General features: G+C 44.4%; 1 protein-coding gene across 5 annotated transcripts; it reads right to left on the reverse strand.

Annotated features, from left to right (window-relative positions):
* Window positions 1-21777: 21777 nt before the first annotated feature.
* LOC120764834 (mothers against decapentaplegic homolog 2-like) lies at window positions 21778-114284 on the reverse strand. 5 transcript variants are annotated; one of them, XM_040088908.1, is made up of 12 exons: window positions 114196-114250; window positions 111043-111093; window positions 99667-99959; window positions 52936-53025; window positions 51607-51800; window positions 50963-51097; window positions 47104-47178; window positions 45378-45431; window positions 44101-44313; window positions 42184-42321; window positions 41879-42023; window positions 21778-23669 (listed from the first exon to the last, which is right to left on the reverse strand). In XM_040088908.1, exons 3-12 carry the CDS (start codon window positions 99900-99902, stop codon window positions 23546-23548), a joined length of 1404 nt encoding a protein of 467 aa, XP_039944842.1. In that variant the 5' UTR covers window positions 99903-99959; window positions 111043-111093; window positions 114196-114250; the 3' UTR covers window positions 21778-23545. The 5 variants fall into 5 exon arrangements, with proteins under 5 accessions (XP_039944842.1, XP_039944841.1, XP_039944845.1 ...); XM_040088907.1 differs by lacking the exon at window positions 111043-111093 and having other exon boundaries at window positions 114196-114284; XM_040088911.2 differs by lacking the exons at window positions 52936-53025; window positions 111043-111093 and having other exon boundaries at window positions 114196-114284.
* Between the last annotated feature and the right edge of the window lie 29895 nt (window positions 114285-144179).

Below are 144179 nucleotides of genomic sequence, written 5' to 3' on the forward strand. Positions count from 1 at the left end.
TTTTTGAACCGGGAAAAGTGGGGATGGGGAAGGCTCTCAAGTCGCCTGGCCGGGGCTGCCTGAGAGATCCCGTGCAGTCCGGCGCGAGCTGCGCGGGCTGGGAGATCGGAGGATTCCGAGGAAGCCTGAGCCAGCAGGCTGAGTTCCTGCTGCACCCTTCAGAATGCTCTTCTGGGGACGAGGGGATTGGGGTGGAGGGGCAGGGGAACCGGGGGGCAGCCGTTCTCAACCCGGCCGTTTCTGCATTCCCTTCAGAGACCTGATCGCCGAACACAGCTGCGCGGCTAAATTAAAATATTTCAGAGTGTGTCTGTCTCCCGATCCAGCCAATTGAGTCATTTTCTTTCTTACAGCGCCCCAAAATTCGGGGCTGCCAATCTGGTCAGGGGACACTTGCGGGAAATACAAATAAAGCCAGTGGACGAACCATTTTAATTCACCCTTTGAAATTTTCAATCGGGCATTCTGTGAAACTGAAACACAACTATAATACATACTCTTTTGAACGACTGAGAGTTTCACACCCATCTCTCCCGATACAAGTGTCGCTCCCAACTAACACCCAGGCAAACTGAAAACAAAAGTAAAACCCAACCGCGGTTTTATCTCCTTAAAACCGAGCCACGGTCTCCTCCCTGCCCGCTCGGGGAACTGCAAAAGCAAACCGGTGGCTGCAAAAACCCGGAAAAATGCCACCGCGGGAACCCGATTCGTGCCAAACTGAAAGATTAAGCAACAAAAGTAATAAAAGATGGTCCTCAGGAGGGTTTAGAACAGGGGGCTGGGGCTAACCTCCACACCCCCCAGGCTGCGCAGCCTAAATCCTTTATCAGGATCCCTGAGGAATATTCCTCCAAATTTGGTCTCCCTCCGGGGGAACCCCACCAAAAGCAAGTACCGCTTGCGGGCGTTACTCACCCCCTCCGGGGACCTAGAAAGCCTGGACTTGCTGGTCCGTCACCTGAAGAAGACTCTGGGGGTGCTCCGGAGCTGCCTTCTTCTCCCCTGGGAGCGAGTTTCAGTAGAAACTGCTTCCACCAGAGGTAGCACGATGCCAAAGGACTGCTTCAGGCTCTTCGAGGCCCCAGTCTGTGCCGCAGGGTCCACCTCGTCCGGGGAGCCACACAGTGGGCACCAACAAGCTGTCGCAGTGCCCCTCACACCTGGCAGGCATTGACCACAGGCTAGCTCAGTTTTTGCACCGCGGCAAACTCGGATCGGTAGGGGTTACAGGCAAAGCGAGTAACCTCCTCCCGGTGGGTTTTTGGTTCCCCACACTGGCGGATGGACCTGATGGCGTCATGACTACGGCAGCGGAAAAAGGGTCGACTCTCTTTGAGCAGGGTTAAAGGCGGTTTATTAAAGGGGAGTCCGGCAAGGAGCTCTGCCTCAGATCCTTTCTGCCCAGAGAGAGCCCAGATCAAAGCCCTGCATCGACTTATATAAACGGGGGAGGATCCAGGGGTGGCGACAACGGGTAAGCCAATAAGGGAACACGGGGGTGTAACAGGGGGTGTCAACTTCTAAACAACGAACGAATCACAAGAAGGGAGAAGGGGATTCCCCGGGCACCAGCCTATCACTCGACGCCCCTCCTGGATCTTTCCAGAAGCCAGGGAAGGGTCCTGAAGTGACAGACAGGGCGACCAAGAGGAGAGAGAGAGAGGGGGACTGACAGGGACAGGTGAAGGAGAGGAATGATTGACATAAAACGACTGGTTATATAACCAACTCATAGGGGGGAAACCATTACAGAAAATGGGGGGGCTCAGTGGAATGAACCATTACAAAAAACTTCTTATAAAACTTACAAAAATAACTTAATAAAACAACTCTTGCACCACCACAGCTGGGCGTGCTTCAACACAGAGATTTTGAGGGCACAGGAACAGACTGTCCCTGTGTGCCGAAAGATGAGTCGACGAGGTAAACATCCAGCCTGGATGGGCAAGGTAGTTTTGGAGGAACTTAGGAATAAAATGAGGATGTATCATCTTTGGAAGGAGGGTCAGGTCTCTTAGGAAAGTATTTAAGGGGGCTGCTAGAGAATGTAGGAAAAAAATTAGGGAGGCCAAAGCTCAGTTCAAACTTAAAAGGGCGACTTCTGTAAAGGATAATAAAAAAAAAATGTTTCTACAAATATATTAATGGTAAAAGGAATGGTAAGGCTAACCTTTGTTCTCTATTGGATGAAGGAGGCAACTTAGTAACTGCAGATGAGGAGAAGGCAGAAGTGCTTAATGCCTTCTTTGCCTCAGTTTTCAGTGGGAAGACAACTTTCCTTCAAGAAAACTGTTCTCTTGGGTTGGTTGATGGTGTCAGGGAACAGAATGGTCCCCCCACTATCCAAGAGGAGGCAGTCAGAGAACTGCTGAGATGCTTGGATACCCATTAATCTATGGGCCCAGATGGGATCCATCACAGGGTGATGAGGGAGCTGGCAGATGAGCTTGCTAAGCCACTCTCCATCATTTACCATCAGTCTTGGCTCACTGGTGAGGTTCCGGATGACTGGAAGCTGGCCAATGTGACACCCATTGACAAAAAGGGTGGGAGGGAGGATCCTAGAAATTATAGAGCAGTCAGCCTGACCTCAGTACCTGGCAAAATAATGGAACAGTTTATACTGAGTGTCATCACACAGAATTTACAGGATGGCCAGGGTCACAGGCCCAGCCAGCAGGGGTTTAGGAGGGGTAGGTCATGTTTGAACAACCTGATCTCTTTTTATAACCAGGTAACCTGCCTGGTGTTCGAGTCCAGGGCATTCCTTTGGTTGTCCTGGAAGGTCAGAGACCTGGACGGGGGGGTCTGGGACCCTGGAACAGAGCCCAGGGAGACACTGGCTTTGATCCCCGTCCATGGGAAAGGCTTCCTACACTGAAAGATGAATTACAGGCCCCAAGAGTGTGAAAGATAGTATAGCTTTTAACAGGGTAAAAATCAGTGGGTTTGGGTTTTTAGTGTGGAAGTAGATGGGAGCAATATGGAAGATTTTGGGCGTTGTCTCTTGCTTCTTCTTTCTTCTTCCTTCACTCCATTTTCTGTAGTGACAATGGCACAAAGTAGTTTAAGGAGATTGGGTCAAAGTAGAGATGACCTGTTTAGTAAAAGTGATAGGTATTGGCAAATAATGATAAATAAAGAGTACATAACAATTAATATAAGAGGCAGCGACAGCCCAGTGCGGGGGGAGTCATCAGATGCCCGAGCAGCTGCACAGATCTTAGCTGGGCACTGAGAGAATGGTAAGATAAGAAACAATAAACAAAGTGTGCAACCTTGAAAATCAGAGCCTGAAGACTCCGTCTCTTTCTTGCTTCCAGCTCAGGACTTTTCAGAAGGCAAAAGGACTCTAAAACCACCTGAATCTTGGGAAGCCAAACCCGAGAGCCTGGTGGATGCAGGAAGGCCTGTGGATGCTGATTATTTGGCCTTCAGCAAGGCTTTTGACACTGTCTCCCACAGCATACTCCTGGATAAGCAGGCAGCCTGTGGCTTGGACAGGAGCACTCTTTGCTGGGTTAGGAATTGGCTGGATGGCCAGGCCCAGAGAGTGGTGGTGAACGCTGCTGTATCCAGCTGGTGGCCAGTCACCGGTGGTGTCCCTCAGGGGTCTGTGCTGGGGCCAGTTCTGTTCAATATTTTTATTGATGACATGGATGAGGGTATTGAATCTTTGATTAGTAAATTTGCAGATGACACTAAGCTGGGAGCATGTGTCGATCTGTTGGAAGGTAGGATGGCTCTGCAGAGAGATCTGGAATGGTTGGATGGATGGGCAGAGTCTAACAAGATGAGGTTTAATAAGTCCAAGTGCTGAGTCCTGCACTTTGGCCACAATAACCCCCTGCAGCGCTCTAGGATGGGGATGGTGTGGCTGGACAGTGCCCAGGAGGAAAGGGACCTGGGAGTGCTGGTTGACAGCCGGCTGAAAGTGAGCCAGCAGTGTGCCCAGGTGGCCAAGACGGCCAATGGCATCCTGGCCTGTTGTAATGCATTGATTTGGTTTATATTGTGTTTTATGGGATTTGTGATCTGTATCATGTGGTTTGTCCTTACTCAGCTGTAACCTAACTCTCTTCCACTGCCACTTCTCCTTGATTGGGTGGTGTCTTGTCCCTGCCTCTGGGCCCTGCCCCTGGGGAAAAAGCCCCGACAGGGGAGGGGCGAGCTCTCTGGCACCGGTGAGCTATTGGGAAGATCTCCAGCCAAGCAGGGCAGGACTGGAAAATAAAGCAATATTTTCCCCCCGGACAAAGACCAGGCTCTTTCTTTTTGCCATCGGTGGTCATCTAGTCTCCTGGAGAAATAGCACAACTGGCACCTTACGTGTGGCTCAAAGCCACAAAAGGTTCTCAAAAAGCTGGAAGAACCACTCGGGGAGCACATGGCCGAGGAATCCCATGCAGAGACAGACCCGTCAGGTTTGGCGTTCGCTGTGGAGTCTCCGAAACACAGGATTCCACGGGCAGGGCTGTAGTTTTCTCCTTTGGACTCAAAAAAACCTATCGGAGTACTGCAAAGAAGCCCCCCGAACGGCAGGCTGCTCCCAGAGAAAGTGACCACATGTTCATGGAAAGCTGACCCTGGGAACCGAGACTGGAAGCGCTTTTTGCACCAAAAAGGGTCAGTCTCAGGCAAAAGGAGTGATTGGGAAAGAAGGGAAAAGAATGCTGGATTTTTGGTGAGTACCACTTTCGGTTTTCTAAGGGAAAATCTTTTTAAGGGGCATTAAACCTCACAGAAAAGAGTTTCTCCTTTCGCGGAAGGTTTTTGCTTTCAGAGTAAAAAACCTTCAAAGTGCTTTCTTTTGGCACCCTGGGGGAGGGTGGAAAAGGAAGCTGTTTCCCCTTTTTGGCTTTTTTTTTCTCTCCAGTGAGTTTTTTCCTTTCGGTTTCTCAGTCACAGTTAAAAGGGGACATAGAAACTTAAAATCTGAGCCAAAAGTGAGTGCTAGGCTATCTGTCTCAAAAAATAGCCTATTATCAGATTTTAAGTGTCTCAGATGATGGGAAAACCAAGAAGCAATTAAAAAATTTCCTTCGGTGGTTATTTGCTCAATTTCCAGATGTGTCATCTGAGCAAATAAGCTCCCCAGAATTTTGGGAAATTGTTGTAAAAAAGTTGTCTCAATCAAGCTCCTCTAATGATAAAGAAAAAGCAAATTTTGCTCTTTGGAGCTTGAAGATTTTATTTGCAATGCAAAAACAAAATGAAAAGAAAAAAAAGCTGGTTCCTTGTGGACTTTCCCCAGTCTCCTCAGCTTCTCCCTATCCTGGCCCCAAAGTCCCTTCCCCAAAATTGTATATTCCTCGAGAAACCCCTAAACTTTCCCCAAAACTCCCTTCTTCCCCAGTTTGTAAACCATGGGTTTGGTTTACTTTAGCAGGCAGTTCGAGTACACAAAACCCCCATCTTAGTGAATCCCAAACTGGTCTTAATTCGGAAGGGGAGTCACAAGATGGAGGGGACTCCTTTGTTCCCCAAAATGGCCGAAGCCATGTGCTCTCAAGTCACGAGGAGCCTCTCTCTTTGTTTGTCCCTCCTTCCCGCAATCCCTTCCTCTCCCCAGACCCCCCCCCCTTCCCTTCGGTGCCGCCCCCGGCACTGCCCTCTCCTCTGACTCCACCCCCAACCCTCAAACCTTGGCCAGCCAACTCCACCCCGTGTGACTCAAGCCTCCAGCCCCTCCCTGCCCCTGGTTCCCACGGTTTCCCCGCCCACAATCCCAAATCCCACGCCCCCGAGCAGGGGGTGGGGGAGCCAGGAACCCGGAAGCAGGAAGTGATCCCGGCTTTTCTGCCACCCCTGTCACATACCGACAGTCAAAAAGAGGGGGTGCTGTCCACAGTAATTGGGACCCCTTCCCCCAACAAGCGATTCAGGGTTTATGCAAAGCTCAGGCCAAATTTGGACGTGAAAGTGAATACTGTTGCAGCCTTTTAAAAGCAAATTTAGCAGGGAATCCTATTGTTCCCTTTGACCTCCGGCAGCTTTTTTCTGCCCTCCTTTCATCCACACAGTTTAGGCTTTGGGACTCCACATGGAAAAAAAGATTCAGAGATTTACTCCCAGAGCTTTGGCAAAATCCTGAAACGGCTGTTGATAATAATAATAATTTGCCAATTAGATTAGAACATCTATGTGGTGATGGTGAATGGGTCGCAGCACTCAAGCAAGCTCAGGAAATTCCTTTAGCTGTTTTGGAGCGCATTAAAGATGCTGCTTCCAAAGCATTCTTTTCAATCCAGCCCGATGGGTCCTTACAACCTTACAGTAAAATAAAGCAGCTTCCAGCAGAACCTTTTGTAGCATTTGTGGAGCGATTAACCCGAGCTATTGAGTTACAGGTTAAGAATGAAAGAGCCCAAGAACAGGCCCTGGAGGAGATGGCACTGATCAATGCAAATGAACAGTGCAAGGCAGCCATCCTCAGCCTGCCCATGGAACCGGCTCCAACCTTAGATGATATGCTGCACGTATGCACCCAGAAGGTCCCTTTCATGACAGCACACCTTAATCACAGTTCCAGAGATGCATTCAGACCACCGCAAAGAGCTGCCGCAGCAGACGCCATGCCCCCTGTGCCTGTGCCACAGCCACCACCCAAGAGAAGAACAACGTGTCTCCTGTGTGATCAGGCTGGACATTGGGCATCTCAATGCCCTTTAAAGAAGCAATTTCTGGACTTTCAGGACAATGAGGGTGGGAGGTCTCAAGAGTTCAAAGGGAATTTTTCAAAGAACTAAAATGTCAGTGCTTACTTGCCCAGCATGCCGACATAAATAGGGCAAATCTGAGGAGGGGGGAGAAAAAACTAGACAATGCAAGTGTTAAATTAAATAATCCTGCTATAACCAGTTCTACCTTTCAGCAGAAATCACCAGATATGACCCTTTCAAATCATGACGTAAGCAGACCCTGTCTAACCACAGAATGTCTCCAAAAGCCTTTTAGGTTGCAACTGACAGAATCCTTGCACCTAAGTGACACAGACTGGCATTTAGGTTCATTGGATCTACAGGTGCTAGGCTCCTGGCAACATGTTGGCAGTAAGTATGTCATCCTTTGGGACACCGAGTACACACCGAGAGAGATCGAGATCCTTCCGGGTCTCGTCTCATCAAACCCTAAACAACTAGTTCTCTGGCTGTGCTGTGTCCACCCACCTTTGTTTCTGCCTAAGGGGCAGATAATAGCTCAGGCAATTCCAGCACCTGACCCATTCCCTGGAAAAAACAGCACAAGGAACAAACACCTTGATGTTTGCCCCACACGAGTTATTGGGAGGGACAAACTCATAATAGGGTGTGAGGTCCGTCACGGTGGGGAAGTAATAAACCTCAAGGGGGTTTTGGACACAGGGGCAAATGTTACGATCATGCCAGAAAGGATGTGGCCATCACATTGGGAACTGCAAAATGTGGCTGGGCACGTAGAAGGTGTAGGGGGAATGAAATGGGCAAAACAATCAAAAAGTGCTGTGCAAATTAAGGAGCCAAATGGACAATTAGCTACACTGCATCCATTTGTTTTAGATTATTCAGAGCCCTTGTGGGGGAGAGACCTGATGGCCCAGTGGGAGGTCACGATTGGCATTCCAGACGCCCCTCCGGTTTTTCAAGCTGCGGCCACTGAAGAGCTTCCTACCCAGAAACTCAATTGGAAAACTGATTCACCAGTCTGGGTAGAGCAGTGGCCGCTCAGTAAAGAAAAATTGAAGGCGCTTCAGGAGCTAGTGGATGAACAGCTAGCTAAAGGCCACATTGTGGAAACCACGTCTCCGTGGAATTCCCCAGTGTTTGTTATAAAAAAGGCAAACAAAGGCAAGTGGCAGCTCCTCCACGATCTCTGTCAAATTAATGTTATTGAGGACATGGGTTCTCTCCAACCAGGGATGCTATCCCCAGCAATGCTCCCCCAAAATTGGAATTTGGCAATTATTGATATCAAAGATTGTTTCTTCCAGATCCCTCTGCACCCTGACGATGCCTCACGTTTCGCCTTCTCGGTCCCTACCCTCAACCGAGAAGCCCCAAGGAAAAGATACCACTGGAAATTTCTTCCCCAAGGGATGAAAAACTCGCCATCTGTTTGTCAGTGGTACCTCTCTTCCCTGCTGTCCCCAGTGCGTGCATGTCCTGTTTTGGGACAAATTTGGGAGAAAACCAAACTCGGCTGGAAAATGCTGAGGTCCAGGCCCCGGTGGGCCACAGGTGCAGCCCCCAGTGCTCCCCTGGGTTTTTTCAGTCCAAAGCAGGTTTAAACAGTTCCAAGAAAAAGGAAAAAAAAAACAGTCCAGGGAATTTCTCTGCCCTAGCTAGCTGAAACTAACTAAAAGCAAAAAAAATCTCTGTCCTGCAGTCTCTCCAAGCCTCCGCCGAACACCCCATCCGCAGAAGAATGTGGAGGAGTCGGGCAGTTTTCTCAAAACAAGCTCTGCGCTTCTCCTTGCTCTTAGAACCAGTCTTAAAGGCACAGGACTCAATATACAGCACAAACAGAACAGACGATTGGGGATACAGGCATCATAAAGTTACCCTAGGACAGTGCAGCTGCAGGAGAAGCCATCGTCCTGCACTACATGGATGATGTGCTCATGTGTGCCCCCAATGATGACTTACTGTCCCACGCGCTTGACCTGACAATCGATTCTTTGGTTGCTGCAGGGTTTGAGCTACAGGAGGAAAAGATTCAGAGGATGCCGCCTTGGAAGTACCTGGGTCTGGAGACTGGTAAGCGGACCATTGTGCCACAAAAATTGGTTGTCAAAAATAACATCAGGACCTTAGCAGATGTCCAGCAGTTGTGTGGGTCCTTAAATTGGGTAAGACCTAGGCTAGGTCTGACCACTGAAGACCTAGACCCCCTCTTTAATCTTTTAAAAGGGGGAGAGGAGCTAAGTTCTCCTAGGACCCTCACCCAAGAGGCAAGAGCAGCCCTAGAAAAGGTACAGGACTGTATGGCCACCAGACAGGCCAACAGGTGCAAATCAGACTTGCCATTCAAATTCATCATTTCAGGCAACTTGCCACACTTACACGGGATGATTTTTCAGTGGGAAAGAGTGGAAAAATCAAAAAAGGACAAAGACTGTAGGGAGCCCCTCTTAATCATAGAGTGGGTTTTCCTCAGTCACCACCAGTCCAAAAGAATGACCAGGCCACAGGAACTGGTAGCAGAATTGATCCGGAAAGCCAGGACCTGGATCAGGGAGTTGGCAGGGTGTGATTTTGAGTGTATTCACATCCCAATTGAGATAAACTCGGGCCAAATCACAAAAGCAATGTTGGAGCACCTGCTTCATGAAAATGAAGCTCTGCAGTTTGCTCTGGATAGCTACACAGGTCAAATTTCAATTCATCAGCCTGCTCACAAATTATTTAGAGAACAAATTCAGTTCAAATTGTCATTAAAAAGTGTTCAGAGCAGGAGGCCTTTAAAGGCTTTAACCGTTTTTACAGATGCATCTGGAACATCTCATAAATCAATAATAACATGGAAAGATCCTCAAACTCAGCAGTGGGAGAACGATATTGTCGAGGTGGAAGGATCACCTCAGGTAGCTGAGTTGGCTGCAGTTGTTAGAGCTTTTGAAAAGTTTCCTGAACCATTCAATTTGATCACAGATTCGGCCTATGTAGCAGGTGTAGTATCCAGAGCTGAACAAGCTGTGCTGAGTGAGGTCTCCAATGCTGCACTTTTCAACTTGCTCTCAAAACTAGTAAATCTGATCTCCCACCGAGAGCAACAATTTTATGTGATGCTCATCAGATCACACACCGATTTTCCAGGATTCATAGCCGAGGGCAACAGAAGGGCTGATGCTCTTGCTGCGCCTGTGGAGATGGCCCCACTCCCAAACATTTTTGGACAAGCCAAAATCAGCCATCAGCTTTTTCACCAGAATGAACTAGGCCTAGTCCTCCAGTTCCACCTAACTCGGGAACAGGCTCGGGCAATTGTGTCAATGTGTCCCTCGTGCCAACACGCTCTCCCAGCCCTAAGTGCAGGAGCAAACCCCAGGGGATTGAACAGCTGTGAGGTATGGAAGACAGATGTGACCCACATCATGTCCTTTGGTAGGCAAAGGTATGTCCCTGTATCTGTGGACACCTTTTCTGGAGCTGTCTATGCCTCTGCCCACACAGGGGAGAAGTCTAGTGATGCCATGAAACACCTAATACAGGCTTTCTCCTTCCTGGGCATCCCCAAATCAATAAAAACTAATAATGGACCCACGTACACATCCAAGGAGTTCAGAAGCATCCTGCAGCAATGGGGAGTAGAGCACAAAACCGGCATCCCCTACTCCCTGACAGGTCAGGCCATCGTGGAAAGGACCCACCAAAATCTCAAAAGGGTCCTCAACCAACATCAGTCTCTAAAATTAGAAGCACCCCAAGTCCAGTTGTCTAAAGCCTTCTTCACTCTGAATTTTTTAAATTGCACATTTGAAAATCTTAATCCACCAATTGTGCACCATTTCAGAGAGAACTGCCAACTGCAGCTGAAAGCAAAGCCACCAGTAGTGGTAAAGGATCCAGCAACCAGGGAAACAGAGGGTCCTCATGATCTGATCACCTGGGGTCGTGGGTATGCCTATGTGTCCACTCCCCCAGGTCTCAAGTGGGTGCCAGCTGAGTGGGTGAAACCTTTCATCCCTAAAACTGCAAAACCACCTGCAGAGGCCCCACAAGTGGCCAGTGCTGCCTGGAGGAGGAGAAAGCATAGAACCATCTCCTTATAATTATCATTATTCCTTAACAGTGCTTTTCTAAACAGTTTGTTTGCACTAAAGGTCATTTTTCTTCTGCAACTTTAAAGGTACTCAAGGTCTGAACTTTGAGCATCTCCCACGAACCGAGCCTTCCTTCTTCTTAATTTAATAAGAAAAGGGGAAAAGTTGTAATGCATTGATTGGGTTTATATTGTGTTTTATCGGATTTGTGATCTGTATCGTGGTTTGTCCTTACTTAGCTGTAACCCAACTCTCTTCCACTGCCACTTCTCCCTGATTGGGTAGTGTCTTGTCCCTGCCTCTGGGCCCTGCCCCCTGGGGAAAAAGCCCCGACAGGGGAGGGGCGAGCTCTCTGGCACCGGTGAGCTATTGGGAAGATCTCCAGCCAAGCAGGGCAGGACTGGAAAATAAAGCAATATTTTCCCCCCGGACAAAGAGCAGGCTCTTTCTTTTTGCCATCGGTGGTCATCTAGTCTCCTGGAGAAATACCACACTGGCCTGTATCAGGAATAGTGTAGCCAGCAGGAGCAGGGAGGTCATTCTTCCCCTGTACTCTGCACTGGTGAGGCCACACCTTGAGTATTGTCTCCAGGTCTGGGCCCCTCAGTTTAGGAAGGATGTTGAGATGCTTGAGCATGTCCAGAGGAGGGCAACAAGGCTGGTGAAGGACTTGGAAAACAAGCCGTATGAAGAACGACTGAGGGAGCTGGGGTTGTTTAGCCTGGAGAAAAGGAGACTCAGAGGTGACCTTATCACTCTCTACAACTTCCTGAAGGGTGGTTGCAGACAGCTGGGGGTTGGTCTCTTTCATCAGGCAGCAAATGACAGAACGAGAGGACACAGTCTCAGGCTGCATCAAGGGAAATAAAGGTTGGACATTAGGAAAAAGCTTTTCACGGAAAGAGTGATAAGGTACTGGAATAGTTTTCCTGGGGAGGTGGTGGAGTCACCATCCCTGGATGTGTTTAAAAAAGACTGGATGTGGCACTCGATGCCATGATCTAGTTGAGGTGTTAGGGCATGAGTTGGACTCGATGATCTTGAAGGTCTCTTCCAACCTAGACATTCTGTGATTCTGTGATTCTGTAATCCACACCCAAAGTTCTCCATCTTGGCTCCCATATATCATTATACACTAAAATCCCAAATCTAAGTTTTCACTCTGTGAGATCACACAACACCACTCACACTGCACACCCGCAACCCCCGTACTATCACACAATCTCAGAAGGCTGTTCCAAAGCCTCAAGTCCAATGCAGTGCTTATCTTAGGGTCAGCACCCCCCAGCTCAGAAAGCCTAAATTTTTCAGTCTCCAAAATTCCAACAGACTGGGAGAGATCACTCATCAAATACCATAATGAGCAAAACAGACTCAAATTAGAGCTATGAAATGAATTTATTACTAACAAAATCAGAGCAGGATAAGGAGAAGTAAAATAAGCCCTTAAAAACACCTTCCCCCCACCCCTCCACCCTTCCCAGCTCTACCTACTCCCTCAGTGGAGCAAGAAGACAGGGAATGAGAGTTATGGCCAGTTCATCACCTGTGGTTTCTCCCACTGCTCAGGGAGAGAAGTTATTTCCCCTGCTGCACTGTGGGGTCCCTCTCATGGAAGATAGCTCTCTATGAATTTCTCCAACATGAGTCCATCTCATGAGCAACAGCTCTCTGCACACTGTTGCAGCATGAGTCCATCCCACAGGCAACAGTACCCATCAAACTGATGCAGCATAGGTCACTCTTCCAAAGGATAGTCTTTCAAGGACAGGCTGATTGTCTTGGTTTAGAGACAAGTTTAGAAAACACTCTGGAATAAGTGTTTCCTCTAAAAAAAAAAAGGCTTCCAACAATCCCTTTACGTCAATAAGAAGTGAATACCAGTGGATGAAAGTGAAAAAAAACCCTATCAATTTATTGACCAACAGAGTGCCCACACAGCACAGTAAAACATAAATAAATGCTTGATATTGAGCTGTCAGACCTTTCAGACCTTCCCCCCCCCCCCCCCCGTCACATTGGAACAAAACCCCAAAATGCCAGGGAAAGAAAAAAAAAAAAACAACAAACCCCCCTTGCCACGTGGCGGGGTGGGGGGGGGAGGTGCGAGGGAAGAAAGATGGCACTGGCTCATCTCAGGGGAAAAAACCTGAAAGGTTCACGCAGCAGCTCTGGCAAACAGATGGGGAACCTGGTGAATCTCTGGTGTTGGTCCCCTCTTCACAGCACATGAAGCAGGTGGGTTTGGTGTCCTTTGTCTTGCTGGCTCAGCTTTTTTGGAGACATGGGTCCGAAACAGAGTGGCCCCTTGCCTGTCCTGCCGGTTGTTCTCTCTGATCTGGGACCAAAACCAAATTCTCCAAGTCACTTTAAAAAGCCAATGAAGGATTGATGCTGCAGCCTCTCCAAGGCCAGGGAAAGAAAAAAACTGGCTGGGCTAACATAAAAACCCAAGTTAGCCAAGCAAAAACCCCAGACTGCACAACATGCCAGATGCCTGGGAAGTGAGGCTTTGAAAAAGATCCCTGAAGAGCCCCAAGGCTCCCCCCTTCCCCCAGACTTACCTTAAAGTTACAGCAACCATTTTTGGGCATAAAACAGATGATCAGGGAATAGACTAACCATCATAAAATCACCCCAAGACACTGCTTCAGCATGGGAGCAGGCCCACTCTCTCCATAGGTCTCCCCCTGGCTCACATCCTACTCTAGGCATCCACCTGCTCTAGCGTGGGGCTCCTCCACAGGCTGCAGGTGGATCTTTGTACCCCCCATGGACCTCCATGGGCTGCAGAGGGACAGTCTGCTTCACCATGGGCTGCAGAGGAATCTTGGTTCTTGTGCTTGGAGCACCTCCTCCCCCTCCTTCTTCACTGACCTTGGTGCCTGCATGTTGTTTTTTTCACATGTTTTCACTCCGCTCTTCTCTGCTTGGAATTAAAACTGCGCCACCACTTTTTGTTTATCTTTCTTCTCAAATATGTTATCACAGAGGCATTACCACTATTTATATTTGGTTCAGCCTTGACCAGTGGCATGTCCATCTTAGGAGCCACCAGGGATTTGCTCTGCTGGACATGGAAGAAGCTTCTAGCACCTTGTCACAGAAGCCACCCCTGTAGCCCCTCTGCTACCAAAAACCAGGCCATGAAAAAACAATACATCTTGGCAGCCTGATCCACCTGTCCATTGCTGTGATATTCTTCAGTAGCCTGACCCTTGGGTACATGTGCATCTACATGACATACTTTTACAACCAGCTTCTCTAACTGGGCAGCAATGTCTTGCCACAATTCAGCAACCCAGATGGGTTTCCCTCTGCACTGCCAATTGGTCTTTTTCCATCAGTCTGGCCACTCCCATAGAGCATTTTCTACCATCCATGAGTCAGTGTAGAGGCAGAGCACTGGCCATTTTTTAAATTCAGAGATATCTAAAGCCAGCTGGACAACTTTCAGTCTGAAACCTGACTCAATCCTCCTCGTTCCTCAATCGCTTCTGTGACTTGTCATGTACCACTCCATATGGCAGCTTTCCATTTTCTATGCATCCCTACAATATGGCAGGAGCAGTCAATAAAGAGAGTGTATCACTTTTCATTTTCTGGTAGCTGATTATATAGTGGGGCCTCCTCAGCATGAGTCAGCTTTTCCTTCTCCTCCAATAGTGTGAAATTTTCTCCTTCAGACCAGTTCATGATGACTTCCAAGATCCCTGGGTAATTGGGGTTACCTATTCAAATTCGCTGTGTGATCAGAGCAATCCACTTACTCCATGTAGCACCAATGGCATAGTGTCTAAAAGGGATTTTCCCTTTGAACATTCATCCCAGCACTTGAAGTCAGGGTGCCAGGAGGAGCTGTGCTTCAATGCCAATCACTTGTGAAGCACCTCAAACCCCTTCATAAACTGCTGGGAACTCCTTTGCAGTTGGGGTGTAACAGGCCTCAGATCCTTTGTATCCCCAACTCCATAACCCCAGGGGTTGTCCTCGAGTCTCTCCAGGTACCTTCTGCTAGAGGCTCCAGGAAGGACTATTCTCCCTAGCTGTGGTATAGAGCATATTGTTCTCATCTTGTCCTGTTCTGAATGGCCCAAGGGCTACTGTGTGAACAGTTGTGGAGTCCTGTTTTAAAGACTGAAATCAGATCTTACTCTCCTTGTGTTATCTCTTCCCTTGGCCCAAACCCTAAGACTCCTCCCCTGTAAATACCCTATAAAACCCACAAGCCTGCCCCTTCTCACTCTCTTCGTCTTCACCCCCTCCTCAGCCCAGGGTAGGGGGGAATAAATGGATTCTCGAGCTTATCAACAAAGACTTGTCTCGTCTGTTTCCCTGCCAGTGGTTGTAACCTCCCTGGACACGATGGTCATTGTTGCTGCACGATGCAACAAACAATCTCCTGTTTAATCTGTTCAAAGGGTTGTTGTTCAGGACCCCACTTAAAATTGTTTTTCTTCTGGGTCAGGTGAAAGAGAGGTTTTACAATCTGACTGTAATCTGGAATATGCATTCTCTGAAAACCCACAGTGCCTAGGAAAGCCAGTGTTTCTTTCTTGCTGGTCAGTGGGTACATAGATGCTATTTTGTTGACCACATTTATTGGAATCTGAAGATCTCCATCTTGCCATTTTACTTCTAAAACTTTAATTTCCTGGTCAGGTTCCTAGACCATACTTTGCTTTACAGAAAAAAATGGCCTACAGGACAACTAGATTATCTTCTCCCCTTTCTCGAAGACTTCCTCTGCTGTGTTGCACCATATGATGATGTCATCAATGTATTGCAAGTGTTCTGGAGCTTCACCCTTCTACAGTACAGTCTGGATCAGTCCATGGCAAATCATGGGGCTGTGTTTCCACCCATGGGGAAGGCGGTTCCAGGTGTACTGGATGCCCCCCCCAGATAAAAGCAAACTGTGGCCTGTACTCTGCTGCTAAAGGAATGGAGAAAAATGCATTAGCAATGTCAGAGGTGGCACCACTTTGCTGCCTTTGATTCCAGTTCATACTGAATTTCCAACATGTCTGGCACAGCAGCACTCAGTGGTGGTGTGACTTTGTTCAGTCCACGATAGTCCACTGTCAGTCTCCACTCTCCACTGGACTTACGCACTGGCCCTATAGGGCTATTGTAGGGTGAGTGAGTCTTGCTAACCACTCCCTGGCTCTCCAGTTCATGAATCATCTCATGGATGTGGGTCACATAGTCCTTGGTGTGACATTGTTGACAGTGCACTGTTGTGATAGCAATCAGTACCTGTTGTTCTTTGACCCTCAGCAGTCCCACAGAAGGGTCCTCTGAGGGACCAGGAAAGGTATTCAGCTGTCTAATTTCCTCTGTCTCCAAAGCAGCTATCCCAAACCACCAATTATGTCTTTTCGGGCCCTTGAAATACCCTCTCCTGAGGTAATCTACACCAAGGATGCACAGGGCCTCTGGGCAAGTCACAATGGGGTGTTTTTGCCATTCGTTCCCAGTCAGGCTCACTTCAGCTTCCAGTACAGTCAGCTGTTGGGATCCCCCTGTCACCCCAGAAATAGAGATGGATTCTGTCCCTACATATCTTGATGGCATCAGGGTACATTCTGCACTGGTGTCAATTAAAGCCTTATACTCTTGTGGGTCTGATGATGTGCCAGGCCATTGGATCCACAACAGTCCAATAGATCTGATTTTCTGTTTCCTCCACCTGGCCAGAGGCCTTTAGTTCTGGTCATAGTACTCGTTGCTCACTTCTTGTAAATATGAACTGGAGGTCCTTTCAAGAGGATCACAAATGACATTAGCCCTCAGTACTGGGTCTGAGATAGAGTTCATTTTTCCTTAGCACCCCTCAGTTCTGTGCTTTGCATTGGTAGTGTTTTGGCTACTGCTGAGCAGCACTGTCCCTCTAACATTCCTTCCCCCTCCCCCCCCCATCAAGGGGCTGGGAGTGAGCAAGATTCTGGGAGGGGACACAAACAGGCCAGCTGACCCAAATTAACCAAAGGGATATTCTATACTATATGATGTCAGCTCAGATATAAAAGCTAAGGGAGGGAGGAGGAATTGGGAGCATTTGTTATTCTACAATGCTTGCCTTCCAGAGCAACTGCTGCATGTGTTGAAGCCCTGCTTCCTGGGAAGTGGCTGAACATTGCTCACTGATGGGAAGTAGAAATTAACGTTTCCCTTTGCTGATGCATGTGCAAGCTTTCGGTTGTTTATTTCTTTGCTTTCGTAAACTGCCTTATCTAAACCTCCTAGCTGTTTTCCATCTTATTCTCCCTCTCCTGTCCCACTGGGAAAGGGAGTGATAGAGTGGCTTAGTGGGCACTTGGCCAACGTCAAACCACTACATCCTCCTCTTCTGTCTGAGGACATGCCCACTGGAAAATGGAGCAGCATTTATCCTTGAAGGATTGCTTGCAGTGCTTGTTCTTCCTCCCAATTCACAGCCTCATACTGTTAGGGCAGAGGTGGGTTTTCCATTCCACTTCCTCATGTCCACTCCGTGGCCATGTAGGTAAGACCACTAGTGACCTTGTGGTGTGTACCCTTTCTCTTGAGCAGGGGGGCACTTTCTCCCAATAGCAGACTCTTGTTTGTATTAGCAGGGCATGGGACACTCCTTTAAATTGTTGGTAGTCCTCTTTAAATTGATGGAGGTCCTTGGACAGTCTTTACACAGACGAAACACAGGCCCATACAGGGTAAGAGATACTTTCTTCATATTGCTGGAGTTTGGTAACCAAATTATCCACTCTTTGTTCTCTTTCTTTCATTGACATCAATGCCAATGAGTTGATGCATGACAATGGCATTCTATAGGAACTTCCACTGCACAGTTTGTGTACACTTGACCATATCTGAATTTATAGGGGATTGTTCATTATTTGAATCTTTAAAGAGTACCCCCAGCACAGCTAATTCTCTCAGGTGCTGGATACCTTGCTGCATGGTGTTCCACCTCTCTTGGTGTACTACTAGATCATCCTTGAAAAGATATCTTTCCCTCAAGCCAGACAGGAGTTGCCTCCAGAGGCTGAGTTTCTATTCTTTTCACAATCTCCTGGTCAATGCCCACATCCTGGGACAGGAATCCCAGTTGCTTGGCTTCACTACCACCTAGTTTCATATTGTGGGCCATGACATCCCAGCATCAGAGCAACTGGGTCACCAGGGGCTCACCCAACTGGCAGTTGAAATCTTTTTGCACACCTCGCAGCTTACCCAGGAATAGGGATTGGATGATTATCTCTGGCCCTGCCTCTTCCTCCTGCTGTGAGGGCTCTACTTCTTCATCCCTAAAAGAACTGATTTTGTCTTGGCTTTTTTCTCCTGTACAGGGGCAACTGCTACCAGCACAGGTTGTTCCTCTGGTTCAGCTGCAGTTTGAGTGGCCATAGTGCCTGTTGGTTTGCTTTCCTCCTCCCCCTGAGGGTGCTGTCTAGTAATGGGCAGTGTCCGATAAATAGTAGCCAGGGCCTAGCACCTTGCATAACTTTGCATCTCTCTAGAATTGCCGCAGCATTTTTCTTTCAAATATACTGCCACTTTATCAGGGTCCTGTAGTTGTTCAGGGGTGAACTTCCAAACCATTGGAGCAGAATAGTCCTTCAAAAGCTGGCTGATTTTCTCCCACCTTCCATGCCACTCATCATAGAATCACACAGAATCACTAGGTTGGAAGAGACCTTCAAGATAAAGTCCAACCCAGCCCTAACACCTCAACTAAACCATGGCACTGACAGCCACATCCAGTCTTTTTTTAAACACATCCAGGGATGGTGACTCCACCACCTCCCTGGGCAGACCATTCCAGTACTTTATCACCCTTTCTCTAAAAAACTTTTTCCTAATATCCAACCTATATTTCCCTTGGCACTGACTGTGTCCTCTCGTTCTATCAGTGACTCATGATTATCCACTCTCAGGGCAGATTTCTGGAAGACCCTCCTAAAAATCTCTTGTAACTCTAAACATGGTGTGGACTGCACTGAGGAGACCTGGCAGACATAGCAACAAGAACATGCTTTCCTTAACACCCAAAGGGAATTCAAAATTCTCAAAACCTGTTGTAACAGGCCTGAAGGAGGAAAAGGGGATGAAAAACTGGGGAAATTCATCCTCCCTTGTTCCCCCCCACAGGCTGGGTACAATTATTAAAGGACTCCTAGAAGTAGCATGCAAGGTAAGGGCAGAAGGGAAGCACTGAAGACACATCCCAAATGACCCTCATTGCCCTTGATGTTGTGTCATAAACTGATATCACACAGTACATCAACAAAACACTCCTGATCCCTCTCCCTGTTCTGAAAATCATTACAAGGAGGACATGTTGCATATATAGAAATATATACAGGGTTAGGTGCCACAACCATGTGAACAGACCAAGCAACATTGTGACCAGTGGCTCTGAACCTAATACAACAAATGCTTAGATCAAATTTGGTTCCAACCTACTCTGGTAAGATCTGTTGTTATCTCAACCCTTTGAGCCTAAAATTCGGCACCAAATAAGGCTGTCATGGTTTAGGAATGATATTCCTCAATTTAGTGTTCCCACTGAAACACTCCAAACCATGCACTGCTTGCTCACTCCTCCCTTTCCCCTGTGGCAGGCTGGAGAGGAGAATTGGAAGCACAAAAGGTAAAGATTGTGGGTTGAGATAAGAACAATTTACTGGAAACGGCAATGAAATAAGGAAACAAACAATAATAGCAACAATATTTGTCACCAAGACACACAAAGCAGCCACACGCAGACAGGAGGTTTTGCAGAGCAGAGGTTTCTCCGTCCAGCTCAAAAGCTGAAATCCCAGCGGAGAGAAGAGACTCCTTTGTTTATTTCTTACTTTTTATACATTTGTGGGTCTAGCAGAAGATTGGTTTTTTGGGGTTTCTACCCCTCAGCCTCAGTGGCCAGACCAATTGTCAGTTACAATTGTTTTCAGGTTAGAAATATGCAAACAAAGGACAGAGAATGAAAAACAAAGGATTTGTTTATGTTACATCTGTGGGAAAAAGTAGAAAACTGCTCTTAATATTGTACAATAACTAAAAAGATCTCACTCCATTTAAGAAAATCAAAAGGCTCAGAAAAACCAGGGTAACAAATATTAATAACAAAAGTGTATGAGGGAGGTGAACGATTCACACAGGATTCGTTCACCACACAGAGCCTAGCAATACGTGCCTATCCACCACACTACATGATCCCAAAGGGACCCCTTCCCCTGTTCCCAGAAAATGACATGAGGTTGTAAAGAATAACCTCTGTGTGTTAGGTCCCCTCCTGACTACTGCAAAAATTAACCCTGCCCTGGCCAGAACCAGGACAGGCAGATATTCCTACTTACCTTATGCATTTAAATCAGGCACCTCAGCCAACAGCCTAGGTTCTCTACCAGAGAGCAATTCAGAGCCCCAAATTCAGACTTTACCTCTCTGTTCTGATTATACAGGTAGTCTGAAAATAAACTATTTATGCTGCTTGCCTGCAATCAGTCTCAAGGAGGTTAAGTTCTGATTAAGCACAATATCCTGAATAAGAGCAGGAAAATACCACAGCTCTTACTACTTTAGATTTATATAACAGCACCTAAAAGCCAAAGTACTCTGCAAAACGCTAAAGTAACAGCAGAGAATTACTGTTGCAGAGAGCTTACCACCTAGATAAGAAACATGCACTAAAGTAAGGGGGAAATACACAGAGAAAATTCTCTACTGTTAGTTATTACAATTTAAAGCCACAAGAGTCCAGGCATTTGACATTGTTCTCAAAGCCTCAGCCCTGAAACAACATGAAAATGAAATCAGGTTTTTCTTTGGAGGGAAAAGGGTTCTTAAATGTTAGCTCAGCATACCCAAGTTGCCAAAAGGCAACTCAAAAATAGTTTTTAGGACTGGGTTTTTACATCAACTATCTGATTTTTGTTTACTTGGCTTTGGCAATACTATGAAATTCAAGCTCAGACAGGGCTAGTGACAAGAGATCAGAACCCAGGGTTACAGAATCACAGTCCAAACTTAAGGCACCAATTACATGCAGAGTTTTTCCAGCTTGACAATACAGATAAGCAGCTGACTACCCATACTTTAGGCATCTCCATTTGAGCACTCCCTGCTTGGCTACTATTTTATTTTACAAAACAGCCTCACTGAAAAAATATCACTTTTCATATGTACTTTGGACATCAGTACTTTGGCAGAAGAGGGATGAAGTCGCATTCTTTATGTACCACAGGCATTCCGCATTAAGATGCTTGAGCAGAACAGCAGTGGGATAAGTCAGAAAGTCACTGGATTAAGAAACAGGAGTAGGTAAAGTTACTCAAGAACTGACAAAAGAATTTAAATGAACTATAGGTAATCAAATGTTTCAAATGTAGATAAATTCCCTTATGCCACTAAGCTGTGGCTGAAACAGCAATCGCAGGAGACAATATCTTAGTGGTACTAACAGCAGTTAAAAGAAACGATCTACATAGACTGAGATGGCCTTGCATGCAGGCAGCACCACAGGTCCACAGATAATGTCTGTGGTGTCGTTGTCTACTTGGAAGTGCCCACCAATAAAAGGGTACGGTCAAGGTTATTAATTACAATATTCAAGGGAAAGCAAGTAATATTGCCATAACTGAAAGAACACATACAGAAATCCACAGTAAGGAGACTACAGAATTAGGTCATCCAACTGATTCAAGTTGCAAACTGCCCATAAATGCAATGGGAGTCTTTCACCCAGACAAGTCGCTCTTATCTGTTTCACAGGTGAAAGTAATTATCTGAGCTAGTAGGATGCAATTTGATTATGGGAGGAAAAAGCAACTGCTTTAATAAACTTGACTGAGAGTAGAAATCTGTATTACTAAACACACGTAGATCCAGAACCTGCACAACAGCTGTATGAGAAGTGATTTTAACATCTACACTATACATTTCCAGCCACAACATGCAGGACAGTTGTGCCATTTATTTGGGTGGGTTAGAATGACTCCTAACCATCAACAGATAATATAGACAGCAATTAATAAAAAACCCAACTCTCATGAAAATTAAAAGTTTTATTAGTGTATTCACATATTAGGCAAATAAAACACACATGAAGCTTATTTCTTAGGTTCACAAGTTTTACCAATACATTAGTCTAGTGGTAAAACTAGCATAAATTGTTAACTTCATTGCCAATTTTTGAAAGGTGTCTGTCCCACTTTTCAAGGTTTGATTTTTGGTATTGCTTCTATGCCCTAGTCATTATGGCATAAAAATATCCATCACTATTGACAATTCAGTTAACAGATTAAAAGCTGTAACACTGGCCCCATTTTTGTTCTAAAAGCTATCACTAGCTGTACTTACAAAGTACAGTACTAGTGTAATGGATGAAACTGGGAAAAACAAAGACAATCCCACTACTGCCACAATAACAAAAGAATGACAGACAGCTAGATCACAAGCTTGTTAGTAAGATATATATTTTAAGTCAGAATAACCCTTCAATATAGTTTCTCAACCCATCCCCAAGCCAGACCTATTTGTAGGATATATTTCTGAATAGTTTTATTATGGTGCAGCTGTAGTGTCCAAGGGTTCATAATGACATGCACGGTCACAAAGAACCTAGAAGTCCTTCTTTGCTGGTCATACCTCAGCAACCACTATCCTAGAGGTTTTGCAAAAGCAACTACTTTTAATAACAAGACCCATTATGACATAATGAATGTGTATGATCTGGTATGCAAGTAAGCTATACAAAGCCATACAGGTCAGAAATTTAAAATCTGTTACTGAAATATATTAAGAAGATGCATCTATTTAAAACCTATATGAAAGAGTAGTTTACCTTGGGAAAGAGTTTTTCAAGGTATTTAGCTCCAAAAACTAAAACCCATGATTTTTAGTGACATCTGTTCAATGAAAAAATACAGATGTAAGGGGTAAGCCAATAACCTTGTGTACTTAATCCAGTATCCAATGCTATGATAAATTCTCATTCCATAAGGAAAAACCACTGACTTCAATTATTCAAGGTAAACAAAAAAGTCCCAAATTACACCATTGCCAACAATAATGCTGGCACCAGATTCATCAACTCAGATGGGTAGGGAAAAGTAGATCCTTAGTGTGATGGATACTTGGAATTTATAATATGAATTGATTTAGGCCCCATTAAGTATATATTGCCTTAAAGTTTCACAGATGAATCTCAAGACATTTCTTTCCCTTCCAATTGAGGGATTTTCTTTTTCTTTAAGAAGGCAGCAAAAGGTTGAGTATTTTATGTTTAGGACAACTCAAAAATCTGCTTATATTAAAAAATATAAAAGAATAAGGGAGTAGAGTCTTGGAATTTTATAGGAGATTTACCCAAATCAAAAAAACCGAAGCAACTATCTATGGGAACTTAAATGTAAAACAGCACAATACTGTGATATTTGAGATCATGATGCATTACCTGTACATATACTTAGTTATTCATGTTATTGATAAACCATTAGGACACTCAATTATATACCCAATAAAAACACCATTAAGAGTCTTGAGAACAGTCCCATCTTCTTTCTGAAGAAGGCATTTCTATACACTAAATTTTCACCTAGTGGCAGAGTATAGGAAACAGAATCCACAAGGTGCTTTAATTGATGAGACTTCAAGTGCTGTTTTTCTTTTTTTTTTTTTTTTCTTTTTTAAAAACCTTTTTAGACAGTAAACAGTTCATGAGGACTACACACAAATACTATGACAGATGAGGTGTTATATTAAGTCTGTTGATTAGACTTGATATTTAGCCCACTGGTAACAGAGGAAGGAGTTTTATGACATGCTGGAGCAGCGTACTGAAGGGGAGCCCATCTGAGTCAATACTTTGTCCAACCATTGTAGAGGTCCATTCAGATGAAGTTCAATCCAGCAAGGAGTGCTTGTTACTGTTTGCCGCCTAGAAAATAAAGAATAGGGAAGTCAGAAAGCAGCTTTAGCTACCATAAAGTTCTCCATCATATGATCAAATCTGTTTCCATCTATATCTCATACACAGAAAGATAAAAATCCACAACCATTACCATAATTGTTACTAATTTTTTTTCAGACAACCTTTGAAGGAAAAAACCCCAACAAAAACTCCCAAACACTCTACATCTGTAAGACATATCAATAATTACATGCTTGTCCATAATACATTGAGAATATTCCACTCTGGAGAATAAGAGCTTCAGCATTCAAGTATGCTTCAAGTACCACACAAAGAGTTTTACATCTAAAAAGAAATTCAAAACTGAAGATTGTCCAACCAATGTGGTGTTCACGTCACAGATAGCTGTGTGCAGCCGCATCACAACCTTAAAAGAGTCTGCATGCATAACTGGGTTTGAATTTTGTAGACAGTTATTGAGAAATACAAACTAGAAACCCTTGACTCTGCACTATTAGCATGGTTAAACAGCACAATGTTATGATGATCATAAGGTCTGGCTTTTTTGGAGCAAATGACAAGATAAATGTATAGGTGTCATGGGTTAGTACAGTTTGGTTTTTTAGTTATAAAAGAATGTAAAATAATTCTCCAGGTCAGGACCTGGGAATTGCTTTGGAAGAGACAGAGACCTATCAGAGAGTTAGTTAGAATATTGACATCTACTCTGACCACTGAAATTGTTGGCTGCGACTTTGGGAAGTACTATATAAAACCCCTTGATTTCCTGTAGGTGGGTCTTTTTCTTTCTTCCTTTGGCCAGAGAGAGACAGGTAACACTGAGCTGGGCCTGCTGCTCCCCCCCTTTTTGGGGGGGGGAAGCTGGCCTGAGGCCTGGCCGGATTCCATCGGCTCCCGGGTGAAGCGGGGGAGAAGGAGAAGTTGCTGTTTTGTAACAGCTACTTTCTTCAAACTTCCCTGGAGCAGAGAAAAATCTCTGCTGGGCCCCTGATGGGAGCTATGGGCACCATTTGGGCCGAGGCCACCCCAATTTACACCAAGGGTGTCCTAGGTTACAATGTAAAATGTGCCCAAAGTATGTATTCTATCACCATCTACATGAAATGTTGAAACTAAGTTGTGCACCACTGTTTCCCGTGCCCCCTCCCTCCAGACTATCTTCTGTTAATGGCCCATCAATGCCGTCCTGCATGACTCATAGATAACTCCCTCTAGGAGCTATCTCTGTTTAATAGGCAATCAAGGACCCATTGCAAGACTGATAAAATGATATCAGCCCATTGTGAGATGCTCCGCCCAGGGGGAGGAGCCAAGCATTCCCACCTGGATATAATCTGGCATCTGGGACAGCACAGGCAGTTTTACCCACTGGATTCCCAGAGGACAAGAGCTACCAGACCTTTCTGCGGGAACACTGCTTCAACAAGACCACTTCATCTGGACTGCTACCATCACGGTTTCAGGTTGTATTCTGACTCTGTCAGTGATCCTTTGTACCATTGCATGTGTTTTATTTTATTTTACTTTTTTTTTTCTCTCCTATTAAATTGTTTTTTCTGACTTAGAGTCTCTCGCTGGTTTAGCCTTCAAGCCAGCACAGAGGGGTGGGCTGAGAAGGCATTTATGATCTTGCCTGTTTTTTTTGTAAATCTGGACTGCCTGAGTGCTCCAATCTCTAATGTTTCTGCGTGAGTTTTTCCTCCCTCATCAACTCGGCCTTGAACATCTAACACCATGAGCTACAGAGAGAGAGAGACAAAGACTCTGAGAAGATTTAACTCTTTCCTAGCAACATGAAGCTTCCAGAGCTTGGCCCTTCTCTGAGAGAGTAAGAAAGGACAGAGTGAACATAAAGAACAACAGCATGAAGACAGTAGAGCAAGAGTGAAAAAACTATTAGGACAGAGGGTTGAAGAGTTGGTTGTTCTATTCTTACTTGAGCCATGGAAATGAACTCTATATTTAGGTCATTCCTTTAAATCATGGGAAAGATATGCATTTGGGGAGATGATTGTTTTAATTTGTGTGTGGATTTGAGCAAAGGTGTTTGTGATGAACTAAGTAATATCCTATAAGATGCTTGAACAGAGATAAAGATGAGAAGCCCCCTGTGCCAGTGAAGAAGTGAGAAGATATCTCTGTACCTTGAGGTGAAGAATCCTTTGCCTTTGGAGTTATTCATCTTTAAAAGGTGACACCCCAGTATGCAAAAGTCTAAGACCCATGACCCATAAGCAGCTTGGGAAACTGCTCCTGGGAGGGTCACAAAAGCAGGTTTTCTCCGGGCAGTTGTTTTTGTGACAGTTTAAAACCCACAAGAGAACTGTTCTAAGTTGTCAGTGAGATCCATGACTCTAAAAGATACTCTTCCCCTAATAAATTGATGAAAGACTATTATCAGATAATGAAACTGACTGAAAATTACAAGTTTTGTCTCTTTATGTTGTTTTGTAAGAAAGTGAACAGTTTGTAAGGGGAGGGAAAAGTGTTTTTTAAAGTTTCATTCCATTTTAGGTTTTTTTCCAACTTTCTGTTTTTCTATTCTTTTAGTGTATGTTAATAAACTATTTGTTAATTTTAAGGTTGAGCCTGCTTTGGTTTTCTCCTAGTCTCTCTCTCACAAAAAGAGTAAATACCAAGACCAAAATTTAGTGAATGTGAAACCACTACAATAGGAAACTGCTAGATGTTGTCAGAAACGCTATATAAAAACACAGTGTATGGTTATACTGTGCTAACTGATGCTGTCTCAAAGGAACACTAAACTTTTATCTCAAATTTTCTGTAATCTTACACTTCTACATGTGTTTTGTACTGCAACATCCTCACAAAAACAATTTTGTTAGAAAATTGTGTTTCCATTGTCTTATATATAAACTTGCCTATGTTTTTTCACAATAGAAGCCCTTAATTAAACACCATATCGCAAGACTCAGAAAAGCTGAAGGGCTGACAACCAAAAAAGCTTCATTCACTCTCCCATATATCCTTGTTTCAGAGACCTGTTGTTCAAAAATTTTCCTTCTCATCTCCAAAGCAAAAAAAAAAATCAGTATCAGACATACTCTGCCTGAAAAATCCTGGTTTTTTTCACTATACCTGCTCAAGGCATAGGATTTTTTCCCAAACTAGATTGCCAAGACTACTGTTGCTAAGCCAGTTTTTCCTAGTAATTCTAGCTATCCCAAAGTCAAAGCAAGAAGACATTAAGATTCAAAGGCAGCAGATTAGTCAGACACAAACCCAGCCCCTTGATTTTTACTGTTGGCACTGCAACCCTTTGCTTTAAGGAAATCTGTTTATATAAACAGAGGAACTGAAAAGGCAGAAAAATTAGCCAGAAGATGAATTTCCAAAGTTGTCAGTGATTTCACATTTTCTAGGAAAAGAAAGCAGCTGGGGTCTGTGCACTCTCAGCACTCTAAAAAACATTGTTTATCTTAGCCCCAAATGCGTATGTCAAAATAAAGTGATCCAACAAAACAACATAAATTACAGGAAATAAAATTCCATCTAGTCTTGAATCCTTTCCCAAAGAAGGAAGTTCATTATTCCAATGCTGTTAACTCCCTTACAATGTGTTCCACAACACGCTTCCTCAGAATTTTATAACTGGTTCTGTTCAACAACCCTAGCTTTGCACTACACTGGCAGAAGTTGATAAAATAGCAACAGTTACTTAGTAGCTTTCTCAAAGCTAAAAGTCAGCTCCTTCTACCCACAGATTTCCAGCTCACATATCACTAAGTCTGCTGTAATTACGTCTCTACTGAACTCTCTTCAGAAGATGATCCTAGACCTGGATAGTTCTTGTGATAACGTGAACACTTGACTGCTGATCTGAACTTCTTCCACCATCCTCAATTCTAGCCAACATGTGTTGAGCAAAAAGTTTGTGCTGGTTTGGCACAGAAGTGATTTTTTCTAAGGAAGTTGTGGCAAAATGCTGACAGCTTGATTGACCAATTAGAGAGTTAGATACACCTCTGGGCTACACAGATTAAAAATCAGAGGGATTCCGGGAATGTCTTACTTCTGGCTTGCCAGCAGGTAACACCATCCGTGCAGCAGCTGGGCGGGCTGGGCCAGGCCCCACCACTCCACTTCACTGGGCTGGTGGGGCCAGGCCTGGCCAGGCCCCAGCAGGGGGAAGGGGAGGCCACAGCTGCTAACATCCGGCTGACTCTAAGGCCTGCTCTCACCGCTGGCTGGGCCGAGAGAGATATCCCTCCGGGCCCCAGGGAGCAGCTCCAAGTCCAGGTTGGGCCGGGCCCACCCTGGATGAGACCAAGGGGTGGGGGGAGGCATCCATCGGCCTACCTAACTACTGAGATCCTGGCTGCTGAGAGTCCTGACCACCCTCGAACTGATCTCTCCCCCCCAATCAGCAAGGCTTTGAAATCCAACACTGTAGGCCACCCAGCAGAGAGCACATGACCATCTACAGGCCTGGGTGAGATGTTAACTCTTTCCTTGACATATGGGACTTACAAAGGACTAATCCTCTCTCTGAGTGAGGACAGAGTGATTGAGATGTAAGGAGACACAGCATGAAACTGAAGACAGTGAAAAGAGAGTAAAAGCCCTGAGTTGGAGGAAGGATTGAGGAGTTGCCTAGTTTGGGCTGGACTTCTCTTGTGAGGCCATGGAAAATGGACTAAAATATCTGTTGGAGTCCAGGGCATTCCTTTGGTTGCCCTGGAGGATCAGAGACCTGGGCAGGGGGGTCTGGGACCCCAGCCCAGAGCCCAGAGCTCAGAGAGACACTGGATTTGATTTCAGTCCATGGGAGAGGCTTCTTGCACTGCAGGAAGCATTGCAGGCCACAAGAGTGTGAAAGATTGTAGTTTAGTATATCACAGGGTGAAAAAACAGTGGGTTTGGGATTTTTGGCATTGAAGTGAATGGGGCAAGATGGAGAATTTAGGGCATTGTCTCTTTCTTCTTCCTTCTTGTTCCCTCACTCCATTTCTGCAGTGACGTTGGCACAAAGTAGTTAGTGAGGATTGGGTCAGAGTAAAGATGACCTTTTTAGTAATAGTGATAGACATTGGTAATAAATAGTAAATAAAGAATACGTAGCAATTAGTATAAAAGATAAGGACAGCCCAGAGGCAGGAGGAGTCACCAGATGTCCGAGCCGCAGCAAACATCTTTTGGACACAGAAAATTGTAAGATAAGAACTAATAAACAAAGCATGTAACCTTGAAGACTCCGTATTTTCCTGCATTTGGCACAGAGCTTTGCAGAGGGCCAGGACTCTAAAACCACCTGAATGCCGGGGAATTTAAACTCCTGAAAAGGAGCCCCCGACAAATATCCCTGTAACTTATAGAATGCTTTTTAGGGGGATGCAAAGTTCTAGTTATAACCATGGACTGATATAGTTGTGATCCAATGGAGAATTTTGAACAGAGCAAGATAGAGATAAAGTGACGCCCTCTGCCCCCAGGGAATAAAAGAAGATCTCTGTTTCTTGAGATTAAGATAATTTTGGAGATAGATGAAGAGAACCTTTGTTTTATATTAGAATAGTCATCCTTAAACTGTACCCTAAAAAAGCTGATATGGCCCATATGCAGTTGTGGGAAAAGTTGCTAAATCTGAGAGACTTCATGGTTTCCAGGACTCCCCGGACAGCTGCAGATTCGTGACATGGGAGCCACCAGAGAACTGTTTTCTTGTAGCAATATCTCCATGGGAGTTCTAAGAGAGGCTCCTCTCCCTAAGAACTGATGAAAGACTATTTTAGAGTGGTGAAACTGACTGAAAATCCCAAGTCTTGTCTCTTAATGTTGTTAGTGAGAAAGTGAACAGTTGTGGGGGGGAAGAAGTGTTCTGAAGGTTTCATTTTTGATTCTCATTCTTTTCTTTTAGTTTTGTTAATTGTGATATATGACCTAAAGTTAATTCATGTTAGGTAATGTGATATGTAATTAATTCACGTTGAAATGTAGTGATATGCAATATAAAAATGATCTGCGTTCAGTCTGATTTAAGATCTGTAAACCTAAAGTGTGTTTAGGGTTAACTAAGACTAAAACTACAAGAAGGGGACATGGGGGTTGGGGAAGGAAATAATTTCTGCCAGGAACAGCCTCAGGACAACCAACAAAACTAAAAGAATGGAAAAATGGGGAGAGTAGCCGTGCCTTTCCCGGAGATGGGCGTGCTAACGATCGGACAATTTGGAGGAGATTGGTATCTTATCTGTTCTGGCCCGATTTAACATTTCCAAACCTTCTCCAGACCCGGCAATCATGGCATTGTTCCACTCTGAGAATCTATTCAACTGACCCAGGACCTGAACATGAATACCTAATGAAGCTACCACGAAGCAAGAGTTCTACGGTCGCTGTCCACTCTCAGCGAAAGACTGTATAAAAACCGGCAGTGCTGGGCACAGTTTGTGAACAGAGGGGGTGGCGGAGAGACAGAGTCCGTTACCATGTTCACCCAGTGCCGAAACCCCCGGGGTTCAACGCTGTTCCTTTTAATTGTGGCTGTTGGAGACTGAATTTAAGTCTCGAAATAAAATTCTAAATTTTGATTTACTGAATTTGGCTTGTCAATTTATTACAATCTGGTGACCCCAACGTGATGGTCTGATTTCAGGACCCTCGGAACCCTGTCTCTGGCCAGGAGGCGCCCCACTGATTTCAGCGGCCTGGCAGAGCTGGGAGACCCTGTGGAACCGATCAAACCACACAACGAACTTAAGCAAAAAAGCCACGATTAAAAGGAGGATAGGTGAGATCAGAGCTTTCGGGGAACTCGGGGAAGTCCAAGATACAGGGCTTCCACAGCCACAGCGAAGATACAACTCGTAAAACTGTACGTGCACGAAGAATCCACGCAAGAAAAGGATGGTAAGTATCGCGTGGTTGAGTGGGTATGACCGAGCGTGTGAGTGAGACGTGATTTTATCACAAAGCGAGTGGGACCCCAAGATCGCAGTTCCACTTCCCCGCGAGGGGTGTGGTCGGTCACGGGGGAAGCGAAAGTTATGTGGGTAAAAGACGCACCTCACATGTAAAACCCGAAACTCGGGGAGTTCGGGGGTCGGTCACAGGAAGGCTGAAAGGGAAGGGACGTCCTCAGGAGTTCCGGGACTGGTGAACCTTTCAGCCTAGGACCAGGAGAGGGTCCGGGAGAAAAACAGGAAAAGGAGAGCTCATCATCATCATCAGGGGAAAACCTGAGAGGGACCGATCACCCTTAGGGTTAGTAGCTGGTGACACCATAGAATGGGACAAAAGAAGAGTAAAACCCAGGAGAAATCCGCGGAGAAATCGGCAAAGGGAATAGCGAAGGACATTCCAGAAATTCCATTTGAGAGTCCTTTGGGATGGATATTAGAACATTGGGCGGAATGCCCTACACGGAGAAAGAGATCTAAAGAAAAAATTATACATTATTGCGTAGTGATTTGGGGGGGGTTGAAGTACGGGATCATGTAATATGGCCTGTCTTCGGAACATTTGAGAAGTAGATTTGTAATGCTTTAGTCAGCTACGTAAAAATGAAAAAGAATAAGGAAGAATACGAATATGCTAGAATGTGGGAAAGAACAGATACTAAACTTTTTCCAGTGAGACTTAATAATCCCACTGGAACCTCGAGTGATAAATGGGAACCTTTAGATAATCTTCCCCTGCCATACCTCATGCCACCCCCACAACCTGCACAGAACTCGGGTGCCCCTCCAGAAGCCCCAGGGTCCGGGCATCCACCTCTGCAGGGGGTCCCCACACCACCACTGATGGCTTCAGCGCCTCCTCTGGGACTGCAGCTCCCGCAAACAGGGGTTCAGCCCCTGCCCTCTGGGCTCCCTCCCCCGCTGGAACCTACGCCGGTTCCCCAGCCCTTCTGGCGGGGCGCCCAGCCTCCCATGCCCCAAGCCCCACTTCTCGATTCCTCATCGCCTGAATTAGAATTAGCCTCTTTCCTCAGCCCCGTTGCACAGGCTCCTCAGAATCCACAAGAGGCCAGGCATACCCCACCCGTCAGGAGAACCAGGAGGCAATTAAAAAGGTTAAATGAAGTGGAAAGTGAGAATGAGGGCGAAAGAAATAACCTTTTCCCTTTACGGGAAGTGCCCACTGCTCCAGGAATCATCGAATACGTAAACGTACCGATTAACACAAGTGATGTTAGAGCTTTCAAAAAGGAAATGGGTAAACTTATGGATGATCCTTTAGGGGTATCAGAAAGATTGGACAAGTTTTTAGGAACTAGCATATACTCATATGAAGACCTTACAGCAATATTAAGGTCACTGTTTAACACCGAGGAAAGGGAAATGATAAGGCAAGCAGGAATAAGGGAGTGGGAACGCCGAAACCCCCAAAGCACCCCGGGGGACCAAAAATGGCCAAGCCAGGAACCCCAGTGGAAACCTCAGACAGAAGAAGACAGGAGAAGTATGATTGATATGGGGAACATAATAATCCAAGGTATCAGGGAAGCGGTGCCCAGGGGACAAAACCTGAGTAAAGTATTTGGGGAATGTCAAGGGAAGGAAGAAACCCCCACTGAATGGTTAGAAAGACTGAGAAAAAGCCTTCAGGTATACTCTGGGATGGACCCTGATTCCCCTGTGGGGGAAGTTTTATTAAAAACACAATTTGTGGCAAAATCATGGGACGATATACGGAGGAAACTAGAAAAAATCGAGGGTTGGCAGGAAAAGGGTTTGCAGGAATTGTTGAGGGAAGCTCAGAAAGTATATATGAGGAGAGATGAGGAGAGACAGAAAATACAGGCAAAGGTATTGGTAGCAGCAGTAAGGGAAACTCAAAAACAGGAGCGTCCTCAAGACCTAGTGAAAACATTAAAAAGAGCCCCACAGAAAATGTCAGCACCCCCTCAGAGGAGGACCCCTAATAATCAAGAGGAAGGACCCGAGTGCTTCTATTGTAAAAAGAAGGGTCATCTGAAAAGGGACTGCAGAAAGAGAATGAGGGATGAAAAAATGTTCCAAGAAGATTAGGGATGTCGAGGGCTTTTTATTTTGGGGTCCATAACATCTAAAGAGCATGTGGTAAAACTTAAAATAGGACCCGAAAGGAAGGAGATGGACTTCCTGGTGGACTCTGGGGCCGAAAAAAGTACATTTAAACAATTGCCCCCAGGGTGTAAAATAAGTAAGGATTCTATGATGGTTATAGGGGCAAAAGGGAACTTTAAAGTTCCCGTAGTCAAAAATGTAGAAATTGAATCTGAAAATAAGATTTGCTTAGGAGATATGCTATTAGTTGAAGAGGCCAATTATAACCTATTGGGCCGAGATCTGATGGTTGCATTAGGTATTAGTTTAATAGTGAAAGATTCCAAATTGATAGTAAGTTTATATAAATTGACCCTTGAGGATGAGAAGGAAATTAACCAAAAGGTGTGGCATACTGGAAGGGAAGCAGGGAAACTGGACATGAAACCTATTTCGATTGAAATTGAAAGAGCAGAGGACCCCATAAGGGTGAAACAATACCCTATCTCCCTAGAAGGGAGACGAGGATTAAAGCCTATAATAGAGGATTTAGTAGCAAAAGGGATCCTAGAACCCTGTATGTCCTGGCATAACACCCCTATCCTAGCAATAAGGAAAACAGATGGGAGCTATCGATTAGTTCAGGACTTAGAAGCGGTTAATGAGAGAACAAAAACACAGTTCCCCGTAGTAGCAAACCCATACACTCTTTTGAACCGGGTCTCCCCAGAGGATATATGGTACAGCGTAATAGACCTAAAGGATGCTTTTTGGACGTGCCCATTAGCAGAAGGGAGTCGAGACTATTTTGCTTTTCAGTGGGAAGACCCAGACACAAATAGAAAACAGCAGCTAAGATGGGCATCTCTTCCCCAGGGGTTTGTCGACTCACTTAATTTGTTTGGACAAGCCCTAGAACAGCTATTGAGCCAATTTTCCCCAGGGGAGGGGACCAAGGTCCTGTAATATGTAGATGACCTGCTAATTGCGGGACAAGAGGAGGGGAAAGTAAAAGCTTGCACCATATCATTACTAAATTTTTTAGGAGAAAAGGGACTGAAAGTCTCAAAGTCTAAACTTCAGTTTGCAGAGCCTGAGGTAAAGTATTTAGGACATTGGATTACAAAAGGGAAAAAAAGATTAGACCCAGAGAGGGTGGCCAGCATAATATAGTTACCTCCCCCGAGAAACAAGAGACAAGTGAGACAGCTGCCGGGGCTCCTCGGATACTGACGACAGTGGATAGAGGGCTATAGTGAGAAGGTGAAGTTCTTGTATGAGAAACTAACCACAGATAAGCTAAAATGGACTGAGCAAGATGATAGAGAGTTAAGGCATGTAAAGGAAGCTTTAATTGCAGCCCCTGTCCTAAGCCTCCCAGATGTGAAAAAGAAGTTCCAGTTGTTCATAGATGTGAGCAACCACACAGCCCATGGAGTCTTAACACAAAATTGGGCAGGGGACAAAAAACCTGTAGGTTATATCTCTAAATTACTAGATCCAGTAAGCAGGGGATGGCCCACATGACTACAGGCAATTGTGGCAGTAGCCCTGCTAGTGGAAGAAGTTAAGAAGATTACCTTTGGGGCCCTGTTAGTAGTATATACTCCCCATAATGTAAGAACTATCCTGCAGCAAAAGGCAGATAAGTGGCTTACAGATGCTAGACTTTTAAAATACGAGGCCATACTCATCCACACACCTGAATTGGAACTAAGAACAACCACAGCCAAAAACCCAGCCGAGTTCCTCTTTGGAGAAGCATCAGAAGGGCCCACCCACAACTGCTCTGAAATGATAGAACTCCAAACAAAGGTTAGGGCAGATTTAGAGGATGAGGAACTGGAGGAAGGGGAAAAATGGTTTGTGGATGGATCAGCCTGAGTTTTGGAAGGGAAAAGAAAGTCAGGTTATGCCATCATAGATGGAAAAACAGGAAAAGTAGTAGAATCTGGCCCTTTAAGTGCATCCTGGTCAGCACAAGCATGTGAACTATATGCAGTCCTGAGAGCTCTAAAAGGATTAAAAGGAAAAGCAGGGACCATTTACACAGATTCAAAATATGCTTTTGGAGTGGTACACACATTTGGAAAAATTTGGGAAGAAAGAGGACTAATAAATACCCGAGGGAAAAGTCTAATACATGAATATTTAACAAAACAAATTTTAGAGGCTATAAGAGAGCCGAAAGCCATCGCAGTAGTATATGTAAAAGGGCATCAGGTGGGGATGCAGTTCAGAACAAGAGGAAACAATCTAGTAGATCAGGAGGCAAAAAGGGCAGCGCTCCCTACCCTAAATGCTCCAGAAACCCTAGAGGGGGAACCTCAGGAATTTCCTCCCTGTCCTTCTGAAAAAGAGATAGAGGAATTCAAAAAGATAGGAGGAATACTAGAAGATGGGAAGTGGAAACTACCAGATGGTAGAGAATTAATACCAAAGGCCTGTCCACCACATGGCCTATGCCAGAAAACTCTTAAAAAGGCTACATTTGCAGACCCACTAGGGAACCCAGGCCCTGGCTGAGCAATTCTTAAAGTTCTTTGGGTGTAAAGGAATCTATGAACTAGCGAAACAGGAGGTCCAGGGATGTATGACGTCAAAGGATAAATAGATCTAGGACCAGGCAGGTATCCCCAGGGGGACGTCCTTTGGCCTATCGCCCATTCAGGAGGATCCAGGTGGATTTTACTGAGTTACCAAAAATTGGGAGGCATAGATACCTATTAGTGATAGTAGATCAATTAACCCACTGGGTAGAAGCATTCCCTAGTCCTCGGGCCACCGCCCAAGTGGTAGCTAAGAAACTACTGGAGGAAATAATACCAAGATATGGAATCCCAGACTCCATAGATTCAGATCAGGGGACACACTTCACCTCCAAAATCATAAAACATTTGGCAAATGCCTTAGGAATCCGGTGGGAATACCATATGCCCTGGCACCCCCTGAGTTCGGGACAGGTAGAAAGGATGAATCAAACATTGAAAGCTCAATCATCAAAACTTATGCTTGAGACCAAGATGTCATGGGTAAAGTGCCTCCCCCTTGCACTTTTAAACATCAGGACTCAACCCCACTCAGGATCAGGGTTGTCCCCTTTTGAGATGCTTTACGGAATGCCATACGAACATGGAATGCCAGTGGGACACCCTCGAGTTGAGGATTGTCAAATACAATCTTATCTTGTATCAATTAATAAAAATTTACAGGAACTTCGAAAACGTGGACTAACATTACAGAGTACACCCTTAGGATTTGCCATCCATAAGATCCAACCGGGAGACAAGGTGTTAATCAAGACGTGGAAAGAAGCACCGCTGACTCCTCACTGGGAAGGACCTTTCCTCATCCTCTTGACCACGGACGCTGCAGTCAGAACCGCGGAAAAGGGCTGGACACACTCTTCCTGAGTAAAAAAGGTCGAGCCACGAGACAACATTCCGGAGTGGAGAATAACCTCTTCACCGGTAGACCTGAAGCTGAAAATTCACCGACAGACTCAATGACCAGCTGGTATTTGATAAGTTGTATCCAAGTGGGGTGTACTTGTTATCCTTTTGTTCATTTTAAGTGTGCTCATTGTAAAGAGATTTGGGTAGCCCATTGTTACCGAGGGATCAGACCTTGGGGCCTGTGTGAAAATTGTTTAGAGGAGGAAAGGCAGCTCACAGACCTTTTTCTATTTGTTGCCACTGAAGCAGGTATATTGGAATTAGATTCCCCAGGGTGGTTCCATTTATTCACAAACGGGTTGAGGGGGAAGCTAAATACAAAAGCTGAACCTTTGGCAATTGAGTGTAGGAGGGCAGTAAAAGTACCCTGTAGAGCAGACCAAATAAAATTGGCCAGGTGGGGCACTTATAAAAGACGGTATGCTAATAGGACAGACTATGGAGGCCCGGAAGAATACCCTTGCTGCCGAGAAGATGGATTACCTCGCCGCTGGTGGCAACCCGGTGGGCGGAGGCAAAGGCAGAGGGGTACACCTATGGGTATTCCTAGTGATCCTGAGCCTAGTCGTGTACCTCACGAATGGCCTCCCCAACCCTAAGGGACAAATGGGGCAGGAAAGGAAGTGCCTGAAAGAGACTCAGCAAGAGCCTACCTGGGGCCAGAATGTAGCTTTCCGGGTACATTTTAATTGCCCAGAAATCCAACAAAGGGGGCTTTGCACCCACAATGAAAGTTGGTTCAGAGTATGTAAATTAAAAGAAAAAACCATATACCATGACCCAGTGGCAATGTCTAGAAAAAGGCGGGATATAAGTAGCATGCCCATAATCCTCATATGTGAAAGGTGTAATAAAACTGTGTGGGTTGGGGGTAAGAAAGAATCCACCTTTGTAGCATACTTTCAGGTAAACAAACTGTGCTATGACCAGAATAAATTGGGGATGTGTACGCTGAATGGAAAAACCTATTGGGTAGGGCAGAATGAAAAACTTAAGACAGCTTCCCTAAGCAGCGGGCCCATCATCCTAGATCTGTTAAGTGAGAACGATGAAAGAGTTTGCTTAAAGTTAGAAAGGACCTTCTGCTTCTCTAGAAATGAGGAAGGGATGGACCCAGAAAGCAAAATACAAAAAGTGGCCCAGGAATTAAAGAGACAGGAGCTGGAAGCAAAAAGAAAAAGGATGGAGCAAGAAAGGATGAGGTCACTCAGTGAACAATACGAGCAATTAGAAAGGCAATCTAGTGATTGGGGTTTGCCAGCCTCTAGTAAAAATCTTTTTATAGAATTAATGCAGGAAATTGCCACTGAATTGGGACTGTCAAATTGCTGGATTTGTGGGGGACTGAAATCAGCTGAAAAATGGCCCTGGAAAGGTGAGAGTTTAGCTCCAGAACAATTTCTAAAATGGGACAATCAAATAATAAAAACCATGTCACGACCTGAGGGGTGGACCTTAGACAAAAGGATAATAGGGACCATATGCATTAGTAGAGAAGGGAATAAGTACACCGAGATAGTGGGATATACTCCTTGTATATCCACTCTAGCTGTCAATTCTAATAATAAGACTAAGGTCTGGCAGCCTGAGCCACCTGCAGGATACTGGAGCAGAAAGAAAGAAAAAGGGTGTGACTGGATTAGTGAAACTGAGCTATGTTGGAATGAACTAGCTGGAGCCAACCCTTACCAATCGTTAGGGAACCTAAAAGAGTTTTGGGAATTACCAGAAAGCACAGAAATTAAATGGAAAGCCCCGAGTGGAATATATTGGATATGCGGGAAAAAGGCCTATAGTGAGCTACCCCGCAAGTGGAAAGGATCCTGCACTCTGGGGATGATCAGACCCTCCTTTTTCACACTACCCCGATCCGAAAACAATCTACTAGGTGCTCCGTTATATGAGACACTAAACAGGAAAAAAAGGGAAATAAAAAGAGAACTTCCAAATGCAGGGGGTAACCAGAAATGGGGAAGCGAGGAATGGCCAGCTGAAAGAATAATAGAATACTACGGTCCTGCAATGGGCCCAGGATGGAAGTTGGGGCTGCAGAACTCCAGTCTACTTACTAAACAGGTTAATCAGATTGCAGGCCATAGCAGAAATAGTCTCAAACCACACCTCAGATGCCTTAGAGCTATTAGCCTAGCAGCACTCACAGATAAGGGCTTTTGTGTATCAAAATAGAATTGCTTTAGACTACCTGTTAGCTGAAGAAGGAGGAGTATGTGGAAAATGCAACGAATCAGAATGTTGCATAGAGATAAATGACTACAGAGAAACTATCAGAGGCCTAGCAGCTGAAATAAAGTGGCACATGTACCCGTTCAAAAATGGAATTCAATCCTCCAAGCCTCCTGGTGGGATCAATTGTTTGGGACAGGGGCTTGGTGGAAGAAAGTGGTGTTCTTCATTCTATGTTCAGTAGCAGGAGTTATCTTCCTACCATGCCTGATACCATGTTTCATTTGACTCATACACACGGTAGTACAAGGGATGCAAATCGCAGCGTTACCCACAGATCCCGAGTTAGCCTCAGGGGGCTTTAGCAAGAACAGCAAAGTATCAAAAATCATGAAGTTAAATGAGGAAAGAAGCAGGGCAGCAGAAGTTCTGGCAAGGTTTGAGGCCTGAGTACAGGAAGGAGATGAGTGTAAATCATATTGGAGTGAACCCGAAGAAGAGTGGGAGGACTATAAAGATGATATTTAGAGTATAATAAGTCTTTTTGTGTTTGATAACATTCTTGTTAAGAGGCTTTTTTGTCAAAAGAAAAAAAAGGCAATAACAGGAACACGAATTAAATGTGTTTATATAGAAAGGGAGGGATTGTGATATATGACCTAAAGTTAATTCGTGTTAGGTAATGTGATATGTAATTAATTCACGTTGAAATGTAGTGATATGCAATATAAAAATGATCTGCGTTCGGTCTGATTTAAGATCTGTAAACCTAAAGTGTGTTTAGGGTTAGCTAAGACTAAAACTACAAGAAGGGGACACGGGGGTTGGGGAAGGAAATAATTTCTGCCAGGAACAGCCTCAGGACAACCAACAAAACCATAAAAGAATGGAAAATGGGGAGAGTAGCCGTGCCTTCCCCGGAGATGGGCGTGCTAACGATCGAACGATTTGGAGGAGATTGGTATCTTATCTGTTCCGGCCCAATTTAACATTTCCAAACCTTCTCCGGACCCGGCAATCATGGCATTGTTCCACTCTGAGAATCTATTCAACTGACCCAGGACCTGAACATGAATACCTAATGAAGCTACCACGAAGCAAGAGTTCTACGGTCGCTGTCCACTCTCAGCAAAAGACTGTATAAAAACCAGCAGTGCTGGGCACAGTTTGTGAACAGAGGGGGTGGTGGGCTGACAGAGTCCATTACCACGTTCTCCCAGTGCCGAAACCCCGGGGTTCGACACTGTTCCTTTTAATTGTGGCTATTGGAGACTGAATTTAAGTCTCAAAATAAAACTCTAAATTTTGATTTACTGAATTTGGCTTGTCAATTTATTACATTAATAAATCTATCTTTGTACCTTTTAAAATTTGTGCCTGCTTTGCTTTTCTCCTAATCTTATCTCACAGCAGGAAAAGGAGTAGATGATTCTGGGAGACACTCAAACTGCTACACTAATTTTGAGAAACAGAAATTGGCGAACATGAAACCACTACATGAATTTGGTGTTTCCGCCTGGTTCAAACTAAAACCATCACAAAGTTGTAAACTATTTTGTCTACCAAGCTTATAAGCTTGGTAAATAATCAAAATGTACCCCTTTGCCATACCTGTGCATTTACCCACATAGCATAAAATGTAAGTAATGCTCTGTCTTTGCCCAAGCCCCTTCTATAAGAAACCTTTTTGACATAATGATGAAGCACAGAAGTTTTAATAAGAATGATGGATTTTACAGTGCCTCCTAGTCTATTTTGACAATTCAGACTACATTCGTTCAAATTCAAGGTTGTGTTTGCAGGAGCAACCTCATCTTGCTTTAATCACAACTGCAGCATAACTTACAAGTTTTGTGCATCAGTACTTTATTAGCATAATCTTAAATAGAGATGCAAAGAAACTAGTTCAGCATTATGCCAGTAATCAGTTTCTGTGGTGTTCTGGTAGTGTTTGCACTGCAGCTTTTTTAATACTATGATCTCTCAACAATTTGTAGACTACTAACAACCAACATTCTCCCTCCTTAGAAACAAATTTACCAAAAGGTTCCTCACTGTTTTAATTCAGCACTTACACTCTGTCACCCTGGTTTTTCTGAGTTTTTTAAAGCCTTTTGATTGTTCATAAAATGGAGTCAGACTTTTTAGCTACTGTACAATATTAGGAGCAGTTTTTGCCTTTTCTCACACCTGTAACATAAACAAATCCTTTGTTTTTCATTCTCTGTCCTTTGTTTGCATATTTCTAACCTGAAAACAATTGTAACTGACAGTTGGTCTGGCCATTCGGCTAGGAGGTGATAACTCCAGAAGCCAATCCACAGCCAGACCCACAAATGTATAAAAAGTAAGAAATAAACAGGCAGAGGGGCTCTCGGCCTTGGCTCAGCCTTGGGCTCTCTCGGAGGAAGAACTCTGCCTTGCGAAATCTCTCATCTCCGTGTGATTGCTTTGCGTATCCCGATCACAACACTCCATTCACTTCAAGTTGTCTCCATATAATCTGACTGATTAAGCCTCTTCTGTTCTGATTTCAATGTTGTATTTAATTGTGTAAGTGTATACATACTTCTGAGACAAATCCAATACTTCTTTAAACTTGAGCCACATTCGTTTTTGTGTCTCTTACTAACAAAGAGGTACTAGTTTATTCTATTACTCAAATTTCTCATTTCATCTAATTAGACTAATACAATATTAGCTTCATTTATCTGAGAAGCCTCCCCCACATACTGATGCTGCTATTTACATGTGTATATTTCAAGAGCAGATAAAAGAAACAAATCCCCAAGATTCACAGTGGAACCTACACACCATTATTCAACTTCAGAAATTATATGGATTTTTAAAAAGTCATTGTGTATTACAATAGGGTATTGGTATGTCAGACTTCATTCTTTCAGGGGACAATTTCTAGAGAGGTTTAAGGAATTTGTTTAAATAAAGAATACAATTGAAATCTATTCAAAAAGCAGATAAAAGGCTATTTTTTCCACTCAAAAATGTTTTTAACAGTTTTACTACATAAACACAGTCATCTTACTCCCACAAAGTTTTTTCCATTGCAAGTTCCGAAATATTTGTCATCCTTTAAATGCATATTCTCCAGCTGTTTCATTCTGCAGAATGCATTCCAAATGATTTCAATTCTTTCTGTCAGATACTATCAACTGCAACCCTCACCAGAACCTAATGAACTCATTATACTCCACACAGAACAGGACAGAGACCAAAATGACTGTGCATCTAACAAACAGCAAATAATCTCACAGCACAAACTGTGAAGCTTCTAGATATTGTCAGTGATTTTGCCATAATATGCAAGCAAGCAGAACCAAGCGAGGAAACAACTTTGACAATATTCCTTGCTCAACAGCTGTAATACTAAAATCAATTTCTGGTCTTTATAACTTAAAAACTCAATAGCTGAGGAGGGAGAAATAGGAAAATATGGGGTTCAACTTGCAGACAGCATGTCAACAGTAGCAGTAAGAAGCCTGTAGGTACAGCTTTCAAACCAGACAGAAATAGTACATTAGTGAAAGAAGAAAAATTAACTCTAAAATTAAAACCAAAAGTTTTTTACCTGTATTCAGCTCCCCATCCTTTAACAAAACTCATTCTTATGGTACACATTCTAGTAAGCTGATAAACTGCTTCAAAACCCTGATTCACAGATTGAGCCAGAAGAGCAGCAAATTCTTGGTTATTAAAGATTTTTAGGTTGCATCCTATAAAGAAAAAAAGTCCAAAGAGTACAATCAATCAATGAATACTTGTGTTTGCTACACAGAAACCCAAAACTATGAAGAAACTATGAAAGGGAAAGCAAATGTCCAGTGAATACATTCACTGAATATTTTTACACAAGACCTTTGGTAAGATACTAACCTGGTGGAATTTTGCACACAGTTGCAGGATGCCAGCCATATCTTTGATTACAGTTGGGGCTCTGAACAAAAATCGCGCTATCGCTTAAGCACTCAGCAAAAACTTCTCCACCAATGTAATAGAGACGTACTCCCCTTCCTGTACCAAAATTTAAAAAAAACCCTCTAGTTATGATATGACCCAAGAAGATTAACAAACAAGAGAGTATTTTGTTTCAGAGAAGGCCATGGGTTTTCTTTATAACAGAAACAGAAATCAATTATCTACAGGACAATACTGCTGGGCTGACAGCTGGAGCAGGAGCAGGAGCAGAACACAATTAACTTGCATTTTTCCTCCCACGAACTCAAAATATTTGAAGGAGAAGTAGAATAATTTTTGGTCAAGAATGAGATAGAATTTTCTAGCCATGTAATGGCTTGTAACCAAATCAAAATTAGAAAGCAGTGTTAATTACCAAATAACTTTTTACTTTAAGAAATACCAGAATCAAAATTAAAATATTAGGTTCAGCAGAGTTAAAACTTGTGCTAGTATTAAAGTGTTGTATATGAAGCAGCACAGGCCACTATGGCAAAAAAGGAAAACACAGCATACCACTTCAACACTCTCTGCTTACATGCACCCATACTATTTCACAACTCACTGCATACTCCTTTTTCTGTACTACTTGAACAAAACCAACAGGACTTAATTTAGCTCTATTACAAAAAAAAAACCCCATAAGAAATATTATTGTTCACTTCTAAATTGTGGTTTTGTTCTCTCTCTCTGAGTGGAAAAAAAACTTGTATGGATTATTTCTAGCAGAAGATAAGTAATGTACAATTCAGTTTTCAAAGAAAGCTATTTATAATTAACAGGTTCTTTAAAGGCCATAGTTTCTATTCCCTCTTTTCTTTAAAACAATTTTTCAAACAAAATATGAATTGCTCTATTTAAAAAAGTGAGAGTTCCTTACATTTTTGCTTTTCCTCATCACTGATCATTTTGATTAGTTGGCACAGGTGTAGCCTGGGCTTCTGCACATCTAAATTTTTATTAGACAAGCATTTGGATTTGGCATAGAGGCAATCAGAAGGTTCTATTAAAGAGGTTGATTTTTTTACTAAAAAACAAACCAAAAAACCTTCTAAATGTTGCTAAATAAAAGAATCCAGAAAAAAAGGACAGTTTATTGAAGAACCTAAAGCCAAGGCACTGCATTGTAGAAAACAATATTCTTTACTAACCATTACAAAGAAAATCTTAATCATGTCAAAACAGCATGTTTCTCAACTGCAGCTTTTCCCATTTCAGAAAATCATTCAAGTACTACCAATGTTCATTCTGAATTTTATAAATTAGAATAAACTAAGCAACATGCTAATATTTTGCAATTAAAGCTTAAATTTCAATTATAAGCAACTCTGAATATAAATGCTACCTAGGGCAGAGCAGTCCATTGAAGAGCCTGAAAGCCAAAAACCTGCCCCTTGAGATACTTTGGTGCATCACCTTTTTCCAGAAGGCAGAGGACAGCAACATGAGCAAAAGAAATCCCCTACAGCTGAGTGGCTTCCTCCTTTGCTGCTTGTATCCTGACAGTTGTGTGACTGCTACTGCCATCAGCTTAGTGACTACTGATCAAGGAAAGGGAGCTCCTTTCAGCACTAGCCATCACTACATCTCAATTGCAACAGGCTGTGGTAACAGAAGCAGCTATATTTCTCCTCAATTTCAGAAGCAGCAACCTCTCTATCTTTCCACTTCCATCCTTAGCAAGAGAGAGCAAGCTCTTCTTGGCAAACCCCAAGAGAGTTCTATGGCTGGCTGCACAAGGGTGAAAGGAACCCAAAACATAGATCTGCCCATCCTACCTGGATCATGCCGGATAATTTAATGTCTAAAATGAAATGAAAGATCAGAGATCTTTACCTATGTGTCGCCTTGTCATTTCCACTGTAGCATTTCTGTTTACATTGGAAAGCAAACCTAGACAAAATCGTTCTGAATTTGATGGATCTGTAAAGCCATCTACAGTCAGGGAAGGCTGTGATGCATGGAAAGTTTCTCCCACTCTCTGATTCAGTTCATAATATGCTATTGAACACCAAAACGCAGGCTCCGAGTATGTAACTGGTTGCAAGTCTATAAAAAAAATTTAAAAACAAGCTTAATACAGAATTCGAGGCTGAAAAGAAATCTATCTGCCCTGCTATTTGTCTCTTCCAGAAACAACAGCCATAGTCTCCTCAAATTATATTTTACTTGGTGTCATTTTTACCTACTCCAGTAAACAGAATGGAATTTAGACTTTCACACAAAGGAAGAAGGAGGGGAAGAGGAGGTGATCTAATCTGACCACAGCTCATTTAGTTCAGTACTTGCATTTTACTTGGCAAAAGGATTAAGCTAATGCTGCTGTGAGTGCCAGATATTGAGACATTTCTGTTGCTTTTCTATAACTTGCAAACATGTTGGCAATGTTAAAGAAAAGATTAAACTATCAAACACTGAACCACACAAAGGAAAAAATATTAATATGAAAATGATGTTTCCTTATATTACACTAGATCTTATACCATCTGTTTATCTAAAAGCAGTTCTAAGCTCCTTTTACTCTCCCCTATGAGATCTCATTATCTTCCCTGGGCATCTTCAGCTTTTCCTGAGCTGCTTCCCCTTTTTATCTACTGTCATTACTTAGCGTTCTGAACAGCATTTTTCTGTCATCATTCCTTGAACAAACCCAGGGGAATCTGATCTTCCTGAGGCATTTATACAAATACACAGCAATGGCACCTGATCAAAGCAGGTGGCCAACTAATGTAGAAGCAATGATTGTGCTGTGGTTACAGGTGAAACAGTACACTAGAAGAGTAGCAGAAAATATATACAAGGGAGTCAGCAAGTCTGGGCAGCACTATGGACTGGCTAACGTCCTTTAAACTATTTATTTTATAAATGCTAGTCCTGCACACACAACCATATTATTCTTTCTCTTTTCTAGGAACTCAACAGTTACAGAAATAGAGTAGTAGTTAAGAAGTTATTTACCCAGCCCTATTATGTTTATCCTCAGGAAGCCAATCCAATAGTCTCTTCCTAATACAGTTCTTAATTTTTTTTAAGTACGTTTTCAGTTTCAATGTAATATATACATAAGGAAGAGTAATCACACAGAGAAACAATTACAAGTATTTCCAGCTTACCCAGGCTATGACTAACTGGAGAAAGACTACTAGGAGACAGCTCTGCTGGAGATCCTGTTGAAGCAATATAGATTGTTTCAGAGCAAATGACTCCTTATTTCAGATAAATAAGAATAACCATTATCTAGATATAGTTTTACATTGAAATTCTTCGGAATAAGAAACCTCAGAAATACTAACACCATTTTTCCAGCACATCACACACTTATTGTGAATTAAGACTGCATTTAATTTTCTAGACTCATGGGACCCTACCCCTCCTCATAAACTTAATTAACATCTTAGTGTTGTATTTGGCAGAGCTTTCACTTCATGCACGCTCTGTGAACATAACTTTATTTATGTGTTTGTCACAGAATCATAGAATGGTTTGGATTGGAAGGGACCTTCAAGATCACCTAGTTCTAACACCCCTGCCATGAGCAGGGACACCTTCCACTAGACCAGGTTACTTAAAGCTCCATCCAACCTGGCCTTGAACCCTTCCAGGGATGGGGCAGACACAGCTTCTCTGGACAACCTGTGCCAGTGCCTCACCACCTTCACAGGAAAGAATTTCTTCCCAATATTTAATTTAACCCTGTCAGTCTGAAGCCATTCCCCCTTGTCTTATCACTCCATGCCCCTGTCCAAAGTCCCTCTCCAGCTCCTTTGTAGCCCCTTTAGGTACTGGAAGGTGCTCTAAGGTCTCCCTGGATCCTTCTCTTCTCCAGGCTGGACAACCCCAACTCTCTCAGCCTGTCTTCATAAGAGAGGTGCTTCAGCCCAGTGAGAAGGTAGTGGCTTCTTCCCAAATTCAGAGGGAAAACAGCTAAGAAAAAGTGGACGAGACAAGCAAGATATTTCCTCTATTCTCAAAGGAGAGGGTTTATCTCTAGAAGAATAAGATGGATTTCCTCATTTGAGATTATTCTTTCCTGGAAGGAGGAAGGAAAAATTTAGAAAAACATGAACTCTCCACACAATTTGTGCACTTGTAGACAAAATACAAAGAGGTTTTGCGCAGAATCATTCCTACAATGATAGCTGATATCAGGCTTTTTAAATTAAGGTAGCCATTATCACATAGTGGGAAAATATTGCAGTTCTTTCAGAAACTGGTGCAGTTGATTCCAAATAACTGAAAAAGATTGCTAACATTAGCTAATCAAATACACTCAAGTCTGCCAGCAGATAGCAGGATGTTCTTATCCAACACATTAACTGTTCTTTGACCAAGTCTAAAGCCAACCACATTATCTAGAAACTCGTTCATACAAAGGCACGGATGCTTAATATTTCTACTACTCTTTCCATAGAGCCTTCCATACAAGAATTGATTTGAAACATGGCAGAAGTGATAAGGTACCAGAGGTAAGAGACAGAGTCTCAAAATTCAGAGTCTGTAACTTGTTTAGGCCAACAGACACATTGCTTCAATGAACCTGTTTCCAGAAGGTAAAGTTGGGGATGGTTAAAAAAATTCAGCTATTAAAATCTGATGAAGACTTAATTAGACCTGTATGCTTTTGTTACAAAACAAATATAATGTACTTAATATGGCACAGAATGTTTTAAAAGCATTCCCCTAACAAAATATTAATTTGTTCACTAAAGACTGAAAGTGATATTTTAAACAGAAAACACCAGGTTGTACAGAGGAAAACTGCCATAATCTTTTAGGCTGAATTCATTCTGCTATGCAGAGGGATTACAGCTAGTGATCCCAAGTTTTGAAAGTAGTTACCTGTATCCATGCTTTGATTCAGCTGCTGGTCACTTGTTTCTCCATCTTCACTGATATATCCTGGAGGTGGTGTTTCTGTCAAAAAAAAACCCAACAAAACACCTAATGGTTCAATGACTAGGGAAATTTGTAAGATTTAGCATTTGGGGTTTTTGTTCTCAAGTCTTCATGAGCTCCATTCAATACTGAAATACTTTATTAGAATGTCATTTTGCCATCCCTTTCTCCTTCCAGTAGGTCATCAAACACATTACCTGCCTTAATTGTCTATGCAAAATGTATCATCTCTTGTATGCCAGTCAGCTGTTCAAATATGTTATATAATTAACAGATAATCCTTGTCTTTTCCATTTAAGACAAGATACTTTCACTAGAATAAATAACAGTTTTGCAATTGTGATCAAAAGCTTTCATATTTAGTAAAATTACAAATGAAAAAAACCCCACATCTGCTGACTTGCACAAAAAAACCCAAACATATGAGCTGTCTTAATGTACTATAACCATCAGATCAAATACCCTCCCATACCTTATAGATTTGAAGGTTACTTTTCAGTTCAATTCCCAAATCCATTTTTCTTCATTACCTAAAAGTTGATTTCACTCAATAATAACTATATTATTTAACTAGTTACACTGCACAAGCTCTATTATCATTATTACTTCCAAGCTATATTAAAACAATCATCTATTCTTTTAACTAGTTTTATTTAAAGATGGAGTTTCACTAACCAAAGCAAACTCAGTAACAAGTTTGAAGTATTCTGATACTAGAAACTTTGCCTAATTCAACAGAAATATCTTCAAAACCCAGAAGAGTATGCACGTTCCTTTTCTCTATTTAAAAGGTACTTTGTAATCCAGATAAGTTAACCAACTGCCTTTCAAGAAATAATTTTCTTTGAACTGGGAAAATGTCTTTCCCTATATGGAGTTGGACTTTGATGATCCTTGTGGGTCCCTTTCAACTCAGGATATTCTATGATTCTATATATTAAAGGCAAAACCTGGATTGCTTTAGTGGAAGTGTTTGAAGCTAACTATGTCTACAATTGCCTCAGAATTGTCTCTGAGACATCTGAGGGATTTAATACATTTAATTACATCATTATCAAACAGCAGAAATTTAAATCTTTTTGCCTAAGAATTAAAATCAAATTATATCAAATATCATGTCTGAAATTTACAGCAATATAGTAAGGTCAGAAGGAAGTCAGCGAGAGGAAACTAGATTAAGTCAGTTAATTAAAAAATTAATGAAAAGAATTATATCTTTGGTTCACTCTGTAAAACTAGTGAGCTAAATATAGATGTGACAAAATTCAAATGAGAATTTAAAAGGATGATTAAGGGAAATCGTCACTATCAAGAATTATGATAACAAAAATCATACTAATTTTGAACATTTTTATTGAATTCATTGTGATAAAGTGGACTCCACCCTTCTCCAAATCATTTATTATAGTTAAGCCCACAGCCATGGTTAAAGGTCAATAACCATTTCCAATCCAACCCATGCCTACTGTTTCCAGTTGCTAATCTAGTCTTTGGCACAGATTATTTTCCATAACTAATCTCTGTCTGAATAGAGATTTCCTCCACGTAGTAGTATTAATGGAACATACAGCCCCAACAGCCATCCTGCACCTTCCCGACTGCCATTTTCCCAGCTGTAAGTGAAACCAACCTCTCTGTAGACCATATACTGAGACAGTATTGTGGTGCAAAGCTACCACAGTCTTAGTCTGGTCTACTGCTAAAGAAAATAGTTCTCTGAAGCAGGCTGTCAAGACACACAAGACTTATCAGAACCTAGCCAAGTGTTCAAGATTAAGTCAGCAAGGTCAAATAAAGTAAGATGACATGAATACAACAGGTGGGTGTCAGTGACAAAGATAGGGAGGCAAGGTGTGGTTAGCTGCATAAAAATTTGAAAACCATGTAAATACCCACAATCACCTTGAACATACTTCCTGCAAATAACTACCTAGCTGTTTTAGCTCATTTGCATAGCACTGAATTTGCAAATGGTAGCTTTCCAGTAAGTTGTTAGCAAATGGTATCAAAAGCCCTCAGACTGAGTCAAAAAAGGCATACATCAGTTAGGAAAGCAGCACCAATTTCTATCCCCTTAAATTGCTCTTTAAAGATCTGCTGTCCCTAGGCGGAAACAAACGTGCCCCAGATTAAACAGACGAGAACAAATTTATTGCATTTTTAATGTCATTTCAATTCTTAGATACATTTAAAGAAAACACAAGCAACAACCTGTTTAAGACACATAGATACAATTTCTACATTGCACATATTTGAGTTTCAAGTAATTTTATTCTTCAAGAGAGTCCAGATCTGAATTTTCAACTTGTTCATAACATAGCTGCATTACATATTTATGAGAAAACTTCATCTTTACTTGGTTTTACACTCCAGGCAACTTCCTGAAGGGATAGGAAACAGAAAGTTGGGGCAGGAAACAAAGTTCACTGATTTTATGTTTCAGTAATAATACCAGCTTTCGGGTGCACTGTAGCAGGTTAGTCTTGGGGTGGGGTGTCTAGGTTGCAATATGTAACCAAAAATGTGTATTTTATTTTCCATCTGTTGAAACCGGTTGGGGAGGTGTTTTTCTTTATCTCTTGTATAACCCATCCCTCATAACTCTGAGGGGGAGGGGGCAGGTGTCTTCTGTTAATGGGCCAGCTGTTAAAACCAGGTGGGGCAGTGTTCCTTATCTCTTCCATGGCCCATCCTCCCTCGGGGGATATCTTCTGTTAATGGGCCATTAAGGCTCAACGCATGACTGATAAAATTACATCATCCCATTGTGAGATGCTGCATCCAGTGGGAGGAGCTAACTGTTCCTACCCAGATAAAAACTGAGAGTCAGAAACACCAAGGCAGCCTGTTTTTCCACTGGATTTCCCAGAGGAAGACTAGTCCCTTCTTGCCACCACTGGACCCTTCTACAGGATCATCTCTACTCCAACAGAACCACATCTGTTACTCCAGGAGGACTTATTTGGACTGTGCCAAACACCCTGACCAACAGGATGTCAGGTCGTATTCTGACTCTGTCAGTGTTTCTAGGATATTTTTCTTGTTTGCTTGTTTTGTTTTATTTTCTGTACTACTACATTTGTATTTTTAATATTCCTAGTAAAAAACTGTTATTCCTATTCCCATATCTTTGCCTGAAAGCCTCTTAATTTCAAAATTATAGTGATTCAGAGGGAGGGGGTTTACATTCTCCATTCCAAGGGAAGCTTCCAGCTTTCCCTGGTAGACACCTGTTTTTCCAAACTAAGACATGGGGAAGGGGCAAAGAAGGGGAAGAAGGAATTCTTTGATTTCAATATTGTTAGGTTGTTCTTTCATACTAAAAAGAGAAAACTGTGCACACAATAGTAACAAATACACAAAGTGGACCTTGATCAATTGTGGATTACAGATCAAAACACTAAGTCACTGATTTGCAACTTAAAGTTTTCTCCACAAACTACATGTGGTGAGACTGAGTAGTAGACTGCTGCTCAATCTCCAACACACAGCATTTGGCAACCCTTATATGCTTGTAAAACAGATTGAAAGCATAAGATAAAGGTCTATTTTTCACTCATTAGCATTCTGAATCTTAAATAAGCTACTGAAAACAAGTAAGCAATATAGTTTCACACAGGATCATGTTCTGCAAACAGCAATATTCAAGTATTTCCATTGGAACTAATACACAAAATCAACTCGATCTAACTTATTGGCACATCTTGCAATTAATTTGATCACTTAGGAGCATAAAATTACCATCTTTCTTTCAGCGGCACAATGTTAAATGTACTGTTTACAGTGAAAGTTAAGAAAATACCTGGTATGTAATTGCTCTGTGGTTCAATTCCAGCTGGAAAGTTAGTGTTTTCAGGAATGGAATGGGTATAGTCATCGAGAGGTGGCAGTTCTGTTAGAATCTCAGTGTGCCGTGGCACTAGTACAGGAGGCAAGACTGGAAAAGCAAAATTCAAAGCATTAGTAAGACCCTCAAAATGCACGCTTCTGTGAGCTAAAAGGAAAAAAAAATATATCTAAACCATCTAACAATTTTTTCAGATGTTTTGAAATTTTCTGAATCTCAGTACTGCTAGTATTATGATTGTACTGCTAGTGGTAGAAACAGATCCCTGAAGTGCCTCTTGAGTAAGGCTATTCCACATTAGCAAAGGTGAATCATCTCTGTTCTCCTTTTAAGTCTGGGTTGTATTTAGCCATCTGGAAACTACTAGCGGTCCTGGAAATGTTTATCAGGGGTAAAGGTATCTCCCCATTCATAAAGATTTTTCAGTAACTTTACTATTAAAAACTATCAGGGGTGGTTTTCTCAAAAGCTGTATCTCTAAGAATTTTGAACTTTTGGCAAGAGAAAGCATTAAGCATTATCTTTCTCTTTTTTGCTTATAACATTATACTGATCAAGTATGTACAGATACTATACAAAGTCAGAAGTAGTCTTCCTACCTGGTGTCTCCACCCTCTGGTAGTGGTAAGGGTTTACACATACTTCATCCTTTTTAAGATTAAAAGCATATTCACAGTTTTCAATTGCTTTAAGTTCATGGTGACTGTGAAGATCTGGCCAGCGCCACAAACGACAGTAAATAACATGCGGCAATCCTTTACGATGAGATACCTGTAGACGGCCATCGAGAGATCTGGAGGGGAAAGATGTTAAAAAGTTTTTACAGATTGCATGCTCTTAGTCACTTAAGCAAGAGTGTACACACATGGGATGGGTAGTTTATTCATTCTCAGAATTCAGTGGATTGATACTGCTAGTGACATTTATACTCTTGTTGAAAGGCTTCAAATGTGATAAAAATTATCATATCAGTAGTCTCTTAACTTATATTTGAGTTGCTCAAATCATTGCCAGTAAATTTAGAATTCATTAAAAGCCACTTTACCTCCAACCAAGTATTTAGGATGATTGCTTCATATATTTTTTTTAAATGCAGAAGAGAGTTGTTAAAAAAAATAAAATCACACACTTAATGGTCCCTTCCATTACTAAGCCTCAAAGCTTTGCTATGGCATAGATGCTTTATGGCTTTAAGTTTAAGAATTCCCACAGGACTGCAAATAAGCCTATAAGCAGTCAGCCGCCCAAGTGATCCACATGGCAGTTTAACTGTAATACAAAAAGTATGAATGCACATCTTTTAAGGATTGTACAATTTATCTTCTTGACTTCGTCTGCCTTACTACGAGCTGAAATCATTTTGCTAGTTTTAAGACAGACTGCATATGCTTAGACAATGCAGATGTTTATGATTGTTATGGGATGGGAGACAAACCTCAATACACAAATCAAGTAATGTGACATGAAAAAATAAAAACCCTGTTTAGAATTTGCCTGCCATTAACTACTGAAGAATTTACAAACAATTTTTTAGTAGCTCATATCTGAACCAATTAGCAAGATTTAACTGAAAGCTTGTGACAAAGTAGTTTAAATACTTTGTAAGATTAGGCGTAAAGAATCAAGCTTCCCAACTTTGTTAATATAAATACCAAATCATATTAGAGCTTGCATTTAACAAGTCTTCCTATTCTTTCAATAGCACTGTCATGAAAAATCAATATTGCAGTATTAGAGTTTCATTGGTCAAAACATCAGCTGATAACACTTGGATTTCTACACTGGCAAGCAAATATCTTAAAATGCTGTATCATGAGAGGCCTAGGCAGCATTTTAGTCTATTTTACAGCTAAAGTATCCCGTTACAGACCCTCCAAAGCCAATCCCTCCCACAAGATTTCTATGATGCAAGAGGGCAGAATATTCACCTGGTTTGTTCAGAGAAGCTGTAAAGGCCTGTTGTATCCCACTGATCTATCGTGTTTGGTGTACTCAGTCCCCAAATTTCAGAACAAGTGCTGTGCATAATAAATTGAAAACAAAAACAAAAAATTGATATGAATATGGAATATGGTTATTCAAAACACTATGGTGTCAAACATGGAAAAACATACAGAATACTTCCTTTCACATAGAAGATAGAGCATTGTTAGACTTGCATTTAGACTGACATCGCATGCTATATTTTCTATATGAAGGAGGCTATCAAAATGGAACAAGTGATTCAAAGTAAATGACAAATGTTTTTAAAAGTTGAACAAGTTCTCTGCTTTTAAGTAGTCAGTACAGTTGTAACATTACTCAAAACAGGAAAAACTTCTTCAGCCTAGCTCTTAAAAAAATCAGTTTTAAAGGGTAGTTTTGGGTTTGTTTCTTGAGGGTTTTTTGTTTGTTTTTAAACATAAGCTTCCCTAAGACTTCAAACAAATGCCATGTATATCTGAAACCGAACATCACAATCTAACTTTCAGGTACCACCACTTAAGCATTAGTCTCATTCTCCATGCGCATATTAATTTGCTGCTTTCCCCAGAAGAGGAAAATTCAGACTTTAAAGAAAAGCACATTGTAGCTAATACTTCTCACTATTTTCAGTACTCTTCTTGATTAAAGAACTAAATATTCTTTTCCACAGTATACAAAACACAGAATGTTTAACATGGCTTTACAGTATAGCATTTTAGGATTCAACTACAGGAAAAGAAACTTTTAATTGCTAAATCAAGGAGGAGGAAAAGAGACAACTAATTTTTTACCAAACGGGTTTAAGGACAAGACCACAACAGTAAAGAAAAAGGAGCCTTCAGTCATAGGCACAAACTAAAAGTAGCATCAGATTTAAACAAAGCAAGAAAACAGCATGGCTTTGTAAACAGAAAGCAGACTCAGAAGCATAAATCCAGCTCAGCTCTATCACAGACTTGCTCTGTGACCACTAAAAATGGACAGGTTTTTATGTAACATACAACTAGACTTCGCACCTCAGAAATTATGAGAATTTGGTTCACAAGCAACTTACACCTCTACTTCCTAATTACAGAGCCTGAAGTTTGACTGTGTGCTACAATCCCTTTAAAATTAATAGCCTCTGAAAAGTTGCAACACAAAGAAAAGAATCTAAGTTCACCAAACTCCTGGTGTTAAATATAGGTGATGCAATTTAAACTACTAAACTTAGCTGATACAGTCATAAGTTTGGATTGAGTGCTTAATGGAAGAGAAGTGAAGTAGGTATTTTTATTTCTCCTCCCTACACAGGGAAAATTCATTAGTGTTATAAAACAAGAAGACATAAATATAAGTGTAGGCTACTGATGAAGGGGATGAATGGTTTTTGTCCCCTTCTTGCCTGTCCCAAATACCTCATTTTTAGTGCCATTCCAAGGAGGCTGAAATGTTCATGCAATTGAGCAGCAACCCAAATCTTATACACTGGCTATCTGACCACAGAACATACATGGCAGAAAATTTAACTTTTGAGAGTTACTTTTCATCTAGATCACTTCTATTCACTGTAGAGCTAGCTACATGAGCACTACAAATGAAGAATAAGACTATAATTGTGGACAGCAGCCTGCATTTATCACAGATAAAATTGTTACATAAAATATGGCCTTTGACATTTTACTGAATACAGACACAAGTAAAATCTTGTAGTAGAGAACATTTGTCTAGTAGAGAGCAGCACTGTCAGACAAGAAGGTCCATTCTCTGATTTAGATCCAGCTCTTCAAAAGAGCCAACACTCCTGAACAAGTTACATCTATCTCAGAGATAGCAGCATCACTGATCTTTAGAAAGTGGGCAGAGAGGGATTCTGAGCATCACTATATCAGCAGAGCATACAGACTCTCTTTTTCACGTTCCTAAGTTGTCTCTAGGATGGTAGACTGCCAGAAGCTGTGTAATGATTGAAATAGTTGCCCGGAAGACACACATAGGGAGTCGGTGGGATGACAGGTGTTGTGACAGAATTATAAAAGAAAGGCCTCATAAAATCAGGCCTGCTCTATTAAATTAATAGCTAGACTATAATTGTGGAGTCCTTAAAGCTGATTGAAATGACCCCCAGGTTTTGGCCATGGAAGAACACGCTGTAATTCTACCCCTGCCTCTTCTCCCTAATACCCAAATTCTCCTGGTTTCTTCTTTCCTTGTTAATCCATTGACTGTGGGACCCCGGTGACCAGACCTGTCTTCCCTATAGGACACTGACCTTACCTGCCCTCAGTTCCGCCCCTGTGCCACAAGGTCATTGGATGCTGTAAATCATATTTAAGCCTGAGCAAGGCACATGATCCCCCTCTTTTGCACTGGATTCCCTTCAGCACCTGGAATAAACCTTGCTGGAACTTGATCTTATGCAAAGGGCCTTCTTGCCTCTCTTTTGCTGAGCTAGCCTTGTGGCATGTGTGGATGTGAGAGCTCGATTGCTTGCCTAAGTTGCTCCAAACAGCCTTTCCACTAGAGAGGTTGATTGGGGCCAAGGCAGAGGCTTCACTCCTAAAAGACACACTGCTACAAATGGCACTCCAAGTGGTTGCTTGAACCTGAGGGCTCCTTGTCAGCTCTTTCAGAAGTGTCTCCAGAAACCTCCAGACTGGATTTTCAAGTCACATTCAAGTTCCACTTCCCTGAGAGAAAAACTCCGATTTTTTGGAGAGCTCCTCTGGGGTTTGACCAACAACCCTCCGGTTTTATGAGGATTGGTGAATTCGGCAAAAACTCCCAGAGATTTTTTTCTTTTGTCCCACTCCAGGGGGTAAGTATTCTAGTGGTGGTCACCTTTTATATATATTTTTTTCCTTTCTTGTTTTAAATCTCTTGGAGGGAGAGGGCTCAATGGGGGGCAAATTTTCCATCGAGCAGAAGTCTATTCCCATGTATATAATGCCCTTGTTAGTAATAATGTTAGTTTCTCTAAGGGGGATTTAAAGGTTCTTTTTTCGCTGGATTTTCAAATCTTTTCCAGATGTTACATCTCATTCTGTCCTGTTGTCATGGGTTAGTACAGTTTGGTTTTTTAGTTATAGAGGAATGTAGAATAATTCTCCAGGTCAGGACCTGGGAATTGCTTTAGAAGAGACAGGGACTTATCAGAGAGTTAGTTGGAATATTGGTATCTGTTCTAACCACTGAAATTGTTAACTGCAACTTTGGAAAGTACCATATAAAACCCCGTGAATTTCCTGAGGGTGGTCCTTTTTCTTCTTTCCTTTGGCCAGAGAGAGACAGGTAACATCGAGCTGGGCCTGCTGCTCCTCCCTTTTGGGGGGGAGCTGGCCTGAGGCCTGGCCAGATTCCATCGGCTCCCGGGTGAAGGGGGGGAAGGAGAAGTTGCTGTTTTGTAACAGCTACTTTCTTCAGACTTCCCTGGAGCAGGGAGAGATCTCTGCTGGGCCCTTGATAAGAGCTATGGGCACCATTTAGGCTGAAGCCACCCCAATTTACACCAAGGGGTGGGCTGAGAAGGCATTTATGATCCTGCCTGGTTTTTTGTGATTCCGGACTGCCCAGGTGCTCTGATCCCTGATGTTTCTGTGAGTTCTTCTCTCACCAGCGCGACCTTGAACATCTAACACCACAAGCTACAGAGAGAGAGAGACAAAGACTCTGAGAAGATTTAACTCTTTCTTAGCAACATGAAGCTTCCAGAGCTCAGCCCTTCTCTGAGAGAGTAAGAAAGGACAGAGTGAACATAAAGAACAACAGCATGAAGACAGTAGAGCAAGAGTGAAAAAACTATTAGGACAGAGAGTTGAAGAGTTGGTTGTTCTATTCTTACTTGAGCCATGGAAATGAACTCTATATTTAGATCATTCTTTTAAATCATAGAAAAGATATGCATTTGGGGAGATGATTGTTTTAATTTGTGTGTGGATTTGAGCAAAGGTGTTTGTGATGAACTAAGTAATATCCTATAAGATGCTTGAACAGAGATAAAGATGAGAAGCCCCCTGTGCCAGTGAAGAAGTGAGAAGATATCTCTGTACCTTGAGGTGAAGAATCCTTTGCTTTGGAGTTATTCATCTTTAAAAGGTGACACCCCAGTATGCAAAAGTCTAAGACCCATGACCCATAAGCAGCTTGGGAAACTGCTCCTGGGAGGGTCACAAAAGCAGGTTTTCTCCGGGCAGTTGTTTTTGTGACAGTTTAAAACCCACAAGAGAACTGTTCTAAGTTGTCAGTGGGATCCATGACTCTAAGAGAGACTCTTCCCCTAAAGAATTGATGAAAGACTATTGTCAGATAGTGAAACTGACTGAAAATTACAAGTTTTGTCTCTTTATGTTGTTTTGTAAGAAAGTGAACAGTTTGTAAGGGGAGGGAAGAGTGTTTTTAAAGTTTCATTCTGTTTTAGGGGGTTTTTTTTTCCAACTTTCTTTTTTTCTATTCTTTTAGAGTATGCTAATAAAACTATTTGTTAATTTTAAAGTTGAGCCTGCTTTGTTTTTCTCCTAGTCTCTCTCCCACAGAAAGAGTAAGTACTAAGACCAAAATTTAGTAAACGTGAAACTACTACATTAATTAGTGTTTCTGCCCGGTTTAAAATTAAAACTATGACACCTGTCTATAGATTTTTAGGAAAAACTTGGGAAGACTTAATATCATCTACAAAATCAGGGAGATTTTCAGGTTGCTAAACTCTATCCTCTTTTTCACTCTAACTATGTGGTGATTGTGACTTTGGGAGAAGGTTCTAAAGAACTTATAAGCTCCGTACCCCAGTCTTCGTTCCCCCACCCCCCTGCTCCCACCTCTCTGCCCCCTTGAGACAGATCTGGAGATGGAAACCACCAAACTAAGGTGCAGATATGCTACCCGCCTTCTGCCATCTCCAGTCCTCTCTCGTCCCCTTTCCAGCCTGATAGTGGCCATATCAGCCTGGATTCTTACCAGACCCTCTTTCCGAAACCCATCTACCCTACTATCTCACTAACTTCTATGGACCAAAATGGCCGCGAGCACACGGCCCAGTCCACCAGTTTGGCATGGAAATTCTTTACCTCGAACACTCACAACAATGTCTGGGATGCTCCTCCTCCCTTCCCCTCCTCCTCCCCACCTCGGCACCCCTCCCCCGTAGCGACTCCTGCTTCTTTGTTGGGCGTTCCCCCGAAGACAGGTTCCACCCCCGTCACCGCCTCCGCGCCGAGTCTCCCCGCCCCTGCTGTCGCCTCTATCCCTGCTCTGACCCCTTCTCCCTGTCCCGCCCCCGTCTCAGGTTCCCATGTACCCAAGGTAGCCCCTCCCCCTGCGTCCACCCCCCCTCCTAGCCCTGCCCCCGTTTCGGGTTTCCCCACTCCCTCGGCTGCCCCTCCCCCTGCGTCCACTCACCCTAGCCCTGCCCCACCCTTGCCCGGGGCTCATCCCCCTACCCCTACAGCCCCCCCCCCCCCCTTCGCCTGCACCCGATGCGAGTCCCATGCCAGGTCCCCCAACCCTCCCAGCCCCAGCCACCACCTTCTCCAGTGCCTCCCCGCCTGTGCCTTGCTTCTCTCCCGTGCCGGGCTTTTTTACTTTACATGCTGTTGCATCTGCACCGACTCTCGTTACCGCTGCACCCCTTCCCTACACTTATACCATTTCGGTGCCCTTCCCCCCCCCCGCCCCTCCCTTCCCCCGCCAGCCGCTTTCCCCCTGCCCACCCCGGCTCCGACATCTGCCTTCACCCCGCCTCACTCCCTCCCTGTCGGGCCGGCCCCGAACGCCGTGGCCACTCCACTCCTCTTTCCCTCAGCCCCAGGGGCGCCGAGCCCCCCGCTCCGGCGCCGGCTCCCACCGCAGAGGCTGCAAACTCCCCTGCGACCCCGGCACCCCCTGATCCCTCCGCAGCTGTGGTAGTCCTTCCCACCGCTACAGCGACGGAATTTCCCGTATCATCTCTGTATCTCCCTACAACAGCACCGAGCGTCTTTACAGCTACAGCAACTCCTGTGCTCAGCTTCAACCCCCCACAGGCTACCCCTGCCGGGGTAACCTGCTTCCCAGAGGTTTCCTCCCCACTCCCCCCCGCGGTCCCCCCACAGCCGGGTCCCCCTCCCCTCCGTCGAATGCCACCATTCCCTCCGCGTCCCTCAGTCCTGCTATTGCTCCCCCCTGCCCTACCCCTAACCCGACACCTGTCCCCCTCACCATGAATTCCTACCCTTATGGGACCCCCACCTTCCCTTCTCCAGTCACACACATTTCCCACACCCCCAGCATGGAAGCTGGGATTCAACCTATGCACACATGATATAGTTCAAACACCGAAAGCTCCAAGCACCGGAGCAAGCATTCAAAATCTTGTGCTTCCATTAGCACATTATCTTCCTCTTTGGAAGATGACAGTGATGCTTCATTCTCAGACACTGAGTCTCAGGATCACTGGGCAAAAGTTAAAAGAGAAGCAGTTCTGGATAGTAATTGGGATTTTGCTGACAAACTACAAATTCTTGCAGCTCCAGTTATATATAAAAGAGGCAGAAACCCAAAATGGAAATCCATTCCTTATGGAGAACTCAAAGAATTATGTAAAACCTCAAAAGACTATGGTAGAAAGTCACCATATTTTAAAAATCTATTACAAGTAACCTTCTCAGCTCATGTGCTTATTCTTCATGATATTAAACATGTTATGTTATGTCACTCCTTCTTTCACCTACAGAGTTCCTTCTGTGGGAATCTATTTGGAAAAAACAACTAAAAACACTATTAAATAATTACAAAAGTGAAGCTAGCAGAGCTCATTTTACAATAGAGCACCTGAGCGGAGAAGGACAATTTCTAAAACCTCAGGAGCAGGCCCAGATTCTACCCAGGGGTGTGATAGAAGACGCTAAAAATGCTGCTCAAAACGCTCTTTTCCAAACACCTGATGGTACTACCCCACAACAAAATTTTTCTGACATTCGGCAAGGGTCAGATGTAACATTTATCAGATTCATAGACAGATTAAAAGATGCTATCGACAAACAAGTTGATAGCCCACAGGCAAGAGAGGAACTGCTCAAAAGGCTTGCAGTTTCTAATGCAAATACTGAGTGAAAGAAAATCATCAGAGGTCTACCTCCAGAACCTGAACCTACCATACAGCAAATGGTAGAAGCCTGTACCCATCTTACAACCACAGAACATATGGTAGCCATGGCAGTCAGCAAAGGGGTTGCTGAAACCTTCATAGCACAAAATAAACAAAATATGAGATGCTTCAGGTGCGGTGAGATGGGCCACCTCAAAATGGAGTGCAATAAAGACTTTTTGCATAAAACCCCTTCCACTGGCTGTCACTGTCCTGCATGCTTAGACTGTAAAGAATTTCTTAAACACTGTCCCCAGTTGCAGTATCACCAGCAGGTACAACATCAAGTGCCTCAGCAGCAGCAGCAAAACTTCCACTAGAGCGCAGGATGGCATGGCGTAATGACACTAAATGCCAGGCCGTTTCGTCCCTCTTTTCCCACAATCTCAGAGCACCAAGGCACCGAGAAATCATCTACGACAACACCTACATTATGGAACAGCGCAGGCTCTCCGAGGCCTACCAACAGGTTTAGGCAGGGACAAGGAGAACACTGGCAAGCACCCTTTCAATTGACTTCGTTGATGAAGTAGAATACCAAATTCCAACTGGTAAATATGGACTTCCTGATGGCCCAAGAGACATTTTAATTATAGGAGATGCTATTAATGGACCAGACAGGTTACAAATAATCCCTGAAGTTCAGACTGTGAGACCATGGGAAGAGATCATTGTGAATGTATCGTGCATAGACCCACCCTGGAGTTTGACTGCAGGTACACCTATTGCCCAAGCCTTCCTCGTACCCAGCTGGACTGATGTCTTGCCAGAAAACCCCACAGTTTTTTGGGTAGAGATGTTAGGCGAGGACAGACCTATTATAGAGTGTGGCTTGTCTAACAAAGGTATTAAAGTTTCTCTTCCAGGGTAGCTGACACTGGCTCCAACGTTACCATTGTGGCTCACTCCAAGTGGCCACAAGGCTGGGAACTAGTGCCAGTCAATGGAGTCATCTCTGGAATTGGAGGAGCTACCACTTCCATGTGGAACAAAAGAGCAATCCTTACTGAAGGTCCTGATGGTCAAATTGCCATTGTAAGACCTTTTGTGGTAAAAGCACCTGTCATCTTATGGGGCAGAGATCTATGGTCACAATGGGGGGCCAGACTAGAAATTCCTTCATCACCACAGGATTTTTAGCTGAGGCTACTGTTGAGCACCTGACACCACCACTTATATGGAAATCTGATGATCCCATATATATAGAACAGTGGCCCTTAACAGAAGTTAAATTAAAGGCGCTTGAATCCCTAGTGGAGGAGCAATTAGCCAAAGGTCACATAGTCCCATCCACTAGCCCCTGGAACACCCCTGTCTTTGTCATTCGTAAACCAGGCAAAGACAAGTGGAGGCTTCTACAAGACCTCAGAAAGGTCAATGAGTTCCTGGAGGACATGGGATCTCTCCAACCTGTCCTGCCTTCACCTTCAGTGCTCCCAAAAGATTGGAAATTGGCAGTTATTGCTATTAAAGATTGTTTTTTTAATATTCCCCTCCATCCTAGAGATGCTCCAAGACTCACATTTTCAGTGCCATCAATTAACAGACAAGCCCCTCTAAAAAGGTACCAATGGCGAGTACTCCCCCAGGGGTTAAAATGCTCGCCTGCTATTTGCCAAATGTATGTTGGCCGTGTTCTCTCACCCATTTGAGAAAAATTCCCCCATTCCATAATCTTCCACTATATGGATGTGTCCTAGGGTGACTTCATGATGCCTGTATCCCCAATCGTCTGTTCTGTTTGTGCTGTATATTGAGTTCTGTGCCTTTAAGACTGGTTCTAGGAACAAAGGGGGAGCAAGAAGAAGCGTGAGAGTTTGTTTTGAGAGAACAGCCTGACTCCTCCACATTCTTCTCTGGGCTGGGTGTTTGGCTGAGGCTTGGAGAGACTGTAGGACAGAGATCTTTTTGCTTTTAGTTAGTTTCAGCTAGCTAGGGCAGAGAAGTTCCCTGGACTGTTTTTTTCCTTTTTTCTTGGGACTGTTTAAACCTGCTCTGGACTGAAAAAACCCAGGGGAACACAGGGGGGCCTGCAGCACCAGCGGGACTGGGACTGATAAAAGACTGAGAGAGAGATTGAGTTACAGCTACTGCAAGAACTTTCTCAATTTGCCATCTCACTCCAGAACGAGAGGTTTTATTGTTTCATATTATTCATTCTTTGTACTTGTGGGCACTTTGTTTGTTAAGTAAAATAGTTTTTTCCACTTTTCTCTGAGGAAGTTCTTTCCTGGTCCGGTTGAGGGGAGGTGCCATTTGGGTTTGCTCCCCAGAGGGACCCCATTCAGGGGTTTTCTCCCAAATTTGCCCTAAACCAGGACAGGATGATATCCTAATTTGTACTGAGACGGACTATTATCTAGAGACTGTTCTTGAAAAGACTATCCAAGCCATTGAAGGAGCAGGATTTGAAATTGCTACGGAGAAGATTCAGCGCACCTGCCTGTGGACTTTCCTTGCTTTCCGGATCGGCGAATGAACCATCACACCCCAGCAGCTCACCATTAAGGACAATCCAAGGACCCTAAGAGACCTTCAACAGCTCTGTGGCAATATAAACTGGGTGCGTAACCTGATAGGGATCACGACAGAGGACCTCGTCCCCCTCTTCAACCTCCTGAGAGGCTCTGATGACCTCGACTCCCCACAAACCATCACACCAGATGTCCAGGAAGTGATCCAGAAGGTATCAGAGGCGCTGTCCACAAAACAAGCCCACCACGTTGATCCTGCCCTGCCTTTCCAATTCATTGTTTTGGGTAAGGCACCCATGTTTCATGGACTCATTTTCCAGTGGGACTCCTCTCTGAAAGATCAGCTCTTAATCATAGAGTGGGTGTTCATATCACACAAACCAAACAAGACCATCACAACACCTCAAGAGCTTATGGCCAGAGCTCGCCTCAAGACCTTAGCAGGGTGTGAATTCACATGCACATATCTTCCAGTAACATTAAACAGTCTAGAACCTGTGCTTGAAACCAATGAACGCCTTCAGTTCGCCCTTGACAGCTACCCAGGCCAAATCTCCGTCCACCCACCAAAACACAAACTATTTAATACTTGTTTTAATTTAGTCCCAAAATCACTGAAAAGCAGGACTCCTCTAAAGGCACTAACTGTGTTTACTGATGGGTCAGGGAGATCCCACAAGTCAGTTATAACTTGGAAAAATCCTGACACTCAAGAGTGGGAATCTGATGTCCAAATTGTTCAGGGATCTCCGCAAATTGCAGAATTAGCATCTATTGTCAGAGCCTTTGAGAAGTTCAAACAACCCCTAAATTTAGTAACCGATTCAGACTACGTTGTCAGGATTGTTGAGAGGGCAGAACACTCTTTACTAAAAGAAGTGTAGAATCCAAATTTATACAGTTTGCTCTCAAAGTTAGTATACCTCCTCTCCCACCGAGAGCAACCATATCATATTATGCACGTGAGATCACACACTGACCTCCCCAGACCCATTCCAGAAGGCAACCGGAGAGCTGATATCTTAGCCATGGCAGTTCAAGCTACCCTACCAGACATCTTTAATCAAGCCAAATTAAGCCATCAGTTTTTCCATCAAAATGTACCAGCCCTTGTCTGTATATTTAAAATCACAAGAGAACAGGCAAGAGCGATCGTAGGCTCCTGCCCCAATTGCCAGGATTTTGCTTTACCCTCCATGAGGGCTGGGGTTAACCCCCGAGGTCTCGAGAGTTTACAATTATGGCAAACAGATGTCACACACTATGCACCCTTTGGAAGACAAAAATACATTCATGTATCCATAGACATATTTTCTGGGGCTATATTTGCATCAGCCCACTCAGGAGAAAAGGGAAAGGATGCCATCAGACACCTCCTCCTAGCCTTCTCCACCCTGGACATTCCACAAGCCATCAGAACAGATAATGGTCCTGCTTATAGCTCCAAAACTCTCAAGTAGTTTTTAAACCAGTGGGGAGTACAACACAACAGAGGTATACCCCACTCCCCAACAAGACAAGCAATTGTAGAGAGAGCTCACCACACTCTCAAGAGAGTCCTTGATCAGCAGCGTGGTGGTGTTGAAATGCTATCAAATGTAGAAAGATTATGCAATGTTATCAATTTTCTTAATAATTCATTTGAGGAGCCAAACACCCCCCCCCCCCCCCCCGCATTGTCAGACACTTCTCCAACTCAAGCAGAACTCAGCTCTCAGAGAAACCCCCTGTGCTGATCAAGGACCCTGAATCTAAACAAATAATTGGTCCTTTTCAATTAATAACCTGGGGCAGAGGCTATGCTTGCATATCCACAGATTCTGGCCCAAAGTGGGTCCCAGGCAGAAGTGTCAAGCCATAGACACTTCTCCTGAACCCCAGAGACAGCAAAGAGGTCAAGCTCGAGTTGCGTGGAACAGAAAAAGGAAAAGGAGTATAAGCACAGGTATTCATTGCAGAAAAAGACAGCCTTCCAGGACTTTAGGAAGTTTCAAGACTCTCTGATGAATTTCATTCACCATTTGCTTTGCACTGCTACCCCTTTTTGTTGTTAATCCTATTACTACCTCTCTTTTAGTTGTTGCACTGTCATCCCCTACAGTTTTCCATACCCTTTCTACTCTGTATAAACTGAGGGGTTAGGGTGGGAAGATATGAGAGACCGTTTAACTATAAAACTCTAAAAATTCATTTTCAGACTCACAGACCAATTCATCATCCCGAAGTGTCCTGCCATGTCTCCAACGACAGGGAATTCTCAGCTACTCCAAATAGGACTTTGGATGATCCTCACCTTTCCATCAGCTAATGCATGGATTATCCCTCAGCCCAACCAGAACATCTGGGTCATACTAGCCAAGGCGTTACAACAAGATAATCTATGCCTGTCCATGGGCAGCGTAGACAACCTGCTGTCTATGTGCCTGGTAGGAGTTCCCTTAGCAGCAAATGAATACCCATACACAGATAATAAACCCAACCCAGTAGACACTTGGGATGAGTGGACCAGGCCCCTACCGCAAGCACCGGAGGAACCCCAAGAATTGGAGCTGTTAGGGTCCTCTAAGGCCTATTACTGCATTCAATTTCAATATCAACCTCCCAATGAACTCTTGACCCACTTTGAACTTATCAGGTCTGCCCATAGGAAAGATGGAACTTCATTCAACAAAAATTATACCCCCTTAAATTGGTGCAATTACACCAGCCCTAAACTTTCCTTGTCATCACTCCATCCCAAAGTGCTGCCTCGGGGAGTGTTTCTTATCTGTGGAGACTGAGTATGGGCCGGGATCCCCTCACGCCTTCAAGGGGGCCCCTGTAGCCTTGGCCATCTTACTACCCTTACCCCAAACATAACTTTACTTCAAAATTGGAAACAAAAAGGGAAATTGGCATGCCAAAAGAGATCATATACTGAATTTGATTAAAATTGTGATAGCCAAGTTTATAATTGGAATAAAGGAAAGAGAGTCATGGTCTCACTCTTTTTACCTTTGGTGGCCACAGCTAAGGGTCTCGGTGAGCTTTCTCACCTGCAGTGTTGGCTTAGTAAGCAGGCAAACGCTACCTCCTTTACACTCAATGACCTCCTTAGTGACACTGAGATTACCAGGCACGCAACGCTGCAAAATTGGGCAGCAATTGACTATTTGATGCTTGCCCATGGACATGGCCGCCAAGACTCTGAAGGAATGTGCTGCTTCAACCTCTCCTCTCCTCAGAATCCATCCACGCTAACATCCAGAAGCTGAGAGAGCAAGTGAAGGAATTAAAGGTTGAGAACTCAGACTGGTTCAGTGAACTTTTCAGACAATGGGGATTGACAGGATGGGTTTCATCCTTTGTTAAAGGAATTTTTTGGGTTGTAATCATGGTTTTTGTCATTTTGCTCATGGCTCCCTGTTTAGTTAAGTGCCTGCAAAAATCTATTCGGAAGTCTTCTTAGTAAAAAAAAAAACACGGGAGCTGTGGAGTCCATAAGGCCGACTGAAATAACCCCCAGGTTTTGGCCTTGGAAGGACACACTGTAATTCTACCCCTGCCTCTTCTCCCTAATACCCAAATTCTCCTGGTTTCTTCTTTCCTTGTTAATCCATTGACTGTGGGACCCCGGTGACCAGACCTGTCTTCCCTATAGGACACTGACCTTACCTGCCCTCAGTTCCGCCCCTGTGCCACAAGGTCATTGGATGCTGTAAATCATATTTAAGCCTGAGCAAGGCACATGATCCCCCTCTTTTGCACTGGATTCCCTTCAGCACCTGGAATAAACCTTGCTGGAACTGGATCTTATGCAAAGGGCCTTCTTGCCTCTCTTTTGCTGAGCTAGCCTTGTGGCATGTGTGGATGTGAGAGCTCGATTGCTTGCCTAAGTTGCTCCAAGCATCTTTTCCACTGGAGAGGTTGATTGGGGCCTAGGCAAAGGCTTCACTCCTAAAGGACACACTGTTACATATCATCTCATCTAAGTGTAGTTAAGCAACTTGCAAGTTCCCATGCAAAAGCAACCCTGGTATGAAAACTCACTAGCACGACAACCTATTCCTGGGTTGAAAGACAAATGCACCTACAATAACAAGGAATTGGTCCCATGAGAATCAGTAAAGAAAATATGTAAACAATACAAGAATAGAGAGATTTGATAGACAAGTTGTCTTGGTTTTGAAAGACAGTTGTCTGCCAGGGAAAACTAGAGTCTCCCTTGGACTGGAGAATGTAAACCCCCTTCCCTCCAAATTATTATAATTTTGCAATTAGGGGCTCTCAGGCAAAGATATGGGAATAGGAGTAACAGTTCCTTACTAGGAATATGAAAAATGAAAAGGAAAATATAAATATAATAGTACAAAAAAACCCCAAACCAATCAAGGAACCAAAGATCCTTGAAAACACCCTGACAGGGTCAGGGATACAACCTGGCACCTTGTTGGTCAGGGTGCTGGAAGCAGTCCAAATAAGTCCTCCTGGAGTAACAGATGTGGTTCTGTGGAGTAGAGATGGTCCTGTAGAAAGTCCAGTGGTGGCAAGATGGGTCCAGCTTTCCTCCGGGAATCCAGTGGAAAAACAGGATACCTTGTGTCCTTCAGTCCCAGTTTTTATCTAGCTGGGAACAGCTGGCTCCCCCCCCACTGGGTGCAGCATCTCACAATGGGATGATGGAATGTGTCATGTCATTGGTGGGCCCTAATGGCCCATTATCAGAAGATGTCCCCCTGGAGGATGGAGGGGTGGTGAAAGAGATAAGAAACACTGCCCCACCTGGATTTAATGGCTGGGCCATTATCATGAGACATCCGCCCCACTCCCCCCTGGAGTTACGAGAGAAGGACAAAACATCTCCCAAAAATCAGCTTTCAACAGATAAAATAGAATACACATTTTTAGGTTATATAATCCAAGACAACCATCCTCCCACTACATCACCCAGACAGTAAACCAGGCCCCTTAATATTCACACATATACAGACTAATTTGAAATGAAATTCCTCACAACCCTAAAAAGCATACTTCATGCACAGCACTTCCATGAAAGACCGCAATATGTTCATTCATATTCAAGCAATAGCCTGACAGAGGGCAGACACATCTATTCATCCCAGAAAGGTAGAGCTGGAAAGGTGACCACATTCTGAAAGATGTTTAAACAACCACTATAAACAACCACTAAAACCCTCTGAAAGGGAAACAGGAGTACAGAATTACTGTCCCAAAATAAATAGGATGCATTCTCTCCTAAACCTACCATTCTGAAGCATCCAAAACCCCTTGTGAAGAGTCCTTTCTGTGCCTTATTCCATAAAGAATTTAGGAGAATCAAGGATTAACATCTGTACTCATAAGTTAAATCTTGTCTGGAAACATTCCCACGCCCTGGGAGCATGATCATTTATGCTAGAAAGCAGCTAGGACATTCCCCAGCACTGGGCCATGTCAATTACTGCTCACTCTATACAGAAGTTGCTAAATATCATTTTCTTCTTCTTCAGTCTCAGAAAACAGAACTGTAAAGGAGCTTAAAAGGCACCAAGTTCAGTTGACAGTCTCCTCTTTACCTGAAGCAGTAGCACTAGAAAAATGGCAAATATAACCTGAAATGCAAATAGCATCACACTAGTCAAAGCCCACATTATACAGAAATCATTACAGAATGGTCTTGGACATTTAACTTGCTTATTTGTGAAATATCACACTGAGCTGTTGCCATATTATGTGAGCTTTTGTGAGATGTTTATAGCTCTGACTGAACTTTCCCACAGCCTTCTGATGTGAACATCTTGTTTTCCACATTCCTTTCTGATGATAGTCAACTGATGGACTTCTAGCCTGGCCAGCGGGATGGAGAGGTGGTAACCTTATTCTCCAATCCCTGGTCATTCTTCAAAACCTATAAAAGCGAGGTCTTTGTAAACAATAAAGTTCTTTCTTCTTCAGCCTTCATCTTGTGGAGTCAAATCTGTGAGTATTTACTCGTGTCCACTAGCGACATCTGGTGACACCGTGTGTGGAACCGCAGTCTGTGTTTCGTGCAGGGACGGTAAGTTCCCCCCCGTGAGGGTAACCCCCCCTGTAAGATTGCAAAAATGCTAGCTTCTGCGTCTTCTGCAGCAGATACGGTGGGTTTTGAATTTTGGCTAAACTTGATTGAAAAAAAGCAAGTTTTCGTTTCAGAGACTGAATTTCAGAGATTGTATTTTTATGGAAAGTATCCCGGGTTTTTCGGTAGCCCTGAGAAAGCATTCTCTACAGAGATTTGGGGCGAGTTGGCTGAATATGTGATCTTGACTCTGTCTGCAGGATTCAATGCAGACGTGGCCGAACTGATGCTCTTTTGGAGACGTTGCTATTCTCTAATAGCACGTTGTGGATCCTCTTCTAGCTCAGCAGGAAATCTGTCTGGTTTGGACAGTGAGGCTGAGGGGGAGGAGCTGCCTCTCTCGGAAGCCGAGACAGAGCTCTCCCTTCCCCCGAGGCCGCTGAGAGGGGGAATGTTCCCGTCCCTGATCAAGGGATCGGTTCCCCAGGGGTGGATGTGGCCTCCGGCAAGCTGGTTTTGACCGACCAGCAGATGGGCAGGGACCTGAGGGTCTCTGACGGTCCCGTGGAGACGGCTGTGCCGACTCTGCCCCTCCCCGAACCCGGGAGGGAGGAGAACGGGGGGCAGCCTCTCTCTCCCTGCACCTTCCCGGCGTTGGGGGGAGGCGGGGGATCGCGGACGCTGCCCGCGGCTCTGCTGGACACGGATTCGGTGACAGTGCAATGTCCGAGCTGTGGCACTCCCACGAAATATTGCCTTGCAGCTCCGGAGGAGAAAAACGGCGTTTTAATAGACCAGTCGGACCTGGTCCCATTGGGCGGGTCACCCGTCTCGCTCTGTCCGGAGCAGGCGGCGCCCGCTATGGGTTTCCGTGCCACAGGTGGGACTCTATTGGGGGCGGTCCCGTTCGCTCCCCTCCCTGTCCCTGCCCCACCGGGCGTGGTGGGTGGTGCTGCTCGCGGTGCAGGGGCTGGCCCGCACTCGGCCAGCCCGGCGCTGAGCCCCTCCCCTCCTGAGCCCCCCCCCCCCCGCCCCGAGCGGCCCGCGCGGCCGGTTTCGCCGGCGGTGAAGCCTTTGACAGCAGAGCGAGGCGGTGCCGCGGCTCTGCTGGCCGCGCTCCCCTCTGCGCTGCGTCCCGCCAGCTCTGAGGCTTCCTCAACTCCCTCATCCCCTCCGGTTGCCCGAGCCGTCAGCGGCGGCGAAAGACAGAGCCACGGCTTCACAGGCCACACCCCTCCCTGCGTCCCACCCCCTCCTCATCCTGGGGGAGAGAGGCCCCGAGCTGGGCCCGCTCTGCCCCACGTCGGAGTCGCGCGCCTCCCCGGCGAGGAGGGCAGCACCGGCGAGTGCAAGCCCTGCGGTGTTCACCTTTGGCACAGGTGAAGACATGGCCATTATGAGGCCGGTGTCTTCCCAAACCAGGGGATCCCGAGCTGGTGGGTCTTCCTCAGTTGGCCTGTGGACTCTACCCCCGCGTCAGGTGACTGCGCGTCCGAGGGACCACGCGCGATTTTGGGATGATGTAAAGAACAAAGTTGAGGAGATGGTCGATTGTGACTCAGCACATCGCCCCCTGCAGGGCAGAGATGTACTCTCTAGCCTTGTTGCTGCTGCAGAGACCACAGTGATATCGGGTGATGTTGAAGTACCCCCCCGACAGGCATCTGGCCCTGTTCCTGTGGAGTCCACGGGACGAGATTTAGCAGATGCAGCAGTCTCCCCAGGACATCAGGCTTTCCCTGTACTTCAGGGAGCAAATCATAACACCCATCAACCTTTATCGTGGAAAGCCATGAGCGAGCTCCGGGATAAGGTTGGAAAATATGGGCTGGAGTCTGCTGAAGTCATGCAGGTGCTTCGAGCTCTTGATGCTGATCCATTGCCACCCTATGATATCCGGTGTTTGGCTTGTGTTCTTTTTCGGCCTGTCGAATACGACATCTTTGAATCCAAATGGACTCAGTTGGCAGGCAGAGTTGTAGCGCAGAATGCCGCATTGGGTCAGCAGGATCCCAGGCATGTGATTGGAACTGATGTGCTGATGGGTGTGGGTAATTTTGCTGATCTTCAAAGGCAGGTTGCCTTTGACCCTCTGGTGCTCGACCAGTGCCACAGAATGGGCATGGCAGCATTGGTTCAAACCATAGAAATGGCTGCTCCAAAGGAGTCCTTTGCAGCTGTTGTCCAGGGAACACACGAACCCTTTCTGCAATTTGCAGAGAGGTTGACTGCCTCTATTGAGAGGCAGGTGAAGGATTTCAATACAAGGCAGCTTGTGCTCAAAAACCTTGTGAGAACTAACTGTACTGCCAAGTGCAGAAGGATCATTGAGGCCCTTCCTGGGGATCCTTCTCTATAGCAAATGGTACAGGCCTGTGCAATGGTAGGCACCACAGGTTATAAGATGGCTGCCGTGGCTACTGCTCTGTGGCTGGCCTGGACCAGGCTGCAGAGCGGACAGAGAAGGCAGGGGAATGCTCAGGCCAGCAAGAAACAGAGAAAGAAAGTACAGAGGTGGACAAATGCTGCCTGTTTCTGCGGTCGGTGTGGAGGACCAAATCATACCACAGATATCTGTAGGGCGACAGCTCATGTTAATGGTCAGCCTTTGTCGAGCTTGGGAAACGGGAAGTGGAGCACAAAGGGAAGACATGCTCAGACACAAAATTCTTTCCAGGGCCCGGAGCTGATGGAGGTCTGCTTGGCCAGCTTACAGCCAGCACCTGCGGCTCAGCAGGTCTTGATGTCTGCACAGCAGCAACAGCAGTCTTAGACTCTTGCGGAGTGCACAAAGTTCCCTTGGATGCTTTTGGTCCTCTGGGTGAGGGCATGAGTGCTTTCCCCATTGGGAGGTCTGGTGCCACCGCCCAGGGTATCATGGTGCATCTAGGACTCATTGATGCAGATTTTACAGGACAAATTTATGCCATGGTTTCCACACACCCCCCCCTCCCCCCATCACTATCCCTGAAAAGACCAGAATTGCTCAACTTGTGCCTTTTAAGTCTTCTGTTCACAGGGCAGAGAACCGGTTGCGAGGAAACGGCAGCTTCAGATCCACTGGACCACCTCAGGTTCACTGGACCGCTGTCCTGACCAAAGACCGTCCTGAGAAAGTGTGCATCCTGTCCATCCCTGATGTGACACCATCAGAGATCCGCCTCCGCAGGCTCCTTGACACCAGTGCGGACATCACGATTCTCTCCCTTGCCTCTTGGCCCCCAGAGTGGCCATTGGATTCGGTGCAGACGTCTGTCGCGGGGTTGACAGGAACGGCACAATGCTACATGAGCCAGAGGCCTGTGATGATCACGAACCCAGAGGGACAGACGGCCATAATTTTGCCTCATGTCACAACCGAAACTTGTGTCAATCTCTGGGGGAGGGATGTTCTGGCCGCGTGGGGAGTGCGCATTGGGATGGATTTTTGATGAGGGTCACTGCAATGAAAGGTGCAGTGTCCCACGCCTCCCATATGGTAGCTGGTGGACAAACCTGTTTGGGAGAACCAGTGGCCCCTTCCTCAAGACAAACTAGTAGCCCTTCGTGATTTAGTTCAGGAGCAGTTGGACCAGGGTCATCTGGAGTCTTTTACCAGTCCCTGGAACACTCCTGTCTTCTGCATCAAAAAGAAATCTGGGAAATGGAGGTTGTTACAAGACCTCTGGAAAGTTAATGCCGTGATGGAAAGCATGGGGATGTTGCAGGCTGGTATGCCTTCGCCCACCATGCTTCCCGCAGATTGGCCAGTCCTCATTGTGGATCTGAAGGATTGTTTCTTTACAATTCCTTTGCATCCCGATGACAGACCGAAATTTGCCTTCTCGGTGCCAGCTATCAACAATGCTGAGCCCGCACAGCAATATCAATGGAGAGTTTTACCTCAGGGTTATCACAACTCACCAGCCATATGCCAATGGTATGTGTTCCGAGCCTTGTCTGGAGATTGCAAGCCGTTTCCTGATGCTCATTTTTATCACTGTATGGATGACATTGGTGGCTGCATCCACCCAAGATAAATTGCTGAGGGTACAGCCTCAGTTGATCAATGCTCTGCCTTCTCATGGGCTGCAGGTGGCTCCAGAAAAGGTTCAACAACAACCTCCTTGGAAATATTTGGGAATCAAAAATTTTGGAACGAACAGTCCAACACCAAGAGGTGCAATTTGTACATTCAGTGAAGACACTGAATGATGCCCAGAAATTGGTGGGTGTCATCAATTGGTTACATCTGTATCTGGGACTGACCATGACACAACTGTCTCCTTTGTTTGATTTGTTAAAGGGAGACTCTGATTTGAAGTCACCTCGCACATCGACCCCTGAGGCACGTCAGGTGCTGGAGGAGGTTCAGCGAGCTGTTTCTGCTCGCCAAGTTTATCGTGTTGATCCCTCCGTTGATGTCACTGTCTTCATTACCACTCCAGATTTGCATCCCACAGGCATCATTGGCCAATGGAATGAAAAATGGTCCGATTTCTTACATGTTTTAGAATGGGTCTTCTTGCCCCATCAGCCGCAGAAGACGGCAACTGCATTGTTTAATAATCAAATGCCGACAACGGTGTTTGCAATTAATGGGTGCGGATCCCGCAAAGATCGTACGCCCGGTACAGCGGGAGGACTTTGACTGGAGCTTTGCAAACTGTATTTATCTGCAAAGTGCTCTGGAAAACTTTTCTGGGCAGATCACTTATCATCTGCCCAGCCACAAGCTATTGTACATGGCAAAATTCACAGAAATTTCTTTGCAGCCCAAAACTAGTCAGGAGCCTGTGCAAGGACCCACTGTTTTTACTGACAGTTCGGGAAGGACAGGCAAGGCCATTGTTACTTGGAGGGATGGATCTGAGTGGCAGGTTCTGGAAGGTCATGAGGATGGGTCAGCCCAATTGGTTGAATTGAGGACTGCTGTCGTGGCATTTCAAAGATTTTCCCAGCAACCTTTCAGTTTGATCACGGATTCCGCCTATGTGGCCGACATAACACAGCGGTTGGGTCATTCAGTTTTGAAGGAAGTCAGCAATGCTGCTTTGTTTCATTTGCTGAAGACCCTGTGGTGTGCCATTTAGGCCCAAGTTAATTTATACTATATTCTGCATGTAAGGAGTCATACCAATTTGCCAGGGTTCGTAGCGGAAGGTAACACGAGGGCTGACAAGTTGGCTAACCCAGCGTGGGTTGCACCTTGTTGGAGTCCAGGGCATTCCTTTGGTTGCCCTGGAGGGTCAGGGACCTGGGCAGGGGGGTCTGGGACCCCAGCCCAGAGCTCAGAGAGACACTGGCTTTGATTTCAGTCCATGGGAAAAACTTCCTACACTGAGAGAAGTTTTACAGGCCACAAGAATGTGAGAAATAGTAGTTTTAGGTTCCTAGCATTGAAGTGAATGGGGACAAGATGGAGAATCTGGGGCGTTGTCTCCTTCTTCTCCTTCTCCTTCCCTCACTCCATTGCTGCATTGACGTGGCACAAAGTAGTTAGTAAGGATTGGGTCAAAGTAAAGATGACCTTTTTAGTAATAGTGATAGACATTGGTAAGAAATAGTAAACAAGAAATACGTAGTAATTAGTATAAAAGATAAGGACAGCCCAGCTCGGGGGGAGACGTGATGAATCCATGCAGCTGCGAACATCTTGTCGGACTCCGAGAAAATTGTAAGATAAGAAACAATAAACGAAGTATGCAACGTTGAAAAATCTAAACCTGAGAACTCTGTCTCTTCCTTTGGCTCGGCTCGGAGCTGTGCAGGGGAGCAAGGACCCTGAAACCACCTCAATGTTGGGGTAAGCCCCCGACAGCACCTCAGCCTGGTACACTCATCCAGGCCAAGGCATCACATGAGTTTTTCCATCAGAACGCACATACCTTGCAGAAGCAGTTTCAGTTCATGCCAACTGAGGCCCGTGACATTGTCGAGTCGTGTAATGACTGTCACGCACTTGCTGCGCCTTTGCCAGCAGGGGTAAACCCCAGATGTCTTAGGGCCTTGGAGATTTGGCAGACTGATGTCACTCAAATTGCTGAGTTTGGCTGGCTCAAGTATGTGCATGTCACAGTGGACACGTTCTCCTCTGCAATGTGGGCTTCTGCTCACACTGGAGAGAAAGCCCGTGATGTCATTGCCCACTGGAGGCAGGCCTTTGCTGTTCTTGGCATACCTTCTGCTGTGAAGACCGACAATGGTCCTGCTTACGCCTTCCAGAAGGTGCGGCAGTTCCTGCAGTTGTGGGGTGTGTCACACAAGTTTGGTATCCTTCATTCTCCGACTGGTCAAGCTATTGTAGAACGCTCTCATGGTACTCTAAAGCAGGTTCTTCAAAAACAAAAATGGGGAATGCAGGGTGAAACCCTGCACAGTTGGTTGGCAAAAGCTTTGTATACCATAAATCACCTTATGGTGCCACAGAATTCCAATAATCCTGTCATTTTGAACCATCATCTTTCATTACAGGCTTCGGACAAGATGCATCAGCCTCGAGCAAAGGTTCAGGTGCGGAATTTAGTCACCAAACAGTGGGAAGGTTCCTATGACCTTATGGCTTCAGGGCGTGGGTATGCGTGTATATCCAGAGATATTGGTGTACGCTGGGAACCTGCAAAATGTGTTCGTCCTGACCTGCGACTGCAAAGGGAAAATCCGGCCAATAGGCAAGCTGGAGACAGTGACCAAAATGAAAGTCATCAAGTGGATGAACCATCGAGTGATGACTCAGATGCAGACGATGTGAGTGATCACTCCGATGGTCACTCCACAAACAGAAACTGAATATTGTTCTTTTTTCTTTTTCTTTTTTTGTAACGGAAAAAGAGTGAGATGTTACCATATTATGTGAGCTTTTGTGAGATGTTTATAGCTCTGACTGAACTTTCCCACAGCCTTCTGATGTGAACATCTTGTTTTCCAAATTCCTTTCTGATGATAGTCAACTGATGGACTTCTAGCCTGGCCAGCGGGATGGAGAGGTGGTAACCTTATTCTCCAGTCCCTGGTCATTCTTCAAAACCTATAAAAGCGAGATCTTTGTAAATAATAAAGTTCTTCTTTCTTCTTCAGCCTTCATCTTGTGGAGTCAAATCTGTGAGTATTTACTCGTGTCCACTAGCGATACTGAGCCACTAACATTTCTACTGAATCTTTCATATCTTTTAGAATCTGCAGCCACTAACAAGTTTGCCAAGCCCACATTCAAGGCAATCATCTCCATTTAGCTTTTTTTCCCTGCATCTTATAATCACAAGCCTTTCTTCCATTTAATCTGTCTACCCCTACATTTTCTTAGGCATTTGTAGTGCTGGAGCTGTGACTGAAACAAAAAATAATTTCAGTAAACCACGACAATACCCCATTTATCTGTTTTAAAGTCGGAGATGAAAGTTTTCAAATTCTAGAAATGTTATGCAAAGTCTTCCCTATAGATGTGAGCCTGACATTTGTTTTTACTCACATTTTCACTGAAAGACTGAACAAGAAAAATGCAACAAAAAATATGATCAGGTTTTCACTTGAACTGGAGAAGTTACTTAGCACAGGGACACAAACACCTTTATACCAGCCTAACATTTACAGGACTTACTACCTTGACTTACTACCTTTGTCAGGGGGTGTCCTGGACTTGTCCAGGGATTTGGGGTCAGTGCCCAGAGAGTCTCAAGGTCATGGGTTCCAGCCCCACATGATATTAATGTATATGTCCTGGTTTAGGGCAAATTTGGTAGGAAACCTCCAAATGTGGTCCCTCTAGAAAGCAAATTCAAGTGGCCCCTTCCCCAACTGGTCTGGGAAAAAATTTCCTTAGAGAAAAATGGAAAAAAACTGTTTATTCAACAAGTAAAGTGCCCCCAAGCACAAAAACAATAAACAATATCAAACAACAAAACCTCTTGCCGTTCTGAAGAGAGATGGCAAAATTGAGAAAGTCTTTGCTGTGGGTTGTAGCTCAGCTCTCTCAGTCTCTTATCAGCCCCTCTGGCACTGGAAAATGCCATCTTGGGCCCCAGTGGGCTGCAGGCGTGAGCTCTGGGTGTTTTTCTGGGTTTTCAGTCCAGAATAGGTTTAAACAGTTCCAAGAAAAAGAAGATAAAACAGTCCAGGGAAATTCTCTGCCTCAGCTAGGTAAAAACTAACTAAAAACCAAAGGAGAGCTCTCTCTCACTGTTTGTTTGTAGACAACACAGTCCAGGAGCTGAACGTGGAGGAATGAGTACAGTTTCTGAAAATAAATTGCGTGCTTCTTCTTTCCTCCCCTTCGCTCTCAGAACCAGTCTTAAAAGTGCAGAACTTAATATCCAGCACAATCAGAACAGACAACTGGGGATACAAGCATCACAAAGTCACCCCAGGACAGGGGAGTAGAAAAGAGATGCAGAATTTGCTTTGAGACCTACACCAATCTATCCAAACAAGAGTTAGAGCAGTAAGAAATGACCACTAGATTTATAGAATCCCATTTTCACACAAAAAATGGGCAAATGCCAATGCATTAACATTGCTCATGGCTGCTTGTGTAAAATTTGCCTGAGAAAATGGGTTGAAGTCTGCAGAATGAAGATCCGTGCCTTGTATGCTAATTGGGTTTTGTTTGTTTGTTTGGGGTTTTTTGTGAGGTTTTCTTTTGGTTCATCACTGGTGAAGCTCCTGTGAAGACACTGTCCCATTACACTCCACTGATTCTAACTTTGAGAAAAGGATCAACAACTTGATGGATGAAAGAACAGAATCCTTCCTCTCATAACAGTTATCTTCTTCCTGATGCACCTAAGGTTCAAGAACAGCTGGGAGGGAAACGTACTAAACCTTTGGAACTAGTTCAGAGAGGGTCTCAAAGACAACAATAATAGGAAAGCCTGTTTTGACAAGCTTAGGTGTAATATAGATGAAACAAAGTCAGCTATTAAAAAAGTTCATTGGCTTACATACAATATTGTATTCAGCACAGACAGTTCCTACCAAGTCTGCCAAATTCTACCTTGGACTTCTGGCAGGCAGTCTTTGGCCTGTTTAGGACATTTATTGACAGAGTACCTGGGGAGTTAGTCCTGAAGGGCAAAGGTGTCCAGGAAGGCTAGATGTGCTTTAAAAAGGAATTGTTAAATATTCAGGAGCAGGCTGTCCCCATGTGTAGAAAGACAAGTTGTCAGGGAAAGACCAGCCTGGTTAAACAGAAAATTTAGGCTGGAACTTAAGGGGAAAAAAAAGTCTATCATCTCTGGAAGGAGGGTCAGATAACTTGGGAGGACTATAAGGATGTCACGAGGGACATATATAGGGAGAAGATGAGAAGGACAAAAGCCCAGCTAGAACTTTATTTGACCTCTGCAGTTAAAGACAACAAAAAGTTTCTATAAATACATTTGCAGCAAAAGGAGGGCCAAGGAGAGTCTCCATTTATTGAATGCAAAGGGTAGTATAGTTTCAGGGTATGAAGAAAAGGCAAAGGTATTTAATGCCTTCTTTGCCTTGGTCTTTAATATCAAGACAAGTTGTCCTCAGGATAACCAGCTCCCTGAGCTGGAAGGTAGGGACCGGGAGCTGAGTGAAGCCCCCATAATCCAGGATGTGATGGTTAGTGACCTGCTGTGCCAATTAGATACCCACAGGTCTATGGGCCCAGAGGAGATCCACCCCAGAGTAATGAGGAAACTGGCAAAAAAACTTGCCAAACCACTCAATCATATACCAGTAGTCCTGGTTAACCAGAGAAGTTCCAGCTAATTGGAAATTAGCAAACACAATGCTCATCTACAAGAAGGGTTAGAGGGATGATCCAGGGAGCTACAGGCCTGTCAGCCTTACTTCGGTGCCAGGCAAGGATATGGAAGAAATTATTCTGAGTGCCACTACATGGCACATGAAGGACAATCAGTGGATCAGGCCCTGGCCAACATGGATTTACAAAAGGAAGGTCTTTCTTGACCAACCTGATCTCCTTTGTCCTGGGTAACCCAAAATGTTATTGTATTCCATATCTGTCTGTGCCCAAAATTGTTACAGTCTCTTTAAGAGCCTGCAACACAGCCAGAAACGCAATGGTGGGGCAGGGGGTGCCTGGGGCTTTTAAAAGCTGGAGCATGCAGGGAGCCCTCTCTCTCTTGCCATTTTGGCTCTTTCTCTTTCTTTTGCCTTGTAGCTCTTGCTCAAGGCAGAGGCTCCCTTTTGTGGTTTATTTTCTGTTTCTCTCTGGCCTCTGGAGGGGGTTGTTTCAGGCAGGTTTCTGGACTCAAAAGTAACAACTCAAGAAGCTGCATTTCACAATCAAAAACTGTTTCAGAGTAAAATTTGCAACATCTGTCAGCAGTGCGAAGCCTAAGCTGGTCCAGGGTTGGGCTGCCATTCATCAGTGCCTGAGAGTCCATTTTCTTCCCCCACACTGAAAGTGGGGACCCAAGACAGCAGTACCACTACCAGCAAAGTCCAGTGGGTGGCAGGTGGCAACAAGCGGTAGCACTGACCCCCAGAAACTTCAGCAATTCCCATCTGCCACTAAACTGCTTCATAAGCTCCTACCTTCCTGCTTTTTTTTCTTCCAGGGGCAAAGGTGCACTGAGCAGAGTTAGTCTGCTATCTCCCCTTTGTCTCACAGACCACACAATCACCTGAAGAGCACACCAGCTTGGAGGGAGGGCTGCTGCTGTCTTTTCCCTTTGTTTCTCTATGCACATGGCAGGCACCCTCTTGGGGAAGGAGACACACTGCCGTTTTGGGTTTCTCTGTTCACAGGAAATCTGTGGGATTTCAGCAACTTTGTAACTAGTGTCTATAACTTTTTTTTTGCCTGTTGCTGTTTCATTTTTTAGTAAACTTATTTTTTCACTTATCTACTTGTATTAGTTTCTCCTTATTGGTGGAAAGGTATTAATTAAAACTAAAGAAGTAACTCATTTCAGTGTTCACCTTAAATTGTCTTAAACCAAGACACCTTCTATGACAAAGTGACCCACTTAGTAGATGAGGGAAAGGCTGTGGATGTAGTCTATCTAGAGTTCAGTAAAGCATCTGACACCATCTCCCACAACACCCTCTTAGAAAAACTAGCTGATTGTGGCTTTCATGGGTGGACTCTTAGATGGGTAAAAAACCAGTTGGATGGACAGGCCCAAAAGTTATGGTATATGGAGCTAAATCCAGTTGGTGGCCAGTCACTAGCTGTGTTCCCCAGGGCTGAGTTTTGGGGCTGGTCCTGTTTAACATCTTTATTGATGATCTGGACAAGGGGATCAAGTGAATCCTCAGTAAATTTGCAGACAACACCAAGTTGGGTGGGAGTGCTGATCTACTCAAGGGTAGGAAGGCTCTGCAGAGACATCTGGATACTCAATCAATGGACTGAGGACAACTACATGAGGTTCAATAAGGCAAAGTGCCGGGTCCTACACTTGGGTCACAGGAACCCCATGCATTGCTACAGGCTGGGGGAAGAGTGGCTTGAGAGCTGTTTGGCAGAAAGGGACCTGGGGGTGCTGGTTGACACTTGGCTCAATATGAACCAGCAGTGTGGCCAAGAAGGCCAACGGCATAGTGTAGACATCAGGACTAGAGCAGTGATTGTCCCCTTGTACTTGGCACTGGTGAGGTTGCACCTTGATTACTGCATTCAGTTTTGGGCCCCTCATTTCAAAAAGGACATTGAGGTGCTAGAGCGTGTCCAGAGAAGGGCAACAAGGCTTGTGAAGGGTCTAGAAAACATGTCTTATGAGGAATGGCTGAGGGAGCTGGGTTTGCTTAGTCTAGAGAAGAGGAGGCTCAGGGGGACCTCATCTCTACAATTACATAAAAGGAAGTTGTAGTGAGGTGGGGGCCAGTCTCTTCTGCCATACCTGCAGTGAGAGGACCAGAGGAAATGGCCTTAAGCTAAGACATGGGAGATTCAGATTAGATATTAGAAAAAAATTTTCACTGTTAGGGCGGTCAGGCATTGGAATAGGTTGCCCAGGGAAGTGGAAGAGTCACCATCCCTGGAAGTGTTCAAGAGACATCTAGATCTGGCACTAGGAGATATAGCTAAGGGGTTACATTGGTAGTTCTGGGTGGGGTAAGGACTTGAAAGGCACAGTTGCCCATCTCAAACACTGTCGAGGCCACAGAAAGAACTTGCCAAAAGCCACAAGAACAGGAACTTGAGATAAGCACAGAGGGGAGGAATTTGTGACAGGAAGGTGCTAATTCCAGGCCAGGCAGAGGTAAGATCTAGCTAGCACATGCTGGTTAAGGCATCTGGACAAAAATTCCAACCATGGCAAATTGTGGAAAAGGAAGCAACTGCTCATACACATATCACCCCAAGTTATAGGAACGCCATTGTGATCACCCCATAGATACCCCAAACTTGGACTGTGTAAAGTTGATACCCCCAGAAGAATGTCTTTGGCACCCCCACAACAAAGAAGTCCAGGGTGAAGGAGAACCCAGAGGATGCTGCTGGATCCACAGGTGGTGACTCTTCTGCTCTCTCCTCTTTTCTCTCCCTCTTTCTACTTTTGCTTTTCTCTCCCTCTTTCTACTTTTGCTTTTCTCTCCCTCTCCTCATGCATTCCTCTTTGTCTCTTTTCTCTCTCTCCTCCTTTCTCTTGCCTCCTTTCTCACTCTCCTTTCTCACGAAAGACCTTTTGTTGCTCAAGGTCCCACTTGAAGTGGTTCTTCTTTCAGGTCATTTGATAGAGGGGGCTCAGAAGCTGGCTATAACCTAGAACATGTATTCTCCAGAATCCCATGAGGCCTAGAAAAGCTTGTACTTCCTTCTTGTTAGCTGGTGGAGAAAGTTGCAATTTCGTTAACCACCTCTGTAGGCACATGACAGTGTCCACCCTGCCATTTTATTCCCAAGGTCCCTTGACCTTCCTTTTCTTTTTGGCAAACTCAGTTTTCCAGAGAATCTGAATTACTTTCTTCCCTTTCTCAAACACTTTTGTCTTATTGCCCCACACAATGTAATTATCAATATATTGTAGATGTTCAGGGGCATCACTTTTTTCCAGTTCAGTTTGGATCAGTCCGTGACAAATAGTACAACTCTGCTTCCACCCTTGGGGCAGTCAATTCCAGGTGTATTGGAGACCTCTCTAAATGAAAGCAAACTGTGGCCTGCACTCTGCATCCAAAGGAATTGAAAAAAATGCATTGGCAATGTCAATTGTAGCACACCATCTGGCTGCCTTTGACTCCAGTTCATACTGCAACTCCAATGTCTGTTACAGCAGCACTCAGTGGTGGTGTTACTTCATTTAGGCCACAATAGCCTACTGTTAACCGACACCCTGCATCAGACTGGCACTGGCCATATGGATTATTAAAAGGCAAGTGAGTCTTGCTGATCACTCCTTGGCTCTCCAGTTGATGAATCAGCTCACAGATTCGAGCCAGGGAGTCTCAGCTTGCGCAATATTGCTGCCAGTGCAATGTCCTAGTAGCAATTGGTTCCTGCTGGTCTTCAACCTGCAGAAATCCCAAGATGAAGGGATTTTCTGAGAGGCCTGGCAGGGTAGATAATTGTTTGACCTTCTCTATATTCACTGTAGCTACACCAAAAGCCCATCAATAACCTTTTGGATCCTTGAAGTACCCTCTCCTGAGGTAGTCCATGCCAAGGAGACAGGAGGCCTCTGGGCCAGTCACAATGGGGTGATTTTGCCATCTGCCCCCTGTTAAGCTCACCTCAGCCTCCAATACAGACAATTCTTGGTATCCCCCTGTCACTCCAGAGATCCAGATAGGTTCTGTGCCCCTGTACCCTGATGGTGCCAGTGTACACTGTGCACCAGTATCTACTAAAGCTTTATATTTCTGTGGATCTGATGTGCCAGGCTATCAAACCCACATAGTCCAGTATGCCTGGCCATCCCTTTCTTCCTCCTGGCTGAAGGCAGAGACTCTCTATTCCTGTTCCTGGTCAGAGTACTCACTGTCTGACCTTTGCAATGCCACACCAGATGTCCCCTCACCAGGGTCAAAGGAAGTGATTTCAGTTGTGTCTGGGAGATGGCTGATTGTCTTCACGTCTCTCTGCAGCAACTACACTGACAGCCTTCTTGGGTGACCCCTTCTTAACAACTCTCTTCCCTCTCAGTTCACCGACATGGGCTTCTAGCTTAGAGGTGGGTTCACCATCCGACTTCCTCATGTCCTCCCTCTGGTCACAAAGAACCAGAGTTTGTTACGTGGCCTGCACCTGGGGCTTCCCTCTGACTGGGGCAGAAGAGAACTGATCTCTTGGGCTGCCCCTAAAAGCTGAAGTGCTGGCCTGTAGGGATGTGGAAGTACCTAGAGTTTCTTCTAAGTTTCAGTGTCTTCCTGGCTCCATCTCAACAGTTGGCATATCCGTTTTCAGGTAATACATTGCTACCAAGCTGCTGGAATATGATGCAGGGGAACTTTGAACCACCTTCCTCCACAGGGCCATTGAGCAAGAGACATCCTCTGGATCTTTAGGGACATAATTTTTTAGATCACTATAGCCTCCCACAAAACTAAGAGGAAGTGAAGACCAGCTCTGGAATGTAACTTGCCAATTCAACTAAACAATAATTTTAAAATTGCACATTTAAGCAAAACCTAGATTATGCTTCTTTTGCATCAGGTTTTCCTCCATCCAATACCCAAGAAAAGGCAACCCAAGCATCCAAAGAAATAGGCAGTTTATCTACAATTACAGGCAGATTCTAAATGAAAACTCTCAATTCCTGACCTACTAAAATTTGCTTATACATTTCAGAATAAAAAGCCACAATTTGGGAATCTTTTCTGAACAAATGTTCAAGTCAGATTACTGTGCAGCATTTGTTCAAGGGGATTTTTCCAACCTCATTGTTCTGCCAATTTTTAAGCATATGCAGCAAGATGTGAACTTACTCCAGCTCTCAATTGTTCTCTTGTATCCTGCTGGTCAGCTTCAAATAATACATCATGACAGAAGCTAAAGAAAGTTGTTTATTATGAGACTACAGCATTTTATACAGTAAATTTTAGTTTTCCACCAATCAGCACTGCAACTCAGACTAAATAAAGAAAAACAAGTAGTAAATAAGACATGGGAAGTTACTTTTATTAAATTAGCAGGTATAGATTACAAGCAGGATTAAATCAGTAGGGAGCCTATTAACTAGCTATTTGTGTTCAAAGCTGCAGCAGTAAAAGAACTGCAGTATGTTGTTTATCTTAGAAATTATTAGTAAGCTAACTGCTTGAGCAACACAACCAGGAAGGGTTGTTTTCCATAAAATTGCTCTGGTTGTCATAAAAGATTCACACCAGTAAAAAGAGCACTCGGCTGTTTTGTTACAGTCCCAAGAAAACTAAATTGGCTAACTTCTACAGAAGAAAAATATGAGGAGAGGAACCTTTGTCACATTGAATAGCTGGCTGGATATAAAAGCAGATTACCACAGTAAACCAGGAATAGTTTAGAATTGACTGAAGCCAACTAAAGCCTTGATTCCATTACTGGAGGGAAAATAAGTACTATTTATGAGAGAATGTGGGGCTCAGTATTGACAGTAAAGCACAGTCAACATTTTTCTTGAGTGACTAATATGTCTTCTTAATAGCAGCATGAAATTCCAGATACAGATATTATTCTAACTAGTTAAAGCTTTATACCAGGATACACTGAGCAGGTAAGTCACTAAAGTAATCACAAGTAGCTCTTTTTCATTTGCTTAAAACTCAGCAGTCCTAGCACCAGTTGCTAACCTAACACAATAAATAGCATATAAAAATCAAGCAAGCTTTAACAGTTATTTTTGATTCTGATTCTTCCTGCTTACTATTAAGACAATCCTAATGAGGAGCAACAGTAACTTGAACTTGCACAAATTCCAACATTTTTTCACCCATAAACTTGCGTTCCACATCACTGATACTCCAATGGGAACAATACCTTAAACTTACTTCCTAAACAAATAACACAGCTTATACCACTGAGGTGAAGAAATTGCATTATCATATACCTTACAAAAAAGCATCTCAATTTATAGACTGAAAAATGACAGCAAATTAAAAATTTGTAAGGTTACCTGAGAAAAAGCAGCAGAGCCAAGGCCAGAATCCACATCCCCTTAGCCTTTATCCAGTGCTCCAGTTAGTATACAATATAGTCCCCAAAATTCAATGGTTTTTTCCTCCTAACTTGAGAGACAATCTGCTTTGAACTATACAGCATTTTGCTACTGGCTAAGTATCTTGGTACATTTATATTTTTACATGTTGACCTACCTCAAAAGACATGCTGATACTTTCTGCTTGGCACACCAACTCTAACAAATTATGTGGGTAAGTCACATGGCTTCCTGACTTGCACAAGCTTAAAACTGGTAGCCCTAAGTATCTTTAATACTCTAAGACTTCCTTTTTCAGAATTACATCATTATAAGATGCTGTAACCTGAACTATGTCTACACTAAAGCTTAACCTTAGTTATAGCAATTGAGTCCTCATCACTAGCTATGCAACAAACCAAGTTATCAGCTATATTTTAGTATTTATAATTAAAACTGAGTTGCACTTAAACACAATCGCTATTCTTAACTTCAATCAGCACTGTTAGAAGGCTGGAAAACTTAAATCTTCAAATTAATGTTCTAAAGGCCCTAACTGTTGTAATCCACAGTGTCTGGGCAATGCCCTACTGATGCACATACATTCTTCTGTATACAGATATCAAAATTATTTGGGTTGAAAAGGACCTTAAGACCATCTAGTCCCAACCCCCCCACCATGGGCAGGGACACCTTCAACTAGACCAGGTTGCTCAAAGCCCCATCCAACTTGGCCTTGAACACTTCCAGGGAGGGTGCAGCCACAACTTCTCTGGGCGATCTGTGCCACTGCCTCACCACCCTCACAGTTGTTATAAGTACATACTATTGGCTTTTTGCAAATACTAAAATGAATGCTATATGTATAATGTTGGAAAACTTTGCTGTATGAATATAGCTTCTTTTATTTCTGCTACTAACAAAACTTAGAACTAGTAGTGTGATAAATATATATATTTCTTAGGCTATAGCATAATATTAAAATAGAAACTATGTGATGTAAAATGCTTTTGTAGCTAACTCAGAGAATGGTAAAGATAATCAGGAAATTCTTCACATTCTTGGATTATCCTATCTGGATGAAGATAACAGCTACAGACACCAGAACCCCAAAGGAAAAATTTATTGCCTCTCTGTTATCAGGGAGTGGAGACTGGCAGGATAGAGCCACAAAGAAAAATAAACCAAGCAAAAGAACATCTAAACTCAAAGGAATGTTTGAATAATGCATAAAGGTCTATGAATATGCAACATGCTGGTGCATTTTAAAAAAGCCCAGCACCCAGCCGTCATTTTTAACCTTTTTGCTTTTGTGTCTCTTATTGTATTTTTTTTTTATTTAACCTTTTAAATTTTACCAAGAAAGTGAACCTTGTTTTTCACACAGTCAAGAATTTATTTCCAATATCTAATCTAACCCTGCCCTCTGTCAGTTTGAAGCCATTCCCCCTTGTTCTATCATTCCATACCTTTGTCCAAAGTCCCTCTTCAGCTCTCTTGTAGCCCCTTTAGGTACTGGAAAGTTGCTATAATGTCTCCCCAGAGAGAGGGAGATATACCAGAATATATCAGAAGGGTCCTGCTGCTAATCAGCAGTTCAAGGAGGAAGTGTTGGTAGAAGAAAAATATGCTATTAGAAATCCTGCATCCTACACTACATATGAAATACACTGAAACGATGAAACAAATAGGAGAAGGCAAACCATTTAACTTTAGGCTATAATGTGGAAGTTATGTAGAAAGGGTTAAGGGAACAAAAATATTTAACTTCTTAGCTTATTCTGCTTTGACCATTCACTGCACTCCGTTACACCCCCATCCATGATGGCTCTTCTCAATGAACAAGGACCTCAAGACTGTTGATCAGTTCACAAAAAAATTTACTAAAAAATGCTTTTTACTAAGAAATTACTGTTTTAACAAAAGGCTTCAAAAAGGCTTTTTTTTCCAGGTCAGTTTCTGAAGACAAGCACCACAGACATCATACAGTGTTGGGGGTTGGGTTTCTTTCCTTTTTACTTATGGATTTTTTCCCCATTGAGTTGCTAAGACTGATGGCTGGGTGCTTGAGACAGGGGGAGGTGGCCAAGCCTCAGGGAAGGAGGGTGTCTGGTGGCACTCCTCTGGTTTTTGGGAGTTTCTCTCCGAGGGACAGAGATACCTTGAGAAGAGAGGCAGGTAAAGGGCGGGGGCTGGGACAGTTGCGGGTTCACAGTCACTCTCGACTTTCAGAGGAGGATGGTAGAGCTGCTGCTTGGGGAAAGGAATTTTGCTACCCCCGCTATAACCCAGCTGGGAGCTGCCTTTCTTCTGCTGCTGGACTCTACACCACCTTGCCCTGCCGGGACATCCCACAGTTCCAGCTATCACCATGGAGTTTCTGATACATCTCATCCACTGCCCCGGGATTTCTGCTCATCCCTGCCGTTCCAGCTTGTTGCTTCCGAGAGTCCTACTAGAGCACCGGGATCAACAGCCCCAGAGGTTTGTGAAGCGAAGCCTTTCTTCCATCCCTCCCCGTCTTGGACAAAGCTGCCATTACCGCATGCTCCCCGAACCCGCGCCACAGCGCCCCCTGCAGTCGCGTGGGGATCATCGCACCTGCCCTGTACACCGGAAGCCTGCCAGCGCCCCTGCCGGCTGTGACCATCACTACACCAAAGGGGAAATTGCCCACAGCCGAGAAGGCTGTCACTAGGTTCCTGGTTCTGTTTGTTGTTAATGCTGTGGTGATTGTTGTTTTGTTTGCCTTGCTATAAATACTAGTAAAGAACTGTTATTCCTATTCTCATATCTTTTTACCTGAGAGTCCCTTAATTTCAAAATTATAATAATTTGGAGGGAGGGGGTTTACAGTCTCCATTCCAAGGGAGGCTCCTGCCTTCCCTAGCAGACACCTGTCTTTCAAACCTAGACATACAGTTATCCAACTCCTTCCCTGAATAAGCATTTAAAAAAATTTAACAAATCGGGAATACTAATGCCAGAAAAGGTGATATTTCCATGTGGTTAGTTTGTCTGAACAGACCTTTTTTTTTTTTTTTCTCCAGCTCAAAAGAATTTGAGAAATTTGTGAGTGACCACCAGTTCTCATTTTTAAGTTTAATTTGGTCATGAAACATGAACTAAATTGATTTTTAAGATAGTTTTTTAGTTAAAAGAAATGCATAAGAGTAGTATGCAAACAGATGCAGGAAATCTCACAACACTGCCTTATTGATTGCTAACACCAAACTTAGAAATTAAGTTTCATAGAGACTTGAAGTCAAACCTGACATCAATTTTTATTTCCCATTGTATGTCCATACAGCATCTAAAAGTGTTCTGTAACCTAGAGTTTGAACGTATCATCTTACACATATGTAATTAGGGCCAGCATTCTTGTGTCTATAACCACATCATCCCCAAAATTGAGGAACTATAAAGAGCTGGAACCATTTATCTTTGGGTGCAAAATTGTCTTGGAAAACCAGGTGCCAGCTTCTGCCATTCCAGCTCTGCAAAAGGCTCCAAGGAAATTAGTAGAATCTCTCAGAGCACTCTTGTTCTCTCTACACGCTAATCCAGACTGCACAATACAGTACTACAGAACATGGACTAGTTGAAAGCGGTCATTGTAAAATTACTGAAAGAAACACATAAGACAGATTAAAAGACGCTACAAAATGTCAGAAAAACACTCCTCAAGTCAATGGCTTCACACTCACCACTTTCAGAAACAACAGATTGCTTCTCTCACAGGATCCCCTTACATTTTATGTTAAGCAATGCAGGTGGACTATTCACCAGACAAGCAGCTGCCTGGCTGTTTCCTAGGCTGGAAATTCAGGCTGCACAACACCATTTACTAAGAGGAAGTCAGGAAGTTACACAGTAAGCTGCCATAGGAGTACATACACCTAGGGCCGACTCCAAGATGAAGAAATGTCACACACAATAGGAAGCTACTAAAAAGCACACCATCACTCTGTCCTTACTGCCCTGTGGAGACCAGAGCCTGGTGCAACACACTTAGAAAGCACCAAGAACTTTCTTTAGTCTTTTACAGAGAATGTAGAGACAATGCTCAACTCCCACCATAATTACAGAATTGAGAAAAGGAAGGACAATTTGATCCTCCTGCTATACCTTTCCAGTTAACACAGCCAAAGTCCTCACAGCACCAGCTATCATAAGGAGGATGGGGGGATTTTGAAGCTCATTTTGGCCAATACTCCCCAAAATATCAACTATCTCTTGCCATATTTCCAGGAAAGATCTCTCTGGCTTTCTTATAAAGCATTATTTTAATTGAAATTCCAACAAGAGAAAAATCACAGGGTGCTCTGCTTCATGCTCAATAATCCTGTTGATGCCTTAAGTTTTAGCTTTCATGTTTTTCAGATTCTGTGCTGCCTAGGGGTGTAGTTCTGAGCCTCATATTAAGTGCTAGTAAGTTCTCTTCACAGAGTAGGTAGACAAAACAAATTCTTTTCCTGCTGGAGACCAAGGACAACTTTCAGGCCTGAAAGCATAAACAACAGTGGACTGAAGGGAGAAACAAGAAGGATGAGACCTCACAACCTGAAGCTGTAATTGGACAATTAAACTCCAATATGCAAATGGACCAAAACTTATAAAAATGTAAGACCTCATGACCAGTGAGGCATTTTGTGACCATTCTAAGTCCACCTTGGGTGTAGCCCTGGTCAGGCTCTTGTCCTGCCCAAGGTGTACCCTAAAGGCCTTTCAATAAATAACTACTTTATTCTCTAGCTCTGTCCAGTCTGTTTCAGGTCAGCCTTCCCAAGGCATCACTGTCATAAGAAAAGGGAGTCAGTTTATAAACAAACAATTTACAAGCACATTCTTCATGTAACCTCAGCAATAAAAATATATTCTGATGCACTGTTTAAATAACTATACTTATTTTAGAAAGCTTAAGATGTTCAACAATAGTCTTCAAAAATTCATAGAACCAATTTACAGTTAAGTGAATGCATCCAGACTTGTTGCTGTGTGTAATTTTGAGTTTTAATACCTAATACCCTATGGTTTATTCTTTCCCCCCCCCCCCCCCCCCCCAGTGGTGGTTTAGCCTGGGTTGTCTGTCTTTGCTGATACCTACCCCTATTCCTGAATGTTCCCTGCCAATCCTTCCTGGTGCCAGCCCCTGTCTGGAATTCCCTTGGGGAATCCCCTATTCCTCGAGGCTCCATTGGTCTGCTTATATAAATCTCATCACATTAGCCTTCCCATTGGATTTATGTTTTGTAAAAACTTCCCCTTGTGTCCCTCCTTGGTCTTCTCCCTATTGGCCCCTTGACCCCTAAACTCCACCCTGATTCTGTCCCTTAAAACCCATGGTCTAGCCTTTGTTCCCCGTCTTTACCTCTGCACTGTATTTGAGTTATGTGACATTAATTAAGGAATCTCAGACTGCATGTGAAGCCCACTTCACTCCTTTTTACACTGACCAGCAGCGACTGCTTAGGACTCTAGGACCCTGGGGGTTGTGTTGTGCCTCCGCAAAGTACCTTATCACCAGGCACGAGACGACACAGAGTGAGATATGGTATATGCCATGAGAATGTTCTTTATACATAGCAACTCCCAACTTGTGAGCTATGATTAAGAATCAATGACCATCCCCAACATGAATAGTGAATTATCCCAGTTCTGCTACAAACTAGCAGACAGTGGCAAGTTCTGCATCTGGGAAAATAGACTTCACCTCTGTCTGGATAGCAATATTTTAGGATCTACTGTGTCAATCCAACTGCCTGCTGTTGTCCCCTTACCTAACACACTCATAGCTTAGCAGCAGATGTTGGGAACTCCTAAAACAGTTTCCAGAGGAACTTTCCCTTCTCCCCAGTGTAATTGTTGAAAACATCCATTTCCTATGGCTTTAACCTGTATTGCTATACTCTGAAGCAACCTATTTTGGGGAAAAGATGTTAAAACTTGAAAACAAACTATTCTAAAAGCCACATTAACTTGACACCTGTGCCCTGCTGGTGATCAAAAGCATCCCTAAAACTAGGTTATTGCATGCAGCTATGTGATCACTTTCCTGACAAATATTCCCAAGGAATTAAAGAAAACATGCTAACAAGTAGCACAGGTTATATTCAAGAAAAACTGTTCTTTACACCTAAATTAGTGTTGGGGTTTGAGTCTCCGTAGAATTTTTCCCCCCCTCCCAAGTTGCTAGGAGACTAAGTGCTGAGTGCTCAACGTGGACAAAAGAACTGATAACTTAGTTTTGGGGGAGGGAAAAAAAGCTCCCGGAGAGAGCGGAGGGTGGGGGGATCTCGCGGTTTTTCTTTTTTCTTCTTCTGGGGGGGAGCACCGAGCGGGCCACGGTTGTTGGAGTCCACAGTTAACGAAGGAGTCTGGTCCTGGGAATTCTATCATCTGTTGGAGTATCCAGGAATTCGGAGTTTCTTCGCTGTCCTGCTGGATTTTGGGTGAGACCGGGTCCCGCCGCTGCGGCTTCTCCGGCACTGCCACCTCTGCCTGCCGAGGACACCCCCTGCCTGCGGAGGACAGTCCACCGCGCCCGGCTTCCAGCCATCAGCGCCGGAGCTTCCACCGTTTGCCCTCGGGGTTCTTGGTTCTGTTCTACTATTGTTATAATTGCTGTTGGTTTTTTTTTGTCTGTCCTGTTATATTTACTAGTAAAGGACTGTTATTCCTTTTCCCCATAGCTCTGACTGAAAAGTTTTATTTTTAATCTTCCAAATTATAATAACACGGAGGGAAGGATTCAAATTCCTCATTTCCTAGAGAGGCCTGCCTCTCCTTAGCAGACACCTGTCTTTTCAAAACCAAGACAATTAGAAATTATTTTTAATTCAGTTATGAGAAGAAAAGGCCTCAAAATGTCATAATTTTAAAAGATTCTTTTGTCCTGAAACAGCAGTTCCAAGCCAGTTATCCCATCTTTGCCTAGTTCTGCTGTTAACTCCTTTGTAGACACTGTGATCAGCTCTAAAGTTTCATGTATGAAGGCTCATATCAACTAATAAAAAGAGTTTTAAAATTGTTTAAAAATAACTTTAAAATGTACCATAAGCTATGCCTAGACTGCTTATCCTCAGTGCAAACTCACTGCAGGGAATGAAAAAAAGGGCTGCAGGACAAGCAAGCAAAGGAATAACATTAGTATACTAGAGAAATTCATAATTTTTTTAGAGAATTTTGACCATGTAAAATGGTCTTGCTTTCACATGTTTGATGAACTTTCACCAGATTCTGCAGTTTTAGTAGTAATACTTCATATAAAATAAATCCCTAATATAGTCATCACATTATACAAATGTTTGCATGGAAGCAGAACTCAACCTGTGATATGGATGTACCCAGTTACAGCTCAGGAAGGACACAATCAGTTCTGCACTAGGTTTCAGACATGTATGCTCTAGAGGAACACAGGACATCACAAAGGAGTCTAAACTCAATGCTTCCCTTCAACTAGCTTTTTTTCAGTTTTAAAAACATAGGAGCTACAACATTCCAGGCCAACATTATCCCAAACCTGCCCCAACTAAACTCTTATTAGTTGTACATTATCGGGCACTTTACAAAAGCAACCGCATTTGGCAAGTCAATTTAAAAGAAGCAAGAAGAAGGCATGAAGCATATCTATACTCTTTTAATGACAGAAAAGCCATGCAGCTGATTGTTGTAATGCATTAATTTGGTTTATATTGTGTTTCATCGGATTTGTAATCACGTGGTTTGTCCTTGCTCAGCTGTAACCCAACCCTGTTCCCCTCTCACTTTATCCCTGATTGGGTGGTGTCTTGTCCCTGCCTCTGGGCCCTGCCCACTAGGAAAAAGCCCCTGCACGGGCGAGGCCTCACTCTCTCTGGCACCAGTGAGCCACTGGGAAGACCTCCAGCCAAGCAGGGCAGGACTCGAGAATAAAAGCTGTAATATCCCACCCAGTGATAGAGAGCAGACTCTTTTCCTTTTGCCATCAGCGGTCGTCTGGTCTCATAAAGAAATACCACAACTGGCGCCATTACATGGGGCTCAAAGCCCCAAGGGGCTCCCAGAAAGCTGGAAGAACCACTCGGAGAGCACATGGCCGAAGAATCTCACGCAGGTACGTGAGTCACGAAACGTAGCCCACCCACGCAGAGACAGACCCGTCAGGCTTGGCGTTCACTGTGGAGTCTCCAAAACACAGGATTCTACAGGCCAGGGCTGCAGTTTTCTCCTTTGGACTTAAAGAACCCATCGGAGTGCTGCGAAGAAGCCCCCCGAACGGCAAGCTGCTCCCAGGGAAGGTGACCACATGTTAGTGGAAAGCTGACCCTGGGAACTGAGACTGGAAGCTCTTTTTGCACCAAAAAGGGTCAGACTCAGGCAAAAGGAGTCATTGGGAAAGAAAGGAAAGGAACACTGGTTTTTCGGCGACTACCACTTTCGGTTTTCTAAGGGAAAATCTTTTTCAGAGGCGGTGTTCCTCAGGGAAAAGGGTTTTTCCTTTCGGGGAAGGCTTTTGCTCTCAGAGTAAAAACCTTCAAGGTGCTTTCTTTCGGCAGGGTGTGTGTGTGTGGAAAAGGAAACTGTTTCCCCTTTTTGGCTTTTTTTTTTTTTTTTTTTTTTTCTCTCCAGCGAGGGTTTTTTCCTTTTGGTTTCTCAGTCACAGTTAAAGAGGACACAGAAACTTAAAAACTGAGCCAAAAATGGGTGCTAGGCTATCTGTGCCTCACAAAAGAGTCTATTACCAAATTTTAAGTGCCTTGGATGATGGTGGGACCCCTTGTTCAAAGAAACAGCTGAAAAAAATAACTCTCTGGTTGTTTTCTCAGTTTCCACATGTATCATTAGAGCAAATAAGCTTCCCAGAATTTTGGGAGGCTATAATGAAAAAAGTAGTTGAATCTGGCTCCTCTAATAATAAAGAAAATGCAAATTTTGCTTTTTATAGCTTAAAAATTAAGTTTGCGTTGCAAAAGCAAAATAAAAAGGAAAAAAAGCCAGTTCTTTGTGAATTTTCCCCAGCTTGTACGTTTGCAGGCAGTCTGAGTGCTCAAACCGCCCATCTCAGTGGACCCCAGGTGTGGGGGGTCACAAGATGGAGGGGAATCCTTTGTGGCAAATGGCCAAAGCCATGTGCTCCCGAGCCACGAGGAGTCTCTCCCTTTGTCTGTCCCTCCTTCCCACAATCCCTTCTTCTCCCCAGACACCTCCTTCCCTTCGGTGCTGCCCCCGGCACCGCCCTCTCCTCTGACTCTGCCCCCTACCCTCAAACCTCCACCCTCCGACTCCTCCCCGTGTGACTCAAGCCTCCAGCCCCTCCCTGCCCCTGGTTCCCACAGGTTCCCCACCCACAGTTCCAGTTCCCATGCCCCAGAGGGAGGGGGCGGAGCTGGGAACCTGGAAGCAGGAAGCGATCCCAGCTTTTCTGCCATCCCTGTCACATACCGACAGTCACCTGGTTCCCACGCCCCAGAGGGAGGGGGCGGAGCTGGGAACCAGGAAGCAGGAATTGATCCCGGCTTTTCTGCCACCCCTTTCGCATATCAACAGTCAAAAAGAGGGGGTGCTGTCCACAGTAATTGGGACCCCTTCCCCCAACAAGCGATTCAGGGTTTATGCAAAGCTCAGGCCAAATTTGGATATGAAAGAGAATACTTTTGCAACCGTTTAAAAGCAAATTTAGCAAGGAATACTACAGTTCCCTTTGACCTCCAAAAAGATTTGCTTCCGGAGCTTTGGCAAAATCCTGAAACAGCTGTTGATAATAAGAATCTGCCAATTCAATTAGCAATCCAGCCCGATGGGTCTTTCCAACCTTACAGTAAAATAAAGCAGCTTCCATCAGAACCTTTTGTAACATTTGTGGAGCGGTTAACCCGAGCTATCGAGTTACAGGTTAAGAACGAAGGAGCCCAGGAACAGGTCCTGGAGGAGATGGCTCTGGCCGATGGAAACGAACAGTGCAAGGCAGCTATCCTCAGCCTGTCTATACAACCGGCTTCAGCTTTACATGACATGCTCCAGGTGTGTGCCAGGAAGATTCCCTTCATAAAAGCTCATCAAAACCACAGTTCCAGAGTCAAGCTGCCACAAAAAGCTGCTGCTGCAGACACCATGCCGCCTGTGCCTGTGTCACGGCCACCGCCCAAGAGAAGAGCAACGTGTCTCCTGTGCGATCAGGCTGGACATTGGGCATCTCAATGTCCTTTAAAGAAGCAGTTTCTGGACTTTCAGGACAATGGGGGCAGGAGGTCTCAAAGGTTCAAAGGGAATTTTTTTAAAAAAACTAGAAAATGTAAATGTTAAACTAAATAATCCTGCTTTAACCTGTTCTGCCTTTCAGCAAAAGTCACCAGATGTGATAGTAAAGGATCCAGCGACCAGAGGAACAAAAAGTCCTCATGATCAGGTCACCTGGGGTCATGGGTATGCCTATGTGTCCACTCCCCCAGGTCTCAAGTGGGTGCCAGCCGAGTGGGTGAAACCTTTCATCCCTAAAACTGCAAAACCACCTGCAGAGGCCCCACAAGTGGCCAGTGCTGACTGGAGGAGAAGAAAGCGCCAAACCTTCTCCTTCTAATTATCATTATTCCTTAACAGTGTTTTTCTAAACTGTTTGCACTAAAGGTCATTTTTCATTTGCAACTTTAAAGGTACTCAAGGTCCAAACTCTGAGCATCTCCCATGAACTGAGCCTTCCTCTTACTTAATTAAATAAGAAAAGGGGAAATGTTGTAATGCATTAATTGGGTTTATATTGTGTTTCATCGGATTTGTAATCACGTGGTTTGTCCTTGCTCAGCTGTAACCCAACCCTGTTCCCCTCCCACTTCTCCCTTATTGGGTAGTGTCTTGGCCCTGCCTCTGGGCCCTGCCCACTGGGGAAAAAGCCCTGACACGGGAGGGGCCTCGCTCTCTCTGGCACCAGGGAGCCATCGGGAAGGGCTCCAGCCAAGCAGGGCAGGACTCGAGAATAAAAGTTGTTATATCCCACCCAGTGAAAGAGAGCAGGCTCTTTTCCTTTTGCCATCAGCGGTCGTCTAGTCTCATAAAGAAATACCACAGCTGATCACACCAAAATACTGAGATAAATGAAACTAGATATTTGTTTCCCTGCTTTGGATTCTAATACTCTGTACTGTCATCACTGAAAGAACTTTTTAAATAACAAAGATAGACTATGAATATGCCATTTGACCATTCACTATGTGGCATGGTTTGGTTTGCTAAAGGCTTGGATTTTAGCTACCACTAATTACAAAGTATTTATGGAGCAACCTTGCTTAGTTAGTGGAAGGTATCCCTGGCCATGGCAGGGACGTTCAAACTAGGTGATCTTTAAGGTCCCTTCCAACTCAACCCATTCTACAATTCTGTGATTCAATTTCAACAGAACTATCCATGATAACAGGAAAGAAACTGCTCCATTAGAAGACTCATAAATGGTGAACTCACATGCCAACATTAAGTTTCAAGATACTCAGGGATTATGTGATTAAAATCCCACTGGCTTGCTGGGAGGATTCAGCAAGATAACTACAAATTACTTAGACGGCTAGTGTCAAAAGTACCTCTGTACTTATTTAGCCTCTGCTCTAGATTACTGACCCACTTATGAAGAGCTAAGCATCCCTGCTGTGCAATGCCAACACCCACTCAATCTGTTTGCTTCTGCTTTCTCAGAATCTCTATTAGTCTGCATAAGAAGTTCTGTTAATTACCACATGAGCAGCTTTTGCATAGCACACAGTAACAGCCTCGCTTAGTATGTAGTAATCTTGACAAACAGCATAGGAACAGAGCAATCCTAATTCAATAGGATTATCACTGACATACAGTAATGTATAATATGCAGATTTCTGAAGAGGCAATTTAATACAACCTTTGTCCAAGCTGTGTTCAGTTTTGAGAAAAGCTTGTAGGTGTGTAGTTGCTTTAGGTTTCAATGCTGAAAAAGTATATTGGAGTTGAGTACTGAATCAAATCTGAAAATCTCCAAGGGGACCAGAAATTTGTGAAATCACAAATGAAACTTCTGTTGAGGAAATAATGCAACTGTGGCAAATAGAAACATCCCACTTTTGTCAATATCTACACTGAGTATTAGTAAGTAAATCTAAAGGAAGTTTTAAAAACATACACAAAACCAAACACAAAAACCCTCCCCAAGCAAAACAAGGTTTGGAAAGTTAGCCCAGCTGTCACATAAGAACTATATCACAGCATCTTGGCACCTCAAACTTTCTGTTGACTAGGAAGGCAAAAAGTTCCATATTTAGCATTTTATTATTGATCCTGTCTGACCTGCAGATCTTTAAGACATTCATTAAATAGGTCTCAATCAGCAGTATTGTTGACTTACTAAATCCAAGAACAAGAATCTCCAGAAGTCATTACAGTACTGAGTTGACATTTGTTATTTCCTGGGAACCCAGACTCCTGCTATCAAAGTGAAATAATATCAACATTCCAAAACCTAACTATAAAACTCAAAAATTCTGGCAATCCTGATATAATCTCATGCCTTAACACCAAAGCCATTTCTTAGTTTAAAATTAAACCTTGTACAATTGCCAACATCACTTCAAGAGCTCTCTAGACACTAGCTTACTCCTAAGGTAGTTAAGAAAAGTAAAACCTAGGTCTAGTACTTTTTACAGCTTACTGGAGGATAGAGGAGAACAGTTTATCACAGCCCAGCAAAAACTGCTGGTCACAACATGGAGACTATACAGAGTATCATAGAGCTTTGTATTCCGTTTTAAAGAATTATTTAGTATGTCACACAAAAGGTCATGCAAGCAGAAGGACATACCCAATGTAGACTAGGAAAATAATGATATATTAGTGTGGCTGGTTCTGTCCCTGCACCGGGCGGGCGCTGACCTCCGGCTAGCTCTGGTCAGCACAGCTACAAAATGTTCCCAGTTTGGACAGGCACGCAGGTTATCTTTACCTGCTGGCTCGGCTTCTCAGCAGCAGCTGGACCAAGTAGTGTCTTGACAGTAGCAGCAGCAGAAGAAAAGGCTGGCTCTCAGCTTGTTAAAAGATGTTTATTCAGGCCGGGCTGCGGGAAGTCCGCAGCCAGTCCAAACCTCAGGCCAGAGAGGCCAGAGACCAAGAGCAGAGAGAGTTTGAATCTCCCTCCTCCACCTTATAAGTGGGGGAGGGGTTCAGAGGGGGTTACAACAAGACAACAAATCAGGGGATTCAGGGGGTAACAAGGTGTGCCCACCCCCAAGCCTCTGACCAACCACCTCCAGAGGAAAGGAATTCCCCCCAGGCTACCTATATCACCTGAAGCCCTCTCCCCGAGATTTCGCAACCTGGGAGGGCTCCTGGAGTGATAGACAGGCTGCCCCAGAGCGAGGGGGGGCAGAGGGGATAGACACGGATAGGTGGGGGGTGGGATGATTGACACAAAACACCTTATATTATACAGAAAACACAAAAGGGTTACAGAATTGGGGATACAGTGAAATGAACCATAACATAAACTTCTTATAAAAACCTAATAAAACAATTCTCACACCACTACATATTAGCATACTGCTTGTATCCTCTAGGAAAAGTAGACAACTGTTCTTCTGAAATACCAATATTTACTGCCCCAGTACCCCTCCAGGAGAGCTCTAGAAGATAGATACACATTTTATATCAAGTGAATCTTTATATGGGATATTTAGCTTCTGTCATATGAAACACCTTGCAATTAAAGCATCTTGTCTTTATCATGGTAAAGACTTGCTAAATACATAGTCAGCTTATGTCAAGTCAAGAAATACATACCCCTACAGGTTCCAGTCTTAGTCTACTGATATACACCAAGACAAGAAAGAGCTAATATTTTATTTCCGATTGTTTTCCAGCCAGCAAAAGGAAGAAAGCAGAAGGGAAACCCCAGAGAATTTTGGAACTGCTCTAGGGAAGAAAATACAAGCAGAGGGCAGCATTAGAAACAAAAGGTGGATAAAAAAGACAAAACACAATTAAAGTAGTCATTTATTCAGAGCATACTCTTGACTCAACTGTTTGGGAAAATCATAACTAAAAGAGAACACTATAACCATTATAAGAGCTATAACACATTTGATATATGGAAATCATTAGTGACACCAGTCAAACCTAGTTTGTGCTATGATTAATACAAAGTTTAAAAGTAGTTGGGATGAATGTGCTAATACAGAAATTAGTGTCATAAACCAGATGTAGTTTCTCTCCCCTAGAAATTATTTTAAGTGTCAAGGCACTAAACGCCAAAAATATTCCCATGTCACCAGATCCTCTTTTTCATAGAAAAACACACCTGTGAAGTGATTTGATACTTGTGTTGTACATAATGAGCTTGCACAGGCACCTTAGTGGTATTTCTGTACAACATGGATGGAAAACAGACCACATTATACTTACAAACATAACCCTTGCCCCTTGCACAGCAGTTGCTATGAATTAAGTTGAGAAAGACAAAGGGGGAAAATGCGAGTTATTTACCTAAATGTATGTACATACCAGGAGTGAAAGAACAGTTCTAGAAATACTCCAAGTTATTAAATAAAAAAGCATTTACATTAACCAATAACAAATAATTAAAATGGTCTTCAGACAGTGTGCCTCCAAAGACAAAACTTCAAAAGGGAGAATGGATACAGCTTGTACAATTTAACTGAAACTACCAGACACAACAGAAAATAAATAGATGACTGAAGTGTTGACCAAGGAAAAAATAGTCTTATTTTTAAAATGAAAGTTCAAGTATGCCCCTCTGATTATAGACAGGGTTATTAAATAAAACCATAAGGCAGTGCTACAAACTAATAACTGTGCTAGGCACAGAATACACAGAATTTGAATCTAAGTAGCAATGAAAATTGAAACAAAGATATTATTAGAAATTTTAACTTTACAAAGCATGTGATTCAATTATAAGCAAGCACTATATAAAACAAAAATAGGTTTTAAAGAATTTGTAAAGAATCAAAGCATGCAACTGATTTTTTAGTCATTTGTTCAGATAGCCTAAACATCCATTTACTTATTTCCTAAGTGGTTGTAACAATTTCAAACACAACAGCACTTACCTTGGAATTGTCACACATTTTGTACTGCAATTCTGAGTGGTAATTGCCTTCTCAAGCTCATCCAGCTGTCCTGTTTTCTTTAGCTTCTTGACCAAGCTTTTCACTGCTTTTTCACACCACTTTTCATCCTGACCATTCTGCTCACTACCAGCAGCCCCTCCAGAGCCACCTGCAGATTTTTTCCACCCCAGAAGTCTCTTCACAACTGGTGGAGTGAATGGCAATATGGATGACATGACTTTCACCAGACAGAACACTCAGCAAGCAATAAATTAGAGATTCCTGTCTGATCCCTAAAAACACAAACCAAAACAGACACATTAGCACTGAGGTTTCACATGAAACAAATACCTTGCTTCAGACTTTTTATTACCAAATGCCATAGGACCTCGCATCCTAAAATAAGTCAGATAAGTCTACATAACGGTTAGGTACGTCACTAATAAAATTCAAATGCAAGTTTGCTGCAGATTCTTCAACAGTTAGCACAGACTAAGGTTACTGTTGGATTGGACATTTAATTTTTCCTCAAGTCTTTCCTGGCTAAATCAACTCCAGAAAAAAAAAACCAAGTTAACTTCAGTCTAGCTTGGCACCTAGGCTGGATGGGTCCATTAATTTATTAAAATTCTCCACAAGTGATATGCACATTCTGCCCATCTCCAAATTAATTTAACAAGCAAAATTGTGTTTGAAATGTCATTTAGTTATGACAGCTTGACAGAAGTCTTCCAACAGCCAGCCATTTCACAAGCCTTTTCTTCTTGTTTGTCATTGTGATATATGTCCTAAAGTTAATCCGTGTTAAATGATATAATATGTAATTCATTCTCTGTAAATGTAATGATAACCATAAGGAGCAAGTTTTATTTCTAATCGAGTATACAACGGGTTAACTGTGACTAAAACAGCACGGTGGGACACAGGGAATTCTCTGTTGAAGATTGCACGGAGGGACACAAGGAAGCTATGCCAGGAATTACACGAAAAGGGACACGAGAAAACTTCTGCCGGGAATCGTTAGGGGAGAACACAAAAGGACGGAAGAGGGAGATGGAGAACCCGGAGAACCAAATGATTACATCAGATCGATATCTTATCTGTCCCCACCCGACATTAACATCTCTACACCGTCCCCAGACACAGCAATCATGACATTGTTCTCCAGCGCAAATCCATTCAACCGCACCAGAACCCGAACATGAATATCTAATGAAGCTGCCTCGGATGGGGGAGTCTTAGGGTCCCGATTTTCTCTCAGCGAACCAGTGTATAAAAATCGGCAGCCCCAGACCAAAATGTGAACTGAGGGGGTGACATACTGACAGAGTGTGTTACCGTGTTCACCCAGCACCAAAACCCCGGGGTTCGACGCTGTCCCTTTTAATTGTGGCTATCGGAGACTGTTATTTTGTCTCAAAATAAAATTCTAAATTTTGATTTACTGAATTTGGTCTATCGTATTTATTACAGTCATGCTTTAAATAACTACCAATTTTTGTTCCACTGGGGACACCAATTCGAAATTCACTTATAAATGGTAATAAGCTTATTCCCATCTTTCAGTCTAGAGTTCAATAGCTTGCAGATAATTAATCTTCTCAACTGGCAGTGCTCAAAATCATCACGTCATTCAAAATTTATTAAAGGATTAAATCTTAGTTTGCAAATATATGGGTAGTAGAACTGTCTATTTTCAATTTTGATAGCCTTTCAGTATCAACTACCTGATCAGGATGTTTATATGAAATGAAACATTAGAGGATATGCTGAAAGTTGGGCTATGTTTAACATTCACTACCACTTGCACTTCAAATAATTTAAAAGAAAAATTATAGCCATTTAGAAAAAAAATCTTGATTTTGGAGCTTCTATTAGACTAGTTTTATATATTAAATATAAGCCCCAAACCAACCACATTATTTCAGGCAGACAGCTGTTAGAAATTGCTCAAGTACATAATGGTCTTATGAACAGAAGTATGGCATTGAAGTCAAAAACAATCTTATTTCCAGGCAACAAACTCCAGAAAGTTCCCTTATTTCCAAGCTATATAAATTAGTTAAGTCAGCTGAAAAAACCTTGTTTTAGCTAAAACTTAGAGCTAGATTCAGTCTACTCAATTTGAGCTTTCAAGGCAGCTTACACATCTCTACATCCTGTACAAGTATACTCCTCACTTCTATCCAACATACAGCAACTTAATCATACTGAAATTTCCCATCTGCAAAACAGCATGGTTGATTTGGGATACTTCAGGCTACAGTATTTATGGCTAATTTATGTCTTGTCACATCTTTGCAGTTTCACTGAGAATCAAGTCAACAGACACTAGATTATATTCTACAAGTAACTTTAAATCATGACTTTTCAACTTCCGCAAAAGAGAACATTCAGTAGGCATGACATTTCAGTTTCAACTAAATTATACCTGCATAAACCAGCTTCTGAGAGCACCTCAAAACACAGGTGAAGCAAGAAATGCAGTTTTCTCGGATCTGGGAGACAGAAGTTCCAATTAACAGGGACTCAAGATTAACACTGGGAACTTTATGCAAGCCATTCAAAATAATCTATCCTAAATAAGAGAATCATAGAAATTTTCAAAATAAACACTGACTAGGACACTCAGGGTACAGTTTCATAGGGAGGTAAGCCAACCCAACAGCTTCCTGCCACAGGAAGCACATCTTTCCTTTTCTTCCCTGTGGCACCACCACCACCACCACCTCTGCATCTGTGCTAATACCTTTCCACAAAAACTCAGCTAGATAATCAAATAAAAAACTGATCCATTTAGGGGTGGCTTTTGTTTTCTTTTTTTTGCTGAGTTAGTTTTCTTTCAGGTTAACAAGTTACAGCAGCTCACACAGAGTACTGTAAGCACTCCAGCTGATGTCAGGGGAGTTACAGGAGTATGTATGGAGGACTCTAGTCCCAGCCTTCAGCAGCCATTGTAGTGTTGACTGCTTTGCTGGAAATGCAAATCTGGGCATATACTTTTAACTTACATCATTTATTTTGGTGGCAAAGCCAAATAGTCAGTCTTACATTCCCTTTTTCACATGTTCTGAACTGTTCACAAGCCTGGAAGTGAAACATGTTCGTCCCCTAATGCAGTACACTGAGTAACTCCAGAGATACAACAGGAGGCTTGCATGGCCTCTACTGTTTTAACAAACTCTCACACTAGGTTTCTAAAACAGGGAATAGCAGTCACTCTGAGTGTTAGAAAAATAATTCAATATTTGAGCAAGGCAAACATTAGATGCTTCAGAGGCATATGCAAAAAATTGAAAAAGACCAAATCAAAGAAGATAACCTCTTTTGCTTTAAGAATCCCATTTTAAATACTAGCAATTGATGGTATAATAGTTGAACATTAAATTCAGTGTTGAAAGGTGTGGGCAACCAAGTACCACTATCACTGCTTATCCACACACCATTTCTTCTCCCCATCTATGGAGTTCACTGAGATATAATATACATATTTCCTGTTTAGCTTCAAATTTTTTACCTTTCATTGCCCCAGAATACTCATTTGATTGTCAGTCTTATAAAACACACTTCAGTACGGTCTCATTTACCAGCAAGGTAAATTGCCTATTCTTCCAGGCCCTCTAAACATTCTCAATGTTTTTATCCAATTTTTCAGCTTTACAATACTCCTTGTGATGAGGTGTCCAATTTTGCAGTATTTTCTCCCTTAAGATTGATCTATGTATCATTTTCTGTATTCCCTGGTGTTTTGGGGTTTTTTTAATCAAGATTTGCCTTTCTGCTTCAAATGCACATTTGAATAATTTGTCTTGCAGCAGGAAAGAATTTAGAAGGCCCATGCATTTCAGTTTTTATATATATTTAAATTCTCACACTATTTTGACATACTCAGAGGGAAAAAAACATAAATCATTCTTTTCCCACTTCCAAGACTCTAAATTCAGACCTAACTAATTGGAAATTTCCAGATACTATACATAGTTTTAACCAGTTCCCTTATAGATGTGCTCATCCAGCTTCTCTAGAAGCTGTCAGTGTTTGATCTGCTACCCCAGTGAAAAGCAGCTTTTAAAAAATATAAACCACAAAGGGATATGCCTAAAGAGCCCTTTATTACAATGACTATTACAGCTTAGCATCTATTAAAAAAAAGAAAAAGACACAACAAAAAAAACCCCACAACATACACCACAGCTGCAGACTAAGGCTGGAAGGTTTAAACAAGCTTCTTCTTTCAAGCTATTGTTTTACCATGTCAGGGATTTGCCAGGAGTATCAATAAGAATTTCATTAAGTTATTTCAGTAGTGGCCCTGTATCTTACAAAGAGATGGAGAAGAGAAAATGTGACACAAGTAGGACAAGACTTCTTAATACTTCAGCCAATTGTGATGACTACTCACAGGAGAGCAAAAGGACATGCTACTCAAGGAAAGCACAAGAACCCGGCTCTTTTCTGAGCCTGTTCTTATAATTCTTCAGCATCTTAAACTGTCACAGCAGTGAATTAAAGGCTACATGCCTACCCATTCCCTTTAGCAGCCATTTATGGACCTCCTGCCCAAAAATTCATCTAACCACTTTTTGAACCTGTCTCCACAACCTTGTGGCAGACTGCACCAGAATTTAATGGCTCACTGTTTAAAGAACTATTTTTAGCTATTTTCTTTATCATCTTCTTAGTTTCAAAAAGTGCCTCTTGTTCTACTGCTGCAAAATGTGGAATATGTAAAATTTTCTTAAGAAGGGATGTTCTTTGATCTTTATATACTTTCAAGCCTAATCAACAAGAAGGGAGATTTAATCTATGAAACAGGGAGCAGCTAACAAGCTCTAAGTGATGTCCAGGTGTTACAAAGACAAACTCCTCCTTGGTAGAATTGCCTTGTTAAGGTTTAGGGCTCAACATGTTTCAATGATCTCAGACCTAGGGGGAGGTTAACAAAGCTTGGCAAGAAAGATGTACCACTGATAATGGACACAAAGATTGCAGAATTTACAGTCCACAAGGACATTTGGCAGATCTCCCAAGATAAGGGAGAAAGTATTAAAGCCAACTCAGCAACTGTGCTGAATCAGCTCCAACTGGGTAAAAGGTAATTCTGGCAAGGGGAAATCACAACCACAGACTCATGAACCACTGACCCAAGAAACCCACTGACTCAAAAGAAGAGAAAGACTGAGAATGCAGAATAATTAGCATTAGAAGTGTGATATGTGACCTAAAGTTAATTCGTGTTAGGTATTGTAATATGTAATTAATTCGCATTAAGTATTGTGATATGTAATATAAAGTTAATTCGCGATCGGTCGGAATTAAGCTCTGTAAAAACCTAAAGTGTATTTAGAGTTAAAAAAAACTGAACTGTAAGAGGGGGACATGAGGATTGAAAGACAAGGAGAGTCCCTGCCGGGAAAAGCCTCAGGACAACCAACAAAACTAAAAGAATGGGGAAAATGGGGAGATAGGCCGTGTCTCCCCCAGAGATGGGCCTGCTAATGACCAAGTGATTGAGAGAAGATTGATATCTTATCTGTTCTGGCCCGATTTAACATTTCCAAACCTTCTCCGACCCGGCAATCATGGCATTGTTCTACTCCGAGAACCTATTCAACTGACCAGAGACCTGAACATGAATACCTAATGAAGCTACCACGAAGCAAGAGCGCTACGGTCGCTGTCCACTCTCAGTGAAAGATTGTATAAAAATCAGCGGCTCTGGGCACACTTTGTGAACAGAGTGGATACGGAGCGATAGAGTCCGTTTCTGCGTTCACCCAGTGCCAAAACCCTGGGGTTCGACGCTGTTCCTTTTAATTGTGGCTGTTAGAGACTGAATTTAAGTCTCGAAATAAAATTCTAAAATTTTAATTTACGGAACTGGGCTTGTTCATTTATTACAAGAAGCAAGGGAATCATTAACTAATAGAAGACAGAATATTAATTAATAAGAGAACTATGTAACTTGTAGCCAATGAACACTAATTCCTTTGTTTGCTAAAATGTATAAATAGTAAAAAGTTTTAATAGTTGGTGTGCTTGATTTGTGGAATACCACTGAGCACACAGGCTTGTGCAACTCTGAAATAAATAATCAATGTCTCCCTCAAGTGTGTAATTATTGGCTTGTTGCATACCAGGTAACAAATCTGATTTTTGTGGACAACACTACCACTGCAAGCTTTGCTGAAGAACTCTTTGTATTCATCTTGCCTGCAAGCTTCATGATTCTGTACATTTGAATCATATCCCTCCCTCAAATGGAGGGCTATCATCAGCCTTTTGTCACAAAGAAAGTATCTGAACACAGCTCAGTTTGGGAGGCTCCTCTGGAGAGATGCCAAGCCTGAAAGCTTTACTACTTCAATTAAATTACAAATACTCAAAGACATTGCCTAAGGACTGATCTAAAGACCACAGAAAAATTGTATCATTCTATAGTTATCTTCCCACTTATCTTTTTGGTCATATTATCCTAAAGCTCTCAACATTATAATTGAAATAAAAAGTACAAAGACAAATCTACACTTCGTGAGGAACTGGACATAGAAGGCAGAGTGCATATCTGATGCTGAATATCTGGCAGGAGCTCAAATAAAAATGAGGAGCCCTACACCTGTGTTGGTGTTGGGGGTTAAGTTTTCCTGTGGAATTTTTCCCCCCCATAAGTCGCTAGGAGACTAAATACTGATAGTTAAAGGGTGCTTAACCCATACAAAAGAGGTGGATCACTCAGTTTAGCAGGAGCTCTCGGTTTTCTGAGGGAGGAGGGTCGAGCAACTGGTAGCTGCATGGATTCCACGGTTAACGGAGGGGTTCGGTCCTGAGAATTCTATCATCTGTTGGAGTGCCCAGGAATTCAGAGTTTTTCACCTGCCCGGCTGGATTTTGGGTCAGCCCAGGTCCAGCCGCCGCAGCTTCTCCAGCACTGCTCACTTTGCCTGCCGGGACACCCCCCTGCCTGCGGGGACAACCCACCGTTTCCAGCCATCAGCCCCGAGTTTCCACCGTTTCGGCTTGGTGCTCTTGGGATCCCAAGAGATCAGACTGCCTGGGGCTTGTGAGACAAAGCCCCTCGGGGTTCTTGGTTCTGTTTTATTATTATTATAATTGCTGTTGTTGTTTGTCTGTCCTGTTATATTTACTAGTAAAGGACTGTTATTCCTTCCCCCATAGCTCTGACTGAAAAGTTTTTTTTTAATCTTCCAAATTATAATAACAAGGAGGGAAGGGATTGGAATTCCCCATTCCTAGAGGGGCCCCGCCTCTCTCTAGCAGATACCTGTCTTTTCAAACCAAGACAGTTGGGTTCTAAATATCTATTCAGTCTCGGACACCATGTTTATGGTAACAGGTTTAGGAGTCACTGTTGCAGCTCATTTTTGACCAGCAAATCCCATTTCAATTAATCAACTGTAACTTTTGCCTTCAAATTGATACAGTAATATAATTTTTGATGTTTGTTCCTAAAGAATCATCCTCTTATACACTGGCACTGTTGATACTGAGAAGAATGACAAGATTTGTCTTTACAAACAAGCCCTGGGTCTGCTTGTAGATAAAACTAGCACTGAGAGATGAGAGAAACAATGGGAAGGATTCTACTGATTGATGAATGGAAAAGAAGATACTTGCCTTTACAAACAAACCATAGGTTTGTTTGTAAATGAAACTGAATGTTGAAAGATGAAAGCAACAATGGGGAAAAAAACATAAATCCTATAAGAATTAAAAATTAGGGGGGGGTTATACATTAAAAGGGGAATCTTAGGCATTTCAGGAAGTCTGTACCTCTCAAGTACCTCAGCCAATGGGGAAAGAGAGAGGGAAATGCAGCCGGGAAATTAGGATAAAAAGGAGGCTGCGTCCTCCGAAAAACAGCGAGACCCCAGGGGAAATGCCCCATGGCCTCTCCCTTTATTCAAATAAAGTAAAAGGACTCCTCTGTCTCCTTTTTGGACATAAACCTCTGGTGTTTGTGGATTAATTTTCCTAACAATACTAGCCTCTTCCTAAAAACATTGCTCTAGTTATTTTGCCTTGTACATTTTCTTCATCCACTAAAAAAAATGCTTTTTCCCCAAACACACCCAGAAAACAATCTTTGCCAACATTGGAAGAAACATTTCCACGTTGCTAAATTGGCTGCAAATTAAATACATTCTACATATGTAATATCCCCTCTTCCTTGCCATATGGTTTTTGTGATTTCCTTGTAGTCTACAACCAACCATCTCAAAAAAATGAGTACTCATTTACAGCCTTTGCTTTTAAGTGTGCTTCACAACCACTTATTCTTTTCACTGCCTCTTCCTTTGCTCACTCTCTTCTATTGAGGCCCAACACCACAGCCCAAATCTGATTTTTAATTCCCATGTACTATTTTTAACTTCCACTACAACACACCAACATACAGTGACTGAGTAACTGCAGAGAGATTTTTAAGACCCCTTTCTGAGCTCAACTATAGGTGAACTATTAGTATCAAGGCAGCAGTGCAATACATAGCAGAAAACTTCCACTGTTTTAACCCTTTCCACATTCTCTGGATTGTGCCTTAAAACTGCAGCTTTGAATACTCAAGGTGCACTCACTGTTGCCCAGAGAGGTACAAGAGTTTCTTTAGATATGGAACACAGGGAACACATGCTGTTATTCCTAACAGATTAATACTGGAAAAGCTACAAACTGCCTAACTGGTGATATTTATTTTATCTCTGCCCCCATAGTATCTCTGCTTCTTGATGCACACGTTTCTATAGTGTCAAACAGTGTCATAGTTGGCAGCTTCTAAAGTCACAGCTTGAGTCATGTCTGCTATTTATTCCATTCTACTGTGGTTCTCTGGAACAAGTATTAAATATTAAGCCCATTATCCCAGCAATAACTAAGCATAAAATACAAAGTAAGCCTTAAAGACAGCATGCTATCATACTAATATCTTCAAGAGAAATTTTCCTTTCCTGAGTATATGGAACATACTATAAACACACTGGTGCTACCAAAAGTATCAAGTGCTTTCTGGCTAATTTGTTCTAAAACCTTATTCAACATATTTCGTATCAGTCTGCTTATTCATCTTAAACTTGAAAATAAAGAAATCTGATCTCTTGTAGTTTTACTAGAAGCATTTTGTCTTAGAGGAATTTCATTTGCAAGAGCTGTTCTGGAATAAAGAGGACAGAAATTAAGCTCCTAATGAAAGAAGATCAAGGAAAATAATTAGTGGTATTTGAGAAAAAGTCTACAAGCTCATTTCCTCACAATTTTAGTCCCTTTTTTGAGATTTTTAAGGCAAATTTTTTTCATTACACCTGGAATTTGGACAAGATTCTTTATCAATTTCACCAACTGCACAGTGTTTCAGATCTTTCAGAAGACAAGGGTATATCCACCCTTTCCCTTCACATGTACCCCTGTGATATTACTGGTTTCACAATAAAGTGACATTAATTGAAGCATAGTCTATTTAAGGCAGGCTCAAGATCTTAGGTTAAACAAAAGTGGGAGTTGAAGTTTTAAAAGTCATAGCTTATGCAGTACTTGCATGCCTCCTATATTAAGTCAAAGTCATTAAGACTTAAAAAAACAATAAAACAAGTATTTCATCTTGCATTGAACAGAAGAAAAAACAAAACTAATTTATTGTCTGCTTCTCAATCCTTCAGGCTGTGCTATTCCATTCAGGGAGACAGTTTATTCTCTGTGGAATGTGAGAAAGTTCTCCTCCATGTTAATGATCTCAACTTGCAGGAAACCTGAATTTTGCATAAACTTCACTCTAAAATCAAAGCTATTTTTTTTCCCTTTCAGAAAGAATACACTCTTAGTTAAATTACACAGTCTAACAGACAACAGAAGACATTTCATTTCTATTGCAGCCACAATCCCTCCAAAAACTACCTTTGGCAATTCCATAAGGGCTAATTCTTTCTCTACAAATGAATATTAGACACTTGGTTTTGTCATACTGGAGGAGCTCAAGCCTACTGTCACATACATGCTTTTCTGAAAAACAACCACACAAGAAAACGAGAAGGTGCTCATCTTCTCTCCTCTTATTTCAGTCACAGTAGGACAGCTTCAAGTATTCCCTTACTGGTTTTTGGGTGCTAGGGTTTTAGATTTTGTTGCTTTGGAGGAAGGGGAATGCAGCCCTACTGAGCAATGCCCTCAAATCTACTTCCCAGTTCAGCTTTTCAGCCAATTAGCCCAGCAGTGGGGAGTGGCTCTGAAGAGCTCCCTCCCAAGGGGCTCCATCTGGCCAGCTCACAGCCCAAAGTTCCAAAGAGTAAAAAGCCAAGGTCCTGGTTGAGCTTTGACACGAGCCAACGAGGCAGGCTGCTTGTGATCTCGGGGGGGGGGGGGACAGGAGCAAGGAAAATTCTTGCTCTGGGTCAGCTTTAGAATGAGAATTTCAAACATGCCTGTTGTAGTGCATTAATTTGGTTTATATTGTATTTCATTTTTATATTGGGTTTTGTAATGGTTTCTTCTGTACCACCCTGTTCCCTTGGAAAATGTATCTCGATGTTTGTCCCTGCTCCCCTGCCCTGCCTATCCTCCCACACTGGAATGTAACCCAGCTCTGTTCCACTCCCACCTTACCCCTGATTGGGTAGTGGCTTGTCCCTGCCTCTAGCCCCTTACCCCTGGGTAAAAGCCCTGGGATCACATGGGGATCTCTCTTGCTCCGGAGACCAGGACGGGGACCGGACTGAACTCTGGATTCTGTGGGGGCAGGACCCCTGAATAAAGCCGTGATTCCCCCCAGACCAAGAGCAGACTCTTTCCTTTTGCCATCTACAGACGCCTGCTCTCTCTAAAGAAAAAGGTTTGCAGCCCCTAGCATCTTTTGGGACCCTGAAGGAAAATTCCTTCTGGCGTGGTTTCTCTCTCAAGCTAGCCAAGGCAAAAACGGAGCACGGGTTCCGAGGGAGAGAGAGAGCCACTTCACATGCCTACAGAGACCCAACATGCACAATTTTTAAGTATACTATGCTCTATTATTGCAATGCATCTTGAAACTGGATAACTGTAGTATCTTTATATAGCTCACTGAAAACAGAACTACCCACCTACTTTGAAAGTAGACTTTTTTCCTCTCACTATCTTCATGAAGTTTGGTTATGAATCAAATGAGAAAACTCATATTTCTCATACACAGTACTAAAATAAGCACAATCGTGACATTAAGAAAGCTTCAGAAGTTGGATTTTCTTTTTAATTACTAAGGACTACTGCAAATGACATGCAAATGTAGTAATGAAAAGCTATATTGTTATTAGAAAATTGCACACTATGTGACACATTCATTCATGGTATACTAAAATTGCATGCAACTGGAGACACAACAAAGAAGTTAATTTTACTAACCTTTGATGAAATTACTAATAAGACCGAAGTATTTTAGCAACTCGCCTAGAACTGCAAAGGAGGAAAATTACAACTGCAGTCAGACAATTCACCTGTCTCTGGAAAGCAGCAAACTTCTTCCACTTAGTGTTATGAACAACCTAACAATATTGCTCCTTAAAGCTAAAAGGCCATAATAGTCCCACAAAAGCACCAAAGAAGCACTCCAATCCACAGCAGTTTAAGTCCTTACCTCATTAATTTTGACTAAGATTTTTCATGGGTAACAAAGTGTCAACTTCATTATTTTAAAAAATAAATACTCCTGGGCTAAATTTGACAGGAATAGTCACAGAACTGATTATCAGGTACCTAGGTACCTGTTTCAGTTTTTAGCTGCATAGCTTAGCAGCTTCTCCACTTCACTAAACCCCCAACAATTGCATTTAACAATTAGTTAACACAAGATCACTTTCAATACAAGCCAAACAAACATTTCTCAAACAATCCCCCTTGTTAAGCAGAGTTCACTTTGCATAAGCTCATATTGCTTCAGTGTAATGAAATCTAGCTTGAGTCCCAGACTAAACTGATAGGACACCCAGGAACTGCTCTCTCACAGTCTCTTCTTGGTCTTACTTGACCACTTATGGCTGTCACCCATCATCATAATAAAAAGTCATATGGAACTAAGCCTTACTGTTTGTAACAGTTTCTCTATTGAAAGTGGAAGGGAATGTTTAGGAAGGTTTTCTGCAGTAGCCCAGAGTACTGAACACAGGGCTGCCTGTACTCCCTACACTATTACAAAAAAACCCAAACTAATCCCATTGCATGACCTGCAGCAATTCAGTTTAACAAATCAATAATTATAAATATTTTGGCAAAGTAAGCTTAGGTATTGTTTGCCTCTCAGCATACTTGACAATCAGTTCATGGCTTTATGATAAAAGTCATTAAATCCAATCTGAAAAGCAGAATTTACAGCTCACTAAGCAAGTCAGGCCCATAAACGGATGCTTTCAATTACAGGGCATTTATATGCACAATCATTAAGGCAGCACTGAATACATTTGAAAGCTTAAAAATACTTTGGATAATAATTAAAATTTTTGTGCATTGTTCTTCATACAAACAAAACTTAGGAACTCATTTCAGTCTCAAGCAGAGATCAGAGTTGTTATCCAAGCCTGTTCTCACAGTACTTTTGTGGGAAAGGGACTGGAGAGGTGGAAGCAAGTTTTTTTAAGTCATGTTTAGTAGCAGAGATTTTTTTGGAGCTCAAATAAACTCAAGTATATCAACTGGTGCTCAACACATCTGAAAGATCAAGGGGAACAGGAAAACAGAGAACCCAGAAGGGACTTTCATTTGGAGATTCACTGTAATTATTTGATTTTGTTCACGAATCTAGCTTCTGGGTGGAATAAAAGAAGATATTGGTTAAGAGACCAATGATTTTAACCCTTTCTCTTTTTAAAGGCATTTGTAACTAATGCTATCTTTCATCATGATAGTGCTAAGCAAACGGGGGAAGGGACTTCGCAAACCTCCTGTTTACTTACATTCTCCTCTAATTCACTAGTTTGTAAACAATAAAGTTTTAAAGCTATACCTCAGAAAAAACACACAGTCAATCTACTCACACAATGCAAGCTCCAACACTGCAGTGAAGCATAGGAAAGAAGAATGATGTTGCTGTATAGACTAAGGGAAGCCTTTCACTTTTACAAGAGGGGGTTTTGTTGGTTTGGGTTTTTTTCCCAGTTTGGAGAACAGAGCAAAGACTAATCAGTCTCTCACTAGAGTCCAGTCTCCACAGAAATGATGTCACAAATTAATCTGAAAGTACAGCTCTCCAGGCTAAGAGGAACACTTAAGAAAAGACAAACCTGCTGTTATGTGCAGTCTCCTAATAAGCTGTTATTATAAACTTCTTGTTACATATGGAATCTGACTCACAATCATGAATTGTGATAACATTAGCCCTACACAGGTTGCAGCATTCACTAGCACTATTTTCAGAAATAGTTTGATGGTAAACCCAGTAAGCAAAACTTTTTCTTAATGCTATCCACTTGTTTGTAAAGGATTTGAAAAGAGCAAAAACACCCCAGTAGGGGTTTTTTTTAGTGAAAAAGTGGGACAGACAAACAAAAATACATGGGACTAGGCTGCAGTATGGATTCCAGCTGTTCAATTCAACAGCTCTCCAAGACTATCACAAGAGCTCCTCACACATCCACTTTTTAGCCTTCTTTTATTTTCCCAGAATGAAGACTAAAAGACTAGTGTCACACTTTTTCTCTTCCCCTCCACCTCCTACAAAAAAAAAATTACAAATAGGAACTTAGCAGCAACACCAACTACTTACATTTATCACAACACAACTTTTCCCATGTGCTTATCTAGGTAGATGAGTTTGTTTATATCTTACAATGCATAGATAGCCACAGCATTAATACTAATACCATGAAGAAAACCACTAGTCAATTTGCATGTACATATCTCATGTAAACTATGTATATTTCACATCCATGGCTCTGGAATACACAAAAGAGCACTGGCTGAAGTGAAACTTTGCAGTCCTAAACACTTCTTTCCAACTTGCTTCTAGCTTTCTCCACCACCCCGACACGAAGTCTTTGCATACCTAACCTCTGTAAGAAAAAAAGTTTAAGCGAGAGATAGAGGAGAGAAAAATATATATTCTTTTGCCCCCCCCCCCCCCCGCCCCCGTCATCCCTCATACACACACTGAGGGCGCAGGCCAACCCTTCCCACCATCCAACGCCCCGCACCGAGGGCTATTCCGGCGTGTGAAAGGCAGAGGGGGTGACAGTGACACTCGCCACCCCGGCCCTACTTCCTGGGAGCAGACCCTGGGTGTAGCCAGCAGGAGCCACCGCCCCCCACGGCAGTTTTCTTCCGCCAGGAGAGGCAGCCTCCCGAGCCGCTGCCAACACTGGGGCCCACCGCGCCTCTGCCGCCCTAAGCGCCAGCAGCGCCCCATCACAACAAATGGGGAAGAGGTGCGCGGGGAAGAGAGCGCAGGGACGAGCCCCCCATCTCCCGCCGGGATTAGGCCGGGCCTAGTCAGCCCATACACCGCCAACGGGGCACTGCTTCCCACAGCGCAGCCGAGCCGCTTGTCGAAACCACCCCAAGACCAACCTCCTCCTCAGCAAGCAGCCGAGCCGCCCTGCTTCCTCAGCGTTGCTCTCCCCTGGGCACCCGCACTCCCCACACCCATTGGCTCCCGCCCATACCCCCCCCTCCAGCAGTGGGCGGGGAGGCGGCGCACTGGTTCGGCCATTCGTCACTTGAGAAACAGTGGGCGAGGATTGGGCAACGGTTGCCAAGGCCCGACCCCAGCCGCCGATTGGCGGATTGAGCCGCCAATCGAGTGCACGCGGCCCGAAAAAAAAAAAAGACGCGAGGCGAAGAGAGACGGATCCGGCTGGGCGGCGCTTATTGATCCCTTCTCGTTTCACGCGTCCATTAGGGGTGGTTGTTCAAGAAAGGACAATCGGAGCGGAAGCGGAAGTTTGAGTTACCCGCAGGCGCGCAGCCGCGCGCGACCCGCTGCCGTAACATTCCGCGCCGGGCGCGGGTGAGAGCTGAAAAAAGTAGCGCGCTGTTTCCGGACATAAATTATCTCAGGAACCGTGGCGGGCCCGGCACGGTGGCACCACCCCCCGCTCCGTTCATCCGGACCTCCTGCCCTCAAGCGGCCAACAAAGCCGTAACTAAATCGATGTTTAAATGTTCCTTGGGTAAGGGAGGGCAAAACCTCTTCCCTCAGAGTCCGGGTACGGATGGGGAACCACGGTGACCCCTCAGGGGCACAATACTGCACAGTCCCCGCAGCTATGGTAAGGACAAAATGGCCTCCACCCCAGCCCTCACCAGGCCCCTTTTCCCTGATCGCATCCTCAATCTTTTGGTCGACAGCAGCCAAATATGAGCCAGCATGTGCCCAGGTGGCCAAGAAAGCCAAGGGCATCTTGACTTCTATCAGCAATAGTGTGGCCAGCAAGACGAGGGCAGTGATCGTGCCCCTGTACTGGTGGGACTGCACCTCGAGTGCTGTGTTCAGTTTTGGTCCCCTCACTCCAAGAACGACATTAAGATACTGGAGCATGTCCAAAGAAGGGCAATGGAGCTTGGGGAAGGGGCTGAAAAAGTCCAATGAGGAACAGCTGAGGGAGATGGGGGTGTTTATTCTCGAGAAGAGGAGGCTGAGGGGAGACCTCACTCTCTATAACTGCCTGAAAGGAGGTTGTAGCCAAGTAGGGGTCAGTCTTCTCTCCCATGTAACTAGTGATGGTGTCACTGAAATAGTTGGGATAAATGAGACTCTAACACTGTCTTTTTGCTGTTGGTGAATAAGATATTACTTTATTTTGGCCAAGAGGTGTATGTGGGGCTGACAAAGTTCTGGCCTCGACACAGATGCCAACACAAAACTTTTTCACTTATTTATGCATTTTCAGCAAACAAATAAATTAATATTCATTGGTTCTGTTATAAATGAAAACCACTCCAATTTATTAATTGAAAGAAATTTATTAAAAAAAGGTCCAAATAGAATTTTAGAGAGCAACGACAAAAAAACACTATCAAAAAGAAAAAAAAAGTCAGTGCCGAGCCCGGGTGTCGGTGCTGGGTGAGACACAGGTTTGACCGCTGCAGCAGAGGGTCTCCTGTGCTCCACCCTGACTGTCCTGACTGAGCAATTTTTATACCTCTTTTTTCGCTCAAGGCTGAGTCCTCTTTCTTCTATTTTCAGACTACACGTATTCATGAGGAGTTCTTTCTCTGTGGCAAGTTGAACAAAACATGTCCGGAGAGTGGTGAGCACCCGTGATCGTGTTCCCGGAATCGGGCATTGAGATGTATCTCTCTGATGGCCCTGGTTAACTCAATCTCCGGATATTTATCACATATTCATCACCCGGGCGTTCCTCGGATCACCTTGATGGATGGTCCATCTCCGAGCTGGCCACACTTATTGTAAATGAAGTCCTCCCTCCTTTGTCCAGGTGTTTTTGACATTATGTTGCAGTCTCTGGCTTGTGAGTTTTAAAGCTTATAAGAATATATTTTAACAGTACATAAAAAATATATATGACAATTTTATTTGCACGAATTATCATATACACATATAAAAATCCCTCCCCTTCTACATAAACATATTCATTCGTGCTTTCTGTACCTTCTACAACTGGTTTTTACTGGTGCTTGATACTAATTATCTCATTTCTCAACCTTTAGTTACTTTAAGGCTCATTATCCCAATCTTTCTCTGTGTCTCGGTTTGAAAAGACAGGTGTCTGCTATGGAGAGGCAGGCCTCTCCAGGAAATGAGGAATTCAAATCCTTCCCTCCGTGTTATTATAATTTGGAAGATTAAAAAAAAAAACTTTTTAGTTAGAGCTATGGGGAAAAGGAACAACAGTCCTTTACTAGTAAATATAACAGGACAGACAAAAAAAACAACAGCAATTATAACAATAGTAGAACAGAACCAAGAACCCCGAGGGCAAACGGTGGAAGCTCCGGCGCTGATGGCTGGAAGCCGGGCATGGTGGATTATCCTCCGTAGGCAGGGGGTGTCCTCTGCAGGCAGAGGTGGCAGTGCCGGAGAAGCCGCAGCAGCGGGACCCGGGCTCACCCAAAATCCAGCAGGACAGCAAAGAAAACTCCGAATTCCTGGGCGCTCCAACAGATGGTAGAATTCCTAGGACCAGACTCCTCCATTAACCGTGGACTTCAGCAGCCAGCAGTCTCTGATCCGTGCTCCCCGGAAGGACGAGAGCCGCCTGACCCCCACCCTCAGCTCTCTTTCCAGGAGCTTTTCTCCCTCCCCCAAACTAAGTGATCAGCTTCTTTTTGTCTAGGTTAAGCACTCAGCATTTAGTCTCCTAGCAACTTGGGGGGGGGAAAATTCTACAGGAAACTTAACCCTCAACACTCTGGAATTCCCTGATACAATTTGTAGGCCTCTCCTTCCCCTTTTATCTGTTCCTCGAATCTGGCTAAGGCATCTGCTGCTCTATGGTGTACCTTTTCCTCTCCCAGTTTCATTATTTTTGATACCTGATTAGTTTTTCCCCTAGCACATTCTGGGTCTGTGGGCATGGCTGCTATTTGCATGCCTTGCACTACAGAATGTATCAGCCTAATAAAACAAGGTATCAGGCAGGGTAGAAATATGATCCTGGCTAGTGAACACAATATAAAAAATATTACCTTCTTCCACCATGCTCCGTCGAACACCTGATCCTACTAGGAGGCTTGGACTATGGAGTTCCATTTTTGTACTGGAACATGTGCTACCCTTTTAATTTTTGTTGCTAGGCTACTGATGGTTTCCCCATAGTCGTCAATCTCTATACAACATTCTGATTCATTAAATTTCCCACAGACCCCTCCCTCTTCTGCTAATAAATAGTCGAGGGCTATTCTGTTTTGATGTACAAAGGCCCTCATCTGGGAGTGTTGTATAGATAGCAGCTCGAGGGTGTCAGAGGTGTGGTTAGAAACAACCTCCACCACTGCCTGCAGTCTTATCAATCGGTTTAACAGATAAATCGGGGTCCTATACCCCCAGCTTCCATCCTGGGCTCATGTTGCAGGACCATAATATTCTATTATTTTTTCCGCAGGCCACTCCTCCTCCCCCCAAGTCTGACCCCCACCAAAAATAGGGAACTTCTTTTTTTACCTCCCTTCTCCTCCTGCTCACTGTTTCATATAAGGGGGCTCCAAGTGAGCTGCGCTCTGACCGAGGTAGGGTAAAGAAAACAGGTCTGATTAGTCCTACTGTGCATGATCCTTTCCACTGCTGAGGCAACTCACTATATGCTTTCTTCCCACAGATCCAATACAAACCATCTGGGGCTTTCTACATAATCTTTGTACTTTCGGGTTCATTCCAGAACCCCCTCAATTCCTCCACAGATTGGTAAGGATTAGTTCCAGAGCCTTTGTTCCAGCAAAGTCCAATTTTTTCACTCCATTCACACTTGTCACTTTTTCCTCGGCTCCAGTGCCCTGTAGGGCTTTCTGGCTGCCACATTCTGCTTTCGTTAAAGGAATTTATTGTCAGAGTGGACACACACGGAGTGTATCCCACTATTTCCGTGTACTCCTTTCCCTCCCTGCCAATGCAGAATGTCCCAATTACTCTCTTGTCCAAGACCCAGCCCTCAGGTCTCTGAATTGCCTTTGAAGTTTTGGAATTATCCCATTTTAGGAGTTGCTCTGGGGCTAAACTCTCACCTTTCAAAGGCCATTTTTCTGCTGATTTGAGTCCTCTGCAGATCCAGCAATTAGATAAGCCCAACTCTGTTGCGATCTCCTGCATCAGATCCACAAATAGGTTTTGATCTGAGGCAGGTAAACCCCAACTGGTATATTGTCTTTCAAGCTGATCATATTGCTTGCTGAGGGTTCTAAGCCTTTCCTGCTCTATCCTTCTTTTTCTCATTTCCACTTCCTGTTTTCTCAGCTCCTGTGATACTTGTTTCATTTTGCTCTCCGTATCCACTCCCTCTTTGTTCCTTGAAAAGCAGAACATTTGGTCATATTGCAAGCAAACTCGGTCATCCTGATCCTCTAAAAGGTCCAAGATAACTGGTTCACCTTTGAGGGAGGTTTCAGTTTCATATTTCAGGTTCTTCCCTACCCAGTATGTTTTACCACCTATAATACACATTCCCAGCTGGCTATTGTCATAGCATAATGGGTTGGTCTGAAAGTATGCTACAAACACAGATTCCATTTTTCTCCCAGTCCATACAGTTCAGTTACATTTATTACAGATTGGGATAGATGCTTGTTCAATACTTCTTTTATGCATCTTGTGCTTTGACTGCCCATCCTTAGAGGTTGCCCTTTGTGTATACTACCTTATTTTTCCTTTTAGCCCGTAATTTCCCTTCTGAGTGCCGTCTCTGGGGCAGTGCCCCTTTATCTTACCCTTGCTGCAGTTCTTTGGGACTGAGGATATCAGAACCTCCGATTCCCCGTGTTCTTTCTGGGCAGTCTGTACGCAGTGCCTGCACCCGTTGCCGGGGCCTTGCACCTCTGTGCTGGGCGAGTTATTCAAATGCGTACCGGTCTTGAGGCACATTACTAGATTCAGGTAGATCAGGATCCCCACGATTATTATTATTCCTCTGCCTCCGCCTACGCCCACTGGGGTGCCACCAGGGGCGGGGTAAACCATCTTCTCGGCAGCAAGAATAGTATTCTGTGGTGTCATACCTGGACCGAGCTGCGTACCTCCGTTTAAAGATGCCCCACCTCGATAGCTTAACTGTGTCCGCACTGCAGGGTACTTTATTTAACCTTCGGCACTCAATAGCAAGAATGTTAGCCTTTGATCTCAATTTTCCCCTTACCCCGGTTTGGAACACATGAAACCAAATCTCAGAATCTACTTCGATTATCCCCAATCTTGTGGCAAGCTCTAAGATACGGCTAGTCAGGCACCTTTTTTCTTCTAGGCACTTATCACACAAACCCCTTGGCCAATATCCCCTTATACAGTGTGTAACCCAAACCTCGTTACAATACTCGCATTTGAAGGGTACAAATGGGTAACATTCACAATCGGGCTCAGTGCACCTTATCGGATCCCCTTCAGCCATTTACTTGGTTGACGCAAAGTTAGTTTCAGGTCCCCAGGTGGAGAGGTGACTTTCCACTCTGCTGTCTCTTCCCGGGGCTCGACCTTCTTTACTCGGGATGCGTGGGTCCACCCCTTTTCTGCTGTTCATATTGCTGTATCTGTGGTTAAGAGGACAAGAAAAGGGCCTTCCCAGTGAGGTGTTAATGGGACTTCTTTCCATGTTTTTATGAGCACCTTGTCCCCAGGTTGTATTCTGTGTATGGGAAAGCCTAAAGGGGTATTTTGTGTCAGGATTCCCTGTTTCCGCAATTCCTGTATATTTTTACTTATGGATATGAGGTATGGTTGTATTTGCCTATCTTCTATCCTTGGATGTCCTATTGGCATACCATGTTCATATGGCATCCCATACAGCATTTTGAAAAGTGACAGCCCAGTCTCGGAGTGAGGCATGGTCCGAATATTTAATAAGGCTAAAGGGAGACACCTTAGCTAGGACATCCTTGTTTCTAAAATTAATTTTGCCAATTGAGCCTTTAATGTTTGGTTCATCCTCTCAACTTGTCCGGAGCTCTGGGGATGCCATGGGGTGTGGTACTCCTATCGGATCCCTAGAGAATCAGCCAGTTGCTTAATAATTTTTGAAGTGAAGTGCGTGCCTTGATCCGAGTCTATGCATTTTATCAACCCATATCGGAGAATGATTTCTTTGAGTAGAAATTTTGATACTGTTCGAGATGTTGCCCGAGAGCTCGGGAGAGCTTTTACCCAGTGAGTTAGTTTGTCTACTATTACTAGTAAGAATTTGTATCTCCCCACCTTAGGCAGATCAGTAAAATCTACCTGAATTCTCTCAAAAGGTCTGTATGCCACTGGGCGACTTCCTAGTGCCACCTGTCGGGACCATGCTCGATTAATCCTTTGACAAACCATACATCCCTGTACTTCTTGTTTGGCTAATTCATAAATTCCTTTACACCCAAAGAATTACAGGAATTGCTCTGCCAGAGCCTGGGCACTCTAGTGTGTTTGTTGATGTAATCTCCTCAGGATCTTTCTAGTGTAGTCCTTAGACAATAGCTCCCTTCCGTCCGGTAATTTCCACTTACCTCCTTCCAGCCAGCCTCCTATCTTCTCGTACCCTTCGATTTCTTTCGGGGAGGGGTGGGGAGGATACTCCTGAACCTCCCCTTCCTTGATCCTCGGGGTACTTACCTTCATCAAAGCCGCGCTTTTGGCCTCTTTGTCTGCTAAATTGTTCCCTCTGGTGCGGAACTGCATTCCTGTTTGGTGCCCCTTTACATGGACTACAGCAATTGCCTCCGGTCCCCTTATAGCTTTTAAGGTCTATCTGATTAGTTCCTCATGCACCAGCCCTTTTCCCCGGGTATTGAGCAACCCCCTTTCTTCCCAAATTTTCCAAATGTGTATACCACCCCAAATGCATATTTTGAATCTGTAAAAATTGTTCCTTTTTTCCCTTCTAATTTCCACAAGGCCCTCAATACTGCGTATAACTCACAAGCCTGTGCTGACTACCCGGCGTTCAGAGGCCCAGATTCCACTACCTCCCCGGTCCTCCCATCCACCACCGCATAACCCGAGTCCTTTTTTCCATCTATGACCCTTGCAGACCCATCTACAAACCATTTCTCACTTTCTTCTAATTCTTCCTCTTCCAAGTCTGGTCTTATTTTAGTTTGGAGCTCTACCACTTCGGCACAGTCATGGAAAGGCACTCCTGCTGCTTCCCCAAATAGGAATTGTGCGGGGTTTTGGGCCGAGGTAGTCCGCAACTCCAAATCCCGGGAGTGGATTAATATAGCCTCATATTTTAGGAGCCTGGCATCAGTCAGCCATTTATCTGCCTTTTGTTGCAGGATGCTCCTTACATTATGTGGGGTGTAAACTACTAGCGGTGCTCTGAAGGTTACTTTCTTAGCTTCTTCTACTAATATTGCTACTGCTACAATTGCTTGTAAGCAGGTGGGCCAGCCCCTGCTTACAGGATCTAGGAGCTTTGATACGTACCCTACTGGCTTCCTGGCCCCTGCCCAGTCCTGGGTTAGAACCCCATGGGCAGTGTGATTGCTGACATCCACAAACAGTTGAAAAGGTTTCCTTACATCAGGGAGGCTTAACACCGGGGCAGCCACAAGAGTGTCTTTTATTTCTTTAAAACTTACCTCATCCTGCTTTGTCCATTTGAGCCTATCTGTGGTAAGCTTTTCATAAAGAAACCTTACCTTCTCGCTGTATCCCTCGATCCATTGCCGGCAGTATCCTAGAAGCCCCAGCAGCTGCCTGACCTCCCTTTTTGTCCAGGGAGGTGGCAAGGTGATGATGCCTGTTATTCTATCCAGATCTAACTTCTTTTTACCCTTTGTTAACCAATGTTCTAGGTACTTAACCTCAGGCTCTGTGAACTGCAATTTGGATTTTGAGGCCTTTAACCCTTTTTCCCCCAGAAAGTTTAATAGTGCTATTGTACCTGCCCATACATTCTTTATTCTTTTCTTGCACTCCCTTTTGATGTGCCCTTTTTGTTTACAGTAAAAGCACTCAGGGCCACTTACCTGTTTGTTTGTTCCCTTCCTTTGGGGAGGGTTAGGTTTTCCCTGGGGCCGTTGGGTTTGTGCTGGCCTTCTGGGATTTTGCAGCCGCTCCTGTTTCTGCGCTTCCTGCACTGCCGCCACTAACACCCTGGCTTGTGCTTTTTACTTTTCTTCATCTCTTCTCATATAAACTTTCTGTGCTTCCCTTAGCAATTCTTGGAGACTTTTCTCCTGCCATTTTTCTATTTTTTCTAGCTTTTTCCGTATGTCCTCCCACGATTTAGCAACAAATTATGTTTTCAGCAAAATCCCCCCCGACAGGAGAATTAGGGTCGGTGCCCGAATACATCTGGAGACTTTTTCTTAACCGCTCCAGCCATTCGGTGGGTGTTTCATCCCTCTCCTGGCATTCCCCCAATGCTTTGCTGATGTTCTGCCCCTTTGGTACCGCCCACCGAATTCCCTGTATTACCATGTTCCTCAGCTCGATCATTTTGCGCTGATCCTCCTCCGCCTGGGCATTCCATGATGGCCTTTGTTCTAGCCACCCCTCGGCCCCGCTCCCCCCTTGGGGATTCCTATGTTCATAATCCTTTATTGCCGCTTGCCTTATCATGTCCCATTCCTCGGCGTTGAGCAATGACCTTAGAATGGCACAGATATCATCATACGAATAGATACTGTTCCCCAAAAACTCATCCAGCCTCTCCGCCACCCCCAGGGGGTCATCCACCAACCTCCCTATTTCCCCCCCTGAAGGCCCCCACGTCCCCCGTATTGATCGGCACACCCACATAGCTGATGACTCCGGGAGCGGCCGGCACCTCCCCTAGGGGGCAGAGATCGGGCCCGTCCCCCCCTTCATCACTGCCAAGGCTCTCCCTCCACGCCCTGTGCCGCGTCCCGCTGGCTGGAGGAGAGGCAGCCCCTCCGGCGGGGAGTGTGTGCCCAGGACCATCTGCCTGTTGTGGCACAGGCGGGGGCTGAGAAGGACCCGGCGGGTCTGGCACTGCTGGAGCTGAGGGCCGCACGCCATGCGGCAGCACTGGCGCCCATGTGGGCCGAGGCGGGCGACCCGCCGGTGCGGGCACCGGGGCCCAGACTTGGTCCAGGCATGGGGGTGGAAGGCCGCCCAAGGGCTCCCAGGTCTCACCCCGGTCCACTCCACAGTCCTGAGTTCGGACCGGGAACAGCCGGGCACCAGGACACCCCTACAACTTGGCACAATCCAACTCCTCCGTCTCTCGTGGCAGTCTCCTGTCACAGTGTCCAATTCGCGCTGACCCACACGACCACAGGCTAGCTCAGAGTTTCACTGTGGCAACGTGGTATGATCGGAGCAGCGAACAAAGCGCGCCGCTTCCTCTCTGTGGGATCTTGGATCCCACCCTCAGCGACGGGCACGTTGATGACGTAAGCGACCTCGGCAACTGAATGAAAGGCGGACTCTCTCGAGCAGGATGCAACGTAGGTTTATTGCTGCACCGGCTGCCCAGAAGAGACCCTGAGGCCAGGCGTGCGGCAGGTTTTAAGGGGGGGTGGAAACAGGGGTGGCGACAACCGGTCAGCCAGTCACAGGAATCGGGGGGTTAACCGGGGGTGTGAACCATAGAACTGGGGACCAACCACAAAATGAGGGGAGGGGGTCTCCCGGGCCCCAGCCTATCACTCGGCACCCTTCCCGGAGTTTTCTAGAAGCCAGGGAAGGGTCTCTGAGTGACAGGCAGGCAACCACGAGGAGAGGGGGGGGGATTGACAGCGACAGGTGCAGGGAAGGGATGAATGACAGAAAACGTCTGGTTTTACAATAGACAAAACAACCAATGCAGAAGGGAAAACCAATGCAGAATACAGGGGTATACAGTGAGCTAAACCATTATAAAATAACTTTAAAATCTTACAAAAATAACTTAATAAAAACAATTCTCACACCACCACATCTCCCCCTTTTTTGTTTTTTCAAGAGGAGTGGGACTGGAACGGAGGAGGGAGGTCAGTGATGCTGCGTTGGGTACCCCAGTCCATGCTCTTCTTCATCCAGATCTTCTCCATCATCTTCTGGGGCCCCTTCCAGCACTTCCTCCAACTCCAGTCCTTCCTCTTCAGGGCTCTCCTCAGTTGGCACGATGATATGGTTGACTGAGGGGGAGTGTGTGGTGGCAGAAATTAAATTATACAATATCCTTTTAAGTAAACCGAATGCGAGCATAATTAATAACAAAATAAACAAACACAGCAACACAGTCTTTACGATGGATGAAGCCCAGCCGGAGATTCCCCAGTTAGTAAAGAGTCCGCTCAGCCAGTCGTCTGTCACCATCTCTCGCATCTGTCGGATGGCAGTGTGGACGTCCTCGGCTTTCGATGACAAGTTCGCCAGGGTGGCCCACACGTTTGCTTTTGGCTGTGGGAGCAACCATCCGATGACTGAGAGACACAGGCTGAGCAATATCAGGGCTCCGAGGGGTAGGTGGAATTTCCTCGGAGCGGGGAATCCGGTCTGGGTGGTTGCCATGTTAAAACTAAAACACTAAACACAAAGTTATTCAGGGTAGAAACAGTAGGGGAAAGGAAACTCCGCCCAATGATGTTGACTCTGTTTCCTCTTTCGCCTCCACGCTGCATCTGCCACCTGCAGACTGATGACTGTTTTGGATCCTGAGCCCTTAGGGACGTAGGGCTTCACCCACTTGGATGGAATCTACCTTGGTCCCGTGGGGGTGGACACGCATGCGTATCCACGTCCCCACGTGACCAGGTCATGTGGCCCTTCCGTCCTTCCGGACTCAGGATCCCTGACCATGACCGGGGGCCTTTCTCGGATGGAGAACAAGGAGCTCACCCCGAAGTGCCTTATGATTGGTGGATTGAGACCTTCAAAGGAACAAGTAAGAAAATTGATGGTGAAAAGTGCCCTGGCCAGTCTGACTGCTGGTGTTTCTGCTTTGAGGACCCGCTGCTGTTGATGTAAAACTCTCCTGATGGTACCATGGGTCCTCTCGACCATGGCTTGACCTGTGGGGGAGTGGGGGATGCCGGTCTTGTGCTCCACCCCCCATTGCTGCAGGAAGCTGCAGAGCTCTCTGGACTTGTACGCCGGGCCGTTGTCAGTTTTGAGTTCCTTCGGGATGCCCAGGAAGGAGAAGGCGTGGATAAGGTGTTTAATGACATCCCCCGCTTTCTCCCCTGTGTGGGCAGAAGCGAACACAGCTCCAGAGAATGTGTCGATAGACACATGTATATACTTTTGGCAGCCAAATTCAGGGAAATGAGTGACATCGGTTTGCCACACCTCACATCTCCTCAGCCCCCGGGGGTTAACCCCCGCATGCAAGGTTGGCACTGCATGCTGGGAGCAGGACGGACACGCGGCCACGATTGCCCTGGCCTGTTCCCGTGTTAGGTGGAAACGGCGAACAAGGCCAGGCGCATTCTGATGGAACAGTTGATGGCTGAGTTTTGCCTGCTCAAAGATGTTCAGCAGGGGGGCTATCTCGGCAGGGGCAGCGAGGGCATCTGCCTTCCTGTTTCCCTCCGCGATGAACCCTGGCAATTCAGTGTGTGACCTAGTGTGCATCACAAAGAAAGGTTGCTCTCAGTGGGAGACTAACTTGACTAATTTCGAGAGCAATTCATACAATGCAATGTTGGACACTTCTTGAAGGATGGCCTGTTCCGCTCTGGACACCACCCCCACTACATATGCGGAGTCTGTAACCAAATTGAAAGGTTCGGGAAACCTCTCAAAGGCCCTAACGACTGCGGCCAACTCAGCAACCTGAGGTGATCCTTCCACCTCAGCTACATCAGCCTCCCACTGCTGAGTTTGAGGGTCCTTCCAAGTCAAAACTGACTTGTGGGACCTTCCGGACGCGTCAGTAAAAACGGTTAAGGCTTTGAGTGGCCTTCTGCTGCGAACCTCTTTTAATGATAATACAAATTTGACATCTTGATTAAAAATTTTGTGGGCAGGCAGATGAATTGAAATTTGCCCAGTAAAGGAATCCAGAGCGAACTGTAAAGCTTCATTTTCTTGAAGCAGGTGTTCCAACATTGACTTTGAAATTTGGCCCGATCTCAACCCGATTGGGATGTGAATACACACAAAGTCACAACCGGCCAATTCTCTGATGCGGAACTGTCCTGGGGTGACTGTGTATCCCCAATCGTCTGTTGGGTGCAGGGGGGAGGGCAAGCGCGGTTTGTTTTTCCCCAGGAAAACTCTGCTCATCGGAGTGACCTTGAAGCGGGGGAGCTGGAACACGGCAAGACGAAAGAAGCTCTGTTGTTTTTTCCCCGGCAGTTAGTTAGTTTAGTGCTAGCGTAGTTAGACGCTGTAGAATAGCTGAAGCTTTTTGCCTTTTTTTTCTTTTTCTTTTTTTGTCCTTTTTTCCTTCCTTTTTGCTTTTTTTGCCCTCTCCTCGGAACTGTTCCAACCTCTCCGGACTAAGGACCTGGGGAAGCACCGGGGGCCTCCACAGGGGATCCACCCCACCAAGACCAGTCCTGCACATCTCCTTTTCTCCCAGCGTCAGCAGAGACGGAGCGGTGGAGCACAGTGACGACCCTCAAGGAGACTTTCTTTAAGTTTGTTATCCCTCCGTAAGCGGCACGAAGCTCTTGTCATCGGGTATTGTGCTGGGAGTGCTTTGCCTGTTTAATAAACAGGTTTTTTCCAATTCTCTCTGAGGAAATCTTTTTTCCCGAACCGGTTGGGGGAGGGGAGGGGGGCCCCGTGGGAGGGTTTCTCCCAAAATCTGCCTGAAACCACCACAGGAACCTTGCCTTCCGGATCAGCTCAGCCACCAACTCCTGCGGCCGGGTCATCCTTTTGGACCTCTGATGGCTCAGGAAGACCCACTCTATGATGGAGAGTGGATCTTTCCCGTCTCTGTCCTTTTTCGGGATGTCTTTCCACTGAAAGATCATCCCGTGGAGGTGCGGCAACTTCCCTAGTATAATAAATTTGAAAGGCAGCTCGGGGTCAAATCGATGAGCTTGCCTTGAGGACATAGCATCCTGAATTCTTTCCAGGGCCTTTTTCGCTTCTGGGGTAAGGGCCCTAGGAGAACTAAGCTCCTCTCCCCCTTTCAATAAATTGAAAAGGGGGGCTAGGTCTTCGGTGGTCAAACCTAGCCAGGGCCTTACCCAGTTCAAAGCCCCACACAGCTGGTGGACATCCGCGAGGGAACTTACCTTTGTTTTGATGGCCAATTTCTGCGGAACAACGGTCCGCTTGCCGATTTCCAGCCTGAGGTACTTCCAGGGTGGCATCCGTTGAACTTTCTCCTCCTGCAGCTCAAAACCTGCAGCAATCAATGCATTGATTGTCAGGTCAAGCGCATGTGTAAGAACATCCTCAGTCAGGGCGCACACCAGGACATCATCCATATAATGATGGATGATGGCCTGTCCCGCGGCTGCGCGGACAGGGGACAACAGGGAGGCAACATACCACTGGCAGATGACTGGGCTGTTTTTCATCCCCTGAGGGAGTACCCACCAGTGATAGCACTTCCTTGGGGCTTCTCGGTTGATGGTGGGAACCGAGAATGCAAAACGTGGGGCATTGTCTGGGTGAAGAGGAATTTGGAAAAAGCAATCCTTGATGTCAATGATAGCCAATTTCCAATTTTCGGGGAGCATAGTTGGGGAAGGCATTCCCGGTTGGAGAGATCCCATGTCCTCAATCACATTGTTAATTTGACGGAGGTCCTGGAGGAGGCGCCACTTGCCTTTCCCCGGCTTTTGGATCACAAAAACCAGAGAATTCCAAGGGCTATCTGTTTCTACAATGTGTCCTTTTCTTAATTGCTCCTCCACGAGCTCCTCGAGTGCTTTTAATTTTTGTTTAGAAAGCGGCCATTGCTCCACCCAAACTGGATTATCAGTGAGCCAATTTAGTTTTTTGGTGGGACGCTCTTCAATGGTCGCTATGGAAATGTCCATTGAGGGGTCGGGTATGTCAATCTTGACCCCCCATTGAGCCATGAGATCCCTTCCAAGCAAGGGTTCCTTATAATTTAAAACAAAAGGGCGAATATTTGCCAATTGCCCCTTTGGCCCCTTAATTTGTACCACGCTCTTTGACTGTCTTGCCAATTGAATCCCTCCAACACCCTGGACGTGTCCAGCTACGTCCTGCAAAGCCCAATGTGGCGGCCAATCCTGGACTGGCACGATCGCCACATCTGCCCCGGTGTACAAAAGAGCTGTGATGTTCAGTGTTTCCCCGCCCACCGTGAACTCGCATTCTACCCGGGGCCTTTCTTCAGTGATGGCTTGCACAGGGCAAGCCACCGGGACTGTTGATGTATCGTTTGGCCCTCGGGCAGGGATGATCTGTGCGACTACTTGACCTTTTGGGAGAAAGGTTGGTGGATGGGTGCATCGCAGCCAGAGAACGAGACTCTCAGGGTTGTTGGTTAAAATCCCCGGGAGAATCTCGATCTCTTGCGGGGTGTACTTACAATCCCCGATGACGACAAGTTCCTTCTCTTGGACTGGCCAGGCACCTTGTTCCTTTAGGTTTACTGACAGGAAGGTCCAATCTACGCTTTTCAGGTGCAAGGCTTTGGTGAGCTCCAACCTGAAAGGTTCCTTATTCGAAGATGTTATTAGAATATGTTTTGACAGGTCGTGGTCAGTTTTGAAAGTCACGTCAAGTGTGTCACGTCCGGTAAGAATGTCTTTTTCAGTTTTGGGCAGCGTATCATTGGCGCTTGTTCTTTCTTTCCCCCCTCCCACTGCCTGGTCCGCCTTATTTGTGTCACCGCGCCGGGCGGACCTGCGCTCCTCCCTCAGTTTAACTGACGGGAGTTATCTCCCGTCCCTCCCACTCTCCCACTTCCCCCGCCTCCCCCTTTTTTCCTTTTTAACAATTCGATGTCATCCCTCAGTGGGCAATTATTTGCCCAGTGTCCCGGCTCCCGACAGATGATACACTTGTTTCTTTGGGGAGCATACGGCCTGCGAATGTGTTCTTGCTGGGTGCCAGATATTGCAGCCACTCTTGGTGTTGGTGATTTGGCGTCCCGGTCATTACCCTGCATGTAGGGGACCTTGAGTTGGCACACCCGGAGCATATCCTGGATGGTCGGAGGAGGGTCTAAAGGGAGACTAAGAATTGCAGTCCTGCACAAATTGTTCGCATTTGCGAACACCATCTCCCTTAGGATCCCTTCTCTCACGGCCACTTCTGATACTTGAACTTCAATTGCTCGGGTGAGCCGCTCCACAAACTTAGTAAAAGCCTCTTTGGTCCCCTGCATGATCTTATAATATGGAATGATCGGGCCATCTGGCACCATGCTGAAAAAGGCTGTGACCGCATGCTCCCTGATGGTCTGGAGGGCTTTGATTGGGATGCCTGACGCTTGGTCTGTCGGATCCGTCCACCTTCCCTCACCCATGAGCTGTTCCAGGGTGAGGGCATTCCCATTTTCATCCACTGCAGTCTCTGGATCTGTGAGGAGACTCGGCAAGGCCTCCCTAAGCAGCTGTCTCCATGCTGCCTCCCATAGCTTGAACTCAGTGGAGTCCAGGAGGCAGGAGAACAGCTGCCTAAGGTCTGCTGGAATGACAACAGCAGCTTCGAGATCAGAGCGGAGCAAGCCCCTAAAATAGGGGCTGTCCCGCCCATAATCCCGATGAGCCTTGCAGAGGTCTCTGATGGTGGCCTGAGAAAATGGGTGGTGGACTGCTCAAACATTGTGCCCTCCTCGGGAGCCCTTATAAACGACTGGGGATACCGAAGGAACAGGGGAAGGCTGATGCATCCCTACAGGCTCAGGCCCTGGCCCCGCCCCCTCTGGGCCCAGACCGTGGGAACCGGAAGGGGGAGCGTGGGAACCAGCAGGGGGAGCGTGGGAACCGGAAGCCCAGGAGGCAGGTCTTCTGGCAGGGGGCGTGGTTTGGGAACCCGATGATGTCATGTGGGCGTTCCTGTGGGAGGAGTAGCTGGGAGGAGCTGAGGGTGGAGTCCTTGAAGAGGGAGGAGGCATGGGCGGGGTCTTTTGGGGGATAGGAGGGGCCAAGGAGAGGAAGGGGTTGGGCTGATCAAGGGCGGGAAGAAAGGGATTGAAGGAAGGAGGATAGGGGGATGGGGAGGACTGTGCCATGCGGTCTCCTCCATCTTGGGGATAGGGGGTAGGGGAGCCATTTTGTGGTGTGGAATCCTCAGCTAAACTAAATCGAACTCGGGGTCTGTTAACTGGGGAAAATGGGGAAGGGTGGAATTCTTGAGCAGCCTGGCCAGGGCTGACCGAGAAGCCCCGAGCAGTCTGGCTAGGACTGCTCGGGCGGGGGGATCGGGGGGTCCTTAAGGGGCCTGACCTGGCAGGCTGAACCCCTGCTGCTCCCTTAAGGACTCCCTTCTGGGGACGAGGAGAAAGGGCAGGGGGACAAGGAGAACAGGGGGCAGTTTGTCTTGGGGCTGGCTGTTTCTGCACCTTCTTATTCATTTTTGTAACAGCAGCTGAAAGCTGCGAAGCCAAATTAAGAAATTTTGAAGCATGTTTGTCCCCTGAGAGAGCCAAATTATTAATTTTATTAATCACAGCTTGCTAAAATTTGGAGCTGTAAATTTGCTCCGGAGACGTGTGAGGAAAGTTCAGGAACACCCACCTGACAAACCTTTTGAGCTCGCCTTTTGAAATTTTTAATTGGGCAAGTTCTAGAACAGAATTAAAACTATAATACAATCCTTTCTGAGCGGCTGAGAGGCTACCACCCATGTCTCTCACAATTCGTTTCTGCCGCTCACCGACTAACACCCAGGCAAAATCAAAATGAAACTTAAAACAAACCGCGGATTAAACCTCCTAAAACCGGGTAATTTTTCCCAAAACCAGTCCCAGGGAGCCGCGATGAAATTAAAATGCAGTGTCCTAAAACTCTCGGGAATTGCCACCCGCCCGACTACTGCTTTTAACTTAAAATTTAAAAACGAAAGAGAAAGTAAAAGAGTTCCGAGGAAGGTTCCCACGGGGGAATGAGGCAAACCACCACCCCCCCGAGCCGCACGGCTTGGGGTCCCCCCCACTCCTGGGGGATCCCTTTCCGAAATAGGGTCTTCTTCCCGAAGCACCCTTCCCAAAAGTAAGTGCCCTCACGAAGAGCAACTTACCCCCTCCTGGAACAAGACGAAACCTGGGGTTGTCGGTTTCAGCTGCCTGAAGTGGACCCGGTGGGTGCTCCGGGTTGACCACTTCTCCCCCGGGAGCGTGATCTCTGAGAGCCGCTGCAGCCAGGGGTAGCGGGGCGTCCAAAGATTTCTTCGGCTGATTCAACAGCCAAAATCCGTGCCGCGGGGTCCGCCTCGTGTCCTGAGGGTGATGGCCCTGCAGTGGGCGCCGGACCGCTGTCACCGTGTCCAATTCGCACTGACCCACACGACCACAGGCTAGCTCAGTTTCACTGTGGCAACGTGGTATGATCGGAGCGGCAGACGAAGCACGCCGCTTTCTCTCTGTGGGAACTTGGATCCCACCCTCAGCGACGGGCACGTTGATGACGTAAGCGACCTCGGCAGCTAATGAAAGGCGGACTCTCTCGAGCAGGATGCAACGTAGGTTTATTGCTGCACCGGCTGCCCAGAAGAGACCCTGAGGCCAGGCGTGCGGCAGGTTTTAAGGGGGGGTGGAAACAGGGGTGGCGACAACCGGTCAGCCAGTCACAGGAATCGGGGGGTTAACCGGGGGTGTGAACCATAGAACTGGGGACCAACCACAAAATGAGGGGAGGGGGTCTCCCGGGCCCCAGCCTATCACTCGGCACCCTTCCCGGAGTTTTCTAGAAGCCAGGGAAGGGTCTCTGAGTGACAGGCAGGCAACCACGAGGAGAGGGGGGGGGATTGACAGCGACAGGTGCAGGGAAGGGATGAATGACAGAAAATGTCTGGTTTTACAATAGACAAAACAACCAATGCAGAAGGGAAAACCAATGCAGAATACAGGGGTATACAGTGAGCTAAACCATTATAAAATAACTTAAAAATCTTACAAAAATAACTTAATAACTTAATAAAAACAATTCTCACACCACCACAGTCTCCCCAGTGCTCCAGCATCCACCCCAGCGGGCTCCCCCTTGGGATTTCTGGTAAGCAGTCCTGCTGCCTTTTACCAGGTTTTCCCTGACATTTTCCCTGAATTTTACTCTTTTTCTGCCCCATAGTTAAACAAGCTTGCTTACCTTAATTCCTTGAACGAAGTCCATAGATCAGTCCCAGTCGATACCGTGGTTTTAGTCAATCCTGATTGAATATTACCAGCCTATCAGTCACACAGTGAACCGCTCTGTGGACCTAGGACTGGTGGTGAGCTCTCTTACCTTTTTTCTTTTCCTGGACTTCCAAAGTCCTGGACCGAAGAGGTTTACCAGTTCTTAAAACACCTAAGAACGTACCTTCCCTCCTCGATCCGCCCGTGATCGACCCCCTGAACTCCCCGAGTTGCAGGCTTTACACGTGAAATGAGTTTTCCCGATTCCTCTTGCTTCCCCCGTAACCGACCACGTCCCTCGCAGGATAGTGGAACTGTGGTTTTTGGGGTCCGCTCTCGCCTCGTGACAGTGTCACGTCTCACACAAACGTTCGATCACCCCTCATTCAACCACGCAATACTTACGGGCTTTTTTCCCGCGTGGATTCTTCATGCACGTAGATTTTTATGAGTGAAAAAAACCCCGTGGCATCGGAGATTCTGCTCCGAGTTCCCGAGAGCTCTGGGCCCGTTTTATCCCCTTTTTTGATAGTGGTTTTGGCTCTGGGTCCAGGATCCAATTGGTTCTACGGGACTCCCCAATCCTGTCTGGCTGCCGAAATCGGCGGGGCGCCACCCGGACAAAAAAGGGTCCCCCCCAACTCCCCTAAATCAGATCCCTGTACGGGCCACCAATATTGTTATAAATGAAAAACGCTCCAATTTATTAATTGAAAGAAATTTATTTAAACAAGGTCCAAATAGAATTTAGAGAGCAACTGTGATTGGGATACGCAAAGCAATCACACGGAGACGAGAGATTTCACAGGGCAGAGAGTTCCTCCGAGAGAGCCCAAGGCTGAGCCAAGGCCGAGAGCTCTCTGCCTGTTTATTTCTTACTTTTTATACATTTGTGGGTCTGGCTGTGGATTGGCTTCTGGAGTTATCACCCCTCAGCCGAATGGCCAGACCAACTGTCAGTTACAATTGTTTTCAGATTAGAAATATGCAAACAAAGGACAGAGAATGAAAAACAAAGGATTTGTTTATGTTACAGGTGTGAGAAAAGGCGAAAACTGCTCCTAATATTGTACAGTAGCTAAAAAGTCTGACTCCATTTTATGAACAATCAAAAGGCTTTAAAAAACTCAGAAAAACCAGGGTGACAAGCAACGACAAAAAAACACTATCAAAAAGAAAAAAGAAGTCAGTGCCGAGCCCGGGTGTCGGCGCTGGGTGAGACACAGGTTTGACCGCTGCAGCAGAGGGTCTCCTGTGCTCCACCCTGACTATCCTGACTGAGCAATTTTTATACCTCTTTTTTCGCTCAAGGCTGAGTCCTCTTTCTTCTATTTTCAGACTACACGTATTCATGAGGAGTTCTTTCTCTGTGGCAAGTTGAACAAAACATGTCTGGAGAGCGGTGAGCACCCGTGATCGTGTTCCCGGAATCGAGCATTGAGATGTATCTCTCTGATGGCCCTGGTTAACTCAGTTTCTGGATATTTATCACATATTCATCGCCCGGGCGTTCCTCGGATCACCTTGATGGATGGTCCATCTCCGAGCTGGCCACACTTATTTTATTGTAAATGAAGTCCTCCCTCCTTTGTCCAGGTGGTTTTGACATTATGTTGCAGTCTCTGGCTTGTGAGTTTTAAAGCTTATAAGAATATATTTTAACAGTACATAAAAAATATATATGACAATTTTATTTGCACGAATTATCATATACACATATAACAGTTCTAAGTTACATAATTCTTTTCATTAATTAGTATTCTATCCTCTAATGGTTATTGATTTCTCCCTCTTCATGCTAATCTAGTCCAAATTCTTTAGTCCTTTTGCTACGTTTCTCAGGTGTGTAGTCTACAATTTTCCAGGCCTTAATCTCCTCTGTATCTTCTGGTGTTTTGTCAGTAGGCAGAGTCAACACCAAAGACACAGAAACGAATTTAAGGAACAAGTGTTATTTACTATAATGCAAAACTGCAAAGAATTACAAAAGGATAAGCTAAGTAATGCACATAATCATTACTACAAAACATTGCCTATAGTGATTAAGAAAGACACATCACCAGTTACCCTAAGACTTTACTTCTTCATCCAGGTCTGCGCAACATCTGGGGAAGCCACTGTCACAGTGAAGGACTGGAGAGCCACTCCCAGCAACTGGGAAATCCTGTGTGGTGAGTATCTTGGTTTGAAAGACAGGTATCTGCTAGGGAGAGGTGGGGCCTCTCTAGGAATGGAGGATTCAAATCCCCTCCTGTAGCTGTGTCTGTCTCTGCTCCGGGTGGACGCCGGCCTCTGGCTGGCTCAGATCTGCACAGCTACAAGATGTTCCCAGTTCGGATAGGCACGCAGGTTATCTTTACCTGCTGGCTCAGCTTCTCAGCAGCAGTTGGACTAAATAGTGTTGTGACAGCAGCGGCAGTATAAAAGGATGGCTCTCAGCTTAGCAGGTTAAAAGATGTTTATTCAGGCCGAGCTGTGGGAGTCCCACAGCTGGTCCAAACCTCAGGCCAGAGAGGCCAGAGAGCAAGAGAGCGAGAGCCTCCCTCCCTCCACCTTATAACTGGGGGAGGGGTTCAAGGGGGGTTACAACAAGACAACAAATCAGGGGATTCAGGGGTGTCACGAGCCGCTCGTACAAGCGGGGGTCGTGATGGTTCGTTTACTGATCTCAGAGTGCAAAACACAACACAGAGGGGATTTCAGCATTAAAACAAATGCACCTTTTATTGATTGACCATAGCAAATGCGATAGAGGGATTAAGAGTGAGAGAAAGAGATAGAGAAAGAGGTAGAGGAAAGGGGGGATATAGCTACCAAACGTGGAGACGGAGTCCTCGTGGTCCGGTCGATGGGTCCGCCTGTCACGTCAGGGAGAGTCTCTCAAAATCTCTGGTTAACTCAGGGGTTTTTATTATAGTCCTCAATCACGGGGGGAACAGGTAAATCTATTGAAGCCACCGAGGGGGAACAGGTAGTCCATGTTCTTAGCAGTAAGTGAGAGCCATTGTCTTCTTGGTCCAACGATCACACCTCCAGGCAAACTTCTCGCTTCGGTTAAGTCAACCCCCACCCCCTGTATTAGGGTTGTAGGGGTCTCATGTCTCAGTCCTTGAGAGGGGCTTCATATAGGGGTCTCAATCTCAGTCCTTGGAAGGGGGTTTTGATCTCTGTCTGTCATGGTGGTTGCGAAGCAGATGAAGGATTTTCCGTGGAGGACCACCAAAGTTACCCCAGAAAGTTCCCTTGGCCAAGAGGTGGGGAAATTCATCGGCTATTGTTGTGAAGCAGGGACCGTGAAGCAGGTGCAATCTTCAGGTACAGAACTACCATTACACTGCTCAAAGCCCGTGTACCGTGGCGTGGTGACACAGGAAAATGAGCCTGTGGATGATTGGCAAGCATCCACCTCGAGCAGGCCAGAACTGCAGTGGGGTCCTCGGGGTTCTTATGACAATCGTGAGGCAAATGAGGGGAACTTCAGACAGTCTCTTACAAGGGGGTAACAAGGTGTGCCCACCCCTAAGCCTCGGACCACTAAAATCAAGAGCCAAAGGAATTCCCCCCAGGCTACCTATCACCTGAAGCCCTCTCCGTATGATTGCTCAATCTTGGGGAGGGGTCCCAAAGTGATAGGCAGGCTGCCCCAGAGTGAGGGGGGGCAGAGGGGATGGTCCCAGTCAGGTGAGGGGTGGGAGGACTGACACAAAACACCTTGTTATACATAAAACACAAAAGGGTTACAGAACTGTTACAAAACTGGGGATACAGTGAACTGAACCATAACATAAAACTTCTCATAAAATCCTAATAAAACAATTCTCGCACCGCCACACTCTCCCTCCAAGTTATTATAATTTAGAAAATTAAAGGGGCTTTTCAGGCTGTTATGGACAATCAATAGCCAATTTAATATAAAGTAATTTTATTTTGCCATTTTAAAAATAATAACAATCTGAAATAGCCACAATAAAAGAGACAACCTCGATCCCGGGTTATCAAAGTTAGGTGAACGTAGAGACAGTCACGAATTAACCAATTCTCCCCCATTCACGATTGCCTAGATCCAGTGGGCAGGTTTTATAGGGATTTTCTCCCCTGAGGCAGTTTTATTGTTAGTTCGTATCTGAAACACATATTCATGTGTTTTCTTTCTCTGGCCGCCTGGTCCTGAATGCTCTATCCTGGCAGAGTTGGACGCGTGAATGGAGTTCCGAATGGAGTTCCGAGAAGTCAGCATTGGGATGCTGATGGCGACATCTCTGGGTCTTCCTCTTCTAGATTGGTATCATTAGTATCATGTGTTAATCACCGGAGGAGGCAGGTGGCTCTTCCTTGATGGATGGGACATCTCCTGTTTGGCCATTCCTTTTGGTTGCTAATTTGGGCTTCGCCCTGCTATTGTCTGGAGTATCTACAGTTGCAAATCAGTCTCGGCAAACAGGAGGGTTTCCACAGTTTGGTGGAAACCCTCTGTTTGTAATACAGTTTATAGTTTATAACATATAGAACACAAATTTATCTCAAAATATCTATCACAAGACCAACAGAATGTCTACACCAGTAGCCTCCTTGGCTGCTTTGTCAGCCAGTCTATTTCCAGTATTCACTGGGGTGTCTCTTAATTTATGAGCTTTAGAATGCTTTATTGTTATCTTTTGAGGTAGCTATACCCCCTCTAACAATCTCTGTATAGTCCATGTTTCACAGGGGATCCCTGAGGGGTTTACAGCCCTCTCTCTTTCCAAATGGCTCCATGGGCATGGACCACTCCAAAAGCAAATTTTGAGACAGTCCATATATTTACAGTCTTATCCTGTGAGAGTTCTAACATTCTCATCAGTGCAATCAGTTCTGCTTTCTGAGCTGATGTTTGGGGGATTAGAGCTTTGGCTTCTATTACCTCATGCTGAGTTACCACTGCATACCCAGCTTTTCAGATTCCATTTTCACAAAGCTGTCCATGAAGAGTTCCCAATCCACTTTTCCAAGGGAGTGTCCTGTAGATCATCTTGACTGGAGTATGCCTGTTCAATAGTCTGCAATCACGGACCACTTCCCCTTTTTTCTGTGTCAGCTGTTAAGAACACTGCTGGATTCAGAAGGACAGTTACTTTTAACTCCACATCATCTTGTTCTAACAATATTGCCTGGTATATTAATGTCCTGCTTGGTCATAACCAGTGTCCTTTTTTTTGTTCCAACACCACTGTAACTGTATGGGGCACAAAAACAGTCAATTTCTGTCCCAGGGTTAATTTTCTTGCTTCCTGGATTAGGAGGACTGTTGTGGTTACTGCCTTAAGGCAGGTTGGCTATCCTTCGCTCTTCCAGGATCCCAGTCATGTCAATGCCCCCATTGTCAAATGGGACCTTTCATGCACAAACAATTCAAAAGGTTTTTCTAAGTCCAGTAGTCCCAGTGCAGGAGCAGTCATTAAAGCATGTTTCAATTCCTGAAAGGCTTTCCTGCATTCAGGCTCAGTTCTTTTAGAAGAGGGCTCAGGGGTTTGACAGAAAGCCTCTTGTCTTTCCTGGCCCAGACTCCTTTGTCCTTGTGAGATAATAAATCTCCTAAAGTTCGAGTAATCTTCCAGTTCTGAGGTAAAGCCTTTCCACATAACAGTTAATCTGAGCAGGCCAAGGCCTGTGTAGTGCTGATTTGCATAAAATTTTTGATAGATCATAGACAAAATACTCTCTAACTAGTTAAAGTTCAAAAGTGGTATGTTTTATTGTTATGTCAGGGGGGCACGGGAGTAACCTTCTAAAGGCGTGCATGCAAATCACAAAGTTCTAGCCCTCTATTTATTTACAAAAGTCTTACATACTCAAAAATGCTTAAACATATGCATAATCTCAGCACCTCCCATTCCTGCTTCGTATTAAAATGAGCCCAAAATCCTTTACGCCTGCGTAATTCTTCTCTCAAATTGAGTTGGTGGTCTTTGAAATGGGTCAGTGGTCTTGAAGGATGAAGTCAGAGACGTTTTCCTCGCAGTGACCTTTTTACCTTTATCTTGCTGGCAGGCTTACATGACCTTTTGGCATACTCCAATCTCTCCTGCATGGTTCCAATCAGTTTCTGTGTCCAGGTGCAGTCACGGTTTCCATTTACTATCACAATGGTCCATCTATCTTATTTCTTTCTACAAACACATCTGAAATGAGCAAGTAATGCATCACCTACGCTCTAGCTTAAGCATCTAATAATTATTAACTTTTCCACTTCATCTCTACGCTTCTAACTTAAAACTTAATCAATATAAATTGCTTCTATCCCTTAGCTAACATCTTAACTCTTTAAATCTTTAACTCAGTGCGGCACCAATCCCTTGGCCACAGGACAAACTAAGCCAGCTCATTGTATCAGAGGAACCTGAAGAAGCAGCAGCCTGCTTGGGCCATCCTGACCTTGATGAGAGCTCTGTGTAGAAGCACTGGCCTGTCATTTATCTCAATTTTGATAAATGCTCTCTGTTCTCTTGGGAAAGGTACATACCAAAGGATTGACTCCAGCAATAAACACCATGTGTGAATGTTTTCCTCTACTATCTGGAACCCTGGGAGGTGGCATGTTTGAATGAATGACTGATAAGGGCAGAAATGTCTGCTCTAATGGGTGCTTGGTGGTGTGGCTGTTTTGTCTTTGCTTCTGCACCTTCCTAAAACTTTCCCATAGTAGAAACATATAGATACTGAAGTGTGTGTTATAAAGATGGATCCTGCTAGAAGAAGCAGTGGTCTTTGTTTTTTTCCAAGCTGCTGCAAAGCCTGCAGCCAGAAACTTGGTACTGATGATTAGGCTCAAGAACATCTCCAGTACATTGATGACATCATTGTGTGGGGGAACATGGCAACAGAGGTATTTGAGAAAGGAGAGGAGATCATCCAAATTCTCCTAGAAGCAGACTTCACCATCAAAAAGAGCAAAGTCAAGGGACCTCCCCAGGAGATCCAGTTCCTGGGGATAAAGTGGCAAGACGGATGGCATCAGGTTCCCATCAAAGTCATCAACAAAATCACTGCAATGTCTCCATCTTCCAGCATAAAGGAAATGCAAGCTTTCCTAGGCCCCATGAGTTTTTGGAGAATGCACATTCCTGACTACAGCCAGATCGTGAGCCCTCTCTACCTGGTCACCTGCAAGAAGAATGATTTCCACTGTGGCCCTGAAAAGCAACAAGTTTTCTCCCAGATCAAGCAGGAAATCGCTCATGTGGTAGCCCTTGGCCCAGTCAGGATGGGACCAGAGGTGAAGAATGTGCTCTACTCTGCAGCCAGGAGCAATAGTCTTTCCTGGAACCTTTGGCAGAAGGTGCCTGGTGAGACTCAAGGTCAACCACTGGAATTCTGGAGCTGAAGTTACAAAGGTGTATGATATGGGATTATAATTATTAAAGCTGTTAAGGCTCATGTTTACCAGAAAGCCCTGTAGGAAGGCACAGCTGCAGGCTGGACAGTTGGAGGTCAGTTGGGAGGTCAGAGATAGTTATGATTCATGGACAGAAAACTGCAGCTGAGCCAGCCAGTGGGTGCTCTTCTCCTGTTATGATTTGGTTTTGTCTGGTTGAGATTAAAGGTATAAAAGGGGGGTAACTTCTACAATAAAGTGATTTCCTTCTCATGCACAAGGGGGTCTGTGTCTTCCCCATTGCTACACAGAGGGTTTGAAGCCAACTACATCCCAGCAGAGAAGGAGATCCTGGCAGCCTATGAAGGAGTCCAAGCTGCCTCAGAGGTAATAGGCACTGAGACACAACTCCTGGCACCCGACTACTGGTGCTGGCATGGATGTCCAAAGGAAAGCTTCCCTCTACCCACCACACCACCAATGCCACATGGAGTAAATGGATTTTCCTCATCACGCAGCATGCCCATATTGGAAACCCGAATTGCCCTGGGATCTTGGAAATAATTAGAAATTGGCCGGAAGGTGAAAATTTTGATCTCACTGATGAAGAGGAGCAAGAACAGGTAACCTGTGCTGAGGAAGCTCCACCTTCCAACCAACTACCACAAGAAGAAACACCTTATGATCTTTTCACTGACAGTTCCTGTCACATTGTGGGGATGAAACAGAAGTGGAAAACAGCCCCACAGAACAGGTTACAGAAAGCTACTGAAGAAGAAAGTGGATCAAGTCAACTCACTGAACTCAGAGCTGTCTGTGCTGGCTTGAAGGCAAAACCAGTGAGAGACTCCAAGTCAGAAAAAACAATTTCATAGGAGAGAAAAAAAAAGGTAAAATAAAATAAAATAAAACGCATGCAATAGTACAAAAGATCACTGACAGAGTCAGAATACAACCTGAAACCATGGTGGTAGCAGTCCAGATGAAGTGGTCTTGTTGAAGCAGTGTTCCCGCAGAAAGGTCTGGTAGCTCTTGTCCTCTGGGAATCCAGTGGGTAAAGCTGCCTGTGCTGTCCCAAATCCCAGATTATATCCAGGTGGGAATGCTTGGCTTCTCCCCCTGGGCGGAGCATCTCACAATGGGCTGATATCATTTTATCAGTCTTGCAATGGGTCCTTGATTGCCCATTAAACAGAGATAGCTCCTGGAGGGAGTTACCTATGAGTCATGCAGCAGGGCATTGATGGACCATTAACAGAAGATAGTCTGGAGGGAGGGGGCAAGGGGAACACTGCCCAACCTAGTTTCAACAGCTCATGGAGATGGTGATAGAATACATACCTTGGGCACATCTTACATTGTAACCTAGGACACTGTCCAATTGGCCCTGGACATGACTCAAAGAGAGAAATGGCCAAAACTCTACCTTTACATGGATTCGTGGTTGGTTGCTGTCCTGGTTTAGGGCAAATTTGGAATAAAACCCCTGAATATGGTCCCTCTGGGCAGAAAAACCAAACGGCCCCATCCCCAAGCGGTCCGGGAAAGAACTTCCTCAGAGAAAAGTGGAAAAAAATTCCCCCTTCAGAAGTCCTACAGCAGATGGGTAATCTGATAGTCCAGGCAAGGTGTTCAATTGCTTAACACCTTCTGTCTCTACAGCTGCTATCCCGAACACCCACTTGAGTCCCTTTGGGTCTTTGAAATACCCATTTCGGAGGAAGTCTATGCCCAAAATGCATGGGGCCTCTGGGCCAGTCACAATAGGGTGTTTCTTCCACTCATTTCCAGTCAGGCTCACATCTGCTTCCACCAAAGTAAAATCCTGTGATCCCCCTGTCACCCCAGCAATGGAAACAGATTCTTCCCCCACATGTCTTGATGGGAGTAATGTGCACTGCACACCAGTGTTAACCAAGGCCTCATATTTTTGTGGTTCTGATGAACCAGGCCAATGAATCCACACAGTCCAAAACACACGGTTTTCCCTAGCCTCTACCTGGCTAGAGGCAGGGCCCCTCTAAGCCTGATTATCCTTATTTCCCTGGGTAACTAGAGCTGCTTCCTTCTTAGTAGAACTTCCTCTCATAGTCTTGCCTTCCAACAATTCATGCAGCCGTTGTGCCAGAGCATCAGTAGATTCTCCATCCCATCTTTTCATGTTTTCTCCACATTCATGCAGGAGGTACCACAGCTCAGCTCGTGGGATGCCCCTTCCCTCTCTATCTGGGGGATGTCTGCATTTGGTGCCAGAACCTCTGATCAGTACTGCTGAGATTTGGAGAATGTCCTCTTTAATCTCCTCCCTGAGTTTCTTGTGATTATCTTCTATCTTGTCTTCTAATTTCTGCAGAAGTGTTTCCACAGCTGCAATTCATGCGTGTTGGACCATGCATGGCATCTGCATATGCTCAGAGCTTCTTCACTGTATCAAGAACAGTCTCCTCCTTTGTAACGAACGCCGGACTCCAGGACGGTTTGGATAGATGTAGACAAGAGATCTCTGAAGTCAGGTTTTAGAAGATATGGTTTATTATAAAGGGTGTGGGGCCTTGCTTGGAGTTGCCAGGCGCAACTCGTGGCAGGCCCCAGGGAGTGGGGGAAGGGAGAGGTAGGGAGAGGAAATTCCAAGAGGAGGGTCCCAGGGAAAAGGTGCCAGGAGAGAGAGAGTCCAGCCCCTCAGGCACCCCTTATCAGGGGGCTTCAAGGTGGGATGGAAAAAGCCTTGGGCCAATGGGGTTACAGATACCTGATACTTCAGGGGAGGGTTACAGATGTGGGATGAACCATACATTGGGGGGTGAGACAGAACATTCCATTTGACCTTTGGACCTATCTGTAGGTAAGAGTCATTGTTTAATCAAGGGGGTATTACCTTCAGGTGGCCATATAATTGTTTTCCAGACATTCAGTAGCTAGGACATCTCAGACATCGAAACTTGCTTTTAATTCCATCTCACTTATAGGTTTCATATTCTCAAAATCTAAGCAGTCATATTTATAAGGCTTTCTAGTTTCATCCTCCCCAACACTCCTTGTCATCCCGCTTCATTATTGCTAAAGCAGAAGAGTATTGTGGCCGAAGTCGTACAAGTTTTTGCCACATCACGGTTGTACATGGTACTGTAGTGGTTTCACATTTGCCAAATTCTGGTTGCCAAATTTAGTGTAGTGGTCTTAGTGTTTATTCTTTTTCTGTGAGAGAGAGATTAGGAGAAAAGCAAAGCAGGCTCAAGCTTAAAAATTAACAAATATTTTTATGAACACACACTAAAAGAATGGAAAAAGAAAGTTGGGGAAAAAACTAAAGCAAAACAGAATGAAACTCCAAAAACACTCTTCCCTCCCCTTACAACCTGTTAAGTTTTCTACAAAACAACCTAAAGAGACAAAACTTGTAATTTTCAGTGAGTTTCACTATTTGAAAATAATCTTTCATCAATTCTTTAGAAGAGTCTCTCTAGAATCTCATGGAGACACCACAAGACAAAATAGTTTAATAGCTCCCAATGTCACAAATCTGCAACCACCCAGAGTTTTTGCAGATTGTGCTGTTCTATCCATTAGCAGCTTTTCCCTTAGCTACTTATGGGCCTCTCAGTGTATCTGGGGTACCTTTAAGAATGCTTCCTCTTGTCTAAAATCATCTTTGTCTCAAAGGCTGAGACCTCCTTTTAACCCAGGAGCGAGAGCTTTAAAGTTCTCAATTAAATCTCCATCACATCAGTCTCCAGTTTTGATTGGAATTAGCATTCCCCCTGACAACATTAAGATGCTACAAAGAACAGTCCATTTCTCCATAGTTTACTCCAGAGGAGTCCGGTAAAAAGTGTCTACTTCTTCAATCCCATTCCAATAATATTATCAGTTCTTTCACTTCTGATCCACTGACTTCATGCGGTGTCTTTTCTACGTACCCTTTGTCTCTTTCTCTCTCAGGGAAAGGTTAGGCTTTAAAAGCTTTATGTTGCTGAGCCAATCAGGAATGATAGTAACACCTCAGTGATAATATATTAAAGAAGGAAAAAAGTTAATGCACAGATGTAATTGCATCCAGAGAACACAGAAGTGAGAATATGTGATATGAACAACTCTGCAGACATCATGGTCAGTGGAGGAGGGGGAGGAGGTGCTTCAGGTGCCAGAGCTGAGATTGCCCTGCAGCAGTGAAGACAGCTGTGAGGCAGCTGTTTGCCTGCAGGGCATTCAGGACCATGGGGATGCAGAGATCCCCCTGCAGCCCATGGAGGACACCCACACTGGAGAAGGTGGATGCCTAAAAGAAGACTGTGATCCCATGGGAAGCCTTTGCTGGAGCAGGTTCCAGGCAGGGATCTGCAGACCTGTGGGGAGAGGAGCCCATGCTGGAGCAGGTTTGTTGTTAGGAC

Source organism: Hirundo rustica, chromosome W, assembly GCF_015227805.2.
Source record: "Hirundo rustica isolate bHirRus1 chromosome W, bHirRus1.pri.v3, whole genome shotgun sequence".
Lineage (NCBI taxonomy): Eukaryota > Metazoa > Chordata > Aves > Passeriformes > Hirundinidae > Hirundo > Hirundo rustica.

Coding starts and splice junctions, on each gene's coding strand:
- LOC120764834 (XM_040088907.1), bottom strand. CDS start 99,902: ATGTCATCCATATTGCCATTCACTCCACCAGTTGTGAAGAGACTTCTG. Junction 51,098..51,606: donor CCAGAGGGTGGAGACACCAG/GTAGGAAGACTA, acceptor TTGCTTTTCCAG/TCTTGCCTCCTGTACTAGTG. Junction 44,314..45,377: donor TCCAGTTAGTCATAGCCTGG/GTAAGCTGGAAA, acceptor TTTTTTTTATAG/ACTTGCAACCAGTTACATAC.